Source organism: Hemitrygon akajei, unplaced genomic scaffold (genome assembly GCF_048418815.1).
Source record: "Hemitrygon akajei unplaced genomic scaffold, sHemAka1.3 Scf000092, whole genome shotgun sequence".
Lineage (NCBI taxonomy): Eukaryota > Metazoa > Chordata > Chondrichthyes > Myliobatiformes > Dasyatidae > Hemitrygon > Hemitrygon akajei.
In genome coordinates this window covers 1,198,638-1,318,400 of record NW_027331978.1, presented here as the reverse complement: position 1 = coordinate 1,318,400, position 119,763 = coordinate 1,198,638, and the positions used below count along the sequence as shown (strand labels likewise).

The 119,763-nt window shown below is 44.2% G+C and overlaps 3 protein-coding genes and 1 pseudogene across 5 annotated transcripts; all 4 read left to right on the top strand.

The window, feature by feature from the left end:
* The first annotated feature begins 3,373 nt into the window (after positions 1-3,373).
* LOC140722900 (uncharacterized) lies at positions 3,374-28,061 on the top strand. Of its 3 annotated transcripts, none has more exons than XM_073037538.1 (3): positions 3,374-3,511; positions 5,204-5,371; positions 24,295-28,061. In XM_073037538.1, exon 3 carries the CDS (start codon positions 24,701-24,703, stop codon positions 25,667-25,669), a length of 969 nt encoding a protein of 322 aa, XP_072893639.1. In that variant the 5' UTR covers positions 3,374-3,511; positions 5,204-5,371; positions 24,295-24,700; the 3' UTR covers positions 25,670-28,061. The 3 variants fall into 3 exon arrangements, with proteins under 3 accessions (XP_072893639.1, XP_072893641.1, XP_072893640.1); XM_073037540.1 differs by lacking the exon at positions 3,374-3,511 and adding an exon at positions 3,836-3,993 and having other exon boundaries at positions 5,208-5,371; XM_073037539.1 differs by lacking the exon at positions 3,374-3,511 and adding an exon at positions 3,836-3,993.
* Positions 28,062-41,337: 13,276 nt separating this feature from the next.
* LOC140722879 (uncharacterized) lies at positions 41,338-48,436 on the top strand. Its single transcript, XM_073037513.1, has 2 exons — positions 41,338-41,378; positions 46,403-48,436. Exons 1-2 carry the CDS (start codon positions 41,338-41,340, stop codon positions 47,580-47,582), a joined length of 1,221 nt encoding a protein of 406 aa, XP_072893614.1. The 3' UTR covers positions 47,583-48,436.
* A 3,529-nt stretch (positions 48,437-51,965) lies between these two features.
* Positions 51,966-81,350, top strand: LOC140722893 (uncharacterized; annotated as a pseudogene).
* Positions 81,351-108,893: 27,543 nt separating this feature from the next.
* Positions 108,894-113,241, top strand: LOC140722901 (uncharacterized). The gene has a single exon (XM_073037542.1). It carries the CDS (start codon positions 109,018-109,020, stop codon positions 109,717-109,719), a length of 702 nt encoding a protein of 233 aa, XP_072893643.1. The 5' UTR covers positions 108,894-109,017; the 3' UTR covers positions 109,720-113,241.
* The last annotated feature ends 6,522 nt before the right edge of the window (positions 113,242-119,763 follow it).

Here is a 119,763-nt window from a genome sequence, read left to right as displayed (position 1 = left end):
CGCTGGTGAACTGACAGATACAGCAGAACTAACGAGCAATCACAAAGCAACTAACGTGTTTGTGATTCCCATACCCAAATCCTTTGACTTTTCTAAACTGTTAAAAGTTTACAAACCACGTCAGTGGGTGAAGGACAACATTTCAGTTCAGATAATTTTAGTTTCTATGGTGCCTTCTGAGAAAAACACTGTCACAACTCAAAATAATTTGGGGGGACAAGACTTCATCTTCTAACTGGTCACAGTTCCGGAATCAGGCTGATGCACCATCAGTAACTCACTCTGAGACGTAAGAAGCGAGATATCGGCTTTTATTGACTGTAAGAATTAACAACACTACATCCTGGAGAATGAGGCCGGGCACAGGCCTCAATCGCCTTTATACAGGGGTCTGTGGGAGGAGCCACAGGAGCAGTCCAGAAAGGTTTATGTAGTTCACCACACAGGCACAATATCAAACTCTCTGCTTCCCTCTCTGTGTCAAAATGGATCATTCCTCCCCTTCATCAGTCTGTGACTTGGCTCAGTTTGTCTGTCTCCTTCGGATTCTGAGCATGCACCACACACCCGCTGAGATCACATTTTATTTACACGGCTGTGACTGGAGACTTTCTGATTATTATGTCCCTCCTGGCATTTGACGGTGGTAAACTCAGAGTCAGCAATGGTACTGAACCTCAGGAGTAGGTGATTAGGGTTTTTCGTTGGAGATCTGTCAGAAACGAGCCACTCTCCCGAATAATGGCTTCAAGACAAATTCAAGGAAACAAAGTTTATTAACAGTTCTGCAGAGCTGGGCCCCCTCAGAGAAGGGAACCCTGAACCTTACAGGGCAACAGGTTTTATCCTTCTTCCTTACCCCTCCCCTCCCTGACTCGGGAGGTACACAGTGTTTTCCCATTCCATATTTGGAGTTGCTTTTTTACACATTTCTGTAAAACAATAGTCCATATCTCAGGACTTCAATGATTCCACAAACAGTTAATCTTGTCAGGGCTTCTGCATTCATAATTAAATCATATTTGTTTTCTGACTTTAACCCAGACATAATTAAATCACATTTGTCCTCTGACTTTAACCCAGACATAATTAAATCACATTTGTTTTCTGACCTTAACCCAGACATAATTAAATCAGAAACGCACATCTTAATTTTGAATCTCACAAGATCGATAAACTGCCGGTAGTTTGTGTCTGGATGAGTGGGTCGTTTTCAGACCGGAAGGAGGTAGCGTTTGGAGTACCCCAGAGATCAGTCCCTGACCACAGTTGTTCACAGTTTAATGTCCTGGCGGAGGCAGCGAGATGTGAGATGTCCCAGTCTGCTGGTGACGCAGAAAGAGTGGAGTTGGGGGAGGGGAGGCTATTCACATGCAATTTCGTAGCTTTGCAATCAGTACATAGTGCACTGTGGGGCTGCAGTGTCGGGTTCCAATCTGCTAATTAGATTTGTTGACCACACTACATTGATCCACCGAATCCCAAATAATAACGAGGCAGCGTATAGAGAAGAAGTCATCACCCCGACACAGTGGTGTCAAGAAAACTCTCCCTCATTGTAACGAAAACAAAGGAGTTGGTTGTGGATTACAGGAGGAATGGAGACAGGGAGCACATTCAACATTTCCAAGTCTGTTATTGACACAAAATGCACATTTTAATAGTGATCATGACACAATGTATTTTATATATTGTTAATGACATAAAACATATTTATAGATTGTTACTGACAGAGAATCGTATAACTTGTGTTCCGTGTGTTATCTGAATGTATTTGCCTGTGATGCTGCCACAAGTCAGTGTTTCTCTGTACCTGTACCTTCCCGTACTTGTGCACTTGGCAATAAAGTCAACAGGACCTGAGAAATCTCACTGAGATTTGATTAGTGATGATCATCTTGGCAGCTCGGTAGGTCGAATGTTTGAGACAGTACACTGTTAAATGCAAAACCCTGAACAGTGTTGATGATCAGAGGGATCTCAGACTCCAAGTTCATCGCTCCCTGAAAGAGACTGTACAGATTGATCGGGTGGTTAAGAAGGCAAATGGCATGGTGTTCTTTATTGGTTGAAGCATTGAGCTCAAAAGTCGGGAAGTTGTGTTGCGGCTGTTACGAGCCTGCGGTCGAACTGTGACCGTTTCTTTAAGAGCGCCGGCTTGAGGAGGCGGGGCTATGACGTCAGTCACAGGCTGACAGCGCTCACTGTGGATTAACCATAAGAGAGAGAGTGAGCGATCTGCAGACAGGCAGTCGGGGGGGGGGGGGGGGAGAGAGAGAGAGAGAGAGAGAGAGAGAGAGAGAGAGACACTGGAAAAGCTGATCGCTTCAGTTAGTCGCAGCTGAGGCTTGGAACTCTCCTATGTCCACAAGAGTGGGTTGATCATCGGTACACAGAACCACAACGAATGTGTGTGGCTGTCACTTCGTATAATCCATAGGAGTGAGTTTTGGAATATCTTGTGTTAACCCTTGCCTGGGTATGTTGTGTGGTAACCCCTGGAAGACGGTATTCCTGTGACAGGTCACATTTGCTGATAACTCGTATGTGGACGGATTCAACGGATAAGAACTTCGTCGACGGTTATTGTGAAGTAACGGCCTTTTCTCTACGTTTCACCCTGGATTACAAATATCTCTCTCCCGTCATTTATTCCGTGTATTACTGAACTTTCCTAATTTACCATCTCAAGACTCTAAGCTTTCTTTCCTCAGGCTCGATAGTCTGGGAGTTATATTTACACATATATACACTTCACACTGTTAACTTTCCTTTATTTCGTTGTTACTATAATATAAGTAGACACTAATAAAGAGAGTGGTTTTAACATCAAAACCAGACTCCAGTGTGAACTCTATTACTGCTGGTTCGTTTCTAAAACGTTTCAGTTCGTAACACAGTTTTATAAAACTAGTTAGCCCACATCTGGAGTGTTTCATACAGTTCTGGTCGCCCCCATTCTCGGAAGGATGTCGGGGCTTTGGACAGGGCGCAGAAGAGGTTTACCAGGACACTGCCTGGATTAGAGGGCATGAGCTATAACGAGAGGCTGGACAAACTTGTGTTGTTTTCTCCAGAGCGGTGTTGGCTGGGGTGAGACTGGATGGACGTTTATAAGATTACGAGAGGATTAGAGTGGACAGACGATATATTTTTCCTCGGGGTTGAAATGTCTAATACATTTAAGGTGAGAGGAGATGTGAGCGGCAAGTTTGCTTCTGTCCAGAGACTAATGAGTAGCTAGAGTCTCTGCCTGGGGGGGGGGGGGGGGGGCACCAATCATGTCACGTGATCCCGTTTGCCCCCTCCCATTTAATCGCAGATGGCCAGCACCTGCGCGTCTGTTTCCGAGGCCCCGCCTCCGGAATCTCCGCGCATGTTCACAGTCTCCGGGTGGACGGTGTTATTCTCTCGGCTCAGAGCTGAAGTGGGTCGGCTGTGTGTTCGGGAAAGATTTTCGTCTCTTCCGTCGGGATCACTGTCTGCGGGCCGAAGGTATCACTTTCCCTCGGTGAGTATTGAGACCGATCCCGAGCGGTGAGATCCGATGTTGGCCGTAAGCCCCGAATTGAGGGCCAGTTACTCATTTATTTTCCGGTTATCTGGACTCGTCAGAAATGTGTCGACTTCACTTAATCTGCATTGAACGATCCAAACCAGGAGCCCAGGCTGTCTGTTTCCACAGAATTGAAATGGAAGTCACGCCGACAGGTCACTTGAGGCTGTGTGCCGCAGATTCGCCCCGCCCTCCGCTTTGTGACGCCAGATCACGTGGTGTGATGTTGGCCGCTGAGTCCCGTTAACTTCCCCGAACTCGCCTCGCGTCCAGAGGCTCCTCGCATTTGTCCTGGAGGTTTATGGCTGTTGTGTCTTCTCCCGGGCTGGGGTGGGTGAGAAAGGAGAACGTCCCAGGTTGTGGGAATCTTTGATTTCACTGCCTGCTTTACCGAGGACTCGGATGTGCTGATCTGGATCCAAAGGACTGTGAATTTGGTGAGGGTCAAAGTATATATGGCAAAGTTCTTGTTGTTTCTTCTAACTTAGTCATTTTTGAATCTTTTATACAGTAGTATGTATCATTAATTCAGTAGCTGTGGTGTGTTCTGACGTCTCCGGACCGGCTTTTTCGTGTTTACAACAGTAGGAATAGACCCGTGAGTCTGGTGTTCAAACTGTGTTTGGAAATTCCCCCACCCCTCACTGTCACCAGTCTGTCATTCGGTGGAAATCAGGCAGAATCTCAAGTTGCTGGAGATCTGCACTAAAAACTAAATGTTTGAAGTCATTCTGACGAAACGTCATTAACCTGAATTGTAAAGTTTGTTCCCCTCCCCGCAACTGTTCCTTACCTGCTGAGCATTTCTGGTAATTCCACTTTCTTTTTATTACATTTAACCTGGAAATGGAAATGACTCGATCTGTGATAGTAGAACAGTAAAGAAAGCACAACTTTTCCCTGTCAATTATCCTGGTACCAGTTTGTCTGTTATTGCTGGAAATGTGTTCAGTGCAGTTGTTGCTAACGAGGTTCACATGAATAATCTCATGATCGGCTTTATGTATGAGGAGCATTTGATGGTTTTGGACCTGTGCTGGATGGAGTTCAGAGGGACGGTGAGGTTTGTGGAGGCGATGTATGGTTAAATAAACCTACCGAATAGTGAAAAGCCTGGATACAGTGGACATGCAGAGGATGTTTCCATTAGACAGAGAGTCTGTGATCTGACAGCACAATCTCAGAATGAAGATGCTTCCCGTTAAAACTCAGTTGAGAATTTTTTTTTTGCCAAAAGGTGTCCGAAGTGTGGAATTTGTTGCCACAGAGTGTGGTTGAGGCTGCCAGTTGGGTATATTTATGACAGAGATTAATATATTCAAGATTGCTAAGTAGCTTCAGGGTTACAGAAGGAAGGCAGGAATATGGTGTTGGAATAAAAATCAGCCATGGTTGAATGGTGGAGCAGATCAGATGGATTGATTCATCTGATTCTGTTCCTTATGTCTTACCATGATTGAATGATGGCTCCTTCTTATCCCATATTCTTTTGTGTCATGTGAGGGACAATAAAAGATTGTTCACTGAGATCCTTATATCTGCCTTCAACGTTTAAATTTCAGTGAGTTTTGTTCTTAGTAACATTAAGCAGAAATGTTTGGTTCTCCTTTTTATTGTTAATGTGCTTCATTATCTTTCTGGTTAAAGTTAGACCTGTAGTGGGAGATTTATTGGAAGAAAAACCCCAACTGGAAGCAAACCACGACTGAAGACGAGGGAACAGCAACAAGTGAACCAGCCCGAGGATTGAGAGCATCAACTGGAGAGGACCCATCTGACTCGGAGATTCCGGTGATTCAGTCAGGAGAAAGTTTGGTGAGTCTCATTTACTCAAACACTGGTCCTTCAGACATTACATACCTGTACAAGGGAAGGTAGGAAACAGCTGGAGTGAGACTGAATGTGCCCTGCAGAACCAGTTTTGCCTCTGTCAGACCCAGTTGCAATCAGTCCAGGTCTGGTAATGTGCTTCCAGCAGCCCAGCCCTTTAAAACCACTCCCATTCTGTGGAAATTGAATCCGGAGAGAGTCACTTGGAGACCATATAGTACAAACTCTTTATTCCAAGTACCTGGGGCTTACTCAGTTAGTCGCTCAAACAGGAACAGTCAATGACTGTTCCTGCCCAATCCACTAACTGACTAACAATTCCCCTTCACCACAGATATATCCATCCAGATACTCCCCACACAAGACAGGCTGGAACCAAATTTATTTACTACATGACAGACCCTAAAGACAAATTACAAAATAGTCACAATGGCTTACACACACAGAACAGACTGAAGCTGCCCTATCTCTATGCATGAGTTCACAAGGAGATAAGCATCCTGAAACCCTAGCTAGCTACCCTCAAGAAGAAATATGGCTCAGCATAGCTTAGTAAATCTATTGATCATCAGCAGTTCATACAGGCACTACCTGTATGTATAATTTATATTTTCATTTATATCTATCATTATTATTGTTATGAGCAGAGAGACAACATCTGCCGGAAGTAAATTCCTTGTATGTGCATAGGTACTTGGCGATTAAAGTCTGATTCTGATTCTGATTCTGATTCTTTCAGAAAAACGAAGTGTTTAACGAAGTGTTAAACCATACTTCATCATTCCCTTCTTTTTGATCATTACATGAGCAAAAAAACAGTAATTTTTCAAAGAGAAAGCAACCCAGTACAGCTTTGACTTCTCAGTGGGTAAAAACAGCATACAACAGTAACTATAACAATGATATGTACAACTATTAGGACATAATGCAATATCATGCCCCACATATTACCAAACAGGCCTTTGAAGATCACCATTTCAACCCTTCCGTGAACCCGTGTAAATCCTGCCCTACTTTCTTGATGCTGTCAATCTCCTAGGCAGTGTGCTCGGAGAGGGATGTAATGTTATTAGACTCATCAGGGATATAGGTGCAGCATTCTGTGTCAATAATAGCACAGGTTCCCCCTTCTCAGCTGGGATAAACTCTAAAGCCGTACGATTCTGTACGACTGTTTGCCGGATTGCAATCATTTCAGTGGATATTTCTGTTACTTGGGCCTGTGTTTCTGTCAGGGCCCCTGCAGTATTGTGGCCAGCTCCTCAAGTGTTGTATCCAAATTGATTTTCTCTCGTGAATTCCCGGCTACTCCGTAGGAGAGAAAAACTATCATCAAAGATCGCTCAGTCTCAGTTATTCTTCTCCGCTGCTGGGCACCTGCAAGTATGGCCACGATGCTTGTTTCCCAGTGTAGGAAGTTCCATTTGGTGGGGGCCTGAGATACATCTGTCAAAACACTGTGTCTGTCAGGGCCCCTAGTTCTACCCATTTGACATAAGTGTGACAGAGACAGAAAGATCGTAACTGGATGCTGGGGTGAGCCCTCTCAAAGACATAAACACAAACACTACTGTTACGCACTCGTAACGGTTTAAATGAACCATATATATTTACCACATATGTGTAAATATAACTCCCAAACCACTGAGCTCAGGGAATACCAAGCTCAAAGTCTTGAGATGGTGAAGTATGAAAGTTCAGTTCAGCCATGGAATAAATGATAAGAGAGATATTTGTAATCCAAGGTGAATGTCGAGAGAAGGCAATTATGTTGAATTCCACAAATTCCATGGTGATAAAACGGGATAACAGTCGCTGTAGGTCTTATCCATCGTTGTTCTAAATCCACATACGAATTATCACCAGAAGTAGCTTATCACAGGAGTACTGTCTTCAGAAGGAACTACCACCCAAGCAAGGGTTAACACACAGGTAGATTCCGCAAGGTACTCCCAATCCAGATCCAACACACAAAGTATTACCGACAGTGATTTCCACAGAATATCCCTTCTCACAAGTGTTTACCACATAACACACCCGAATCCGGCTAAGGGTTAACAAAAGTGGTAGCCACGAGATACTCCAACAAAATCCCCAGATGGATTATACGAATTATCACCAACAGTGATTGGTCACAGGGGTACCTCTTCAAGTGATTACCACCCCCAGGCAAGGGTTAGCACAAGTGGTCCTCACAGGATACTCCCAAACCAACAGATCCACTCCAGTGGATCAAACAAAGTGACAATCACACATTCAGTATACAACGCATCAATAATTAACCCACCCTTGTGCGCATAGGAGAGTCCAAACAGTGACCTTTGGCCACTAGGTCCTTTGTTTCGAACTTTCCATCTTCTTTCTTTCTCTCCGGCTGACTGTGTGTCCTTGCTTAAATAAAACAAACTTTGAGCTATGTAAACACAAGCTGCCAGCAAGTATAAACACGCTCCATGGTCAAATAGTTTCAGCCCTCTCTCTCTCTCTTTGTAAGAATCAAACAGGAGCTGAGAAAGCTGGTGGCTGACATCACTCAGGCAATATCTGTTAAAATGACAGTCCACAGCAAGAAACCGAGAGGTTCATCACTCTCTACTATCAACCAATACAATTTCCTTTAGTCCGAGAGAGTCCTTCTACTCATTTCCTTCAGTAACACGTTTGTAGTCTGTTCGATATATCCACCGAGATTGCCCTTTCAGTTTCACAGCTGTCGGAGTGGTCAGTAACACTTGATATGGTCCTCTCCACCGAGGTCTGAGTTTCCCTCGATCGCAGTTCCTGATCAGGATAAATTCCCAGGTTCTATGGTGGGATAGTCACACCTCTCTGCAGGGTAGTTCTCTTCCTTGTAAGCCTGTCATACCTGTGAATGTAACGCTTGGAAAATTTTGGTTAGTTGGCATATTTATTTCCCCATCTCTTCCAATATCTAATTTTGCTGGTAGGCTTTCTGGGAGCAATGGTGCACAAGGTCTTGGTCCCCAGGATATCCTCATGGGCCATGCATAAATGTTTTAAACTGGTGACAACCCCGCTTACCCCTATGGGGTAACCCTTGTGGAATAGGGCTAACGGTAGGACATTCAACCAAGTGAGTCCAGTCTCCGCTGCTCTTAGTCTGGCCAGTTTACTCTTCAGAGTGCCATAGGCTCTTTCCACTCTGCTAGTGGCCCGTGGGTGGTGTACACAGTGGAATTGTTGCTGGATAGCTAGTTCGTTACATACCCCTTCGTTTACTTTCACCACAAAGTGTGGGCCATTGTCAGAGCTGAGCATCTCTGGCAGGCTGTACCTGGGAATTATATCCCATAATAATACCTTCACAACAGTCATAGCAGGATTAATGGTAGTTGGAATAGCTTCAATCCATCTACTAAACACATCTATAATAACTAAGCAGTATCTATAGCAATGTACTCTAGGCAACTTGTAGACACAGAAAAGGATCCACCTGTCAAGGGAGTTGTACCCGGTGTGCAGGGTACAGGTTACCAACCATTCTCTCCTTTCCCAGGTGTGTACAATTATGTATATAATCGGCCAATATTGGTAAAAACTGTGTAGGAACCCAAACCTGTCCCGCTGGGGTGATCCAAAAACCTAGGTCAGGGTCTTTCTGGCACCCCCATCTGGGACCACAGTTTGTGCTCCTCCTCAGAGGCGTCCCCCTGAAAATTACGTACCTCCCACATGTCCGGCAAACCCGTTCTGCTTTAGTCATGGAGGGTTGCTTGACGGGAACCCGAGGAGGCTACAACTACTGAGGATTGTGCCGCACTTTTCACTGTCTGATCTGCTAGAGTATTGTGTTTAGTGACACAGTCGGACATGCGTGTGTGGGCCGCACATTTAATAACAGCCAGAACGCGAGGTAGCTGCAGAGCGGTGAGTAAGTTGTTTACAATGGTGGCATTGCTAATGGGATGGCCAGAGGAAGTCAGGAATCCCGATGTTCCCAGAGAGCCCTGTAGTCATGTACAATTCCAAATGCATAACGGGAGTCTGTGTAAACGTTCCCACTTCAGTCTGTTTCTGGGATACAGACACGAGTCAGAGCAAACAGCTCAGCCTTCTGGGCGGAGACAGCTGCTTCAAAAGAAGCTTGCTGAACAATTTCACTGTCTGTCACTATCGCATAGCCAGAATATTATTTCCCTGCTGGATCCACAAAAGAGCTTCCATCCTCATAAAATTGCTTCGGGCTAGAGGGGGATATTGCAGAATGGATGGGAGAGTCTGTCCTTCCTTCACGGTGATCCGGACAGGGGGACAGTTGGGGCGACCGACTTCATGGCCTGAATTTGCTCAGAGATGGGGTACAGCGTCTTGGGATCGGTCAATATTAAAAGTGTGTCTCACCAAATGTCCTGCCTTCACCTCAAACTCCTTCCAGTATCGGAGTTGGACCGCAGCCAAGTCTTGCCAGTCTCCCTCGGTGCTGGAGGCTTGTTTCAGCAAGGTGTAGGCAATGAACTCCGGGCTCTTTGGCTTGAGCCCAGGGCAAACACTAACAGTGGTACGGGGAACCACCAGTTCTGTCTGTCGCCGAAGGAAATCCGGAAATTCGGCCAGTAACGCACTGCCCACTTTTCCTTTAACCTCTCCAATCATCATGACTGGGAACTTCTGTCCCTCGAGGGGTGCATAATATTGACTTTCCTCAGCTGAGCACCCCGTAATGTCACAGCACAGAGTCACGTGGGGGTCGACCACTGGCAGAAGGGGTTCAAACGCAGTGGAGTCTAGAGTAAGTGCCCACCACTGGGAGGTCGGAAATTGGGAAAGCTATCAGTTGTTCACCTGTCACAGGGTGACACCATTGCCTGTTCAGAGAATCTTGACTTCCAACAGACAGAGCAAGTCTCTCCCTGCTGGATTACACCCCTTACTGCGGGGTGCTGACTGTAAATGAAACCTCACGCTGGTTCCCGTGGAATTCCACCTCCAGTGGCTGGTTATGTGAATACGTACGTTCCGTGCCTTCGAACCCAGACAGAGTGAATGTTGCGTCTGATAACTGCAATCCCTTTTCCGATACTATTTCCCGATTGAGCGTGGTTGTAGTTGCCCCCATATCAATCATAAACGGAACTGGAATAGCAGCAACTGTCAATATTACATTGGGCTCTTCCTGAGGGCTGGTACTCATGGTAGGAAGCACCCTTGCTTGTCAATTTCTAAACGGGTTGTTGTCCCCACCTGTCCCTTGGTAGGTTGTTGTTCCCATTTCTGATCCGCAGATATAGCCCGCTCGCATCCTTCTTCCCACTGAACATATTCACCTTTAATATTCTTTTCATATCTTTTTATTATTATTATTATTCAAAAATAGCACAAGTGCATCGAAGTAACAACACTTACAATGCCTCATAAAAGAGGAAATTATCTTGAGGATTAAAAATTTTGTGAATTAAACAAAAAAGAAAAGTGAGGGGAAAAAAGAAGAAACCCATTGGAGGTACAACCCCAGAGCCATGCGTCATACAAAAAGCTTCTAAAAATAAACATCAAACTGCCAAAAAGAAAGAAAAGATATATAAAAAAAATTTACATTTAGATCTTGGAGGAAATCTATCAGTTAACTGAAATGATAATAACGAGCAGATGAGCCCCATCTCTTAAAATCAAATAAAGGTACAAAGGTTCGACTTCTAATTTTCTCCAAGACACAGCATCACCTGAGAGAGCCATTGTGACAAAGTAGGAGCTGATATATCCTTCCATTTCAACAAGATGGCCCTCCTAGCTTTAAATGTAACAAACATGTTGGTCAGACACAGAAATACCATGGATATTTTGAGGGATTATTCCAAAAAGCATAGTCAATTTATTAGGTTGTAAATTGATTCTGAGTGCTTTAGAAATTGTCGAAAAGATTGAATTCCAAAGCTGTTTTAATATAGAACATGACCAGAACACATGTGTTAGTGTGGCTATCTCATTTTTACATCTATCACAATATTTGTCAACATTGGGAAATATTTTCGAAAGTCTCTCCTTCATCAAATGGTAATAATGTACAATTTTAAATTGAATCAGTGAATGACTAGCACAGATCGAAGAAGAGTTAACAAGCTTCAGAATCCGTGTCCAATCCTCCCATATAAAAGAGAAATTGAGTTCCTTCTCCCAATCCTGTTTAATTTTAAGTAAAGGACGCTTATCCCTTTGTAATAATAAATTATAAATTCTTCCAATAGAACATTTCAATGCGGGGTTCATATTCATAATAGTATCTAACAAATCAGCCTCCAATATGTAAGGAAAATTACTTAAATATTTTTGTAAAAAATGTCTAACTTGCAGATATGGTAAAAAATTTGAATATAAGAGAGAATACTTATTGACAAATTGTTCAAAAGACATTAGTCTGCCTTCTTTAAATAAATCCAAAAAAGAATTAATACCTTTATTTTTCCAAAGTAAAAAAATTGGAACACTCCAAGATGGTTTAAAAAAGTAATTATGATAAATTATACTACAAAGTTTAACATTTTTAAGATTAAAATTTGCGGAACTGGATCCAAATTTGTAAAGAGTGCTTAACCACAGGATATAGGTTTAAATTAGCAACTTTAGCTAATTGTATAGGTAGAGTAACTCCTAATAACGAAGTTAAATAAAACTGTTTCACAGCTCTCAGTTCCTGGTCTACCCAGATTGGCTGTTCATTCCTATTAACCCAATATAACCAGAAGGACATACGCCGCGTTAACAGCCCAATAATACATTCATAGAGTAGGCAAAGTGAGACCACCATCCTTTTTCAACTTTTGCAAATGCAATTTACCAATTCTTGGTCTTTTATTATCCCAAATAAAAGATAGAATAATAGAATCAATCTGATCAAAAAACTTCTTAGTAAACAATAACAGGAATATTTTGAAATAAATATAAAAATTTTGTTGGGCGGAAGCAGACATTTTGCTTGCTTCTTCTGGAATAATCCCAAAAATTGCTGTAAGTGGATTAGGTTGAACATCCACATCTATAACTTTAGATAATATTCCAAACACATACCTCCAAAAATTGTTTAAACTTACACATGACCAAAACATATGAGTTAGAGTAGCCACTTCTGCATTACATCTGTCACAAATAGGGCTTATATTAGAAAAAATATGCACCAATTTATCTTTGGACATATGGGCCCTGTGTACTATCTTAAACTGAATTTAGATATGGCGTGTGCAGATAGGTGAATTATTGACTAAATAATAAATTTTACTCCACTGATTATCTGAAAGTGAATGTTGAAGTTGTACTTCCCAGGTGCGTTGAACCCTATCATTAGGCGACATGCGAGCATTTATTAACTGTTTATAAAGGATTGCTATTAATTGTTTTTGAAAAGGTTTAAACTGAAAAATAGCATAAGCCAAATTTAAAGAGCAGGCCGAGGGGTAAATTGGTAAAAAAATCACGTAAAAAATTCCCAACCTGTAAATAGCTGAAAAATGTGTATTAGAGATATCATATTTGTCCATTAACTGTGAAAAAGACATTAAACAGTCTTGTAAAAACAAATCTAAAAAAGTCCACTAAAGGAGGAAAATTGGCTTTATAAAGATCCTGATATTTTTTAGTAATTATTATGCCTAAATATCTAAAAGAATCCATAACTTTAAAAGGAATATTATCATATATAGAGACAGATTCATTTAAAGGAAGTAATTCACTTTTACTAAAATTTATTTTATATCCTGAAAGGTCTCCAAATTTGTCATATAATTTTAGCAAAGCAGGAATAGATTATTCAGGCTTGGATATATATACCAATAAATCATCAGTGTAAAGAGATATCTTGTGCATGGTCTCATTCACAAAAATCCCATGAATATTTTCGGCTTCTCAAAGAGCAATAGCAAGGGGCTCTAATCTTAAGTTACATAACAAAGGACTTAATGGACAACCTTGGCTTGTCCCCTGCGATAGCTGAAAAAAGGAGACCTACAGTTATTAGTGACAACAGAAGCAATAGGAGCTTTCTATATCATTTTAATCCAATTATTAAAATTAATACCAAAACCAAATTTTTCTAAAGTATTAAATAAATATTTCCATTCGATTCAATCAAATGCTTTTTCAGCATCCAAAGATATAAGGCATTGTGGAGTTTTAGAAGAAGGTGAATATATAATGGTAAATAATCTCCGAACATTTGAGAAAGAATAATGACCCTTTATAAAGCCTGTTTGATCTTTAAAAATGATTTTACCCAAAATACTCTCCAACAGATTGGCCATTATCTTTAAGTGAATCTTAGCATCAACATTCAATAAAGAAATAGGTCTGTATGAGGCACAATCAGAAGGATCTTAATCCTTTTTGAGAATTAAAGAAATAGAAGTTTCATAAAAAGTAGAGGGTAAATCACTTTTCACTAAAGATTCTTTAAACATCTCCAACATATATAGAGGAAGCAATTTTCTGAATTTTTTATAAAATTCTACAGGATAACCAGCAAGTCACAGGGCCTTCACAGATTGCATTGAGAAAATAGCTTTATGAATTTTGGATTCAGTAATTTAGGCATCCAGAATTTTTTGATCCTCAACAGAAATTTTAGGAAAAGCAATCGTTCGTAAAAAAAAAACAACAACAACAGTCATTTCAGAAGAGTCCACTGGACATTGAGATTTATAAAGTTCAGTATAAAAGTCTTGAAAAATCTTATTAATTTCTTCATAATCCCGAGCCAGGGTACCATCTTTTCTACGAATTTTCAAAATTTGCATCTTGGCTCCAGCTGATTTTAATTGAGATGCAAGTAGTTTATTATTTTTATCTCCAAACATATAAAATTGGGTCTTTATCTTAAGTAGATAACCTTCAATTGAATGAGTTAATAATAGGTTATATTATGATTTAAGTTCCACCCTTTTTAAAAATGTCAATATTAGGGGAAGTCACATAGATATTATCTAAATCTTTAATTTGTTTTGAAATTTTATCTAATTTTGCTTTAGTCTGTTTTTTAAGTTTAGTTGAATAAGAAATAATCTGACCACATAAAAATGCTTTGAATGTATCCAATATAATTAATTCAGACATACCTCCTATATCATTAAAAAGTAAAAAATTATTTTATCTGGCTTTCAATAAAACTAATAAAGTCAGAGCTTTGCAATAAAGTCTGAGACATGTGCCATGGTGGACGGCCAAAAATGTCATCGTCAAATTAAAAGGACAAACTCAAAGGCGCATGATCAGGTATAGCAATAGCGTCATATTCACAGATTTTAACAATAGGCAAAAGACAGGGATCAACTATAATATAATCAATCCTTGAATATATTTTATAAACATGGAAAGAAAAAGAATATTCTCTGTTATCAGGGTGTAAATGCCTCCATAATTCGATCAACCCAAAATTGGTCAAAAAAGAGTTAATAACTGACGCAAAATGATTTGTAAGTCGTTGATTAGTTGAGCTCTTATCAATCATAGGATTTAAGCAACAGTTTAAAAACCCCACCCATTAACAACATATACTCATTTAAATCTGGCAGTAAAGCAAATTTTTTTTTTAAAAAGCAGGATCATCTAAATTAGGACCATACAAATTAACCAAAACAACCTTTCGATTACAAATGACTCCTTTAACAATTAAAAATCTACCATTAGAATCTGACTCAATATCCTCTTGAGTAAATATATTAGATTTAATAAAGATAGACACACCCTTAGTTTTGCTCTGAGAAGTAGCATGGAGTTGTTTTCCATCCCACCAGCAAAAAAATCTATTTTGATCTTCTGCCTTGATATGCGTCTCCTAAGCAAAAATTATATCAGGTTGGAATCGATTAATAATTTTAAGTCTTTTTTGTTTAATAGGATAATTCCAACCACGTATATTCCAAATTATTACATTAATCCATTTAACTGCCATACTATAATTTTATTCTAATTTACTTTATACATGCGCAGAACACATACCAATACGGGATTATCAAAGATGGCAGTGATGAAGAATAAAGCCATATAGAAAACACACATGCTCCGGAACCACCCAATGGGGAAAAAACTCCTAACTCTAAACCCACCCACCCTCCCAAAAGCCTGAAAAAAAGGTAAGTGAACTAAGATAGATGCGAAGACATGGGCCACTCTGTTGGTCTCGTCTCTGCCTCCCCCCAGCCAGTACATAAAATAAATAAAATGACCTTGCAAGAAAGACAGTAAAGTCTCTACAAAGGAGAGTGTTTACATTCTATCATGTGTTAAACAGAAAAAGAACCAAAATAATATAATCTCTTAGAGAGAAAAACCAGCCCCATCTTAAGTTTAGCTTTAAATCCCTAAGAAAATTTTAAATTCAGTTATAGGGTGCTATAATAAAACAGATTAAAATAAGTTAATAGTATACTTAACTGAACTAAATTGATGGAAATATTAATTAGTAAAATCATAGTAACTTAACCCTCCCAGATAAATATATAAAAAGAAACCCTGTTGGTAGAAAAAAAACTACCAGTTAGTAATTTAAGAAACAACAAAAAAAATCAAACCAAATATTAGATAAAAGGAACAAATCCTTTTATCTTTTCTCAGTCAAATATGTAATTAACTATTTAAACAGTCAAACTTGATCCGTAAATCTTCTTTCCAAAAAAAATCCAATAGGATGTAATGATGAGCAGGTTTTCTTTTCTTCTTTTATTAATCTGTCAATGAAATATCCAAATAGCCTTCATATATCTTCTTTTTGTAGTGTGAGTAATATACAGATAATCAAACAGCTTTTCAGATAGTTCATTCAGTAGTAACGTCAGTGGTGGTGACAGGTATAGCCTGGACAAAATCCAGCTCGACTTTTGTGTCAAAGAAAGTACATGGGGAAGAATTAGGAGGAAAAACTTTCATTCTTGTCGGGTAACTCAAAGAGGGAAATCGTTTCTTATCATATGCTTGTTTCATTACCAAAGCAAATCTTGCTCTTTGTTCCATTACTTCTTTTGGATAATCTTCATAAAAACGGAGCTCAGACTCATTGAATCTGAAAACTCTGTTTTCTTGCCTGTCGCATTATTTGATCTTTAATTTTAAAGTGATGAAAACAAACCAAAATAAATCTTGGTCTGGTTGAGTCTTTAAATTTCAAAGTGGACAGCCTGTGTGCTCTTTCAATAGCAAGTAGCTGTGATGAAATAGTCAGAAATAGATCATGAAAGAGCTTACCAAAGTAAACCATTAAGTCTCCAATTTCAGCTCCTTACTGCAATCCAATGATTCGGATATTGTTTCTGCGTGACTTAGTTTCCTAATCAATAATCTTATTAACGATATTTTTCCAAATGGGTTGTAGTTTCAGACAGTTTTTGCTTAGTTGACTTCAATTCCTCTTCATGATTAGTAACTTGAGTTTCCATATCTTTAAGTTTTCCCAGAAATAAGTTCCTTTCATTATATTCTTTTCCAGTTGATCTTTAATTGCCTTATTCTGATCTTGAATTGATTTCAGTGACTGAACGATATCTTCAGCCCATGATGGCATTTCATCAGATCTTTCCTTCAGCATCTTTCCTTTTTCATTACCTTTGTCAGTAGGTTCATGCAGATTCTTCCCACTTCTCGTAGACACAGACATATCACTCCCGTTCAAGAATCAGCAATTAAAAATTTGAAATACAAAATTTAAGCTGTGGGCGGGAGAGAAAACTAAGAGCAGCACAGAATTAGTGCTACTCTATCGACAGACAGAGGCAGTCTCCATTCACCTGTAATATTAGTTCCCTTCGGGGTTGATTGGCATTCGAAAGCCCTGTTCCAATGATATGTCAAAGCTCGTTGCATTCGATTTTGGTCATTGTCAGGCCAATCCATATTATTTGTTAATGATGTTGGTTAACTTAGTTGGTAAGCATTGGAGCAGTAGGGCATTAAATTGGGGGGACAGATTCCCATCATTAAAGGCTTGGTCTCCTGCGAAAGTGCTGTAGCAGGCCACAAAACTCATACAGGGTCGATATGCCAGACACGGATTCGGGATCCCGTGTTTCCCTATCAGTTCTAACTTTAGACTGACATTCCTGCCCTTCTCTGCAATGTAGACCGGCCTTGGTTTGCTTACGTTGTTTTTCCTGCTGTCGTTTTGGGCGCCCATCCATCCATTCACACTCTGTTTTTAACGTCTCCCCACCTTTGGTATTCCTTCTGCAGTACTGACCTCTATCCTAGTGGTCGCCAACCTGTTGATTGCGATCGACTCGTCTACCTTTGAGACTTTCCCAGTAGATCCCGAAAAAAAAGAAAAATAAATACACAAATACTGTTGAAAGATTGTTTCCGGGTTGTGGGGTTTTAGTTCCATTCTTTCTACATGCGTGTAACTACACAGTGTCCCCAACCACTGGGCCGCGAGGAAACAACATGAGTCAGCTGCACCTTTCCTCATTCCCTGTCAGCCCACTGTTGAACTTGAGTGCACGCGAGGTCATCAGTCGCCTAACCGCAGTGACACCCTCATGCCAGAGATCACCAGTTGGCCTCAGCGGCCGGTGGGAAGTGCCGTCACTACTGGCCTGGAGTGCTGCCTCTAAACCGGTTTAGCACACCGAATGTTCGTGGGGAATCTGGCACTAAAATATTCGCAGACGACCTAATTCGGGCTCAGCGTTTCATAGGTATCAGAGCAGCTACCGTGCTGTGATCTACTGAAACAAACTTTTGTCGGCTGATAGGTCCTACTGGGGGGGCGGGCTCGTGCCCTGTCACACTCCTTGCTCGGTTGGTCACTCTCTCCGGACTGTGACAGCCGCGGCTCCGGCACAGGGACCTCCGGCCCTGACATTGTCCTCTCACCCGACCCACGACCAACCAAACCAAGCCAAGGCATCTGGCGGCGGGTGGGCAGGAGGCTGTCCAATGAGGCAATGAAGCCCTCAAAACCACTTCGGTACCCCGAGTCCAAGCAACCTGCACTTAAACGAAAACGTGTTGAGTTTTTTCAGCGGAGAAAACGTGAGCAGCGCGGGACAGAAGCTAAGTGCCGAGCGCCACAAAAACTGAATTACGGAATAGACTGGACATAAGGAACTTATGAGTATCGCTGTATTCCTATTGTGTTTAGCACCCCCACCCACCCCATCCCCCGTTGGCCGGTCCACAAGAATATTGTCAATATTAAACCGGTCTGCGGTGCAAAAAAAAGGGCGGGTGCCCCAGTGTTTATACATTATTTCTACTTCCAGGTTGTGGGGTTTTACTTCCGGTCTTTTCTGCCCTGGTGCGCATGCGTGTAACTAATTGATCTGGGTCGATCTTGCATTTGACTAAGACCAAGGTAGGGGATCTTGGGCTTAAAATGGTTGGTGACCACTACTCTATCCCTTTATCACATGCATTATTCCTCCAACTTGCTGATAATATACTGTTCCACTTTAAAGGTATGTCACATCCGGAATTTTTTCCAGTTAGCCGAGGATTTCCTTCCACGCCGCTGTGTGGTGTTGGGAAATCATGTACAAGGCAAGTAACAGCAGTAGTTTGCCATTGCCTTCTGCTGGTTTTGTTCACCAGCTCTAACCCAGCACAGATGAAAATGTGCAAGTGAGTCGGCTGGATTCCAACTCGGGACCTCTCGCCTCGAAGTCCAATGCTGAAGCCATTATGCCACCAGTGGCATAGCCAGCCAAGTTCTGCTTTACATCTGCCTTTTCCTTCCATTCCCTTTTCAACAATTTCCACTTATTTCCTCAGTTCTTTTTCCAAATCAAATTTACTGCTTGTTCTCATGAGGTAATAACCCAGGCTCCTGCACCCTCCCCCATCCGTGGCCACATTTTGTTCCCCAATTTCTTATTCAGCACTGCACTCAACATTCACAAATATTTTTCCTTGTCTGGAGAACTCTCACACAAATTGTATCGGGCTGCTGCTGGCCCACTCGTATCAATTGACTGCAATTGACCAATGGTCTCTAAGTAATTTATCGGGCACAAAGCCTCCTGCTCAATTAACAATGAGATAAATTTACCCGGCTGGCACCTCCTGCTTAATTGATGAATTTACCTGGCACGTCTGCCTCCTGGCCATTTAGTAAAATTTTGCCTACCTTATACAAATCTGCCAACAATTTCTTTCCCGATCCTGTCAAGGTATGTGATCAGCCTTGGGTGAGGCACTGTACGTCCAAAGGAACTAACAGTGAGTTACAAATTTAAAATACCTATTGGGCTCCCATTTGGTCTCCACAGTCCCCAGAGTGGTCCAGCTGCTTACTCAGCCTGTCTGCTTGGCACTCCCTATATTGGGATCCTGTCCGTGATGCCAAATGTTAAAGTTGAATCTGAATAAAACTCAGGAGACCAGCTTCTTATCGACACCACGGTTTATTGTGCATTCAAATGCCTGCAGGAGTTTGAGACCCATTTGTCAAAGTGAAGGCACGTAAGCACTGCCACCTTCTGACAAGTCGAATGACTTAGGTTACAGCCGTATATTTATACATAGTACATCCCATACATTAATATTGCAAGATGTTATTTGAACTGGCACGCCCACTAAGTGTGTTGGTGCAAAACTTAATTACTTAGATAACAGAGTTTGCTAAATGGTTTTAATTATAGATGGAAGTACTGTCCAGTCCTTATCAGTTATTCCCTTTGCAAGGCCCTGACTTAATTACAAACAAATGTTCATTCCTGTCCTTATCAGTGAGTCCTTCTCCCTTTACTCAAAAGAGGATACAATGTATAATGTTATCAGCTCTCAATGTGTCTCTCTGCAAGCCGCAGAGAACTGGTAATGAGTCTGTCTTAGCTAAACGCTGAAGACTGAGTTCACTTCAGTTAAAATTCCTATTCACTCCCAATTATTCTTTTAGCCAGAGGTTACACAGGTTCAAAATGAATTTTTTTATATACCCTCAATTCGTCAGGAGGGTTCAGGGGAAATATTTATGCCCAATATAGAAACTGGTGTTACCTGTGTGTATTGTGGCAATGCAAGAGGTGCTGGAGAATTTCTAAGTGGGAAGAAGTGGAGTAATATTTGCAAATCTGACTTTTTAAAGCATAATTTAGCAAGCAAACCACATATGGAGAATATGCAAAAGCTTTGGTGAGAAAATCCTTCATTACCAGTTACAGGCCTGCTACATAGTTTGTGTGAGAGTACAGATGAACTCGATCAAACCCAGAGGAGATCAAAGTACTTATCAACAGTGATTTGCTAGCTGTGAAAACGATTACCTCTCTGTATAAAATTCACTGTGCACATGTCACTGAGTTAAAAAAAAGTGCACAGTACATGATTTATGTGCACACTGGTCATTACAAATTAGACAGAACATTGGTGGGAAGGTGGTGATACCTCCAGTGTCCCTGATGTCCTCACCTATAAGATGTGCACCCTGCACGTTAAGGAGTTGGAACCTGAAATGGATGAATTCCGGATCATCCGGGAGTTGGAGGGGGTGATAGATATGACATGAAGAGAGGTGAATTACACCCAAGGTGCAGGACACAGGAAACTGGGAGAGAGTCAGGAAGGGGAATGAGGTTAAATAGCCATTGCAGAGTACTCTAGTGCCCATCAAACACAACAAAAGGTAGACCACTTTAGAAACTGGTGGTGAAGGGGATTACCTGACAGAGAAAAGTCAAAGGGGTGATAGGGGATTCATTAGTTAGGGGAACAGAACAAGAGGGAACTGATATCCAAGTGGTAAGGCATGCTAGTGCTAGTGTGGGTGTAACGGGTGATGTGGTTAAAATAAGCTGCAAGGGGAATGGGAGCCAAACAGATAATGGAGAGGGTGAATTGAATTGAATTGACTTTATTAGATACATACTTCATAAACATGAGGAGTAGAAATCTTTATGTTATGTCTCCATCTAAATGTGCAATGTGTAACTTATAATAGATAGTTTGTACATAGGACAGTCAATATAACATCGAAATGCAATTGTATCAGCATGAATTAATCAGTCTGATGGCCTGGTGGAAGATGATGCCCCGGAGCCTGTTGGTCCTTTTGCTGTGGTACCATTTCCTGGATGGTGACAGCAGGAACAGTTTGTGGTTGTGGTGAATTTGGTCCCTGATATCCTTTGGGCCCTTTTTATACACCTGTCTGTGTAAATGTACTGAATAGTGGAAAGTTCACCACTACGGATGTGCTGGGCTGTCCGCAACACTCTCTGCAGTTTCCTGCAATGAAGGGAAGTACAATTCCCATACCAGGCAGTGATGCAGCCTGTCAGGATGCTCTCAATTGTGTCCCTGTAAAAAGTCCTCAGTATTTTGGTCCCCATCCCCAACTTTTTCAACTATCTGAGGTGAAGGAGGTACTGCTGTGCTCTTTTCACAACACAGCCGGTATGTACAGACAATGTAAGGTGCTTGGTGATGTTTATGCCGAGGAACTTAAAGCTGTTCACCTTCTTAACCCCAGATCCAGTGATGTCAATAGGGTTATCCTGTCTCCATTCCTCCTGTCGTCCACAATCAGCTCCTTTGTGTTTGTGACAATGACGGAGGGTTTGTTTCCTTGACACCAGTCAGATGTTCAGATCATAGATAGATTCAGCAGTTAGATGGTTGAGCTTGGTGCGATGAATGTGCTGAGCTGTGTATATCACAATGCAAGAAGCATCAGAGGAAAGCCAGATGAGCTCAGGACAGGGAATTATGATATTCTTGCCAATATTGGGACTTGTTTACACCCAACAGTCTGAGGGATTTAGAGGAACAAATGTGTAGAGAGATTGCAGACCATGCCAATAAACAAAAAGGTTGATTCAGTAAGTGATTTTTAACTTTCCATATATTGACTAGGACTCCCATACTATAAAAGGACTAGATGGGGTAGAGTTTGTCAAATGTGCCCTTAATCAGTATGTAGAATCTCTAATATAGAAGTGAACAATAAGCTGTTAGGAAATGATCCAGGGCTGGTGACAGAATTTGTGATCATAATGCCATGAGATTCAAAGTAAATATGTAAAAAGAGAGGTCTGGACCACGGGTTGAGATTCCAAATTGGAGAAAGGTCAATTTTGATGGTATCAGAAAGGATCTGACAAGTGTGGTTTGGGACAGGTTGATTCCTGGCAAAGGAGTACCTGTAAGTGGGAGGCCTTCAGATGTGAATTTTTGAGGATGCAGAGTTTGTATGTGGCTGCCAAAATGAAAGTTGAAAGGTAACTGGTCCAGGGAACCTTGCTTTTGAAGAGAAATTGAAGCCTCGTATATTTTGTTCCTCTAAATGCCTCAGACTGTTGGGTGCTACTGAGACCCATTAATGACTACAAGTCATGATTCCACGCACTGAGCTCATCTGAATTTTTTTGTTGTCTTCTTTTGGTTTCTCAAAGTTTTTGTTCTTTTGTTTGCCCTCTCTTTGACATTTATGTTGGCTTTGGCTTCTCATTTTAGCCACAGTTGTGTCCTCCTGTCTTTCTAATGCTTCCACTTCTGTGGAATCACTCAGGCCCCGAATTGCTCCAGAAACTCCAGCCACTGCTGCTCAATTGTCACTCCTACCCTTTCCCTTCCAAACAAGTTTGGTCAGCTTCTCTGCCATAGAAACATGGAGAAGTTCAGTAAAGAAACAGGCTATTTGTCCCATCTAGTCAATGCCAAAAAAGCATTTAAACTTGCAGTGCGATCTGGACCAGCTGGCAAAATTGTTTGAGAAATGAAAAAGGAATTTAATGCAGACAAGTGTGAGTTGTTGCACTTTGGTCTGACCTACCAAGGGAGGTCATTCACAGTGACTGGTCAGGCACGCAAGAGTGTTGTAGAAGAAAGGGACCTCTTGTAGAAGAAAGTCCTTAATTCACTGAAAGTGGTATCACAGTTCGATAGAGACGGAAGGGAAGATTTTAGCCCAATGGCCTTCATGAACAAGAGTACTGACAACAATAGATGGATGTTATGTTGACTTGTAGAAGACATTGGTGAGGCCTAATTTGGAGTACTGAGTGCAGTTTTGATCACCAACCTACAGGAAAGATGTAAGGACTTTGAAAGAGTTCAGAGAAAATTCACAAGGATGTTGCCAGGTCTGGAGTACTTGGGTTATAAGGAAAGATTGAACAGGTCAGGACTTTATTCCATGGACTGTAGGAGATTGAGGGGAGATTTGATTGTGATAGAGGGGCATAGATAGTGTAAATGCAAGCTGGCTTTTACCACTGAGATGGGGTGGGAGTACAACCAGAGGCCATGGGTTAAGGGTGAAAGGTGAAATGTTAAGGGGAACATGAGGGGAATCTTCTTCACACAGACGGTCATCCGGGTGTGGAATGAGCAGCCAGCACAAGTGGTGCATGCAAGCTCGATTTCAACATTTCAGAGGTTCATGTAGGTACCTGCATGGTAGGGGTATGGGAGTGGGAAGATTAAGTAGTTCAGCACAGACTAGATGGCCCAAAGGGCATGTTTCTGTGTTGTAATTTTCTACAAGAATGTGAAATATTACAAAAATTCACTCTGTCTTTTTAATGGCTGTGCGGGACCAACCATTCACCTCAACAGGAATTTTTTATATGGCATTAAAACTGTGGCACTTTAAGTTAATAATACATAAAAGAAAATCCCAGATGCACATCAAGAAAGACTAATTGCGTGAGACTGTTTTTGTTACTGTGGGGCCAGGCACCCATGCAGCTCAGCAGGAACAGGGAATAATACCAATGGAGAGAGTCCAACTCAGCCAAGGTACAAACTGGAGATGGCAGAAATGCTCCATTCTTATAGAAACAGGAAAAGCATCAGGGAATTGATGGTCATTCCAGATACCAGCACTCTGCCCAGTCAGGAGATGATTTCTCTGTCCAACTTGGGTAGAACCTCACTGTAACAGTGTGATACCAGATCAAACCTTGGCAACTCATGTAATCTCATCTGAAATGTTGTCCTAAACCCACTGATCGATTTTGTAAATCTTTTTACAGGTTAAAAACAATAAGGAATTTGTCTCCAGGAAGTTCAAACATGGCACACCAGTTTGGTTGTCTCTGTCCAGATAATTAAGAAGTGGAGCAAGGGATTCAATCGACCATCTTTCCTGCTCAAACTGTGGGGAGGGATTCACTCGGTCATTTGACCAACTGGCAACCCGTCATTTTACACAGGAGAAAGGCTGTTCACCTGCTCAAACAGTGGGAATGAATTCACTCGGTTATCACAATTGAAGGTACATCAGCAAGTTCACACTGGGCAAGGCCATTCATCTGTTCTGTGTGTGAGAAAGGATTCAGTCATTCTTCCCACTTGTGGACACAACAGTCAGTTCACTCTGGGCAAAGGCTGGTGATCTGCTGAATATCTGGGAAAGGATTCACTCAGTCATCTGACCTAATGGCACACCAGCATGTTTACACTGGGGAGAGGCTGTTCACCTGCTCAGTCTGTGGGAAGGGATTCACTCAGTCATCCTACCTACATAGACATCAGCGAGTTCACACTGGGGAGAGGCCATTCACCTGCTCAGTCTGTGAGAAGAGATTCACTCAGTCATCCCACCTACATAGTCATCAGCAAGTTCACACTGGAGAGAGGCCATTCACCTGCTCAGAGTGTGGGAAGGGATTCACTCGGTCATCTCAACTACTGGCACACCAGCAAGTTCACACTGGGGAGTGGCCTTTCACCTGCTCAGAATGTGGGAAAGGATTCACTGAGTCATACACCTTACTGGTACATCAGCGAGTTCACACTGGGGAGAAGCCATTCACCTGCTCAGAATGTGGGAAGAGATTCACTCAGTCATCCAATCTACAGAGACATCATCGAGTTCACATTGGGGAGAAGCCATTCACCTGCTCAGTCTGTGGGAAGAGATTCACTCGGTCATCCAACCTACATAGTCATCAGCAAGTTCACACTGGGGAGAAGCCGTTCACCTGCTCAGTCTGTGGGAAAGGATTCACTCGGTCATCTCAACTACTGGCACACCAGCAAGTTCACACTGGGGAGTTCCTTTTCACCTGCTCAGAATGTGGGAAAGGATTCACTGAGTCATACCCCTTACTGGTACATCAGCGAGTTCACACTGGGGAGAAGCCATTCACCTGCTCAGAATGTGGGAAGAGATTCACTCAGTTAGCCAATCTACAGAGACATCATCGAGTTCACATTGGGGAGAATCCATTCACCTGCTCAGTCTCTGGGAAGAGATTCACTCGGTCATCCAACCTACAGAGACATCAGCAAGTTCACACTGGGGAGAAGCCGTTCACCTGCCCAGTCTGTGGGAAAGGATTCACTCAGTCATCCCAAATACTGGAACACAAGTCAGTTCATAGTGGGGCGTGGCCATTGTTATGAATCCCTGGGTTTCGTTTGCTGTGGACTGTCATTTTAAGAGAGAGAGATTAAGAAGGTGAATCAGTCTGACTTGCAGCTTGTTTACATCGCTCGCAGCTTGTTTAGTTTTAACCGAGGACACAGACACTCAGAGTCAGACGGAGACGGATGAAAAATGGAAGGATTGAAAGCAGGAAACTAGTGGCCAAAGGTCACTGTTTAGAACTTTCCTTTGCCCACAAGGGTGGGTTAATTATCCATTCACCGTACATCGAATGTGTGGTTGTCACCTCGTTTGATCTGTAGGAGTGGATCTGATTTGGGATATCCTGTGGAGACCACTTATGTGTTAACCCTTGCCTGGGTGTGATGTGGTCATTCATTTGAAGATGATACCCCTCATGACAAGTCACTTTCGGTGATAATTCGTATGTAGATTTGTAAAGATGACAGATAAAATCTACAGCAACTGTTCTCTCATTTTAACACTGCGGAACCTGTAGAACAGACAGACAGACAGACGTACTTTATTGATCCTGAGGGAAATTGAGTTTTGTTACAGTCGCACCAACCAAGAATAGTGTAGAAATATAGCAATATAAAACCATCAATAATTAAATAATGATAAGTTAATCTTTGCAAGTGGAAATAAGTCCAAGACCAGCCTATTGGCTCAGGGTGTCTGACACTCCAAGGGAAGATTAGAAAAGATTGATGGCCACAGGCAGGAATGACTTCCTGTGACGCTCAGTGTTACATCTCGGTGGAATGAGTCTCTGGCTGAATGTACTCCTGTGCCTAACCAGTACATTATGGAGTGGATGGGAGTCATTGTCCAAGATGGCATGCAACTTGGACAGCATCCTCTTTTCAGACACCACCGCCAGAGAGTCCAGTTCCACCCCCAGAACATCACTGGCCTTACGAATGAGTTTGTTGTTTCTGTTGGTGTCTGCTACCCTCAGCCTGCTGCCCCAGCACACAACAGCAAACATAATAGCACTGGCCACCACAGCCTCGTAGAACATCCTCAGCATCGTCTGGTAGATGTTAAAGATAGATAGATACATAGATACTTTATTCATCCCCATGGGGAAATTCAACATTTTTTCCAATGTCCCATACACTTGTTGTAGCAAAAACTCATTACATACAATACTTAACTCAGTAATAATATGATATGCATCTAAATCACTAACTCAAAAAGCATTAATAATAGCTTTAAAAAAAAGTTCTTAAGTCCTGGCAGTTGAATTGTAAAGCCTAATGGCATTGGGGAGTATTGACCTCTTCATCCTGTCTGAGGAGCATTGCATCGACAGTAACCTGTCGCTGAAACTGCTTCTCTGTCTCTGGATGGTGCTATGTAGAGGATGTTCAGGGTTTTCCATAATTGACCGTAGCCTACTCAGCGCCCTTCGCTCAGCTACCGATGTTAAACTCTCCAGTACTTTGCCCACGACAGAGCCCGCCTTCCTTATCAGCTTATTAAGGACCTCAGTCTCCTCAGGAAATAGAGACGGCTCCGACCCTTCTTGTAAACAGCCTGAGTGTTCTTTGAGCAGTCCAGTTTATGGTCAATTCGTATCCCCAGGTATTTGTAATCTTCCACCAAGTCCACACTGACCCCTTGGATGGAAACAGGGGTCACCGGTGCCTTAGCCCTCCTCAGGTCCACCACCAGCTCCTTAGTCTTTTTCACATTAAGCTGCAGATGATTCTGCTTGTACCATGTGACAAAGATTTCCACCATAGCTCTGTACTCAGCCTCATCTCCCTTGCTGTTATTGGAGTATAAAAGTATAAATTTACCAAAACTATGAAGTCAGTTTTGAAACTTGCTATTTGATTGAAACTGCTATTTGATATGGGTAGAAGAATGAAAACTTAAGAATGTAGAAGACAATAGTATGTTAATGAGAGGTAGCTAAAGAACTAAAGAAATGTAGATTAGAACATTGGTCAGTTCTGAGATTGCTATTTGCTATGCATGTACCCAATTTAGTAGCAGACTGAAATCCTAAGAATGTAGAAGACAATAGTATGTTAATGAGAGGTAGCCGAAGAACTAAAGAGATGTAGATTAGAACATAATTAAGTCACATAATCCTAGGACTATTATTTGCTATGCATGTATCCTAAAAATGTAGAAGACAATGGTGTGTTAATGAGAGGTAGCTAAGAGATGTAGATTAGACCATGATTAAGTCAATGGGTAGAAACAATAGGGACATGATGTACGTGAGGTACGTGTAATACGCAACTATAGATCGATTACATATGCTAATGCAACTGGACCAGGAGATTGCTATAAAATATGCTGTGTCCGAGGAACAGGGGGCAATCAGCGATTAGCTCAATGACTGTCTCAGCTTTGATTTGCAAATTAAAGTTTAACCCTTCTTGAAGAATCTTCTGCATCTCTTGGTCATTGGTGGGGCACGAGAAACCGCGGCAGGACGGGATAGAGACCCGCGGAAAGGAAACGGCAGATTGGGGACACTTCCCAGTCCTCTAGGGACCCCCACAAGGCTAACAGAATTAAGGGTGCACCCAAACAAAAGGTAAGTGCTTTTCGCGACAATTTGGACTAAGAATCCTGTTGGCTTTGGGGAGGTCTTGGAGTCTCAGAAGTGTGGAAGAACTGCCGAATGGTCTCTCCGGTCCAAAGAATCTGGCAGAATTGGGGGTTAACAGAGGAGGGTCAGAGGATTGATCAATAACACTGCAGTGAGGGTAAGTACAAATAAGTTAATAAGTTAAGAAAAATTCCACGTGGTATTGGTAAATCCCTGTGGGTACCGCTTCGTATGAAACGAAGGGCTGAACGGGCAGGGAAAGGAAAATAGAATAGAATTAGAGTAGAAAATCCTCGTGGATACCGCCTTAAGAGATAAGGGTCTGCACAGGCGAGGTGTTGGTAAATTCCTGTGGGTACCACTTCGTATGAAACGAAGGGCTGAACGGGCAGGGAAAGGAAAATAGACTAGGCATAGAATTACAGTAAGTTTAGTTAAGAAAAAGTCCATGTGGTGTTAGACTAGAGTAAATAATATTATCCAGTAAACAAACTGTGAATCTCTGAAATACCTTAAAAAGAGCGAATAACATGACAGGTAAAGGAACAGCAGTAGAGATTCTGAGCAAAAAATTCCCGTTAATTAAAAATGAGATCACAAAATCTTCAGGAAAATGGGAAAAAAGAACCAAAAACCTGGTCACAAAGTGGCCAAGAGAAGGAACGTTTGATGTAAGTTTGTGCGAAGAAATGGAGGGACTAATTAAAAGTTACAAACCAAAAGATAAATCTAAGAAAAGAGGGCAAAAAAGAGAACGAGAAGTGGAAGTGCTAAAACTCTTCAGAACGGAGGGGGAAAGGCTGAGGATTGATTACAAGCGAGGAAAACACTAAGGTGCTGGAGAAACAGCCTGTTAGAGAGAGAGAAGGGTACGGTGAGAAGCTGGCTTCGGCTCCGTACCCGGATGCGAAAGAAACAGAAAACCCCCCTCCCTATAATGAGGAAGGAACCCCTAAGCAGTGCCCCCTACTGACGGGAACAGTAAACATGCAGGGAGAAATACAGTTTTGGGATAATGAGGAGGGAAAAAAAACAATACGAGGAGGAAAAAGCGGCAATATGGAAGGAGATACTGGCAGAAAGGATAAAGATAGAACAGGTACAGAGAGAAATGGAAGAAGGGATTGAACAGATGAAATACTTGAGAGAGGAAAAGGAGTATGAGGAGTATCAGTTATAGAAGAGAAATAAACAGACTAGAAAAGAAAGTGACTCATCGGAGGAGCAAGAGTTAAGTGGAAAGAGAGAGGATACGAGAATATGTGGGGAAAAGGTAGGAGGCAGAAACCAAGAAGAGAAGAAGGAGGCAGTAGGGGAGCGACTTGCGGAAGTAGAGAGAGAGCTAAATAAGATACTGAAAGGGGATTGCCAGGAGAGATGCGAAAAATACTCTAGGAGCCAACCAAGTATTGAATCAAGACAGAAAGGGAGGACTCCACAGGAAGAGCAAGACCCCGGAGACATTTGTGTGGGAGGCAGTAAAGACATACCCTGAGGCAGTTGGGGAGTCAGGTGAGGAGGAGAGCCGGGGCAGGTGGGAAGAAGGAGGAAGAATGATGCCGTTGTTAGTTAAAGGATCAGGACAAGTGCAGTATATCCCCTGGGGATCCCAGGACCTAGAAGGGCTGAAAAACACTCTGCCCAATTTACATGAAGGAGCAGGGAAATGGATTAGAGCCTTTGAAGAAGAAACAGCGGGACGATTACTGGCTATGGGAGATTTGAAGGCACTGTTGATAAGGTTGATGGGAACCTCCAAATTTAACGAACTAATGGAAATGGTTGGCATAGTAAACTCGAACGTCCCGAGAACTGATGGAGACGGGTTTGACAGAGTGAGGCAGAGGGTATGGCAGGCCCTCAGAAAGCTTTATCCACCTAGTGGACCACAAAGCCTTAAAAGGGGACACTTTTAAGTCTCCACTGGGAGACACTGAAAACCCAGCAGCCTACGTAGAAAACCAGTTGAAAAGGTGGTGACTGGAGACTGAGCAAGAGGTGGAGAATAGCTTATTTATGACCTTACTGTTCCGACATAGCATTTTGGATGCAATGCCTCCACAAGTAAAATCCAAATTGCAGGAAGTTGTTGGGCTGACGTCAAAGACCCTACAAGAATTTAGAGACCACGTAGTCCATGCGGTTGAGAAATACCGGAAAGACAAACGAAGGTTGGCTGAGCAGCAGGAAGAGGTGCAAAGAAAGTTAATACAAATGCAGCTCGAAGAACTCAAAAAGAAGGAAAAAGAGAAAAACAAAAAGATGCTGCCAGCAACCACCAGTTCGAGTACAGCCATCGAACTGGACAACACACTGTTATATGGAGGGACCGATCATACTGTAAGACAAGGGCTGGAAAACCCCATGCCAATAAATGTCTTTGAGGGAACTTTCCCACAAATGCCCTATCAGGAACAGACTAAATTCAAACAGCCCAGACAGGACTGGAAGTCCCAAGGAGGGGGACAGAGGAGCTATGGGCAAAAGGGACCAGTGAGGAAACAGTGGGAAAGAGAGGTAGAGAGATTGTGCTGGGAATGTAATCAGCCAGGCACATGAGAAGAGATTGTTCGTTTATACTATGGCCTGTCACACACCAGCAGGAACCGATAAGAAGGGAACTAAAGTTTAGCCAAGGACCAGCCCCCACAGGACCAAGCGGACCTGTGGACCCCTATGCGAGGTATTAGGGTGCCCCGAGAACTTGAGTGGGAAGGGACATTACCCAATGATAACAAGGGAGGCAGATGAGGAACCATTGTTCAGGTTTTGTTAGAAGGGCAACTGACACCAATGATGATAGATACTGGAGCCACGTACACTTGCGTACAGCCACAGTATGCCCTTCACCTTCCCATGTCAGGAAAGTTTATTAAGACGGTAGGGTACTCGGGGAAAACACAGTTGACACAGTGCACGGCTCCAGTGCGGTTGAGAATGGGAAATAATGAAATTGTTTTGCCGGTGATAGTATTTCAAGGAACTCCGATTAATTTGTTAGGCAGAGATGCCTTATTGAAACTGGAATTAAAATTAGAATGCACCAGAACTGGACTGAGTGTGAAAAGAGCAGGGGCTCAATTGATAGCGCAAGAAGACAAGAAGGCTAATGTCTTTTGGATAGGAGACATCGCAGATCAGATTCAGGAAACCTGGGAAAAATGGAAAAAGGGCGTGCAGGCTATATTACCCAGGGCTGTAATGCCCAAATCTGAGCTACATTGTACAGTGATTTTTGACGAGACTCAGAACAGGGAGTTAGAGGAGAGATGACACCTGGAGGTATGTACCCAACAGCACCTGGAAGGGGGGGCTGTGATAATTGGAAAGCAAGGGGCAGCTTTACAAGTTAAGTGGAACACCTTTTTAGAAAAATGGTACAGGATACCGGAGGCTGCGCCCCACGTAACTTTATTGGTAAATAAGGGATATCAGTCTAAAGACTTAGGACCTTTAGTTAAGAGTGCTGAAACCGTAACAGTGTGGAGGAAAATCACGCCAGAGGTGTGGATATCAGAAGACAACAATTGTATTAAAATAATGGTAAGTGTAGATATGGTAGGGACAGTGAGAGAGGTCGAAATAACTCCCCAACCACACATGCCCTTGCTGGGAAAGGAAAGAGGCCAGCAGAAAGATAAAAGGTTAGATGAGTTGCCGTCTATTCTGTGGTCACAGCATGACACGGACGTAGGGAAAATAAAAACAGCTAGTCCGGTGGAAATAAGGCTGAAAAAAGGAGCAATTCCACCCAGGAAACCACAATACCCACTAAGACCAGAAGCAGAAGAGGGAATAGCATCGACAGTGCAGGGGTTGCTTGAAATAGGAGTGCTTAAAAGAACAAACAGTCCATGCAATACCCCGTTGTTGCCGGTCTTAAAAGCAAATAAATCTAAGTGGAGATTGGTGCATGATTTCCGAGCGGTAAATGATGTGGTAGAGGACTGGCCAGCGGTAGTCCCCAACCCACAAACGCTTTTGACTAATGTTCCACCAGAAGCAAGTTAATTTTCAGTGATTGATTTGTGTTCGGCTTTCTTCAGCATTCCTCTAGACGATCAGTGTCAGTATTTGTTTGCATTTGCTTACAGAGGTGCTCAGTATACCTATACCAGAATGCCGCAAGGATTTAAACATTCATCACACATTTTTAATCAGGTATTGAAGGCAGACCTAGAGGGCATACCATTGGAAAGTACATTGTTACAGTATGTGGATGACCTGTTGATTTGCTCCCACAGTGAGGAACAGTGTAAGCAGGACACTATAACTCTGTTAGAGAAATTAGCGCGCAGAGGACCTAAAGTATCCAAAAAAAAACTGCAATTTTGCACGCAGCAAGTGGAATACTTAAGCAGGGTAATATCCAAGGAAGTGAAGGCGATAGCACCAGATCAGATTGAGGCAATAACTAAGGCCCCCAAACCCCAGACCGTAGGGCAGATGATGACGGTTTTGGGAATGGCAGGGTACAGCTCAGATTGGATAGGAGATTATGCTGAGATTGTGGCACCTTTGAGAAAGATAATGAAAGAAGCAGGAATTACAAATTTGAAGAACGGCTTACAGTGGAATGGAGAGGCGGAGATAGCTTTCAATACTATTAAGCAGGAATTGCATTCAGCACCAGCATTAGCTTTGCCTGACTACGAGAAGGTTTTTCATTTGTATATATCCAACGGACAGGAGGGTTATGTCACAGCGGTTCTAACACAAGAGACAGGCACAGGAAAAGCAAAGCAGCCGATAGCATACTACAGTACGAGACTAGATGAGGTGGTACGGGCGTATCCACCCTGTTAACATGGATTGGCGGCGCTGTACTATGCATATGAAAAGGCATCATCTGTAAGCCTGAGCTATCCTGTGACTCTGTACACACACCACAAAGTAGCAGAATTGCTAGAAAGGGGAAAATCTATGCTGACGCCAGCCAGGATAGCAGCGTATCAGATGCTATTGACATTTCCAGACATAACTATACAGTGATACACTACCAGTAATATAGCCGATTTTGTCCCTTTGGACTATGAAGGAGAACCCCATGATTGTGTAGGGAAGACGATGGCATTTACCAAATTGAGAGCAGATTTACGGTCAGAACCACTAGAGGAGATAGATAAAAAGGTTCTGTTCGTAGATGGCTCTTGTTATAGGGATTATGATGGAAATCATGCAGGATTCTCAGTGGTGCAGCAGGATCAGTCGAGCTATAAGATTATTAGGATGGAGTCCTGTCCCCAACCGTGTTCCGCCCAACTAGCAGAACTCAAACCCCTGACAGCTGCGTGTGAAATGATGAAAGGTGAGAAAGTAGATATCTATACTGATTCAGCATATGCTCACGGAGTATGCCATTTGTTCAGGGCAGTGTGGAAGCAGAGAGGTTTTAAAAAAAGTAGCGGAGATCCCATACAACATTGTCAGCAAATTCTAGACTTGATAAAAGCCATAATGAAACCTAAAGCATTGGCTATAGTAAAATGCCAGGCACATAAAAAAGGAAACGATGTAATAGCAAAGGGAAATCAAGCTACAGATGAGGCAGCTAGAAAAGCGTCTGGATGTACGTCAGCCGTCATTGCCCCCCAGGTAAGCCTAACTCCAGAACCTGACGTAGAGGACCTAATTGAAATACAAGGTAAGGCAACTTTGGCAGAACAGACAATGCGGAGAAAAAGGGGGGCCAAGCAGAACCCGGAAGGCCTGTGGAGCACGGAAGACGGTTTGTTGGTAGGGCCCACCCCTCTACTGACGATTCTGATTTCAGAAGCACATGGGATTGACCATTGTGCAAAGGGGGAAGTGATAAGGAAAATAAAGAAGGATGGTTTTTGGTCACCTTATTTACAGGCTTCAGTGGACTTTGTCTTATCACGGTGCGAGGTATGTGCACAAAATAATGTTCGGAAGGGAATTACAACCCCAATAGGCCACATTCCCGTACCTGAAGGACCATTTAAACATTTAATGATCGATTACGTAGACATGATAAAGACAGTGGTGAAATTCCTGACAAATGAAGTAATCCCCAGGTTTGGAATACCTACAGAAGTTAGCTCAGACAATGGTTCAGCTTTTATCCAGAAAGTGGTCAAACTTGTACTACAGGCGCTGAGGATAAAGCAAAGGTTTGGATGTGTATACCACCCTCAGTCGCAGGGCATGGTAGAGAGAATTAATGGAACCCTGAAAGCCAAATTAAACAAAATTTGTGCAGATACTAAACTTAATTGGGTCGATGCTTTACCGTTAGCATTGATGAGTTACCGCATGCAAACCAATCGAATAACATGCCTGACACTGCACGAGATGCTCACTGGGAAGCTATCATACCTGTGATAGGGGTAAGCAAAACTGTTGAATGGATAAACTATATATACTATAATCAACAGAGGTTCATCAACTACACCGATGATGCACTGGAGGCCTTAAGGCAACAGCTAGATGCAACTAGCAGGGTGGCGTGGCAAAACAGGTACTGGATTGGCTTTTGGCAGAGAAAGTGGGTGTGTGTGTAATGTTTGGAGACCAATGCTGCACTTTCATACCGAACAATACTAGCCCAGAAGGGTCTTTCACCCGAGCAATGGATAAGTTAAGGAATCTGCGGATGGAGGTCCAACAGAATGCAGGGTTCGGACATCAGTTCTTTGATTGGTTAGAAAGTAGACTCGGAGGATGGGGAGCATGGATGACTAAAGTAGCAATAACTGTCAGTATTGTGTTGTTGAGCTGTGTGCTTGTGCTGTGCTGTTTTCTTCCTTGTCTCAAATCTCTTGTAGTGCGTGCTGCAACCAAACAGTTTCCGATGCTCGTGACGATTGCTGAAGCTGGCGTAGTGGAGACAGAAACACCGGAAATGTATCGTTACAGCCTACAACACCTGCAGGATGAACAGGAGCAGAACGACAGTGTGGGAGTAGATTGTAAGGGCTTTTGAGTCTTTTTCCCTGTCTCAGGTACAAAGGGACAGGTTTTTGGCTCAGCGGCCCAGGGTAACAGGGAGAGAATACTTTGAGGTCTTGGCGCAGGAAATTTTAGTTTAACCCGAGATTTGGGAATAAGTGCTTGAGTTTATTGGGGTTTTTGTGCGCAGACTCTTAGTCTTCTCTCTGTGTGAGTGTGAGACCCAGAGGGGTCTCAAAGGGGGAATATATTGGAGAATATGAATATTATGGAGTATAAAACTTTATGGAGTATAAAACTTAATGCTAAAAACTATGGTGTGTTGGTATATGCTAGGGAGTAATTGAATGTAGAGACAATATGTGTTAATGAACAGTAACTCAGGGATCTTTGAACATGTCGGCTGTGTAACTAAAGCAATGTAGAGACAATATGTAGGGATATTTTGCTTTGAACATGTCTGCTGTGTAATTAAAACTATATAGTCGACTAGAACAAATAAGTCAATAGGTAAAAACAATAGTAAGTGTGATATGCACCGCTTGGATATGTTAATGCAGCTAAACCAGGTTTGCTTTAAAAAGCGGCTGTATCCGAGAATCGGGAGGCATTCAGCGACTAGCTCAATGACTGTCTCAACTTTGATTTGCAAATTAAAGTTTAACCCTTCTTGAAGAATTTTCTGCGTCTCCTGGTCATTTGAAAAGCACGAAAAACCACGACAGCCCACGCCCAGGATTACGGCTGCACAGGTGGAAGGTCAACTGAGGAAGATCTGTACCAGCAAGGCGGCTGGACCGGATGGAGTTTCCCCACGATTACTGAGGGCCTGTGCGACTGAGCTGGGAGAACCACTACAGCGCATCTTCAACATGAGCCTGGAGCAGAGAAGAGTACCCAGACAGTGGAAAACATCCTGTATTGTCCCGGTACCGAAGAAACCACAACCAAAGGAGTTGAATGACTTCAGACCTGTTGCCTTGACGTCGCACGTGATGAAGACCATGGAGCGGCTGATAATACAGAATCTGAGGCCACAAACCAGGCACGCCCGGGATCCTCTACAGTTTGCGTATAAGGAGAAGGTGGGAGTGGAGGATGCTATCACGTATTTGCTGCACAAATCACTCTCTCACCTAGATGGGGTCAGTGGTGCTGTGAGGATTACATTCCTTGACTTCTCTAGTGCCTTTAACACCATCCAGCCCAAGATCTTAAGGCACAAACTAACGAAGATGGGAGTAGACTCTCACATGGTGGATTGGATAGTGGACTACTTGACAGATAGACCTCAGTATGTGCGGTTGGGAGACTGTAGGTCTGACACGGTGGTCAGCAGCACAGGAGCACCGCAGGGGACCGTGCTCTCTCCGGTCCTGTTCACCCTGTACACATCAGACTTCCAATACAACTCGGAGTCCTGCCATGTGCAGAAGTTCGCTGATGACACGGCCATAGTGGGGTGTGTCAGGAATGGACAGGAGGAAGAGTATAGGAAACTGATACAGGACTTTGTGATATGGTGCAACTCAAACTACCTGCGTCTCAATATCACCAAGACCAAGGAAATGGTGGTGGACTTTAGGAGATCTAGGCCTCATATGGAGCCAGTGATCATTAATGGAGAATGTGTGGAGCAGAAGACCTACAAGTACCTACAAGACCTACAAGTATCTGGGAGTACAGTTAGACGAGAAGCTAGACTGGACTGCCAACACAGATGCCTTGTGCAGGAAGGCACAGAGTCGACTGTACTTCCTAAGAAGGTTGGCGTCATTCAATGTCTGTAGTGAAATGCTGAAGATGTTCTATAGGTCAGTTGTGGAGAGCGCCCTGTTCTTTGTGGTGGCGTGTTGGGGAGGAAGCATTAAGAAGAAGGACGCCTCACGTCTTAATAAGCTGATAAGGAAGGCGGGCTCTGTCGTGGGCAAAGTACTGGAGAGTTTAACATCGGTAGCAGAGCGAAGGGCGCTGAGTAGGCTACGGTCAATTATGGAAAACCCTGAACATCCTCTACATAGCACCATCCAGAGACAGAGAAGCAGTTTCAGTGACAGGTTGCTATCGATGCAATGCTCCTCAGACAGGATGAAGAGATCAATACTCCCCAATGCCATTCGGCTTTACAATTCAACCGCCAGGAGTAAGATATGTTAAAGTGCCGGGCTAAGACTCAATGTATTTAAGTAAACTACTTAAGAACTTTTTAAAAGCTATTATTAATGCTTTTTGAGAGAGTGATTTAGATGCATATCATATTTTTACTGAGTTAAGTATTGTATGTAATTAGTTTTGCTACAACAAGTGTATGGGACATTGGAAAAAAATGTAGAATTTCCCCATGGGGATGAATAAAGTATCTATCTATCTATCTATCTATCTATCTATCTATCTATCTATCTATCTATCTATCTATCTATCTATCTATCTATCTATCTATCTATCTATCTATCTATCTATCTATCTATCTATCTATCTATCTATCTATCTATCTATCTATCTATCTATCTATCTATCTATCTATCTATCTATCTATCTATATCGCTCTCTCTCTCTTATGGTTCAGTCCACAGTTACCGCTGTCGGTCTGTGACTGACGTCATAGCCATGCCTCCTCACGCCGGCGCTCTTAAAGAAACAGTCACAGTACGATCGCAGGCTCGTAACAGCCGCAACACAACTTCCCGACTTTTGAACTCAATGCTTCAACTAATAAAGACAACCATGTCATTTGCTTTCTTAACCACCCGATCAATCTGTGCAGTCTCTTTCAGGGAGCGATGAACTTGGAGTCTAAGATCCCTCTGATCATCAACACTGTTCAGGGTTTTGCATTTAACAGTGTACTGTCGCATACATTCGACCTACCGAGCTGCCAAGATGATCATCACTAATCAAATCTCACTGAGATTTCTCAGGTCCTGTTGAATTTATTGCCAAGTGCACAAGTACGGGAAGGTACAGGGACAGAGAAACACTGACTTGTGGCAGCATCACAGGCAAGTACATTCAGATAACACACGGAACATAAATTATACGATTCTCTGTCAGTAACAATCTGTAAATATGTTTTATGTCATTAACAATATATAAAATACATTGTGTCATGATCAATATTGAAATGTGCATTTTGTGTCAATAACAGTCTTGGAAATGTTGAATTTGGTCCCTGTCTCCATTCCTCCTGTAATCCACAACCAGCTCCTTTGTTTTTGTCACAATGAGGGAGAGGTTGTTTTCTTGACACAATAGTGTCGGGGTGATGACTTCTTCTCTGTAGGCTGCCTCTTTATTTGGGATCCGGCGGATCAATGCAGTGCCGTCAGCAAATCTAATTAGCAGATTAGAACCCGCCACTGCAGCCCCACAGTGCACTATGTACTGATTGCAAAGCTACGGAATTGCATGTGAATAGCCTCCCCTCCCCCAACTCCACTCTTTCTGCCTCACCAGCAGACTGGGACATCTCACATCTCGCTGCCTCCGCCAGGACATTAAACTGTGAACAACTGTGGTCAGGGACTGATCTCTGGGGTACTCCAAACGCTACCTCCTTCCAGTCTGAAAACGACCCACTCATCCAGCCACACACTACCGGCAGTTTATCATCTCCAACGAAAAAGCCTAATCACCTACTCCTGAGGTTCAATACCATTGCTGACTCTGAGTTTACCACCGTCAAATGCCAGGAGGGACATAATAATCAGAAAGTCTCTAGTCACAGCCGTGTAAATAAAATGTGATCTCAGTAGGTGTGTGGCGCATGCTCAGAATGCGAAGGAGACAGACAAACTGAGCCAAGTCACAGACTGATGAAGGGGAGGAATGATCCATTTTGATATAGAGAAGGAAGCAGAGAGTTTGATATTGTGCCTGATGCCGGAACTTTAGCCAGTTAGAAGATGAAGTCTTGTTCCTCCCACTTGTTTTGAGCTGTAACAGAGTTTTTATCCGAAGGCACCAAGGAGACTAAAGTTATCTGAGTTGAAATGTTGTCCTTCTCCCACTGACGTAGTTTGTAAACATTTAACAGTGTAGAAAATTCAAAAGATTTGTGTATGGGAATCACAGACACAACAGCACGTTAGTTCTGCTGTATCTGTCAGTTCACCAGCGCTTGAATGCGGCCAATGCTTGAATGTGGAGGCGGACATGCTGGAGAAGACAGCGCCCCACTCGCTACAAGGAGAGCCCGAACACGTGACCATGTCCGCGATCTGTTTGGATACATCGCCATGACGTTGATAGCACTGTGACGTCATTCACTGGCTCTCATTTTGGAAGGGATTCAGTCGGCCATCGCAGATACACCGACAGCTTCGCTCTGGGAGGCGGCCGTTCACCTGCTCTGTCTGTGTGAAGAGACTCATTCGGTTAACCCACCATGTGATGCTCCGGTGAGTTCACAATAAATAGAGGCCACATTTCTGTCCGGAGTGAGCAAAGAGTTTTACTCAATCATCCCAGCTGCTGCAACACCAGCAACTTCACATCAGGGAGGAAGTTCAAATCAGCTCCAGTTTAAATGTTTAACCATCACGGTGACTGAAGGCAGCTGCAGGTTCATGAGGGACTGTTACTGTCAGATTCTGCAGTTCTTGCGGCTGCTTATCGCACCCAGGACTGAACCCTGGTCACTGAGCATTGGAGGAGTCTGTTCTGCTGACGTTAGCCTTAAACTGGACTGGTGTTTAATATTGTGTATCTGTGAAAGGTAAATCAGTTCTGTATCAAATCCCGTGTGTCAGGTACTTACTGTCTCTATCACACTCACTATGTGCACTAGAGAGGCCACTCGGCCCATCTGGTTTCTGCCCATGTTTCTGTTCCGTATCAGTTTATGAAAATCTATCCCTGCCGTTCCCCTCTCACTCTCCCTGAGATGACAGGTTGCAAATAGTCACCACTCCGTGGGATAGGAGATTTACCTTGAATTCCATAGAATCACAGAAATCTTCAGCACATTACAGACCCTTTGGCCCACAATGTTGTGCCGACCATGTAACCTACTCTAGAAACTGTCTAGAATTACCCTACCGCATCGCCCTCTATTTTCCTAAGCTCCATGTACCTATCTAAGAGTCTCTTAAAAGACCGTATTTTATCCGCCTCTACCACCGTCGCTGGCAGTGCATTCCACACACCCACCACTCTTTGCTTAAAAAACTGAGCTCTGACATCTCCTCTGCACCTACTTCCAAGCAGCTTAAACCTATTCCCCCTCGTGTTAGCCGTTTCAGCCCTGGGGAAAAGCCTCTGGCTATCCACACGACCAATGCCTCTCATCATCTTATACACCTGCATGAATTTCCTGCATGATTTTCTCCAGGCTGAATAAGACGATGAGCTCACTGTGGTTGTGACGTTCTTCAGGGCTCCGGACGAAGATGGTTAAACTCCTTCTTCTCCGCTCTTTTCAATGTTTTAGGTCACTCTCACAAATTTCAAAGGTCTTCACTTCGAACTGCTGGGTTGTTACAATGCACCTCTGAAGTCTGACAGCAGACTAGCGAGTGAATCTTCGATGGAGCAGAGTCAGAAACCAAGTTGCCAGTCAGGGATTTGGGGTTCCAGAAAGAGATGGGGCCTGGTGTTTACAAGGAGGAGGAAGAAGAGAAACCGAACCTGCAGGATGTGGCTACAAATGAAAGATCAGACACATTTGGAAACTGGTTGATTGGAAAAAAAAGGTGATTAATTTCTGCAAAATACTGGAGGAGATCAACAGATCAGGCAGCAATTATGGAGAGGAATAAATAGAGAACGTTTAGACCGAGCCCCTTCAGCATGCCTGTACTGTGTACTCCGCTGCTTAGTTGCTACCTGAACTGCACAGTTCCTCCAGCATTGTGTGTGTGTGTTTGTGTGTGTGTGTGTGTGTGTGTGTGTGTGTGTGTGTGTGTGTGTGTGTATTTCTAGCAACTGCAGAATCTCTTGTGTTTTATATCTGCCTTTGCAAGAGGCATCAAATAAATGGAATGCCTGTTGATATTGAGTATATTGGTTTTTGGAGCCGCTTTCTACGTTAAAACAGCTACACAGTAAAAACCCTGCGGTGTGGACATGAAACCGTTGCTAGCAGGAATGTTTAATGGCAGCTTGATTACCCATAAACCCCTGGGTTTAAAATTTCGCTGCCTCTGAAGCAACGATCAAATGCGCATGCATCAAGGTCGATGACGTCGCCGAATAGCACGCATGCGCGCCGTACACAAAGGACCTCAGGAGGATCGGGAAAGGTAAGAATGATTTTCCGGGCTGCTATTTTAAACACCGACTGAGGGACATTTGCTGTGAACTCTGGACATCATAGTCCGCAATCCTGGGACAGTCCTGCTCTCTTCCCTCTCTCTCAGCCCCACGATCCGTACGCGGGCCCCGGGGAGCTTCCGGCTGATGAGGGAATGGGAACCGATGGATCTCTCGGACAGAGCTGAGCTCCAGCTATCTAAATGCAAGGATTAGGAACTCGGAGAAAGGGAAGAAACATCTTTTACATCACCAGTTGAGAAAATCACCTTTGTTCTTTCTCCAATCGTAAACAAGAGAAAATCTGCAGATGTTTGAAATCCAAGCAACACACACAAAATGCCGGAGGAACTCAGCATTAGTACTCTTTTCCATAGATGCTGCCTGGCCTGCTGAGTTCCTCCAGCATTTTGTGTGTGTTGCTTGAGCTACCTCCTCTCGGTCTGCACTTTTCTACCGGGGAGAACATGTTTTGTCCCATTCTCTCTGGGTACATAACGATATCAAGCACCTTTGTCCTGGGCAACAAATAGCTTTCACATCACAAATGTGCCAGACTCCAATGAGACAGAAAGACTACTGCCCTTCTCTTTATGTTCATTGGCATTGCCATCACTGAGTTCAACACCATCTGTCACTTGGGGGAGGGTTCAGGGGATATATTTATGTACAATACAGAAACTGGTGTTACAGTATTGTTGTGATGCAAAAGTTGTTGGAGAATTTACAAGTGTGAAGAAGTGGAGTGATATTTGGAAATCTGACTTTTTAAAGTATCATTTAGCAAGCAAATCACATATGGATGATGTACAAAAGCTCCAGTGAAAAAATCCTTCATAGCCCACTACAGGCCTGCTGCATAGTTTATGTGAGAGTGCAGATGAACTCGATCAAACCCAGAGGAGATCAAAGTTCTTATCAATTGTGATTTGCTAGCTGTTAAAAGAAATACCTCCCTATTTAAAATTCAGTGTGCTCATGTTGTTGTCAGTGGGTAAAAATTGCACAGCACAAGGTGTTTTGGCACACCGGTCATTACAAAGTAGGTGGGACATTGCTGGGAAGGTGGGGAGACCTCCAGTGCCCCTGATACCCTCACCTACAAGATATGCATCCAGCTGCAGCCTGTAACCCTGCACTTTAAGGAGCTGGAAATGGATGAATTCTGGATCATCTGGGAGTCAGAGGGGGTGATAGATATGACATCAAGAGAGGTGAGTTACACCCAAGGTGCAGGACACATTAAACTAGGTGAGAGTCAGGTAGGGGAATGAGGTTAAATATCCATCGCAGAGTACTCTTGAGGCCATCTCGTACGACAACAGGTAGACCACTTTAGAAACTGTTGGGGGGATTACCTGGCAGAGGAATGTCAAATGGTTGATAGGGGATTTGTTAGTTTGGGGATTAAAATTAGCAGAGATCTAATATCCTGGTGGTAAGGCTTGCTGTTGCTAGTGTGTGGTGGGGAGGGTGTGTCGTGAAACTAAATTTGCAGGGGGGAATTGGAGTCAGAATGCCAGAACAGATAGTGAAGTGGGTGAAATGAATTGACTTATATCATTCATATACATGAGGAGCAGAAATCTTCATATTACTTCTTCATCAAAATGTGCAATGTGTAATTTATAATAAATGGTTTGTACATAGGACAGTGGTTATAACAGAAACACAATTGTATCAGCATAAATTAATCAGTCTGTTGCCCTGGTGGAAGAAGCCGTCCAGGAGCCTGTTCGTCCAGCTTTTATGCTGCGGTACCATTTCCTGGAAGGTAGCACCTGGAACAGTTTGTGGTTGGGTTGACTTGGGTCCACAATAATCCTTTGGGACTTTTTACGCACCTGTCTCTGTAAATGTCCTGAACAATGGGAAGCTCACAACTACAGATACGTCGGGCTGTCCGCACCACTCTCTGCAGAGTCCTACGATTGAGGGAGGTACAGTTCCCATATCAGGCAGTGATGCAGCCAGTCAGAATGCTCTCAATTGTGCCCCTGTGACAGACGTTGTTCAGAGCTCAGATAGAGTCAGCAGACAAAAGGTTGAACGTGGTGCAATGACTGTGCTGAGTTGTGTCTATCACAATGCACGAAGCATCGTAGGAAATCCAGATGAGATCAGGACAGGGAATTGTGATATTGTAGCCATTATTGGGACTTTGTTGCTCCCAACACTCTGAGAGATTTAGAGAAACAAACTTTGTAGAGGTCGCAGACTATGCTAAGAAACAACGGTTGATATAGTAAGCGATTTTAACTTTTTATATATTGAGTGGAACTCCCATACTGTAAAAGGACTAAATGGGGTAGAGTTTGTCAAATGTGCCCTTAATCAGGACGTAGTATTCCCAACATAGAGGTGTGCAATAAGCTGTTAGGAAATGATCCAGCATTAGTGATAGAAATTAGTGTATGGGAACACTTTGTATCTAGCGATTGTAATGACATTAGGTTCCAAGTAAATATGGAAAAGGAGAGGGCTGGACCATGGGTTGAGATTCTAAATTGGAGAAAGGTCAATTTTGATGGTATCAGAAAGATCTAACAAGTGTGGATTGGGACTGGCAGTTTTTCTAGCAAAGGAGTACTTGTAAGTGTGAGTTCTTCGGAAGTGAGGGTGTAGAGTTTGTATGTGCCTGCCAGAATACAAGTTGTAAGGTAACTGGTACAGGGAAACTTGGGTTTCAAGAGATATTGAGAGCTCGGATATTTTGTTCCTCTAAATGTCTCAGACTGCTGGGTGCTACCAAGACTCATTAATGACTGACTCATTAATCATCAGTCCAAGCCCTGAGCTTATCTGACTTTTTGTTTAGTCATCTTCTGTTGGTTCCTAAAAGCTTCCCAGTAGTTTTTTGTTCTTTTGTCTGTCCTCTCTTTGGCTTTTATGTTGGCTTTGGCTTCTCATTTCAGCCACGGTTGTGTCCTCCTGCCTTTCCAATGCTTCCACTTCTTTGGGATGTATCTGTCACTCAGCTCCGGAATTACTCCCAGAAACTCCAGCCATTGCTGCTCCATTGTCACTCCTACCTTTTCCCTTCCAAACACGTTTGGCCAGCTTCTCTGTTACAGAAACATGGAGAAGTTCAGTACAGAAACAAACTATTTGGCCCTTCTAGTCAATGCCAAAAAAAAATGTAAGCTGTCTAATGCAACTACCTGCACTGGGACCATCGCCCTCCATACCCATACCATCCAGGTACCTATCAAACTTCCCTTAATTGAGAAATTGAGTTCATATTCAGCACTTGTGCTGGCATCTCATTCCACACTCTCACGACCATTTCTGTAAAGAGCTTTTCCAACTGTTCCTGTTAAATTTTCACCATCCCCACTTACCCATGACCTCTGCTTGACATCCTACCCAACCTCAGTGGAAAAAGCTGCTTGCATTTACCCTATCTATACCCTCAATTTTGTAGACTTCTAACAAATCCTCAAAGCAATGTTTAATTTCCTTGTTTATGTTTAGAGCCTTTTTTAGGTTTATGAAATGATGAGGGATGTTGATCGTGTGGATAGCCAGATGTTTGTTACATTGGCCTTTATAAATCAAAGTATAGAGTATAAGAGTTGGAATGTAATGGTGAAGTTGTATTAGACATTGGTAAGACTGAATTTGGAGTATTCTGTGCAGTTTTGGTCACCTAATTACAGGAAGGATATTAATAAGTTTGAAAGAGTGCAGAGAAGGTTTACAAGGATGTTGCTGGGACTTGAGAAACTGAGTTACAGAGAAAGGTTGAATGGGTTAGGACTTTATTCCTTGGAATGTAGGAGAATGAGGGGTGATTTGATAGAGGTGTATAAAATTATGATGGGTATAGATAGAGTGAACGCAAGCAGGCTTTTTCCACTGAGGCCAGGGGAGAAAAAAAACAGAGGTCATGGGTTAAGGGTGAAGAGAGAAAAGTTTAAAGGGAATATTAGGGGGTGCTTCTTCACTCAGAGAGTGGTGGGAGTGTGGAATCAGCTGCCAGATGAAGTGGTGAATGCGGACTCACTTTTGACATTTAAGAAAAACTTGGACAGATATATGGATGAGAGGGGCTTGGAGGGATATGGCCCAGGTGCAGGTCAGTGGGACTAGGCAGAAAAATGGTTCTGCACAGCCATGAAGGGCCAAAAGGCCTGTTTCTGTGCTGTAATGTTCCATGGTTCTGTTGTTGAAATTTCCCAGAGAAGAAATGGCGAACATGAGGGGGCATCCAAGCTGCTTGGAAATAGATACTGAGGGGATTTTGGGGTAAGTTTTTTACACAGAGAGTGGTGGGTGCGTGAAATGCACTTCCAGATATTTGTGTGAGATTCCCATCTGCATGTTAACAAAGGCTATTTGCGTCAGAGTGTTCAGTTACTGTGGGGCCAGCAGCCCATGCAGCTCAGTGGTAACAGGGAATAATACCAATGGAGAGAGTCAAACTGAGCCAAGTCACAGATTGGAGATGGCAGAAATGCCCCATTCTTATAGAGACAGGAGGAGCATCAGAGAGTTTGATGGTCATTCCAGATACCAGCATTGTGCCCAGTTAGAAGATGATTTCTCTCTCCAACTTGGGATGAACTTCACTGTAACAGTGTGATGTCAGGTCACACCTTGACAACTCAAGTGATCTCATCTGAAATGTTGTCCTACACCCATTGATGGATTTTGTAAATCTTTTTTACAGGTTAAAAATGACAAGGAATTTGTCTACGGGAATCTCAAATACAACACGCCAGTTTTGCTGTCTTTGTCCAGATATTTAAGAAGTGCAGCAAGGGATTCACACGATCATCCTTCCTGCTGAGACAGTGGGGATGGATTCACTCTATCATCTAACTGACTGGCATGCCCCTCATTTTACATGGGAGTTCACCTGCTCAGACAGTGGGAATGGATTCACTCAGTCATTTCAACTGAAGGTACCTCAGCAAGTTCACACTGGGCAGAGGCTGGTCATCTGCTGAATTTGTGGGAAAGGATTCACTCGGTCATCTGACCTAATGGCTCACCAGCGAGTTCACACTAGGGAGAGGCCGTTCACCTGCTCAGACTGTGGGAAGGGATTCACTCGGTCATCTGACCTAATGGCTCACCAGAGAGTTCACACTGGGGAGAGGCCATTCATCTGCTCAGACTGTGGGAAGGGATTCATTTCCTCATCTAAACTGAAGATACATCAGAGAGTTCACACTGGAGAGAGGCCGTTCACCTGCTCAGATTGTGGGAAGGGATTCACTCAGTCATCCTACCTACTGGTACACCAGTCAGTTCACACTGGGGAAAGGCCGTTCACCTGCTCAGAGTGTGGGAAAGGATTTACTCAATCATCCACCCTAATGGCTCACCAGCGAGTTCATAGTGGGGAGCGGCTGTTCACCTGCTCGGACTGTGGGAGGGGGTTCACTCGGTCATATAAACTGAAGGTACATCAGCGAGTTCACACTGGAGAGAGGCCATTCACCTGCTCAGACTGTGGGAAGGGATTCACTCAGTCATGTCTACTGAAGTTACATCAGCGAGTTCACACTGGGGAGCGGCCGTTCACTTGCTCAGACTGTGGGAAGGGATTCACTTGCTCATCTCAACTGAAGGTACATCAGCGAGTTCATACTGGGGAGAGGCCGTTCACCTGCACAGTCTGTGGGAAGGGATTCACTTTGTCACCTCACCTACTGAGACACCAGTTAGTTCATACTGGGGAGTGGCCATTCACTTGCTCAGTTTGTGGGAAGGGATTCACTGAATCATCTTTCCTGCAGAGACACCAGTCAGTTCACACTGGGAAGTGGCGGTTCACCTGCTCAGACTGTGGGAAGGGATTCAATCGGTTATCTCACCTGCTGTCACACCAGTCAGCCCATACAGGGAAAGGGCCGTTCACCTGCTCAGTCTGTGGGAAGGGTTTCATTTCGTCATCTCAACTGAAGATACATCAGCGATTTCACACTGGGGAGAGGCCGTTCTCCTGCACAGACTGTGGGAAGGGATTCACTATGTCATCTCATCTGAAGGTACATCAGAGAGTTCACACTAGGGAGAGGCCATTCACCTGCTCAGACTGTGGGAAGGGATTCACTTCATCATCTCAACTGAAGGTACATCAGAGAGTTCACACTGGGGAGAGGCCGTTCACCTGCTCAGACTGTGGGAAGGGATTCACTCGGACATCTCAACTACAGAGACACCAGCGAGTTCACACTGGGTAGAGGCCGATTTCATGCTCAGACTTTGGGAAAAAATTCTCTCAGCCAAATCCACCAAATGTGTATCACTGTTGACACTGGGGAGATTCTGTTCACCTGCTGTGAATGTGGGAAGCGATTCACTCAGTGAATTAAACTTGCGTAACTCTCACTTCAGCTAGCAGCTTAAAATAAGGGGTGATAGACCCCAGCCTGGCTAAACTTAAGAAATCTCGTTTGGATGGATGTTGTGTGATGTGTCCTCTGCTACAAATCAGTACCCTGAAATAACAGTAAACAATATGTGATTAAACAGTTGAGCTTTGTAATTCTTACTTTGACCAGAGGGTTAGTAAAGAAAACAAATAAAAAAAAGGAAAAGGGCCCACTCTCTCCATTTGCATTTTCTCATCTCTCCCTGGCAAAAGACCATGAAAATCACTCTTCCAGACTCACAAGAAAGGACATTTCTGTCATTGGACAGCCCCACACTCCAAAACCCTGTTATCTCTAGTCATAGCCTAAACATTGCTGCTACTGAGGAACCATTACCTCAGCTGGGAAACATTACTGAGAGGTCGTTACATCAGCAGTGAAACCTTACACCATTTAGGACTTGTGACACACTACCGGGTTCACACTGGGGAGAAAGTTTCAATAAGCTGCATGCTGGATATTTGTTCATCACCGTTGCTGAATGCAATTTCGAGAGTGACTGTCGGTGCTGAACTCTGCAATTATTGCTGCTGCTCACCACACCCAGTTCTGCACCCTGGTCACTGGGCATGGGAGGAGTTTCATCTGCTGCACATTCACCTTTAATGGGACTGGAGTTTAATATTCTTGGTCTAAGACAAATAAATCAGTTCTATTTTCAACTCTGTCTCTGGTACTTACTGAATTTATAACACACCTAGTGTACAGTAGTGAGTCAACTCAAGCCAGCTGGACCCTGCCAGTGATTCAGTTCCACGACAGTCCTTTTAAATCCTCCCCTGTTGTTCATCTCTTGCTCTCCCTGGATGTTCACATTCACCCTGAACGTATGTCCAATGTCAGGGTGAGAGGGAGGACGGGGCAGAGAGGGAAGACAGTAAGGGGAGGGGGTGTTCGAGTGCAGAGAGGGAAACAGAGTGATGAGATTATACTTAATATCTTTCAGAAAAAAGTAATTGAACTTGCTGCAAACCTACTCTCCATATCCTGTACATTCTTAACCAAATTATTGATCCAGATGACAATAATGGTTGACGTCCAAAGTAAATGTTATTATCAGAGTACGTATATGTCACCACATACAACCCTGAGATTGTTTTTCCTACAGGAACACTTAGAAAATCTTTAGAATAATAACAGGATCAATGAAAGATCAAGTGGAGCATAGCATTCAACAAACTGTGCAAATGCAAATATAATTAAATATCAATGAATAATGAGAGCAATGTGGTGTAACCCTGGGGAACCTCACTAGGCCGGGGCCTCGAATCCAATAAACAGTCTCCCAGCATCACTCTCTGCTTCCTACCACCACTCTCTGCTTCCTACCATCAAGACAACTGTGCATCCAGTGAGCCAGCTCTCCCTTGATCCCGTGTGGTCTGACTTTCCACAGCAACTTACTGATGCCCATATCGGCCCCGATCCCGGGACAGAGGTGTCACCGATCAGAGGGCATGGATTTAAACAGAGGATGAAGAGGGTTAGAGGGATCTGAGGAGGAGATTTCTCACTCAGAGGGTAGTTGGAATCTGGAACACACTGCCCGAGGTGGTGGTGGAGGCAGGTCTCTTCACAACATTTACGAAGAGGATGAGGATTGAAACTGCCGAGATACAGTCGGCTATGAACCAAGTGCTGATAAATGGGACCAGTGTAGACAGTGAGTGGATGGTCAGAACAGGTATGGCCGGCCAAAGGCCTGTTTCCGTGCTGTGTGATCCACCACTCCGGACATGCTAAATTAATGATGCAAGGCATTGATTTCAAAACTCCACACCCCTCTCCAACCTGAAGTAAACCAGACTGCACCCCTTTGTCACCACTGGGAATATCTGTTTCTGTCAAGGTAACATACAAATTGATCACTTTTGCTAAACAACTGGCAATTGATGAAGTTTCTGTGTCTTCTTCCATTAATGTTGCCGCCTTACAGCAAAACTAACCCTCTCACTGTGTCAGAATCAGTGATTAAATCAGACTCCGAACACTGTGCTTTCATCCCTGCACGTTATAACTGGAACCATCTCACTGAGGGTCTGATGGAGACAAAACCATGTCTTCCCACAGCTGGTTCCACCTGTTGGTGTGTCCTCTTTCCTCCACCTCCAGGGAAGCTGCATCTCCACACAAACTCCTCACTTGAGACGACTGTCTGTACCCGTGACACAGGAAATCACATCACTGTCACTCTCCTGATACCGTGTCTGACCTGCTCACCTCCGGGTATCCTCCCTCAACAAGCCTCTTCCTCAGTCACCATCTGTGAGATTATTTAAAAATACAATCACTGTATAACCATCTATCAGACAGCTCCGGTACCCCTCCATCCCGGACGATGGTTTGCTGATTAAAACTCTCTCTCCTCAGCCCCTTCCCTATTCCATTCCCCTCGGCAAACTCCAGATATGCCAGCTGATCCGAACCCACTGTGAGGACATTTATATCTCAGAGGAGGATGTAGAAACCCGTGTTGTTCTCTGATACAGAGGTCATTGACACCACCACTCAGCCGGCCGGGCAGCATCTATCAGAGAGAAAAAACACACTCCCACCCCACCCCCCGCATAAAACAATGCAATCAGAGGTTTATGATCATTTTCAATATCAAAAGATTGCCCTGACACAAACTGATGAAATGCCTCACAAGGAAACAAAATGCTGAGCAATTCTTTTTCAATCTGGGCATAACGTGTTTCTGGATCAGATAATGAACGAGTTGCATGTGCCACTTGTAGCCATTCCTTATCATGAAATGATCATTTTCAACATCAATAGATTGCCCAGAGGGAATCGGAATGAAAATGTTTGGACACCAGGAAGTCCCGCTCGGAGCGGATAGTTCAAAGGTTAATTTATTATCAAAGCAGGTATCCGTAAACAATTCTTGAGCTTTTTTTCTTCTCCGGAAAACCACGAAACAAAGAAAGAGCATGAAAGTCGTTCAGAGAGAAAAATCAAACTCCCACCTCAACCTCCGCATCAAAAAATAGCATCCCGATCATCAAACCCCCAAAACCCACCCCTCCCGCACAAAAGGGAACAATATCGTCGACCGCCACCCCCCCCCCCCCCCAAAAACAACCCTACCCCGCACAACTGCGGTGGAGCCGGTGTCACCAGTGTAGAGGCGGCCGCATCGGGAACAGCGGACACAACGGACGACCCCGGAAGTTTCACAGTTGAAGTGTCGCCTCAGCTGGAAGGATGTTTGGACAACGGAGAGAGTTCGACCGTCCAGCCCTTTCACTGTGACACCCCGAGCTCCACATCAAATCCGTCCAAACGAATCTGGGTGAACTTTAATGACCAATAAATATAAATCCTCTCAGCGATCAGCTGTCTGAGTGATTCCCTGACTCTGAGAGGCAGGGGTATCTATGGTCCACACTGTCAGGGTGTTGAGTTTACAGGGAGACAAAGACTGCAAGGACGAGAGGTTTTCTGTTGACTAATACACTGTGTGTGGACCCCGCTGGCAATTCTGGTGTTGTGACCCGAATCGAGTCAAACACCACGCTGCCCACTCCACCAACAACACGGCACAGCCGGACACATAACAGGGGACTTTACATCTCACAGCACTGGATTCAGTGATGAAACCCGTGATTAATGTTGTTGTCCCACCGAAAAATCCATTAAAGTGCTTTTAAATACGAGCGCTCCCCACAGGTGACGTCACACAGCTCCCCCCCACTCGCCTGATGTCACACACGGGCTCCCCACACCGGGATCTGCCCTGACGGGCGCGGTGTCTTACGTCACCGACGTGCTGCTGTGCTCGAGCTTTATCGGTTTAACGGCTGGGCTAATAATCAAGTGTTTATAAACATCGACTGATTTAACTGAAACCCGCACATTTCCTGTGTGGGTCTGAATTGTGTGTCGGGATGGGATGGGAATCGAAATTATAACCCTGAGAACTCTGTGACCTGGGGGTGGCTGAAAAGGGATCGGCGAAGATATGGAGGGAAAAACTAAATACGTGTCTGGTGTAAATATGGAAATAATATAGGGAAATAATGAAATAATTTGGGAAATGCGGCGGTGGGTCGGGCAATATGTGAAGGGGGAGGAACAGTCACCTAGTCACGTGATCCTGTTTTACCGCGGATCTTTAGCATTTTCCGAGGCTCCGCCCAACGCCCGTGACGCAATAAACAGATTGCGCATGCTCACATTCCCGGGAAAGGCAGTGTTGTTTTTTCGTTCTTTGTGAAAGCGGGACGGCGGTGAGATCGGGATCGGGAGGGGTTTCTCGCCCCCTTGGATGGGGAGCCGGAGACGGATTATTCTCTGCGGGGCAGCAGCAACAATTTCCCTTCGGTGAGTATTGAAGCCGGTCCCGAGCGGGGAGGTCTGACGTTGGGTGGTGAGTTAACTTTCCCGAATTCAAACAAGATCAAGCCTGCAGATGTTGGAAATGCGAGCAACGCGCACAAAATGCTGGAGGAACTCAGCAGGCCGGGCAGAATCTAGGGGAAGAATACAGTCGACATTACCGGCCGAAACCCTTCGGCAGGACTGAAGAATAAAAGGTGGGGGTGGGGAGGGAGAGAGAAACACAAGGTGATCGGTGAAACGTGAAGGGGGAGGGGATGAACTTTCCCGGACTGGCGGCCTCGCCTCGCTTCCTTCACAGAATCTGCCGGGGTCGTTCCGGGTTGTGAGACCTTCACACCGAACCGTCTGAGATGAGCCGCCGCTCAGCCCCTGTTGTTCTGGTCCTATTAGCAGGATGAAGTAAAACATGTTTCTATCTTGTTACTGACAGAGAATTGTATAATTTGTGTTCCGTGTGTTATCTGAATATACTTGCCTGTGATGCTGCCACAAGTCAGTGTTTCTCTGTACCTGTACCTTCCCGTACTTGTGCACTTGGCAATAAATTCAACAGGTCCTGCGAAAAGTCAGTGAGATTTGATTAGTGATGATCACCTTGGCAGCTCGGTAGGTCGAATGTATGAGACAGTACACTGTTAAATGCAAAACCCTGAACAGTGTCGATGATCAGAGGGATCTTGGAGTCCGAGATCATCGCTCCCTGAAAGAGACTGCACAGATTGATCGGGTGGTTAAGAAGGCAAATGGCGTGGTTGTCTTTATCATTGAGTTCAAAAGTTGGGAAGTTATGTTGCAGCTTTATAAGATTAATTAGGCCACATCTGGAGTGTTTTATACAGTTGTGGTCGCTCTCATTCTCTGAAGGATATCGGGGCTTTGGAGAGGGCGCAGAAGAGGTTTACCAGGATATTGCTTGGAATAGAGGGCCTGAGCTATAACGGGAGGTTGGTCAATCTTATGTTGTTTTCTCTGGAGCCGTGCCGGCTGGGGTGAGACTGAATAGACGTTTATAAGATTACCAAAGGATTAGAAGCAGTGTCTCAGAAAGGCAGCGTCCATTATTAAGGAACTCCAGCACCCAGGGCATGCCCTTTTCTCAATGTTACCATCAAAGAGGGAGATATAGAAGCCTGAAGGCACACACTTAGTGACACAGAAACAGTTTCTTTCCCTCTGCCTTCTGATTGCCGAATAGACATTGAACCCTTGAACACGACCTCACTTTTTAAATATATAGTATTTCTGCTTTTTGCATGATTTTTAATTTATTCATAGAATAATAGAAAACCTACAGCCCAGTATAGTCCCTTCAGCCCACAAAGTTGTGCTGACATGTTCCTGCCTTAGAAATTACAATGGTTACCCATTGCCCTCTATTTTTCTAAGCTAGTTTTTCTCTATTTTCCTCCGGTGCCGCCAGGTACCTATCCAAAAATCTCTGAAAAGAGCCTATCATGCCCGCCTCCATAAACATTGCCAGCAGCCCATTACACCACTCTCCACCTCTCTCTGACTAAAAAAACTCACCCCTGATATCTCCTCTGTACCTACTCCCCAGCACCTTAAACCTGTGTCCTCTTGTAGTTACCAATTCAGCCCTGGGAAAAAGCCTCTGACTACCCACATGATCAATGCCTCTCATAATCTTATATACCTCTATCAGGTCACGTCTCATCCTCTGTCGCTCTGAGGAGAAATAGCCGAGTTCACTCAACCTATTCTCATAAGGCCTGCTCCCCAATCCAGGCAACATCCTTGTAACTCTCCTCTGCACCCTTTCTAAGATTTCCACATTCTTCCTGTAGTGAGGTGACCAGAATTGAGCACAGTGGAGTGTGACCAGGGTCCTATATAGCTGCAACAAAAACTCTCGGCTCCTAAACTCAATCACACAATTAATAAAGGTCAATGCACCGTAGACCAGAGTCAACCTGCATATCAGACTTGAGTGTCCTATGGACTCGGATCCCAAGATCCCTCTGATCCTCCGCACTGTGAAGAGTCTTCCCATTAATGCGATATTCTGCCATCATGTTTGACCTAACAAATTGAACAACTTCAAACTTATCCGGGTTGAACTCCATTTGGGACTTCTCAGCCCAGTTTTGCATCCTTTCAGTGTCCCACTGTGACTTCTGACAGCTCCCCACACTATCCACAACACTCCCAACATTTGTGTCATCAGCAAATTTACTAACACATCCCTTCACTTCTTCATCAAGGTCATTTATAAAAATCACGACGATCAATGGTCCCAGATATACGTATACTGTAATTTTTTATTATTTTGGTTTTTTTTTCTTCTATATCATGTATTACATTGAAATGCTGCTGCAAAGTTAACAAATTTTACACCACATGCTGGTGATAATAAACCTGTTGGATAGACGATACATTTTTCCTGGGGATTGAAATGTCTAATACACTTAAGATGAGACCAGATGTAAGCGACAAGTTTGTCTCTTTCCACAGAGTGGTGGGTAGCTGGACCCTCTGCCTGGGGTGGGAGACCCCACCAGTCACGTGATCCTGTTTGCCCCTCCCATTTATCTGCAGATGTAACAATCTCTTCACACATGCTCACTGTCTCCGGGTGGATGGTGTTTTCCTTTCTGCTCAGTCTTCAATGTTTAATGTTCAGTGAGTTTTGTTCATAGTAACATTTAATAGAAATGTTTGGTTCTCCTTTTTATTGCTAATCGGCTTCATTGTCTTTCATGTTAAAGTTAGACATGTGGTGAGAGATTTATTGGAAGAAAAACCCCAAATGGAAGCAAACCATGACTGAAGACGAGGGAACAGCAACAAGTGAACCAGCCCGAGGATTGAGAGCACCAACTGGAGAGGACCCATCTGACTCAGAGATTCCAGTGATTTAGTCAGGAGAAAGTTTGGTGAGTCTCATTTACTCAAACACTGGTCCTTTAGACATTACATACCTGCACAAAGGAAGGTAGGAAATAGTTGGAGTGAAACTGAATGTGCCCAGAAGTAACAGTTATGCCTCTGCCAGACCCATTTACAATCACTCCAGGTCTGGTAATGTGCTTCCAGCAGCCCAGCCCTTTGAAATCACTCCCATTCCCTCACAGTGGTTACTCAGTTCAAGATCTTGCATCTCCTGAAGTAGCTTTTGGTCAGTTCTGAGTGGGGAGAGGGAAAGAGAGGGGAGGGTTTATACTGACTGTCTTTCAAAAAGAGTAATTGTTTGAACTTGCTGCAAACTCTCTACCCATACCCTGTACTTTCTCACTAAATTATTGACATAGAAGACAAGTAGCAATGGGTGTAACCCCAGGGAATGTCACTAAGCACGGGACTCGAGTCCAAGAAACAGGCAGTCACCATAACACTCTGCCTCCTACCAATCATCTGTTTGCAGGCCCTGGGGCTCTGTAACGAACTAAATGTTAACAGGAAGATTAGTCAGTAATTAAGATGACGAAGGAATTGTGGCCTCCTGAAAGGACATGCGAGCTGAGCTGTCTGATTCATTGGACCAGATCCACCCTCGCTGACAACGTAATTTACCCCTTGCCCATCCACCCAGGTCATGTTACTTCCGATAACCCACAGTACCCCAACCACCCTCCGTCCCCCCAGTGGCCCCACACCCTTCTGACCATTCACCCCACACCGACACATAGACAGGCCCCCTTCACCCACGTCCACCCTCCCAGCTTGGGGAATCAGAGCAAACTGATCCCGCAATCCTAACTCAGTGCAAAACTAAAACCAGGGATGCAAGACTGGAGAGCCCGGAGCCTCCAGCTGTCCGGCTCGGTCCCGACCCTTTCCCACTGCCACCGGCCATCGATTTACACAAACCCGAGATTAACACCTTCCTCACCACCACCTGAACAGGAGAAATACCCGCATCAGCTGGGGTTGGCATTGCACTGCGATTTGCAGTAGGTCCCTGTATGCTGTGAAGATCCCCCCGTCAGATATGTAGACCAGAACCATACGTGTTAAGACTCCCCACTGTCGGATATGTAGACCAGAACCGTATGCGTTGACTCTCCGCTGTCAGATATGGAGACCAGAACCGTACGCATTAAGACTCCCCGCTGTCGGATATGGAGACCAGAACCGTACGCGTTAAGACTCCCCGCTGTTGGATATGTAGACCAGAACCGTATGCGTTGACTCCCCGCTGTCAGATATGGAGACCAGAACCGTACATGTTAAGACTCCCCGCTGTCGGATATGGAGACCAGAACCGTACGCGTTAAGACTCCCCGCTGTCGGATATGGAGACCAGAACCGTACGCGTTAAGACTCCCCGCCGTCGGATATGGAGACCAGAACCGTACGCGTTAAGACTCCCCGCCGTCGGATATGGAGACCAGAACCGTACGCGTTAAGACTCCCCGCCGTCGGATATGGAGACCAGAACCGTACGCGTTAAGACTCCCCGCCGTCGGATATGGAGACCAGAACCGTACGCGTTAAGACTCCCCGCCGTCGGATATGGAGACCAGAACCGTACGCGTTAAGACTCCCCGCCGTCGGATATGGAGACCAGAACCGTACGCGTTAAGACTCCCCGCCGTCGGATATGGAGACCAGAACCGTACGCGTTAAGACTCCCCGCCGTCGGATATGGAGACCAGAACCGTACGCGTTAAGACTCCCCGCCGTCGGATATGGAGACCAGAACCGTACGCGTTAAGATTCCCCGCCGTCGGATATGGAGACCAGAACCGTACGCGTTAAGACTCCCCGCCGTCGGATATGGAGACCAGAACCGTACGCGTTAAGACTCCCCGCCGTCGGATATGGAGACCAGAACCGTACGCGTTAAGACTCCCCACTGTCGGATATAAATCTCAGGGCATGGAATGTGATTAATGACCCTACAACAGGGGACTGAATAAATAGTTAGTCTAACAATTCTAATCAGACACACCATCTTCTCACCTTTCTCCCTCATCCCTGGCTACTTACCCCGTGTCCCTCACCACTCCCTCCTCACAGTCCCTCTTCCTCATAGGGCCCTCTACTCCAGCCCTCCCTTCTTGCTCCCTCTCTCCCTCACTGTCTTGCCTCTCCCATACCTCTTCCTTATCATCGCCCCTCTCAATCATCCTTGCTTCCTCACCACCTCTCACCCTCTCCCTTCCCTCTTCCCTATCCCTCTCAGTTATGCTGCTACTCAACCAGCCTCCCACTCTCTTTCGCCCCTTTCCTCACACTCTCCTTTTTCACCTCTCTCTACTCCTCTATTAGCAAATAGTACTCCTCTCTTGTGTCTCTCTTCACCTACTCACTCTCTCATGCCTCTCTCTTCATTTCTCTCACACTCTCTCCCCTTCTATCCACTCTGTTTCTCTTCCTTTTCCATTCTCTCTCCCATCCCACAATCCCTGTCCCTACCCCTATCATCCGCCACCTCACTCTCAATCTCAGTCACCCTCTGCCTTCTCATCTCCATCTCCTCCGCTCTCACGCACCCTCTCACCTCAATCAAACTTTTCTCTCTCACTCAGTCACCTCCACCACTCTGTAACCTCCTCCATTTCCAGCTTTCTCTCTCTCTATCTCTCTCCCTACATTCCACCACCCCCACTCTCCCAAACACTCTCACTGCTGGCTCCCGTATCCCACACTGTTGGACCCTCTTTCTCACCCTCTAAATCTACCAGTCACCACTCACATTCTCCCTCTTCACTCTCTGTCAGTCCTCCTCCTCCTCCCCCTCTCTCCCATCACACCCCGTGCTCTCCACCTCATCCCGTACAGTGGTATGCAAACGGCTGGGCACCACTGGTCAAACTTCCTGTTACTGTGAATAGTTAAGTGAGTAGAGGGTGAACTGGTCTCCAAAAGTCATAAAGTTAAAGATGAAACATTCTTCAACATTTTAAGCAATTTAGTGTATTATTTCTGTTTTGTACAATTTTCGAGTGAGAAAAAGGAAAGGAGCACCATGGAAAAGTTTGGCCACCCCAAGAGATTTGAGCTCTCAGATAACTTTTACCAAGGTCTCAGGCCTGAGTTAGCTTGTTAGGGCTATGGCTTGTTCACAGTCATCGTTAGGACAGGCCAGGTTATGCAAATCGCAAAGCTTCATAAATACCCTGACCCCTCAAACCTTGTCCCAACCATCAGCAGCCATGGGCTCCTCTAAGCAGCTGCCTGGCACTCTGAAATTTAAAATAATTGATGCTCACAACGCAGGAGAAGGCTATAAGAAGATAGCAAAGCATTTTCAGGTAGCCGTTAACTCAGTTCGCAATGTAATTAAGAAATGGCAGTTAACAGGAACGGTGGAGATCAAGTTGATGTCTGGAAGACCAAGAAAATTTTATGAGAGAACTACTCATTGGATTGCTAGAAAGGGAAATCAAAACCCCTGTTTGATGTAAAAAAACATTCAGGAAGATGTAGCAGACTCTGGGGTGGTGGTGCGCTGTTCTACTCTGCAGCAACACCTGCACAAATATGACCTTCATGTAAGAGTCATCAGAAGAAAACCTTTCCTGCATCCTCACCGCAAAATTCAGCGTCAGAGGTTTTTCTGACATTGAGGGAGAGGTTGTTTTCTTGACACCAGACAGATGTTGTTCAGACCTCAGATACAGTCAGCAATCAAATGCTTGAACATGGTGTGGTGGATGTGTTGAGCTGTGGAAATCACGATGCAAGAAGCATTGTAGGAAAGCCAGATGAGCCCAGGGCATGGAATTATGATATCATAGGCATTACTGGGAATTGGTTGCACCCAACAGTCTGAGGGATTTAGAGGAACCAATTTGTAGAGAGTTCATAGACTATACCAAGTAACAAAAGTTGATATTGTAAGTGATTTTAACTTTCCGTATATTGACTGGGACTCCCATACTGTAAAAGGACTAGATGGGGTAGAGTTTGTCAAATGAGCCTTAATCAGTACGTAAAACATCCGGCGTAGAAGTGTGCAATAAGCTGTTGGGAAACGATCCAGGGCTGGTGACAGAAATTAGTGTATGGGAACACTTTGTGTCTAGTGATCATAATGCCATGAGATTCCAAGTAAGTACAGAAAAACAGAGGCCTGGACCTCTCTTGAGATTCTAAATTGGAGAAAGATCAATTTTTATGGTATTTTCAAGGATTTGACAAGTGTGGATTGGGACTGGCTGTTTTCTGGCAAAGGAGTATTTGGTGAGAGGGAGTTCTTCAGAAGTGAAATTCTGAGGGTGTAGAGGTTGTACGTGCCTACCAAAATAAAAGTTGAAAGGTAACTGGTGCAGGGAACATCTGTTTTCAACAGGTATTGAGGCCCCAGAAATTTTGTTCCTCAAAATTCCTCAGGCTGTTGGGTGCTACCAAGACACATTAATGACTACAATATCATATTTCCACACCCTGAGCTCATCTGACTTTCTTTAGTTGTCTTTTGTTGGTTTCTGAAAGCTTCCCAATGTTTTTAGCTCTTTTGTTTGCCCTCTCTTTGGCTTTTATGTTGAGTTTGGCTTCTCATTTCAGCCATGGTTGTGTCCTCCTGCCTTTCCATTACTTCCACTTCTTTGGGATGTATCGATCACTCAGCTCCCGAGTTGCTCCCAGAAACTCCAGCCATTGCTGCTCTGTTGTCACTCCTACCAGATTCCCCTTCCAGTCAGGTTTGGCCAGCTTCTCTGTCACAGAATCATGGAGAAGGTCAGAACAGAAACATGCCCACTCTGGACGATCAGAATGGTAATCTATACGGGAGACAAAATAGATGGGGGAGGTTTTAAATAGTAGTTTTGCATCTGTATTTACTCAGGAGATGGACACAGAGTCTGTAGAGGTGAGGCAAAGCAGCATCAACTTCATGTACCCTGTACACGTTACAGAGGTGGAGGTGTTTGCTGTCTTTTGGCAAATTAGCATGGATCAATCTCCAGGGCCTGACAAGTTGTTCCCTAGGACACTGCGGAAGACAAGTGCAGAAATTGTCGGGGCACAAGCAGAGATATTCAAATCTTCCTTAGTGACAGGTGAGGTACTGGAGGATTGGAGGACAGAAAATGTTGTTCCGCTGTTCGAGAAGGGCTGTAAGGATAAACAAGAAAATTCTATGTTGGTGAGCTTGACATCAGTAGTGGGAAAGTTATTAGAACATATGTGCAGGATCCGGATATGTAAGCATTTGGATCGATGTGGTCTGACTAAGGATAGACAGCATGGCTTTGTGCATGGTAGGTCATGTCTAACCAATCTTACAGAGTCTCTCGAGGAAGTTATCAGGAAAGTGGTTGAAGACAAGGCAGTGGATGTTGTCTACATGGACTTTAGCAAGGCACTTGACAAAGTCTCATATGGGAGTTTGGTCAAGAAGGTTCAGTCACTCAGCAGTCAAGATTAGACAGTAAATTGGATGAGACTCTGTCTTTGGGAGAAGCCAGAGTGTGGTAGCAGATGGTTGCCTCTCTGACCGGAGGCCTGTGTCTAGTGGTTGCCACAGGGATCAGTGCTGGATCTGTTGTTGTTTGTCACCTATATCAGTAATCTGGATGATAAGATGGTTAGGGATCAGCAAGTTTCTGGATGAAACCGAGACTTGGGATTCAGCGGACTGTGAGAAGACTATCATGGCTTGCAGTGCGAACTGGACCAGGTGGAAATATGGCTTGAGAAATGGAAAACAGAATTCAATGCAGACAAGTGCGAGGTGTTGCATGTTGGTGAGACCTACCAGGGTGGGTCTTACGCAGTGACTGGTCGGGCATGGAGGAGTGTTGTTGAGGAAAGGGATCTGGGAATACAGGTCTATATTTCACTAAAAGTGGTGTCACAGTTTGATAGGGACAGAAAGAAAGATTTTGTCACATAGTCCTTCATAAACCAAAGTACTGAATGGTATGTTATGTTGACTTTGTACAAGACATTGGTGAGGCCTAATTTGGAGTATTGAGTGCAGTTTTGGTCAGCAACCTACAGGAAAGATATAAAGACTTTGAAAGAGTTCAGAGAAAATTCACAAGGATGTTGTCAGGTCTGGAGGACTTGGGTTATAAGGAGAGATTGAACAGGTCAGGGAACGTAGAAGATTGAGGGGAGATTTGATGCAGTTATATGACTATTTAGAGGTTTATAGATACGGTAAATGGAAGCTGGCTTTTACCACTGAGATGGGGTGGGACTACAACCAGAAGCCATGGGTTAAGGGTGAAAGGTGAAATGTTAAGGGGAACATGAGGGGAAACTTCTTCGCACAGACGGTAATCTGGGTGTGGAATGAGCAGCCAGCACAAGTGGTGCAAACGAGCTCGATTTCAACATTTAAGAGGTTTGTGTAGGTACCTGGATGGTAGGGGTACAGGAGTAGAAAGTTTAAATAGTTCAACACAAACTAGATGGGCCAAAAGGCCTATTTCTGTGTTGTACTTTTCCATGACTGTGACAGAACCTTAAATAATACTAATATTCACTCAAATTCATTTTAACAGCTGCGCAGACCAACCATACATCTTGAGTAGGAGATATTTAAGGAAAGGTACCTCAATTCCGGAGTCTCTCCGGTTAGCGGACGATTTCCCTCCATGCCTCTCTGACGTCATGGGCAACCACATACGAGGCAAGTATGCCATTGCCTTCTGCCGGGTGAGGTTCCAAAGAGATCACCAGCTGGTAACCCAGCACGGATGGAAAGCGTGCAGGGGAGCCGGCTGGATTCGAACTCAGGACCTTTCGTCCCGAAGTCTGGCACTGATGCCACTACGCCACCAGCCAGGTCAGGAGATATTGACATGGCATTGAAACTGTGGCACTTTAAATTAACATTACATAAAGGAAAACCCTAGCTGCACATCAGCAAAGGCTATTTGCATGAGAGGGTTTCTGTTACAGTGGGGCCAGGCATCCTTGCAGCTCAGTGGGAACAGGGAATAATGTGAATGGACAGAGTCAAACAGAGCCAAGTCTCAGATTGGAGATTCCAGAAATGCCCCATTCTTATAGAGCATCAGAGAGTTTGAGGGTCATTCCAGACACCAGCACTGTGTAGAGTTAGAAGGTGATTTCTCTCTCCAACTTGGGTTGAACCTCACTGTAACAGTGTGATGTCAGATCACACCTTGGCAACTCAAGTGATCTAATCTCAAATATTCTCCTTCACCCACTGATGGATTTTTAAATCTTTTTACAGGTTAAAATCGACAAGGAATTTGTCTATGGGAATTCAAACGCAACACACCAGTTGCGCTGTCTCTGTCTAGATATTTAAGGAGCAAGGGATTCAATCAACCATCCTTCCTGCTCAGACTGTCGGGAGGGGTTCACTCAGTCATCTGACCAACTGGCGCGTCTGTCATTTTACACAGGGGAGAGGCCATTCACCTGCTCAGACCGTGGGAATGGATTCACTCGTTAATCTCAACTGAAGTTACATCAGCAAGTTCACACTGGGCAAGGCCATTCACCTGTTCTGTGTTTGGGAAGGGATTCAGTCAGTCATCCCATCTGTGGACACACCAGTCAGTTCACACTGGGCAGAGGCTGGTCATCTGCTGATTTTTTGTGGAAGGATTCACTCGGTCATCTGACCTAATGGCTCACCAGCAGGTTCACACCAAGGAGCGGCCATTTACCTGCTCAGACTGTGGGAAGAGATTCACCTACTCATCCCAACTCAAGTTACACCAGCGAGTTCACACTGGTGAGAGGCCATTCACCTGCTCAGACTGTCAGAAGGGATTCACTCAGTCATCTCACCTACTGGCACACCAGTCAGTTCACACTGGGGAGCGGCCATTCACCTGCTCAGACTGTGGGAAGGGATTCACTCATTTATACAACCTACAGTGTCACCAACAAGTTCACACTGGGGTGAGGCCATTCATTTGTTCAGACTGTGGAAAGGGATTCACTCGATCATCTATCCTACTTGCACACCAGCGAGTTCACACTGGGGAGCGGCCCTTCATCTGCTCAGAATGTGGGAAAGGATTTACTCAGTCATCGGAACTACTGGCACACCTGTCAGCTCACACTGGGGACTGGCCATTCACCTGCTCAGACTGTGGGAAGGGATTCACTTCATCATCTGATTTACAAAAACACAAGTCAGTTCACACCGGAGAGAGGCCTTTCACCTGTTCAGACTGTGGGAAGGGATTCACTCAGTCATCCACACTGAAGGTACATCAGCGAATTCACACTGGAGAGAGGCCATTCACCTGCTCAGACTGTGGGAAGGGATTCACTCAGTCATCTCACCTACTGAGACACCAGTCAATTCACACTGGGAAGAGGCCGTTCACCTGCTCAGACTTTGGGAAGAGATTCTCTCAGCTATCTCCACCAAATGTGCATCATTGAGTTCACACAGGGGAGAGGCCATTCACCTGCTGTCAATGTGGGGAAGGATTCACTCAGTAATCTAACCTTGTGATACATTACAGGGTTCACACTGGGGAGAAAGTTTCGATAAGCTGCATGCTGGATATTTGTCCATCACCATTGCAGAATGCAATTTCGAGAGTGACTGTCGGTGCTGAACTCTGCAATTATTGCTGCTGCTCACCACACCCAGTTCTGCACCCTGGTCACTGGGCATGGGAGGAGTTTCTTCTGCTGCACATTCACCTTTAATGGGACTGAAGTTTAATACTCTGGATATGTGACAAATAAATCAGTTCTATATTAAACTCTGTCTCCGGTACTTAGCGAATTTATAACACACCTAGTGTACAGTAGAGAGTCAACTCAGGCTTGCTGGACCCTGCCAGTTATTCTGTTCCATCACAGTACTTTTAAATCCTCCCCTGTTGTTCATCTCCTGCTCTCCCTGTGGTGTTGGGATCCAAACAGTCACCACTCTGTGGGTGAAGAGGTTTCCCTTGAATTTTCTGCAGACTGAAGAAGTCGAGCTGCCTGCAGTTCTGTCAGAGATGTTCTTCGCCCCTCAAATCTCTGGGCTGAGGAAGAATGACATTGAGGGTTAACCTCCTTATTCAGGGCTCATTTCCACATTATGGGTCATTTTCAGGGCAGAGTTTGGGGCTCTGGACGATGGTCAGGGTACGAATGTACGATGAGGAGTAGGGAATCAGCAGCGGGGCATGGCAAAGAATGACAGAGTAGCAATGCTTGGAAGCTGATAGACAGAGAAAATCTTCTGTTTGTCTGACTAATGACGCAAACAATACCTGTGGAGAGGTGATCCACTGGTCGAGGAATATGCGTGTGTTGGGAATGGTTTTATCTATTGACAGAAGAATACAGCAAGAAAACAGAGGGAAGTTAGAGGATTGGAAAGCTTTTAGATAACCAACAGGAGACAACTAAAAAAAAACACTGGAGAGACAAGATGAAAAATTAAGGTAAGTGAGCCAATAATATCAAGTATCAAAAGTTGTTCAGATACATAAAGAGTCAAAGAGAGGCAAGAGTTGATATTGTACCGCTGGAAGATGATGTTGGTGAGTTAGTCATAGAGCAAAGAAATAGCGGTCGAATGTAATAAGTATTTTGTGTCAGTCTTCACTGTTTAAAACACTAGCAGTATAAGACCATAAGACATAGGAGCAGAATTAGGCCATTCAGCCCATCAAGTCTGCTCTGCCATTCTATCATGGTTGATCCCGGTTCTCACTCAACCCCACGCACCTTCCTCCTTGCATATCCTGTAATGCCCTGACTGATCAGCAAACTATAAGCTTCTGCCTTAAATGTACCCACGGATTTGGCTCCCACCGCCATCTGTGTCAGTGAATTCCAGATGTTCACTGCTGTCTGACTAAACAAAATCCTCCTTAACTACTCTGAAAGGTCGCTCCTCAGTTTGGAGGCTGTGCCCTCTGTTATGGCTACCCCCACCATACGAAAAGTCCTCTCCTCATCCACCTGATCCAGACCTTTCCACATTCGGTAGGTTTCAGTGAGATTTACCCCACACCACTCACATTTATTAAACATATGTCAGTGCAGGAGTACAGCCCCAAGGCTGGCAAACGCTCCTCATATCTTAACCCCTTTATTACCGGAATCATCTTCTTGAACACCCTCTGGACTCTCTCCAACAACAACACACCTTTTCTGAGATATGCATCCCAAATACTCTCAGTGCGGCCTAAGTAGTATCTTATAAAGTACCAGCATCATCTCCTTGCTTATAGATTCTACTTCACTTTAAATAAATGCCAGCATTGCATTTGCCTTCTTTACCATAGGCTCAACCTGTAAATTAACCTTCTGGGAGTCTTGCCCGAGGATTCATATTTCCTTCTGTACTTCTGTTGTTTGAACCTTTTCCCCAATCAGATAATAGTTCACTATTGTTCCTTTTGCCAAAATGCATTATCGTACATTTCCCAGTATTGTATTCCATCTGCCACTTTTTTGCCCGTTCTTGAAATTTGTCTGTGTCCTGCTGCAATCGGATTACTTCCTCAGCACTACCAACGCCTCCACCTATCTTTGTATCATCCACAAACCTTGCCACAAAGCCATCAGTTCCATTATCCAACTCATTGACAAACTATTTGAAAAGTAGCAGTCCGAATACTGACCCCTGTAGACCACTAGTCACTGCTAGCCAACCAGAAAAGGCCCCTTTTATTCCCACTCGCTGCCTCTTGGCTGTTAGCCATTCGTCTGTCCATGCTAGTATTTCCTCTGATTTTTATCCTGTTAAGCAGTCTCATGTGTGACACCTTATCAGATGCCTTCTGAAAATCCAAGTAAATGATATCCACTGCCTCTCGTTTGTCCATCCTCCTTATGACTTCCTCAAAGATCTGTAACAGACTTGTCAGGCAAGGTTTCCCTGTACAGAAGCTATGCTGGCTTTGACTTATTTTATCATTAGTCTCCTCGTACCCCAAAACCTCAACTGTTATATTAGACTCAAATGCTTTCCCAGCCACTGAGGTTAGGCTAACTGGACTATAATCTGCTTTTTTTTCAGTTGCCTGGTGCTGGATTTTAAAAGAAACCCAATTATCTAACTTCCTACTCACTTTTGCTACATTATATGCACTTTCCTTGGCTTTTATACAGTCCTTAACTTCCTTTGTCAGCCGTGGTAGTCTAGCCCTGCTGTTTGAGAACTACTTCTGCCAGACATATCTATCCTGTACGTTATGAACTATTCTCAGAGACGTCAGCCACCTGGGGAATCACCTCTCTCATGCCTCTGTAATACACTTTATTCCATTGCCATACTCCGCATGTGACCTATGCTTCTCCCTCACAAGTTGCAGTGGGAATTCAATCAAATTAAGATCACTGCCTTCTAATGGTTCCTTTACATTATCCTCCCTAATAAGATCTGGGTTATTAAAAAACACAAAACTAAGATAGCAGTTCCCTGAGTAGGCTCAACCATCAGCTGCTCTAAAAAGCCATTTTGTACACATTCCATCTCTTGCGATCGGACACAAATCTGACTTTCCCTATTCTCCTGCAGATTGAAGTCACCCACTACAATTGTGTCATTAAATTTATTGCATAAATGCCAAACATTCAGCAGTATCTGGGACAGAAGTGAGGATACATGCTTTTACCAAGGAGAGAAGGTGTTTTTGAAGCTGAAAGGCCTGAAGGTAGATAAGACTCCTGGACCAGAAGGTGTACACCCCAGGGTTCAGAAAGAGGTAGCTGAAGAGTCTGTGAAGGCATTAGAGTCAAAGAACACTACAACCCAGGCAAACCCCTTTCAGCCAAAGTAGTCCGTGCCAAAACATTAATCTGCCGAGTTCCAACAACTTCCACCTGGACCATAGACCTCCATATCCTTCTCATCCAGTGACCTAAGCAAATTTCTCTTAAAGATTACAATCGTCCCTGCCACTTGCTCTGGCAGCTCGGTGCACACTCTCCCCACCTCTGAATGAAGAAGTTCCCCCTTAGTTTTCTCTTCAAGTGATGAGTAATGATCTATCAGAAATCACTAGATGTTGGAATGGTTTTTGGCGGACTAGAAACTTGCCAATGTCACTCCACTCTTTAAGAAGAGAGGGAGGCAGAAGAAAAAAAAACAATGGACAACAAATGTTTTGCTTCCTGAAAACCTTTAGGTGTATCTTATGAATTTTGGGCTACTGATCATGAAAATCACCATGGAATTTCCCTATCACGCACCATTTTTTGAAATCACTTATGTTTATTATTTCAATTCATAATTCAGGTCAATTAAAATGTTACCTGCAATGTAAGCTGGAAAGTTTCCTATCTTGTTCAGGCATGCTTGGGCATACTTAGCCGGCGCGGCTGCTGCATGGCAGGACAGGTTTCAGTAATAATTATTGGGTTCAGGACTGTAAGGATGGAATTTGCTATCACCAGGCACAAAAAATTCTATTAAGGATTTTGATATTTGAGACGGATGCTTCCCAGAATAAGCATTTTTATTGGTCCACAAATCAAACAGGTCATCAATGACAGGCAATTTGAAGAATTTCTAGTGGGACTGGAGAAAACGACATGGAAGGTATTCAAGGAAGTTGTTGAAATTTTCTCGGCATCAACAGAGCACCAAGCTTCATGCAGCTGGTTGAAACCATGCTTCAAGCATATAAAACCATGAAATGCAACGTGTCACTAAAGATTCATTTTCTGCATTCACATTTGGACTTCTTCCCTGCAAATCTTGGTGCTGTTAGTGATGAGCATGGTGAAAGTTTTCACCAGGACACTGCGGTCATGGAGAAAAGATACCAGGGCAACTGAATCCAGCAATGCTGCAAATTAGTGTTGGACACTTAAGCGAGAAGCCTCAGACACTGAGTACCAATGGAAATCATTAACCAAGTATTTTTAACTTGGTTGCACTATTGCAAAGCATCAGCACCATTATGCAATTAAAGACAATATGTTCAATAAAAGTTAATTTGTCGTTTTTCCAAATTCCTGCGTGATACAAGTAGTCTTAAATTTTATTCGTGTTCATCTTCAAGCAGTTTATCATAAACAAAAAAATTCTGAGGAAGCAACACTTTTGAAAAAAAAAATTGTTGTCCAGTGAAATTATAGGACAGTTAGTCTGATCTCAGTGGTCAGGAATATGTTCGGGTGTATTAAGGGTGAGTTTTTTGGGTACTGTAATTGTGGAGGCATGATGAAGTAGGACAAAGTCAGCAGAATTCCTTTGCAGGGAATCGTGTGTGACAAATCGCTTGCAATAATTTGAGGAAATAACAGGCAAGATAGATAAAGCAGAGGCAGTGGATGTTGCTTGCTTGGATTTTCAGATGAGCTTTAACAAGGTACCCCATGCAAGGCCGATTGTGAAAGTAAGGAGACAATGGATCCAAGAGGACATTGCTTTGTGGGTCCAGAACTGGCTTGCCACAGAGGACAAAGAGTAGCTGCAGTCGGGTCATATTCTGCATGGAGGTCGGTGACTAGTGGTCTATTACTAGTGGACTAGTGGATGACTCCCATCCACTCCATAAAGTACTGGTTAGGCACAGAAGTACATTCAGCCAGAGACTCATTCCACCGAGATGCAACACTGAGCGTCAAAGGAAGTCATTCCTGCCTGTGGCCATCAAACTTTACAACTCCTCCCTCGGAGTGTTATTCCACTTGGAATAATTTACTTATTATTATTTAATTATGGTTTTATATTGCTATATTTCTACACTATTATTGGTTGGTGTGACAAAACCCAATTTCCCTCGGGATCAATAAAGGATATCTGTCTGTATGTCTGGTGTGCCTCAGGGATCTGTTCTGGGACCTCTACTCCTCCTGATTTTTATAAATGACCTGGATAAGGAAGTGGAGGGATGGGATAGTAAGTTTGCTGATGACTCAAAGTTTGGGGGGGTGTTGTTGATAGTGTGGAGGGCTGTCAGGGATTACAGCTGGACTGAGAAGTGGCAAATGGAGTTCAACACTGATAAGTGTGAGGTGATTCATTTTGTTAGGTCAAATATGATGGCAGAATATAGTATTAATGGTAAGACTCTTGGCAGTGTGGAGGATCAGAGGGATCTTGGGGACCGAGACCATAGGACGCTCAAAGCTGTTACGCAGGTTGACTGTGTAGTTAAAAAGGCATAAGGTGCATTGGCTTTCATCAACCGTGCGATTGAGTTTAAGAGCCAAGAGGTAATGTTGCAGCTATATAGGACCCTGGTCAGAGTCCACTTGGAGTACTGTGCTCATTTCTGGTCGCCTCAATACAGGAAGGATGTGGAAACCATTGAAAGGGTGCAGAGGAGATTTACAAGAATGTTGCCTGGATTGGGGAGTGTGCGTTATGAGAATAGGTTGAGTGAACTCGGCCTTTTCTCTTTGAAGCGATGGAGGACGAGAGGTGACCTGATAGAGGTGTATAAGGTGATGAGAGGAATTGATCGTGTGGATAGTCAGAGGCTTTTCCCAGGGCTGAAATGGCTAACATGAGAGGGAAAGTTTTTTTTTTACACAGAGAGTGGTGAGTGTGTGGATTGAGCTGCCGGGGGCGGTGTTGGAGGCTGAACCGATAGGGTGTTTTAAGTGACTCCTGGACAGGTACATGGAGCTTAGAAAACTAGAGGGCTATGGGTAACCCTAGGTAATTTCTAAGTTAAGGACTTGTTCGGCACAGCATTGTGGGCTGAAGTGCCTGAATTGTGCTGTACGGTTTCTATGAAGATGCATTTTGTGTCAATAACTGATTTGGAAATGTTGTATTTGGTCTCTTAGCCAAATAGTGGACACAGTTTGGGAACAACTGGGTTTCCAAGCATTGGTCCCTACAACACCCACTGGGACATCTTACAGGCCCAGGAAGGGACTTTATACTGACCGACTACCGGAACAGACGAAGGCCACTCGGCCCCTCCAAACCGTCCTGTCATTCAATAAGTCCCTGGACTGGTCCATTCGACCCCCACTTTGCTCGGACCATTGGCCCCACTTGTAGGTGAATAGACTGCCGGTTTGACCCCCAATGTGGTGAATCCCTCTGCTCGCCACCACTCCACCTTTCCAATAAAATGCACCCCCCTTCCTTCCCCTGCTGGGTTCATTCCCTCCGTCCCCGGGGAGTCAGCAACAAGCCGATCCGCCAAGTGTTCTCCTCCTACCTCTCGGCGATACATCAGACTCCGGCCGCAGGAGACGCTTCACAAACGCCCCAACTTCCCTCGGAGGGAAATGGAAAGAAATCAAAAAGCGGGACATTTACTTTGAGGTTTATCCCGCCTAGGAAGCGGGGGAGACGATCTCTCGGCTGTTTCGCCTGTACTATTGGGTGTAACGAGTAATTGACATCGCTTCGCACCAATGGAAATAACGCAGCACCTGAATCCTCTGTTTCTCTGGGGGCCATAATTGTAACTGTTGCTCTACAGATCCCACTGAATAAAGTTGAAATTTCAAAGTTTAAGTCTGAAAAGGGAGAGATTAATGGCGGACAGAAATCGACTGTGTCTTACATGTCCATGAGCGAGAGGCGGAGTCCTGTGTTAAATGTTTAACCATCACGGTGACTGAAGGCAGCTGTAGGTTCATGAGGGACTGTTACTGTCAGATTCTGCAGTTCTTGCGGCTGCTCATCGCACCCAGGACTGAACCCTGGTCACTGAGCATTGGAGGAGTCCGTTCTGCTGATGTTAGCCTTAAACTAGACTGGTGTTTAATATTTTGGATCTGTGAAAGATAAATCAGCTCTGTATCAAGTCCCGTGTCTCAGGTACTTACTGTCTCTACCACACTCACGAAGCAAACTAGGGAGGCCACTCGGCCCATCTGGTCCCTGCCCATATTTCTGTTCCATATCAGTATATCAAAATCTACCCTTGCCGTTCCCCTCTCACTCTCCCTGAGATGACAGGTTGCCCACCATGTAACCTACTCTAGAAAATGCTTAGAAAATGCCTACTGCATAGCCACCTATTTTCCTAAGCTCCATGTACCTATCTAAGAGTCTCTTAAAAGACCCAATTGTATCCGCCTCTACCACCATCGCTGGCAGTGCATTCCACACAAACACCACTCTTTTCTTTAAAAATCTTAGCTCTGATATCTCCTCTGTACCTACTTCCAAGCAGCTTAAACCTATTCCCCCTCGTGTTAGCCGTTTCCGCCCTGGGAAAAAGCCTCTGGCTATCCACACGACCAATGCCTCTCATCATCTTATACACCTGCATGAATTCCCTGCATGATTTTCTCCGGGCTGAATACGACGATGAGCTCACTGTGGTTGTGACGTTCTTCAGGGCTCCGGACGAAGTTGGTTAAACGCCTTCTTCCCTGCTCTTTTCAACGTTTTGGGTCATTTTCACCAATTTTAAAGGACTGTGCCTCAGGCAGCTGGGTTGTTGGATTTGTTACATAGCAGCAGCAACAGATCACTAACGGAGTCTGGTTTCGATGTTAAAACCACTATCTTCATTAGTATCTGCTCCAAATATAAAAGATTAAACGAAATAAACAGAATTTAACAGTGTAATGCGTATATATAGCTCCCAAACTATCAAGCTTGGGAAACAATGCTTAAAGTCTTCAGATGGTAAAATAGAAAAGTTCAGTAATCCACGGAAAAAGTGAGTGATAGGAGAGATTTGTAAATCCACACGAACATGTAGAGAGAAGGCAATTACGAAGAATTCCACACACATTCCACGCTGGGTAAACGAAACAACAGTCGCTGAAGATCTTATCCGTCGATTAGTTCCGAAATCCTCTTAGGAATATCACCAGGTGACAGTCACAGGAATATCGTCTTCAAGTGGTTACCACAGAACACCCCGATTCCAGGTAAGGGCCAACAAAAGTGATACCACAGGATACTCCAGCAAATCCACACATATGGATGATACGAAGTGACAGTCACACATCCGGTGTGCACTGCGTGCCGATGATCAGATCAACCCAACCTTTTGGGCATGGAAGAGTTGCAGCCTATAGCATTCACACGCTGAAGTTCCAACAGCTTGTCTCCCTCTCCCTCTCCCGCTCCCGCTCCCTCAGGCTGCCGCAGCTTGTGTCTGACGTCACAGCCCCGCCTCACTCAGGCACTTTAAGCGACACTCACAGTAAACGAACCTGCGGTCTCGTAACACAATGCACCTCTAAAGTCTGACAGCAGACTAGCGAGTCAGACTCTGCTTCGATAGAGCAGAGTCAGAAACCGAAGAGTTGCCAGCCTGAGTCAGGGCTTTGGGGCTGCAAAGAGAGATGGGGTCTAGAGTTTACGAGGAGGAGGAGGAATCAGACCAGCAGGATATGACTACAAAAGAAACATCAGAAACATTTGGAAACTGGTTGACCGGAAAAAAAAGGTGGTTAATTTCTGCAAAATACTAGTGGAAATCAACAGATGAGGCAGAAAATGTGAAGAGGAATAAATAGACAATGTTTAGGCCGAGCCCCTTCAGCATGCCTAGACTGTGTACTCCTGTGCTTAGTTGCTGCCTGAATTGCAGAGTTCCTCCAGCATTTTGTGTGTGTGCGCCTCTGTATTTCCAACAACTGCAGAATCTCCTGTGTTTTTTAACTGCATTTTACTTTGGCATTAGATACACGTTGGTATTGAGTATATTGTTTATGGGAGCCGCTTTCTGCGTTAAAACAGCTGCTGATTTTTCTATACACACGAAAAAAAAATGAGGTATGGACAATGAACCGGTGCTTGTAGAAATGTTTAATGGCACCCTAATTACCCATAATGCGGTGCGTTAAAAATTTCGCCGGCCCTAAAACACCGATGAAATGCGCAGGCGTCAGGCTGATGACGTCCCCGAGTATCACGCATGCGCGCAGTGCCCTGCAGGCCTTGAAAATGTCGGGCGCAGGTAAGATCGATTCTCTCCGATTTTATATTAAACACCGACTTCAGGACGATTCCTGTGAAATCCGGTCACGGTGACCAGCAATCCCGGAACAGTCCTGCTCTCTTCCCTCTCTCTCAGCCTCACGATCCGTACACGGGCCCCGGGGAACTTCCGGCTGATGAGGGAATGGGAACCGATGGATCTCTCAGACAGAGCTGAGCTCCAGCTTTCTAAATGCAAGGATTAGGAACTCAGAGGAAGGGAACAAAATCTTTTGCATCAGCAGTAGAGAAAATTACCTTTGTTCTACCTCCAATCACAAAGATGAGGAAATCTGCAGATGCTGGAAATCCAAGCAACACACACAAAATGCCGGCGGAACTCAGCATTAGTACTCTTTTCCATAGATGCTGCCTGGCCTGCTGAGTTCCTCCAGTATTTTGTGTGTGTGTTGTTTGTTCTACCTCCTCCTGTTCTGAACTTTTCTACAGGTGACAACATGTTTTGTCCCATTCTCTCTGGGTACATGGTAATATCAAAAACCTTTGCCCTTGGCAACAAGTAACTTTCACATCACAAATGTGCCAGACTCCAGTGAGACAGACTACTACCCTTCCCTTCATATTCATTGGCATTGCATTCACTGAGTTCATCACCGTCAGTCATCTGGAGAGGGTTCAAGGGAAATATTTATGTACAACACAGAAACTGCTGTTACCTGTCTGTATTGTGGTGATGCAAAAGTTGCTGGAGAATTTGCAAATGGGAAGAAGTGGAGTGAAATTTGGAAATCTGACTTTTAAAGCGTCATTTAGCAAACAAGTCACATATGGACAGTGTGCAAAAGCTCTGGCGAGAAAATCCTTCATAACCCGCTATAGGCCTGCTACATAGGCTGTGTGAGAGTGCAGATGAACTCGATACAAGCCAGAGGAGATCAAAGTTTTTATCGACAGTGATTTGCTAGCTGTGAAAATGAATACCTCTCTATATAAAATTCACTGTGCACACGTTCTTGCACACGGGATTTGATCGAGGTTTTTAAAATGTTGAGAGGGATAGATAGATAGAGTTGACGTGAATAGGCTGTTTCCATTGAGAGTACGGGAGATTCAAACGAGAGGACATGATTTGAGAGTTAGGGGGCAAAAGTTTAAGGGAAACACGAGGGGGTATTTCTTTACTCAGAGAGTGATAGCTGTGTGGAATGAGCTTCCTGTAGAAGTAGTAGAGGCCAGTTCAGTTGTGTCATTTAAGGTAAAATTGGATAGGTATATGGACAGGAAAGGAGTGGAGGGTTATGGGCTGAGTGCGGGTAGGTGGGACTAGGTGAGATTAAGAGTTCGGCACGGACTAGGAGGGCCGGAATGGCCTGTTTCCGTGCTGTGATTGTTATATGGTTATATATGGTTATATGGTTGTCACTGGGTAAAAAAAAATACACGGTACATGATTTATGTGCACACTTGTCATTACAAATTAGAGGGGACATTGGTGGGAAGGTGGGGAGACCTCCAGTGTTGTTGATGCCCTCACCTACAAGATATGTATCCAGCTGCATTTTAAGGAGTTGGAACTGTAAATGGATGAATTCCGGATCATCCAGCAGTTGGAGGGGGTGATAGATATGACATGAAGAGAGGTGAGTTACACCCAAGGTGCAGGACACAGGAAACTGGGTGAGAGTCAGGAAGGGAAATGAGGTTAAATAGCCATCACAGAGTACTCTTGTTGCTATCCCACACAACAACAGGTGGAACACTTTAGAAAGTATTGGGGGGATTACCTGGCAGAGGAAAGTCAAAGGAGTGATAGGGGATTCATTAGTTAGGGGAACAGAACAGGAAGGGGACTAATATCCTCGTGGTAAGGGTGTGAGAGCAAGTGTGGTGGAGGGGGGTGCTGATGTGGTTAAAATGATTTGCAGGGGGAATGGGAGCCAGAATGACAGGACAGATAGTGGAGAGGGTGATTTGAATTGAATTGACTTTCTTACATACATATACATGAGGAGTAGAAGTCTTTACATTACATCTCCATCTAAATGTGCAATGTGTAATTTATAGTAATTTATAATAAATAGTTTGTGCATAGAACAGTCAGTATAACATGGATATGCAATTGTATCAGCATGAATTAATCAGTCTGATGGCCTGGTAGAAGATGATGTCCCGGAGCCTGTTGGTCCTTTTGCTGTGGTACCGTTTCCTGGATGGTGGCAGTAGGAACAGTTTGTGGTTGTGGTGAATTGGGTCCCCAATATCTTTTGGGCCCTTTTTCCACACCTGTCTCTGTAAATGTCCTGAATAGTGGGAAGTTCACATCTACAGATGCGCTGGGCTGTCCCGCACCAATCTCTGCAAGTTCCTGAGATTAAGGGAAGTACAGTTCCCATACCAGGCAGTGATGCACCCAGTCAGGATGCTCTCAATTGTGTCCCTGTAGAAAGTCCTCAGGATTTCGGGCCCCATTCCCAACTTCTTCAACTATCTGAGGTGAAAGAGGTGCTGCTGTGCTCTTTTCACAACACAGCCGGTATCTACAGACCATGTGAGATGCTTGGTGATGTTTATGCCGAGGATCTTAAAGCTGTTCACCCTCTCAGCCACAAATCCTTTGATGTCAACAGGGGTTAGCCCATCTCCAGTCCTCCTGCAATCCACAATCAGCTCCTTTGTTTTTGTGACAATGAGGGGGAGTTTGTTTTCTTGACACGTCAGATGTTGTTCAGACCTCAGACAGAGTCAGCAATCAAATGGTTGAGCATGGTGCGATGAATGTGCTGAGCTGTGTATATCACAATGCAAGAAGCATCTTAGGAAAGCCTGATGAGCTCAGGACAGGGAATTATGATATTGTAGCCATTATAGGGGCTTGTTTACACCCAACAGTCTGAGGGATTTAGAGGAACAAAGTTGTAGGTAGATTGTGGGCCATGTCAATAAACAAAGGTTGATTCAGTAAGTGATTTTAACTTTACATATATTGACTGGAACTCCCATAATGTAAAAGGACTAGATGGGGTAAAGTTTGTCAAATGTGCCCTTAATCAGTACGTAGAGTTCCTGATGTAGAAGTGAGCAATAAGCTGTTAGGAAATGATCAGGGCTGGTGACAGAAATTAGTGATCATAATGCCATGAGATTCAAAGTAAATATAGAAAAAGAGAGGTCTGGACCATGGGTTCAGATTCTAAATTGGAGAAAGGTCAATTTTGATGGTATCAGAAAGGATCTGACAAGTGTGGTTTGGGACAGGTTGTCTCCTGGCAAAGGAGTACCTGTAAGTGGGAGGCCTTCAGAAGTGAATTTTTGAGGGTGTAGAGTTTGTATGTGCCTGCCAAAATGAAAGTTGAAAGGTAACTGGTCCAGGGAACCTTGCTTTTGAAGAGAAATTGAAGCCTCGTATATTTTGTTCCTCTAAATGCCTCAGACTGTTGGGTGCTACCGAGACCCACTAATGACTACAAATCATGATTCCACGCACTGAGCTCAGCTGACTTTTTTTGTTGTCTTCTTTTGGTTTCTCGAAGCTTCCGAATAGTTTTTGTTCTTTTGTTTGCCCTCTCTTTGACATTTATGTTGGCTTTGGCTTCTCATTTTAGCCACAGTTGTGTCCTCCTGTCTTTCTAATGCTTCCACTTCTGTGGAATCACTCAGGCCCCGAATTGCTCCAGAAACTCCAGCCACTGCTGCTCAATTGTCACTCCTACGCTTTCCCTTCCAAACAAGTTTGGCCAGCTTCTCTGCCATAGAAACACGGAGAAGTTCAGTAAAGAAACAGGCTCTTTGGCCCATCTAGTCAATGCCAAAAAAGCATTTAAACTTGCAGTGTGATCTGGACCAGCTGGCAAAATGGTTTGAGAAATGGAAAATGGAATTTAATGCAGACAAGTGTGAGTTGTTGCACTTTGGTATGAACTTTATTCCTTGGAATGTAGAAGATTGAGGGGAGATTTGATTGTGATAGAGGGGCATAGATAGTGTAAATGCAAGTTGGCTTTCTCCACTGAGATTGGGTGGAACTACAACCAGAGGCCATGGGTTAAGGGTGAAAGGTAAAATGTTTAGGGTAACATGAGGGGCAACTTCTTCACACAGACAGTCATCAGGGTGTGGAATGAGCAGCCAGCAGAAGCGGTGCATGCAAGCTCGATTTCAACATTTTGTGTAGGTACCTGGATGGTAGGGGTATGGGAGTGGGCAGATTAAATAGTTCAGCACAGACTAGATGGCCCAAAGTGCCTGTTTCTGTGTTGTAATTTTCTATGACTGTGACAATAATACAAAAATTCACTCTAAGTCCTTTTAACAGCTGTGCGGACCAACCATTCATCTCAGCAGGAATTTTTTATATGGCGTTAAAACTGTGGCACTTTAAGTTAATAATACATAAAAGAAAATCCCAGATGCACATCAAGAAAGACTATTTGCGTGAGACTGTTTCAGTTACTGTGGGGCCAGGCACCCATGCAGTTCAGCAGGAGGGGGGAATAATACCAATGGAGAGAGTCAAACTAAGGCTCAAATTGGAGATGGCAGAAATGCTCCTTTCTGATAGAGACAGGAAGAGCATCAGGGAATTGATGGTCATTCCAGAAACCAGCACTCTGCCCAGTCAGGAGATGATATCTCTTCTAACTTGTGTTGAACCTCACTGTATCAGTGTGATATCAGATCAAACCTTGTAATCTCATCTGAAATGTTGTCCTAAACCCATTGATGGATTTTGTAAATCTTTTTACAGGTTAAAAATGAGAAGGAATTTGTCTCCAGGAAGCACAAACACGGCACACCAGTTTTGTTGTCTCTGTCTAGATATTTAAGAAGTGGAACAAGGGATCCTATCGACCATCCTTCCTGCTCAGACTGTGGGGAAGGATTCACTCGGTCATTTGACCAACTGGCAACCCATCATTTTACACAGGAGAAAGGCCTTTCACCTGCTCAGACAGTGGGAAATAATTCACTCGGTCTTCTCAACTGAAGGTACATCAGCAAGCTCACACTGGGCAAGGACATTCACCTGTTCTGTGTGTGAGAAAGGATTCAGTTGGTCTTCCCACCTGTGGACACACCAGTCAGTTCGCACCACACTGGGCAGAGGCTGATCATCTGTTGAATTTCTGGGAAAGGATTCACTCAGTCATCTGACCTAATGCATCACCAGCGAGTTCGCACAAAGGAGCAGCCGTTCATCTGCTTGGTCTGTGGGAAGAGATTCACTCAGTTATCCAGCCTACAGAGACATAAGCGAGTTCACACTGGGGAGAGGCCGTTCATCTGCTCAGAATGTGGGAAGGGATTCACTCAGTCATCCCAACTACAGAGTCATCAGCGAGTTCACACTGGGGAGAAGCCATTCACCTGCTCAGTCTGTGGAAAGAGATTCACTGATCCATCCAACCTGCAGAGTCATCAGCGAGTTCACACTGGGGAGAAGCTGTTCACCTGTTCAGAATGTGGGAAGAGATTTACTCAGTCATCTCAACTACAGAGTCATCAGCGAGTTCACACTGGGGAGAGGCCGTTCACCTGCTCAGTCTGTGGGAAGAGATTCACTCATTCATCCACCCTACAGAGACACCAGCGAGTTCACACTGGGGAGAAGCCGTTCATCTGCTCAGAATGTGGGAAGGAATTTACTCAGTCATCCCAACTACACAGTCATCAGCGAGTTCACACTGGGGAGAAGCCATTCACCTGCTCAGTCTGTGGGAAGGGATTCACTGATCCATCCAACCTACAGGGTCATCAGCGAGTTCACACTGGGGAGAAGCCGTTCACCTGCTCAGAATGTGGGAAGAGATTTACTCAGTCATCCCAACTACAGAGTCATCAGCGAGTTCACACTGGGGAGAGGCCATTCTCCTGCTCAGTCTGTGGGAAGAGATTCACTCATTCATCCACCCTACAGAGACACCAGCGAGTTCACACTGGGCAGAAGCCGTTCACCTGCTCAGTCTGTGGGAAGAGATTCTCTGAGTTATCACAAGTACAGAGTCATCTGCGAGTTCACACTGGGGAGAGGCCATTCAGCTGCTCAGACTGTGGGAGCAGATTCGCTCAGTTATCCAGCCTACAGAGACATCAGCGAGTTCACACTGGGGAGAAGCCGTTCATCTGCTCAGAATGTGGGAAGGGATTCACTCAGTCATCCCAACTACAAAGTCATCGGCGAGTTCACACTGGGGAGAAGCCATTCACCTGCTCAGTCTGTGGGAAGGGATTCACTGATCCATCCAACCTACAGAGTCATCAGCGAGTTCACACTGGGGAGAAGCCGTTCACCTGTTCAGAATGTGGGAAGAGATTTACTCAGTCATCCCAGCTACAGAGACATCAGCGAGTTCACACTGGGGAGAGGCCATTCACCTGCTCAGTCTGTGGGAAGAGATTCACTCTGTCATGCAACCTACAGAGACATCAGCGAGTTCACACTGGGGAGAAGCTATTCACCTGCTCAGTCTGTGGGAAGGGATTCACTCACTCATCCAACCTTCAGAGTCATCAGCGAGTTCACACTGGGGAGAAGCCGTTCACCTGTTCAGAATGTGGGAAGAGATTTACTCAGTCATCCCAACTACAGAGTCATCAGCGAGTTCACACTGGGGAGAAGCCGTTCACCTGCTCAGTCTGTGGGAAGAGATTCACTCATTCATCCACCCTACAGAGACACCAGCGAGTTCACACTGGGGAGTAGCCGTTCATCTGCTCAGAATGTGGGAAGGGATTCACTCAGTCATCCCAACTCCAGAGTCATCAGCGAGTTCACACTGGGGAGAGGCCGTTCACCTGCTCAGTCTGTGGGAAGAGATTCACTGATCAATCCAACCTACAGAGTCATCAGTGAATTCACACTGGGGAGAGGCCGTTCACCTGTTCAGAATGTGGGAAGAGTTTCACTGATCCATCCAACCTGCAGAGTCATCAGCGAGTTCACACTGGGGAGAAGCCATTCACCTGCGCAGTCTGTGGGAAGAGATTCACTGATCCATCCAACCTGCAGAGTCATCAGCGAGTTCACACTGGGGAGAAGCCATTCACCTGCTCAGTCTGTGGGAAGGGATTCACTGATCCATCCAACCTACAGAGTCATCAGCGAGTTCACACTGGGGAGAAGCTATTCACCTGCTCAGTCTGTGGGGAGAGATTCACTCGGTCATCTGACCTACGGAGTCATCAACAAATTCACACTGGGAAGAAGCTGTTCACTTGCTCAGAATGTGGGAAGAGATACCTTTGCTCTTCCACACTACAGAGACATCAGCAAGTTCACACTGGGGAGAAGCTGTTCACCTGCTGAGAATGTGGGTAAGGATTCACTCTGTCATCTCAACTACTGGCATACCAGTCATTTCACAATGGGGAGTGGCCGTTGTTATGAATCCCTAGGTTTTGTTTGTTGTGGACTGTTATTTCGAGAGAGAGGGAGAGATAGAGATTAAGAAGGTGAATCAGTCTGACTTGCAGCTTGTTTACATCGCTCGCAGTTTGTTTAGTTTTAACTGAGGACACAGACACTCAGAGTCAGACGTAGACGAAGGAGGAAAGATGGAAGGATCGAAACCAGGGAACTAGTGGCCAAGGGTCACTGTTTGGAATTCTCCTATGCCCAGAAGGGTGGGTTAATTATCAATTCAGCATACATCAAATGTGTGGTTGTTACCTTGTTTGAGCTATAGGAGTGGATCTGATTTGGGGTATCCTGTGAAGACCACTGATGTGTCAACCCTTGCCTGGGTGTGGTGTGGTAATTCATTTGAAGACGATACCCCTTGTGACAAGTCACTTTGGGTGATAATTAGTATGTGAATTTGGAAAGATGACAGATAAAATCTACAGTGACTGTTCTCTTGTTTTACGACCATGGAACCTGTGGAATTCGACATAATTGCCTTCTCTTGACATTTACCCTGGATTACAAATATCTCTCTCATCACCTATTCTGTGGTTGAACTGAACTTTCATACTTTACCATCTCAAGACTCCAAGCCTTGTTTCCCCCGAGCTCAATAGTTTCGGAGTTTTATTTACACACATATATACACATAATACTGTTAACTTCTGTATATCTTGTTTAAGTTACTATTGTTACGAAGGATGAACAGCTCTGATGGGCAGAAGGGTGCAGGGTTGCCCATGTCCCCCTCCCTTGGGAGAATTACAAACCACTACTCTTGCTAGGCTGCTAATGAGAGAGAAAGAGATGGAACTAAAACATACTTGGACTGGAATATTTGCTTCAGATAAGGGAGAGATAACCCAGGGAGGAAGAGACTTGTTGTTCCACCATATTATGACTCCTGTAAAACTTATGGCTCCGGAGAGGGCTGTTTACTTGGTACTATTCTGTTCATTAAAATTCCTCAGTGGACAGCCGGAGTGGGCTGGTTTGATGGGCTAAGCCATTCAAAACTGATTGACACCTGAGACCCAGTGAGTAGGGATAAAAGAGAGGTCTGGGGAGACACCCGTCAGACGCACCAAGAGACACACTAGTGAGCGCTGCTTAAGTGTTGGAACCCACGAGAAAGTGTGGGGCATCGGAGACCGAATGAAGGATCGGTCAATTTTAACTCATAGTGTTTATAGCGAGGTCGGTGGGGCCTTGTGTGTGTGTCCACCCTTGCCTGGGTGACGAATCCACCATAGAAGAACGGTCTAGCTAAAGGACAGAGGGGTCATACCTGAATGGCCACAACAACACATCGACTGATCAAGATTGTAAAGGAAGGTTTGACTGGCTGTCACTGTTTGCTCACTCTCTCTCTCTCCAACAATTACAACACATCGACCAACAACTACCTCAGTACGTATGAACTGAACTGAACTTTATATTCACATATGACAATTCATTATCCCCGGACATCGATAGAGCTTGTTTATTATTGATTATTATTATACCCACACTTTTAGGTTTAGTATTGCTAACGTGTATTATCTGTATATTTGCATTGTTGATATTGATTTGTATATTTTACTAATAAACACTGTTTTGATAATAGTACCAGACTCCAACGGATACTTCTATCTTTGCTGGTAAGACACCCAGTTACGGGTACGTAACAAATTGGGGCCTCGTCTCGAGATTTGATACCAAATTGGGGGGCCAGTGAATCGGGCTTTAAGTCCATTATTTGTTCTGGTTGCGTGGGTAACCAGATGGGAAACCAGCAAAGATGGATATAGATGAATTTATAGAAAACTCGACTTTGAAGGCGCTAGAGAGTGCCAAAAAGACGGACTTGGTGAATATTGTGAAATGTTTAAATCTCCCAGAGGTGAAGTCGTCAATGAAAAAGTAGGAGATACAGAGGGCCATAGCCCTGTATTATATATCCGAGGGTGTGTTCACGCCAGGGGTATTGGAACTTATCCCTGAAAAGAAACCAGTTGTTGGGGTGGTTCAGTTAGAGTTGGAAAAATTAAGGTTGGATGCGGAACAGAAGAAAAGGGAGAATGAGATCCTGCTAAAGGAGTTAGAGGCGCAAAGGGGGCGGGAAAGAGCTGCCTGGGAGGCACAAAGGGAGAAGGAAAGGCTGAAAGGGAGATGGAGGGAAGGGAAAAGGAGAGAGATAGGCAGCATGCGCTGGACATGGAGAGGTTAAAGGAACAGGGAAAAGACCGAAGGGAAGGCTCAAGAGAGGAGATTAATATTAGTAGGGAGTTTAGGTTAGTACCTCCGTTCGAGGAGACGGATGTTGATAGTTACTTCTTGCATTTTAAAAAGGTGGCAGTGAATCCGAAGTGGCCCAGAGATCAGTGGGTGGTGGTGTTACAAAGTGCATTAAAAAGTAAGGTTCAACGGGCATATGCGGCGTTGTTCATGGACGTGCCTGAGGATTATGAGGAAGTAAAGGAGGATATCCTTCGGGCCTATGGGTTGGTACCTGAAGCGTATAGACAAAAGTTCAGAGATTTAAAGAAACTGTGGAATCAGACGTATGCAGAGTTTGCCTATGAAAAGGGTGTGCTCTTGGATCGCTGGTGTGCTGCAGAAAAGGTGGAGGAGGATTTCCATCGTTTCAGGGAGTTAATTCTGATTGAGGAATTTAAAGGTTGTGTTTCGCATAATATCAGGATGTATCTGAACGAGCAGCCGAATAAGCCTATATCAGAATTTGTCAGGTTCGCAGATGAATATGCCCTAACCCACAAGACAAAGTTTTCCTCAAATAAGAGTTACCAGAAAGGCAGTAGGGACGGTAAAGAAAGTCCACCGGCTAAGGTAGAGAATAAGCCGGAAGCTAGTGGTAAAGGTAAGAAGCAGGACAAGCAGGCTGGCAGGAAGGTTCCTGGCTTGACCTGTTATAATTGTGGAAAGGTTGGTTATATTGCATCTAAGTGCTTTGCTCCGAATAAGGAGACAGGAAAAGGGAAAATGGCAGTCGATCAGCAAATCGACGAGGAAGGCAAAGGTAGATAGAGTACGAGACGGGCGTGAGAAATTTATTTCAGAAGGGACGGTGTCTGTGAAAGAAGGAGAGACCCCAGTTCCAGTGAGAATCTGGAGAGATACTGGGGCTGATCAGTCATTGATCCTAAGTAAGGTGCTAGATTTAGGTCCTGAGACTGGAGAGGTAGTTTTAAGAGGTATAGGAAAAGGGACAGAAGCTGTGCCTTTGCATGGGATCATTTTTAAATGTGACCTGGTATTTGGACCAGTCGAAGTAGGGGTGCAGTCAGAATTACCAAGAGACGGCGTGGACGTCCTTCTTGGTAATGATTTAGCAGGTGGTGACATGTGTTCAGCAGTGAAACTGACAAGCAAGCCTGTGAGGGCTGAGGTCACGCCCCTGGATTCTTAGATCTATCCCGCATGCGCAATCACTTGCAGCATGTCGAGAAAGGTGGCTGAGAAAGAAGACAGTTTAAATGAGTCCAGTGTTGATTTGGCTGAGACGTTTTTACCGACCCTGTACCAAGAGGGGTTAGGGGATGGTAAAGCGGAGAATAGGGAGGTGAAAGAGGGTAAAGGAGAGGAGGTAGACCTACCCTTAGCAAGGAGAGAATTTATAAAGGAGCAGGGACGTGACGAGGAGCTTGTGGCATTGAGAGAGTCAGTTCTTTCTGAGACAGAGCTGGATAAAGAACCAGAGGGTTACTACCTGAAGGAGGGAGTGTTGATGAGGAAGTGGAGGCCGACCACGGTGCTGGTCGATGATGACTGGGCGGTGGGACATCAGGTGGTAGTACCGAAGGTGTATCGGGATGAAATTTTGAACTTAGCTCGCAAGGGACCTTTAGGTGGACATTTGGGAGTAAGGAAGACAGTGGATAGGGTTATGAAAGATTTCTATTGGCCAAAAATGAGGAAGGATATTGCTGACTATTGTAAAAGGTGCCATGCGTGTCAGGTGGTAGGAAAGCCGAACCAGGTTATCTCCAAGGCACCTCTCAGACCGATACCCGCTTTTGAGGAGCCTTTCTCCCGAATCATTGTGGATTTTGTGGGACTTTTGCCTAGAACAACGACTGGGCGGCAGTACGTCATGACCATGATGTGTGCCGCTACACGATTTCCAGAGGCTGTGCCTCCGGGGAATGTTAGGACCCCTGCGGTGGTGAAGGCCCTCATTAAATTCTTTACCACAGTGGGGCTAAGGAAATACAATCGGATCAGGGGAGTACATTTACATCCAGAGCATTTCAGCAAATGATGACACATATGGGAGTTAAACAAATTTTAGCTTCTGCGTACTATCCGGAATCTCAAGGAGCGTTGGAAAGATTCCACGCTACATTAAAGACTATGATCAAAACTTACTGTCAGGAAGACGTTCGAGACTGGGATGATGCATTACCACTTGTGTTATTTGCAGTGAGGACACGGTTCAGGAATCTCTGGGGTTCAGTCCGTTTGAGCTCGTTTTTGGTCACAGACCCAGAGGACCTTTAACCCTACTTAAAGAGAAGTGGTCTAGCCCGAACGTTCAAGTCAGTGTGATTGACTATGTTTTAAAATTCCGGGAAAGACTCCATAAAGTATGCGCCTTGGCAAAGGAAAATTTAAAAGACTCCCAGACGAGAATGAAACAATGGTATGACAAACGTACCCGAGAGCAAGAATTTCACGTGGGCGATAAGGTCTTGGTCCTATTCCCTGTAGTTACCAACCCCCTACAGGCGAGGTTTCAAGGACCATACAAAGTAGTTAAGAAAATAGACTCGCTGAACTATGTGATTGAAACCCCTGATAGACGCAAGCCGAACCAGTTGGTTCATGTAAACATGCTGAAAGGTTATCATGAAACGACCCCCGCGGAGGTCGCTGCAGTCACGAAAACTGATGAGGCAGAGAAGAGTGTTGAGGAGGACCCAGAGCGTTTTGAAAAGATAAGTATAATACCCACCAGACTAGAGAACTCAGTTATTCTAGCCAACCTTGCTGATAAAGTCAATCACTTAGAGCCTGAACAAAGAGAGCAGTTAACACAGCTCATTAAACGGCATACAGATTTATGTCCAGATGTTCCAAGGAGGTGTAAAGGAACAGAGCATGATGTCATCGTTACCTCGAACCAGCCTATTAAACAATCCCCTTCCCGGATGAATTTGGAAAAGAGAAAGCCAGTAGAAAAAGAAATTGAACATATGCTAGCTGCTGGTATAATTCGTGAATCCTTTTCTGCGTGGGCCTCTCCCTGCGTGGTAGTACCGAAACTAGAGGGTACCATAAGATTCTGTACCGATTACAGAAAGGTAAATGCTGTCACGCAGACAGATGCTTACCCTATCCCTAGGGTGGAAGATTGCATTGATAAAATCGGGAAAGCGAGGTACATCACTAAGATTGACTTGTTAAAGGGATACTGGTGCGTTCCTTTAACGGACAGGGCTCGAGAAATTCCAGACTTTGTCACCCCATCCGAGTTTTACGAGTACAACGTCTTGCCGTTCGGAATGAAAAATGCACCAGGGACATCCCAGAGGATGATTGACATGGTGATAAAAGGGTTAACAAATACCAAGACCGATATTGACGATGTGGTAGTTTGGAATGACACCTAGGATGAGCACATTGAGGCTGTAGAAAACCTGTTCAAAAGAATGTCTGCAGCACAACTTACAGTGAACCTTGCAAAGAGTGAATTTGGGCATGCCACAATCACCTACTTGGGGTATGTGGTAGGGCAGGGGCAGTTGGCTCCTGTGCAGGCAAAAGTACAGGCTATTTCTGAGGTTCCTCTACCAACAAATAAGAGAGCCTTAAGAAGATTTTTGGGCATGGTGGGGTACTATCGAAAATTTTGTAAGAACTTTGCTGATATCGCCCTCCCGCTTACAAAACTCCTACAGAAGGAAGAAAAATTTGAGTGGAACAATTCTTGTCAGGATGCTTTTGACAAGTTAAGAACCATACTGTGCCATCACCCTGTGTTAAAGGCACCTGACTTGTTAGAAACTTTCTCCCTGGCGACTGATGCAAGTGATGAGGCTGCAGGGGCAGTCCTATTGCAGAAAGCAGGGGATGGGGTGGAACACCCGGTAGTATATTTCTCTCGGAAGTTCAATGTGCACCAGAGGAATTACTCTACCATAGAAAAAGAATTGTTGGCACTTTTTTTTGGCAATGCAACATTTTGAAGTGTACATTTGTTCAGCACAAAGACCTTTAATTGTTTATTCAGATCACAACGCTTTGGTATTCCTGGCTAACATGAACAATAAAAACAGGAGATTATTAAATTGGAGTCTGATGCTATAAGAGTTTGATATTCAGATGCAACATATTAAAGGAAGTGACAATGTAATCGCTGACTGTTTATCTAGATGCTAAGTGAAGGTATATCTGTATTGCTTTATAGTTAAGAACACTTCCGTGTTTTTTTTGCTAAACTCTGTAATCCTGTAAAACGCTGTACTAGTTAATGTTCCCCTTTGGTGAAAATTCCTAGAAGGATGGGGGTGTTACGAAGGATGAACAGCTTTGATGGGCAGAAGGATGCAGGGTTGCCCATGTCCCCCTCCCCTGGGAGAATTACAAACCGTTACTCTTGCCAGGCTGCTAATGAGAGAGAAAGAGATGGAACAAAAACATACTTGGACTGGAATATTTGCTTCAGATAAGGGAGAGTAACACAGGGAGGAAGAGACTTGTTGTTCCACCATATTACGACTCCTGTAAGACTTATGGCTCCGGAGAGGGCTGTTTACTTGTTACTATTCTGTTCATTAAAATTCCTCAGTGGACAGCCGGAGTGGGCTGGTTTGATGGGCTAAGCCATTCAAAACTGATTGACACCTGAGACCCAGTGAGTAGGGATAAAAGTGAGGTCTGGGGAGACACCGATCAGACGCACCAAGAGACACACTAGTGAGCACTGCTGAAGTGTTGGAACCCACGAGAAAGTGTGGGGCATCGGAGACCGAACGAAGGATTGGTCAATTTTAACTCAGTGTTTATAGCGAGGCCGGTGGGGCCTTGTGTGTGTGTCCACCCTTGCCTGGGTGACGAGTCCACCATAGCAGAACGGTCTAGCTAAAGGACAGAGGGGTCATACCTGAATGGCCACAACAACACATCGACGGATCAAGAACGTAAATGAAGGTTTGACTGGCTGTCACTGTTTGCTCGCTCTCTCTCTTTCTCTCTCTCTCCAACCATTACAACACATCGACCAACAACTACCTCAGCCTGTATGAACTGAACTGAACATTATATTCACATATGACAATTCATTATCCCCTAGACATCGATAGAGCTTGTTTATTATTGATTATTATTATACCCACACTTTTAGGTTTAATATTGCTAACGTGTATTATCTGTATATTTGCATTGTTGATATTGATTTGTATATTTTACTAATAAACACTGTTTTGATAATAGTACCAGACTCCAACGGATACTTCTATCTTTGCTGGTAAGACACCCAGTTACGGGGTACGTAACACTATATTATAAGTAGATCCTAATAAAGGTAGTTTTAACATCAAAAACAGACTCCAAGTGTAGTTTATTGCTGCTGATTCGTGTCTAAAGCGTTGCGATTCATAACAAAATTGGGGCCTGCGTCCGGGATATGAACAAATTTGGGGACGTATTGATTTATTATCAATTTCATTGGGGAAATCCCTTTTGATTGATTTGTGTGTGGAAAATCAGCAGCAATGGATGCTGATAGATGTTTGGAAGCACCAACCTCTGAGGCATTAGAGGACGCCAGAACGATTGAGTTGTTCAGTATTGCCAAAAGGTTAAAACTTGATAAGGTGAAATTGACAATCAGGAGGGCACAGATGTGTTTAAAGTGGAGGAGTTGGAGGTGTTTCCTGAAAGTAAACCTAGTGAGCTTGAGCTCCAGTACAAGTGAGAAAAATTAAAGATGGAGGCTGCGGAAAGGCAGAGGCAGTTTGAGGCTAGAGAGGCACAAAAGCAGAGAGAAGAGGCAGAAAAAATAGAGGGAGGAAGCAGAAAGACAGAGGCTGTTTGAGCTGGAAAAGATAGAGAGATTGCAGCAAAGGCGTCGAGTGTTAGACTCTGGTGATAAGTTTGAGGCCAGTCGGGAAGTTAAATTGGTACCTCCATTTGACGAGGCAGAGGTTGATAAATCCAGCATCATCTTTCGAGAAGTTTCTGTCCCTCTCTCTCTCTCTCTCTCATCGCTCTGGACGCCTCCCCCTCTCTCTCTTAATAGCAGCAGAGTTCATGGGGTCTATTTTGGACCCCGTTACTAAGTAGGGTTACCCCTAACACCCCGAATAAGAGCTTCCAAAAGAGTAGCAGGGATCACCAGGGTAAACCAGAAATTAAAGCTGGGACTAGTGCAAGAGTAAGGATGAAGGGAAACAGTTAAAGGAGAAATATTCTAATCTTACTTGTTACTATTGCCAGAAAGCTGGTCATAAGATGGCTATTTGTTCCATCCTGAAGAGGAAAAACGAAAAGAAGGCAGTCCCAAATGCCAGTGTTCAGTATGTTGAAGCACCTATAAACCCATAGTGTTTTGAACATTCTGTTAAGGCTCAGATAAGGACTGAGAGGTCTGACCGAGTTAAGAAGCGATTCGATCATTTTATGTCAGATGGATTTGTATTAGTAAAGGAGGGGTCAACCCCGGTACCAGTGAAAATTCTTCGAGTTACTGGGGCTTCTCAGTCACTTATATTAGACAGTGTTCTAAAGTTTGGTGATGCATTGATGCAGCATGGTTTCTGTGCCGTTGTACAAGGTAACTTTACAGTCAGGGTTGGTTTCGGGACCTGTTAAAATCGGATTGTGCTCCAGTTTACCGGTGGAAGATGTTACCTTGCTGTTAGGGAATGACCTGGCAGATGGTGAAGTTGTTCCTGCAGTGCAGTTGACAACTAAGCCAACCACTGACGACCCACAGATGGATTTTAACATTTAGCCTTCCTGCCCAGTAACTCGAAGTATGGCTAAAAAGTCTGCCGACGCAGATGGTCTGTGCAGCTTGATTCTGATACCCATGATAGCCATTGAGAGTTAGGGGGCAAAAGTTTAAGGGAAACACGAGGGGATATTTCTTTACTCAGAGAGTGATAGCTGTGTGGAATGAGCTTCCTGTAGAAGTAGTAGAGGCCAGTTCAGTTGTGTCATTTAAGGTAAAATTGGATAGGTATATGGACAGGAAAGGAGTGGAGGGTTATGGGCTGAGTGCGGGTAGGTGGGACTAGGTGAGATTAAGAGTTCGGCACGGACTAGGAGGGCCGGAATGGCCTGTTTCCGTGCTGTGATTGTTATATGATTGTTATATGTTATAGCCAAAATCGGGATTCAGGTTATGATGACTTGTCAGGGACTTTACTGCCTTCATTGTTTCAACAGGATTCCGGTAGTAAGTCTGATGAGAAAGATTTATCCCTGTCAAGGAAGGAGTTTATAGCAGAACAGAACCCAGACCCTGAGATTGAAGTTTTAAAAATCAGCTCTCTCAGATGATGAGATCAAGAAAATGCCAGTTGGGTATTACCTCAAGGATGGAGTGTTAATGAGGAAGTGGAAGCCACCTGCTATAGAAGTGAGTGAGGCATGGGCAATTGTTCACCAAGTTGTAGTTCCTACAGTTTATAGGACTGAAATTTTAACCATGGCCTACAGTATGGGTTTAGGTCGACATTTTGGAGTGAATAAAACTGTAAACAGGATTATGAAATAATTTTACTGGCCGAATTTGAGGAAAGATGTTGTGACCCTCTGCAGAACCTGTCACATTTATCAAGTTGTGGGTAAACCTAATCAGGTCACCCCATTGGCCCCACTCCGGCCTATACCTGCATTCGGTGAACCCTTTTCAAAATTTATAGTGGATTGTGTTGTCCCATTGCCAAAGACTAAAGCTGGCCATCAGTATTTGCTAACTATTATGTGTACTGTATCCAGATTCCCAGAGGCAATACCTCTCAGAAATATTAAAGCTAAAACTGTGGCGAAGGCTCTTACCAAGCTTTTTACTTTATTTGGTTTGCCTAAAGAAATCCAGTCTGAACAAGGAAGTAACTTTACATCTGGATTATTCCAGGAGGTAGTTTATGAACTGGGAGCTAAACAAGTTATATTGTCTGCATACCATCCGGAATCACAGGGTGCTGTAGAAAATTTTCATTCTACCCACAAAACAATGATTAGGACGTATTGTGTTGAAAATGGAAAAGACTGGGATGAAGGAATACATTTGTTTTTGTTCGCAGTCAGAGAGTTGGTCCAGGATTCACTGGACTTTAGTCCATTTGAACTGGTATTTGGTCATAGAGTGAGAGGACCTTTGACCTTGTTAAAGGAACAGTGGATTGATGGAGATGTACATATTAACTTGTTAGGCTATGTTTTGAATTTCAAAAATATATTACACCAATCCTGTAGAGAAAACTTAATGATTTCTCAAGACGAAATGAAGTGTTGCTTTGATAAGCAGGCTCGCGAAAGAAAATACCAGGTGGTAGATAAGGTGCTAGCCTTATCTCCAATGTTGACAAATCCACTTCAGGTGAAATTCAATAGACCGCATGAAATAATCTCTCAAATTAATGATCTGAATAATGTTATTAAAACACCCGACCAACGTAAACTAACACAGGTGGTACAGATAAATATAATAAAGCCTTATTTTGACAAGCAGGCACCATCTGTGAGTGTTGTTGTTAAAACATATGAAGCTGGCAACCCTGAGAATGAAGCATTTGACTCGTCTGAGACTTTTCACAAGCCAAACATGGTCCCAGTTAGGCTAATGAACTCGGTTGTTCCAGAAAACATTGATAAGAAGTTGTCTCATCTGCAGCCAAAGCAACAACAACAGCTGAAGGAATTAATTCTGAAGTTTAAAGATTTATTTCCGGATATTCCCAAGCAAACCACGGTCGCGGTACATTATGTAGATATTGGTCAAGCGAAACCTATTAAACAAAACCTATATCGCATGAACGTAGAAAAGTGTAAATTGGCTGAGCAAGAAATTGAATATATGCTGGAAAATGGTATTATTAGTCCTTCAGCATCAGATTGGTGTCACCCTGCATTATTGTGCCCAAACCTGACGGTAGTGTTAGATTTTGCACTGATTATAGGATGGCAAATGCAGTAACAAAAACAACGATAAGGTTGGAATAGCTAATTTCTTACAAAGATAGATCTGTTGAAAGGGTATTGGTGTGTTCCATTGACGGACAGAGGTAGAGAAATTTCTGCATTTGTGACACCATCTGGTTTGTGTGAATACAATATCTTAATACAAAAATGCTCCAGGAACATTCCAGAGAATGATTGATTTTGTAATTCGAGGGTTAGAACACACAGATGCTTATATTGATGACTTAGTCACAGGGAGTGACACTTGAGAAGAGCATATCTCTGCAGTAGAAAAGCTGTTTGACAGGTTTTCCCAGGCCAGCCTTACAGTTAACTTGGCTGAGAGTGAATTTGGCCATGCCAGTGTGACCTGTCTTGGCTATGTTGTTGGGCAAAGCAAGTTGGCTCCTGTTCGGGCAAAAGTCCAGGCAATTTCTCAAGTTCCTATTCTGACTGCTAAGAAGGCTCTTAGAAGGTTTCTGGGAATGGATGGATATTATCGTAAGTTCTGTAAGAACTTTGCTGCTAACGCTCTTCCTCTGACCAATCTCCTGAAGAAGGGTGAAAAGTTTGTTTGGACCGAGCCTTGTCAGGAGGCATTTGATCGATTGTTATCAGTATTTCAGATTAGGCCAATCAACGTAGTGCTGTCAGCAAATTTAATTAGCAGATTGGAGCTGTGGGTGGCAACACAAGTCATGGGTGCACAGAGAGTAAAGGAGGGGGCAAAAGAGACAACCCTGTGGGTTATGTGTGCTGAGGGTCAGAGAGACAGAGGAGATGGAGCCCACTCTTACCACCTGCCGGCGATCTGACAGGAAGTCCAGGATTCAGCTGCACAAGGCAGGGTGAAGGCCGAGGTCTCTGAGCTTCTTGTCGATACTTCACGCCTTCGTATGGCTACTGCTCTGCCCATGACTGCAAGGAACTGCAGAGAACTTTGGAGAGCAGAGAACATCAGAGAAACAAGCCTCCACTCCATGGACTCTTCCTACACTTCCCCTCCCTCGGAAAAGCAGGCCATGTACTCAAAGATCCTCACAACCTGGACATTTTTGCAGCAAACCCGCTCCCACATTGACGGAGAGATACAAAAGCCTTAAAGTGCGTAACACCAGGCTGAAGGACGGCTTCCTGTCTGCAGTTATAAGCCAAATGAATGATAAAATGGACTCGACCTCACAATGTAACTCGACGTGACCCTGCACCATATGTCTATCTGCACTGCACTTTCTCTGCAGCCAGAATGCTTAGTTACAGTTATTATTTTGTTTACAGTGAGTGTTTTGTCGTATATCAGCTCAATGTACTGCTGCAATGTATCGATCTGTGTGGATGGTACGTCAGACAAGATTTTCACTGTGTCTCAGTACGTAATAAGAATAAACAAATACCCCGTTTTAATTGTGTGGAAATATTAGACACACTGAGCTTCAGCTCTGGAACCGCAGAAGGAAACAGAACTGTTGTCATTTCTGAGGAATGCAAAAAAATAGAAATCAATCTCTCATTACGATCTGCAGTAACTGGGATCAGGTGACCGGTGGTGGGTCTCCCATATCAATATCAGAATCAGGTTTAATAGCACCGACATATGTCATGGAATTCGTTGTCTCTGCGGCAGCAGTAGAATAGATTTTAACAATTGTGATTTAATACAATAATATAAATATTACATAGTTAAATTATATAAATAGTACGAAATGAAAAAAAACGATGTAATAAACTATTTTAATTGTGTGGAACTATTTGACTGACTGGGTTGTTGCTTTGGAAGTAGTGGAGTGAAGCTTAACTAAACTGTACACATTTATGAGAAGCGCAAAGAAATAGAAAAGTCTAAATTCTCACATAAATGGGTCAGACAGCCAGAAACATTGGCAGCACTTCAGCAGATAAAAACAGTGAAATGAAACATGCTGAAAATATTGCAGAAAAAAACATATTGTCCACCACAACGAGAGGACGTGACAGATCCGGATCTCACTGCCTTGGCTGAACGGGGAAAGATGAAGCTACACGGACACGTAGAGCAGTGACCCGCAAATGCTGCAGATCTGCAGAAAAACGTGAACAGGAAACGGGATCACGTGACAGGATTGGTGACTAACTACTCTGCGGAAAAAAACAAACTTGTCTCTCAGATCTCCTCTCACCTTAAATGTATCAGACATTTCAACCCCCAGGACAAATATATCGTCTGTCCACTCTATCTATTCCTCTCGTAATCTTATAAACGTCCATCAAGTCTCACCCCAGCCTGCCCCGCTCTGGAGAAAACAACACGTTTGTCCAGCCTCTCGTTATAACTCATGCCTTCTAATCCAGGCAGTGTCCTGGTAAACCTCTTCTGCGCCCTCTCCAAAGCCCCGACATCCTTCCGAGAATGGGGACGACCAGAACTGTATGAGACACTCCAGATGTGGTCTATCTAGTTTTATAAAACTGTGTTACGAACGATAACGTTTTAGAAACGAACCAGCAGCAATAGAGTTCACACTGGAGTCTGGTTTTGATGTTAAAACCACTTTCTTTATTAGTATCTACTTATAATATAGAAACTTAAATGAAATAAAGTTAACAGTGTTAAGTGTATATATGTGTAAATATAACTCCCAGACTATCGAGCTTGAGGGAACAAAGCTCAGAATCTTGAGATGGTAAAGTAGGAAAGTTCAGTAATCCACGGAATAAATGATCGTCGGGAGATATTTGTGATCCAGGGAGGAACGTAGAGAAAAGGCCGTTACTTCAAAATAACCGTCGACGAAGTTCTTATCCGTTGAATCGTCCACATACGAGTTATCAGCGAAAGTGAGCTGTCACAACCTTCCCAGGCAAGGGTTAATACAAGACATTCCGAAACCCACTCCTATGGATTATACGAAGTGACAGCCACACACATTCGTTGTGGTTCTGTGTGCCGATTATCAACCCACTCTTGTGGACATAGGAGAGTTCCAAGCCTCAGATGCGACTAACTGAAGCGATCAGCTTTTCCAGTCTCTCTCTCTCTCTCTTTAGACTGGCCGACTGCCTGTCTGCAGATCGCTCTCTCTCTCTTATGGTTCAGTCCACAGTCAGCGCTGTCAGCCTGTGACTGACGTCATAGCCCCGCCTCCTCACGCCGGCGCTCTTAAAGAAACAGTCACAGTACGACCGCAGGCTCGTAACAGCCGCAACACAACTTCCCAACTTTTGAACTCAATGCTTCAACTAATAAAGACAACCATGCCCTTTGCCCTCTTAACCTCCCGGTCAATCTGTGTAGTCTCTTTCTGGGAGCGATGAACTTGGAGTCTAAGATCCCTCTGATCATCAACACTGTTCAGGGTTTTGCATTTAACAGTGTACTGTCTCATACATTCGACCTACCGAGCTGCCAAGATGATCATCACTAATCAAATCTCACTGAGATTTCTCAGGTCCTGTTGAATTTATTGCCAAGTGCACAAGTACGGGAAGGTACAGGTACAGAGAAACACTGACTTGTGGCGGCATCACAGGCAAGTACATTCAGATAACACACGGAACATAAATTATACGATTCTCTGTCAGTAACAATCTATAAATATGTTTATGTTAATAACGATATATAAAATACATTGTGTCATGATCAATATTAAAATGTGCATTTTGTGTCAATAACAGACTTGGAAATGTTGAATTTGGTCCCTGTCTCCATTCCTCCTGAGATCCACAACCAGCTCCTGTGTTTTTGTCACAACGAGGGAGAGGTTGTTTTCTTGACACCACTGTGATGACTTCTTCTCTGCAGGCTGCCTCGTTATTATTTGAGATCAGGCCAGTCAGTGTAGTGTCGTCAGCAAATTTAATTAGCAGATTGGAGTTGTGGGTGGCAACGGAAGTCATGGGTGCACAGAGAGTAAAGGAGGGGGCAAGGAGACAACCCTGTGGAGTATGTGTGCTGAGGGTCAGAGAGACAGAGGTGAGGGAGCCCACTCTTACCACCTGCCGGCGATCTGACAGGAAGACCAGGATCCAGCTACACAAGGCAGGGTGAAGGCCGAGATCTCTGAGCTTCTTGTCGATACTTCACGCGTTCGTATGGCTACTGCTCTGCCCATGACTGCAAGGAACTGCAGAGAACTTAGAGAACAGAGAACATCAGAGAAACAAGCCTCCCCTCCATGGACTCTTCCTACATTTCCCCTCCCTCGGAAAAGCAGGCCATGTACACAAAGATCCTCACAACCTGGACATTCTTGCTGCAAACCCGCCTCCCCCATCGGGGAAGAGATACAAAAGCCTTAAAGCGCGAACCACCCGGCTCAAGGACGGCTTCCTGTCTGTGGTTATTAGCCAAATGAATGATAAAATGGACTCGGCCTCACAATGTAACTCGACGTGATCCTGCACCATATGTCTATCTGCACTGCACATTCTCTGCAGCCATAATGCTTTGTTACAGTTATTGTTTTGGCATTTTCTTTTTTTTTCATTTTTATAAATTTTTTATAGGTACATAATCTTCTACAGCTATAAAATGATACAAAACTTCAATAGATTAATATGTATACAATTAATAAAGCTGAAAGAACTGATCGTAAAATATAATATTAAAAATATATATATAAAAGGGAAAAAAAGAACCCCATCTAACTAGGAAAAAAAAACACTAACTACATAAGTAACACACATTTGACCATCATCTAAATATGAAAATAAGAAACATCAACCGTCATTTCATATTTATAAAAAAATAAAATTGGAAGGAAACCATATAGCGTAATTCAAATTAAATGATAATATTTGGCAAAAGAACCCCAACTTCCCTCAAAATCGAATAGAGGATCAAAAGTTCTACTTCTAATTTTTTCCAAACTAAGACATAACATTCCTTGCGAAAACCATTCAATTAATGTAGGGGAAGAAATATCATTCCATTTTAATAAAATAGCCCTTCTTGTCAGTAGTGTAACAAATGAAATTACAGGTAGATCTGAAGATGAAATACCCTGAATATGATGTGGAACTATTCCAAATAGAACAGTCAATCTATTAGGTTGTAAATTAATTTTCAGAGCTTTATAAATTGTACAAAATAAAGATTTTCAAAACGATTTTAATGAAGAATATGACCTGAACATGTGTGACAAAGTAGCTACTTTAGTTTCACATCTATCACAGCATTGGTCTATAGTAGGAAATATTTCAGATAGTCTCTCCTTTGTTAAATAATAATCATGAACATTTTTATATTGAATGAAACAATGGTTGGCACATACAGAAGAAGAATTTACGTTTTTCAAAACTCGAAGCCAATCTTCATTAACAAAGGTCATATTAAGTTCTCTCTCACAATATTGTTTAATCTTTAGTGATACGTTCTCTTTTTGTAATAAAAATAAATTATAAATTCTGCTAATGGAATCTTTCACTAAGGGATTCAATTTCAAAATGATATCGAACAAATCAGATTCTTGTAAATATGGAAACTTAGGTAAACATTGTTGTAAAAAATGTTTCACCTGAACGTATTGCAAAAAATGTGCATGAGCGAGAGAAAATTTATTAGTTAACTCTTCAAAGGATCCTTTTATTTTTCCATAGGAGAAAAAATGGGGTCAGTTGTTGAAGGTTTAAATGAAAAGTTTCGATATAAAAACTAGACAACTTAAATTGTTTAAAAAATTTTAAAAAACGAAACTGAACCCAAATCCGTAGGGGTTGTTTAATAACCGGGTAAAGATTTAAATTTGGAATTTTAGAGAGCTGTAAAGGTAATGGAGCTCCTAAAATTTAAGTTAAATAAAATTGTTTCAGAACTTTTAATTCCAAATCAACCCATAATGATTTTTGGTTATTATCAACCCAATATAACCAAAAACATAATAGTCTAATATTCACAGCCCACTAATACCGTCTTAAATTAGGAAGTTCAAGTCAACCATTTTTTTAGATTTTTGTAAATGATACTTATTAATTCTTGGACTTTTATTGTTCCAAATAAAGGAAGAAATAAGAGAGTCAATTTGATCGAAAAAAAAATTAGTTAAAAAGATAGGTATATTTTGGAAAATATATAAAAATCTAGGTAAAATCATCATTTTCACAGCGTGAATACGACCTATTAAAGAAAAAATACGTGGATTCCATCTAGAAAATAGTTGTTTCATGGAGTCCATTAAAGGAACTACATTCGCTTCATAGAAATCTTTATGTTTTTTAGTAATTATAATACCTAAATATCTAAAGGTATTAACAATTCTAAAAGGAATATCATTATATATACTAACAGGGACATTTAATGGAAACAATTCACTTTTATTCAAGTTAAGTTTATATCCTGAAAATTTACTAAAATCTTTAAGTGTTTCCAAAAGATTAGGAATTGATTCCTCAAGATTTGAAATAAAAACCAAAAGATCATCTGCATAAAGAGAAATCTTATGTATGGTTCCATTCATAGAGATACCGAGAATATTTTTAGCTTCAAGTAGTGTTATAGCTAAAGGCTCCAATACAACATTAAATAATAAAGGGGTTAATGGACATCCCTGTCTAGTTCCACGAGAAAGTGAGAGAAAAAAAGAAGAGCTGCAGTTATTAGTAATGGCAAGCTCAAGGACGGCTTCTTGTCTGTGGTTAGAAGCCAAATGAATGATAAAATGGTCTCGGCCTCACAATGTAACTCGACGTGACCCTGCACCATATGTCTATCTGCACTGCACTTTCTCTGCAGCCATAATGCTTTGTTACAGTTATTGTTTTGTCGTATCTCAGCTCAATGTACTGTTGTAATGTATCGATCTGTGTGGATGGTACGTCAGGCAAAGTTATCACTGTAGCTCAGTACGTGATGATAATAAACAAATTCCCCATTTTAATTGTGTGGAAATATTAGACAGACTGAGCTTCTGCTCTGGAACCACAGAAGAAAACTGAACTGTTGTCATTTCTGAGGAATGCAAATAAATAGAAAAGGCTTCAATCTCACATTACGATCTGCGGTAACTGGGATCAGGTGACCGGTGGTGGGTCTCCCATATCAATATCAGAATCAGGTTTAATAGCACCGACATATGTCATGAAATTCGTTGTCTCTGCGGCAACAGTAGAACCTAATTCATAACCATAGATTTTAACAATTATGTTTTAATATAAGAATATAAATATTACATAGTTAAATTATATAAATAGTACAATTTAAAAATAACGATGTAATAAACTATTTTAATTGTGTGGAACTATTTGACTGACTGGGTTGTTGCTTTGGTAGTAGTGGAGTGAAGCTTAACTGAACTGTACACATTTATGAGAAGCTCAGAGAAATAGAAAAGGCTAAATTCTCACATAAATGGGTCAGACACCCAGAAACATCGGCTGCACTTCAGCAGATAAAAACAGTGAAATGAAATATGCTGAAAATATTGCAGAAAAAACATATTGTCCACCACAACGAGAGGACGTGACCGATCCGGATCTCACTGACTTGTCTGAACGGGGAAAGGTGAAGCTACACGTACACGTAGAGCAGTGACCCGCAGATGTTGCAGATCTGCAGAAATACGTGAACAGGAAACGGGATCACGTGGCCGCTTTGGTCTCCCACCCCCAGTCAGATGTCCAGTTACCCACTACTCCGTGGACAGAAGCAAAATTCCCGCTCACATCTCCTCTCGCCTTAAATGTATTAGACATTTCAACCCCCATGAAAAATATATAATCTGTCCACTCTCTCTATTCCTCTCGTAATGTTATAAACGTCCATCCAGTCTCACCCCAGCCTGCGCCGCTCTGGAGAAAACAGCACAAGTTTGTCCAGCCTCTCGTTATAGCTCATGCCCTCTAATCCAGGCAGTGTCCTGGTAAACCTCTTCTGCGCCCTGTCCAAAGTCCCGACATCCTTCCGAGAATGGGGGAGACCAGAACTGTATGAAACACTCCAGATGTGAGCTAACTAGTTTTATAAAACTGTGTTACGAACTGAAACGTTTTAGAAACGAACCAGCAGCAATAGAGTTCACACTGGAGTCTGGTTTTGATATTAAAACCACTCTCTTTATTCGTATATACTTATAATATAGTAACTTAACGAAATAAAGAAAAGTTAGCAGTGTTATAATTCCCAGACTATACAGACTGAGGGAACAAAGCTCAGAGTCTTGAGATGGTAAAGTAGGAAAGTTCAGTAATCCACGGCATAAATGATGGGAGAGAGATATTTGTGATCCAGGGTGAAACGTAGAGAAAAGGCCGTTACTTCAAAATAACCGTCGACGAAGTTCTTATCCGTTGAATCCGTCCACATACGAGTTATCAGCAAAAGTGACCTGTCACAAGAATACCATCTCCTAGGGGTTACCACACAACATACCCAGGCAAGGGTTAACACAAAATATTCCAAAATCCACTCCTATGGATTATACGAAGTGACAGCCACACACATTCGTTGTGGTTCCGTGTACCGATGATCAACCCACTCTTGTGGGCAGAGGAGAGTTCCAAGCCTCGGCTGCGACTAACTGAAGCGATCAGCTTTTCCAGTCTCTCTCTCTCTCTCTTTAGACTGGCCGACTGCCTGTCTGCAGATCGCTCTCTCTCTCTTATGGTTCAGTCCACAGTCAGCGCTGTCAGCCTGTGACTGACGTCATAGTCCCGCCTCCTCACGCCGGCGCTCTTAAAGAAACAGTCACAGTACGACCGCAGGCTCGTAACAGCCGCAACACAACTTCCCGACTTTTGAACTCAATGCTTCAACTAATAAAGACAACCATGCCATTTGCCTTCTTAACCACCCGATCAATCTGTGCAGTCTCTTTCGAGTTACGAGCAGGAGGAGGAAGAGGAACCAGACCAGCAGGATGTGGCTATGAATGAAAGATGAGAAACATTTGGAAACTGGTTAATTGAAAAACAAAATGGTTAATTTCTACAAAACATTGCAGGTAATCAGCAGATCAGGCAGCAAATGTGGAGAGGAATAAATGGGCAGCATTAAATCCGAGCCCCTTCAGCATGTCTAGACTGTGTACTCCTCTGCTTAGTTGCAGCCTGAACTGTAGAGCTCCTTCAGTATTGTGTGTGTGTGCGTCTTTGTATTTCCAGCAAATGCAGAATCTCTTTTGTTTCAGATCTGCATTTGTAAGAGGATTGTATTTTGGCATGAGATACACAAAATGCCTGTTGATATTTAGTGTTTTGTTTATGGGATCCGCTTTCTGCGTTAAGAAAGCTGCTGAGTTTTCTACACACACACACAAAAAACTGAGATATGGGCATGGAACAGGTGCGTGCAGAAATTGTTAATGGCACCATGATTACCCATAAAGCCGCGCGATTAAAACTTCGCTCTCGTTTGAAGCGCCGATCAAATGCGCAGGCGCAGGGTTGCTGCCATCTCCGATAACTACGCATGCGTGCAGTATACAAAATGTCGGGAGGAGCGGAAAGGTAAGGGCTTTTTCGACTCTAATTGAGTGACAATTGCTGCGAGAACCGGAGACTGTAGCCCGCAAACTCGGCACAGGCCAGGTATTTTTCCTCTCTCTCAGCCCCACGATCCGTATACGGGCCCCGGGGAGCTTCCGGCTAATCAGGGAACGGGAGCAGATAGATCTCACAGACAGAGCTGAGCTCCAGCTATCTGAATGCAAGGATTAGGAACTCGGAAAAAAGAGAACAAAATCTTTCTATAAGCTGTTGAGAAAATCACCTTTGCTCTATCTCCAACCGCAGCAAGAGAAAACCTGCAGCTGCTGGAAATGCAAGCAACACACACAAAATGCCGGAGGAACTCAGCATTAGTACTCTTTCCTATAGGTGCTGTCCGGCCTGCTGAGTTCCTCCGGCATTTTGTGTGTGTTGCTTGCTCCGGACTTTTCAACCGGTGAGAACATGTTCTGTCCAATTCTCTCTGGGCACATAATGATATCAAACACTGGGCAACAAGTTGCTTTCACATCACAAATGTGCCAGACTCCAATGAGACAGACTACTGCCCTTCCCTTCATATTCATTGGGATTGCCATCACTGAGTTCATCACCGTCAGTCATTGGGGGAGGGTTCAGGGGAAATATTTATGTACAGTACAGAAACTGGTGTTACCTGTGTGTATTGTTGTGATGCAAAAGTTGCTGGATAATTTGCAAGTGGGAAGAAGAGGAGTGATATTTGGAAGTCCAACTTTTTGAAACACCATTTAGCAAGAAAATTGCATACAGTGATATGCAAAAGTTTGGGCACCCCTGGTCAAAATTTCTGTTCCTGTGAGTAGCTAAGCGAGTAAAACGATGACCTGATTTCCAAAAGGCAAAAGTTAAAGATGACACATTTCTTTAATATTTTAAGCAAGATTACTCTTTTATTTCCATCTTTTACAGTTTCAAAATAACAAAAAATTTAAAGGGCCCGAAGCAAAAGTTTGGGCACCCTGCATGGTCAGTACTTAGTAGCAACCCCTTTGGCAAGTATCACAACTTTAAATGCTTTCTGTAGCCAGCTAAGAGTCTTTCAATTCTTGTTTGGGGATTTTTGCCCATTCTTCCTTGCAAAAGGCTTCTAGTTCTGTGAGATTCTTGGGCCGTCTTGCATGCACTGCTCTTTTGAGGTCTATCCAGAGATTTTCGTTGATGTTTAGGTCGGGGGACTGTGATGGCCATGGCAAGACCTTCAGCTTCCGCTTCCTGAGGGAGTCCATTGTGGATTTTGAGGTCTGTTTACGATCATTATCTTGTTGTAGAAGCCATCCTCTTTTCATCTTCAGCTTTTATACAGACGGTGTGATGTTTGCTTCAAGAACTTGCTGGTATTGGATTGAATTAATTTTTCCCTCTACCAGTGAAATGTTCCCTGTGCCACTGGCTGCAACACAAGCCCAAAGCATGGTCGATCCATCCCCATGGTTAACAGTTGGAGAGGTGTCCTTTTCATGATATTCTGCACCTTTTTTTTCTCCAAACATACCTTTGCTCATTGTGGCCAAAAAGTTCTTTTTTTTAACTTCATCAGTCCACAGGACTTGTTTCCAAAATGCATAAGGCTTGTTTAGATAACACACACACAAAATGCTGGTGGAACACAGCAGGCCAGGCAGCATCTATAGGGAGAAGCACTGTCGACGTTTCAGGCCGACACCCTTCGTCGTTTCGCTTGTTTACTTGTTCCTTTGCAAACTTCTGATGCTGAATTTTGTGGCAAGGGCACAGGAAAGGTTTTCTTCTGATGACTCTTCCATGAAGGTCATATTTGTACAGGTGTCCCTGCACAATGAACAGTGCACCACCACTTCAGAGTCTGCTGAATATTACTGAAGGTCTTTTGCAGTCAAACAGGGGTTTTGATTTACCTTTCTAGCAATCCTACGAGCAGTTCTCACAGAAGGATTTCTCGGTCTTCTAGACCTCAACTTGACCTCCACTGTACCTGTTAACTGCCATTTCTTAACTACATTACGAACTGAGGTAATGGCTACCTGAAAATGCTTTGCTATCTTCTTATAGTCTTCTCCTGCATCATGCATTTTAATTTTCAGAGTGCTAGGCAGGAGCTTAGAGGAATCCATGGCTGCTGATTGTTGGGACAAGGTTTGTGAAGTCAGGGTATTTGTAAAGTTTTGAAATTTGCAACACCTGGCTTTTTCTGACGAAGATTGTGAACAAGCCATAGCCCTAACAAGCTAATTAAGGTCTGAGACCTTGGTAAAAATTATCTGATAGCTCAAATCTCTTGGGGTTCCCAAACTTTTGCAGGGTGCTCTTTTCCTTTTTTTCCACTCTGAAATTGTAAAAACAAAAATAATACACTAATCTTGCTTAATATGTTGAAAAGAATGTTTCATCTTTAACTTTATGACTTTTGGAGATCAGTTCATCTTCCACTCAGTTAACTATTCAGAATAACAGAAATTTTGACCGGGGTGCCCAAACTTTTGCCTACCAATGTATATACGGTGCGCAAAAGCACTGGCGAGAAAATCCTTCAGTACTGCTGCAGGCCTGTTACACAGGTTGTGTGAGAGTGAAGATGAAGTCGATGAAACCCAGAGGAGATCAAAGTGCTTATTGACAGTGACTTGCTAGCTGTAGAAATCAATACCTCTCTATATAAAATTCAGTGTGCACATGTTGTTCTCACTGGGCAAAAATTTGCACAGCACGAGGTTTTTGTGCACGCTGGTGATTACAAATTGGAGGGGACATTGGTGGGAAGGTGGGGAGACCTCCAGTGTCCCTGATGTCCTCACCTACAAGATGTGCATCCAGCTGCAGCTTGTAACCCGGCACTTTAAGGAGTTGGATCTTGAAATGGATGAATTCCGGATCAGCCGGGAGTGGGAGGGGGTGATAGAAATGACAGAAAGAGAGGTGCAGGACACAGGAAACTGGGTGAGAGTCAGGAAGGGGAATGAGGTTAAACAGCCATCGTAGAATACTCCTGTGGCCATCCCCCACAACAACAGGTGGACCACTTTCGAAACTGTTGGGGGAGGGATTATCTGGCAGAGGTAAGTCAAAGATGTGATAGGGGATTCGATAGTTAGGGGAACAGAACTAGAAGGGGACTAATATCCTAGTGGTAAGGCTTGCAAGTGCTAGTGGGGGATTTAAAGTTGCAGGCAGGGAGGGAGCCAGAATGACAGAACAGATAATGGAGGGGGTGAATGGAATTGAATTGACTTTAATACTTATATCCTTCATATACATGAGCAGTAGAAATATTTACATTATGTCTCTGTCTAAATGTGCAATGTGCAATTTATGGTAATTTATAATAAACAGTATGTACAACAGGACAGTCAAATAACATAGAAATACAGTTGTATCAGCATGAATTAATCAGTCTGATGGCCTGGTGGAAGAAGCTGTCCCAGAGCCTGCTGGTCCTGGCTTTTATGCTGCGGTACCATTTCCCAGATGGTAGCAGCTGGAGCAGTTGGTAGTTGGGTTGACTGGGATCCCCAATGACCCTTCGGGTCCTCTTTACAGCCCTGAATAGTGGGAAGTTCACATTTACAGATGCACTGGGCAGTCCACACCACTCTCTGCTGAGTCCTGCAATTGAGGGAAGTACAGTCCCCATTCCAGGCAGTGACACAGCCAGTCACAATGCTCTCAATTGTGACCCTGTAGAAAGTTCTTAGGATTTAGGTCCCCATTTCAAACTTTTCAATGCTCTGAGGTGAACGAGGCACTGTTGTGTTTTTTCCCACCACACAACCAGTATGTATGGACCATATATTATGATATTGTAGCCATTGCTGGGACTTGGTTCCAGCCAACAGTCTGAGGAATATAGAGGAACAAATCTTTCTCCAGTGATCACAGTGAAACCCATGCCAAGAAACAAAGGTTGATATATTAAGTGATTTTAATTTTCCATATATTGACTGAGACTCATACCATAAAAATACGGTTGGGGTAGAGTTTGTCAAATGTGCCCTTAATCGGGACGTAGAATTCCCAATGTAGAAGTTGCATATGCAATTGCGTGTGCAATAAACTATCAGGAAATGATCCGGGGCTGTTGACAGAAATTAGTGATCATAATGCCATGAGATTCAAAGTAAATATGGAAAAAGAGAGGGCTGGACCATGGGTTGAGATGGCCAACACAGATGCCTTGTGCAGGAAGGCACAGAGTCGACTGTACTTCCTTAGAAGGTTGGCGTCATTCAATGTCTGCAGTGAGATGCTGAAGATGTTCTATAGGTCAGTTGTTGAGAGCGCCCTCTTCTTTGTGGTGGCGTGTTGGGGAGGAAGCATTAAGAAGAAGGACGCCTCACGTCTTAATAAGCTGGTAAGGAAGGCGGGCTCTGTCATGGGCAAAGTACTGGAGAGTTTAACATCGGTAGCTGAGCGAAGGGCGCTGAGTAGGCTACGGTCAATTATGGAAAACCCTGAACATCCTCTACATAACACCATCCAGAGACAGAGAAGCAGTTTCAGCGACAGGTTACTGTCGATGCAATGCTCCTCAGACAGGATGAAGAGGTCAATACTCCCCAATGCCATTAGGCTTTACAATTCAACTGCCAGGACTTAAGAACTTTTTTTAAAGCTATTATTAATGCTTTTTGAGTTAGTGATTTAGATGCATATCATATTATTACTGAGTTAAGTATTGTATGTAATGAGTTTTTTGCTACAACAAGTGTATGGGACATTGGAAAAAATGTTGAATTTCCCCATGGGGATGAATAAAGTATCTATCTATCTATCTATCTATCTATCTATCTATCTATCTATCTATCTATCTATCTATCTATCTATCTTGAGATTCTAAATTGGAGAAAGGTCAATTTTGATGGCGTCAGAAAAGATCTGCCAAGTGTGGATTGGGACAAGCTGTTTTCTGGCAAATTATGATAATTTGCTAATTTATAATTTTACTAATTTGATAATTTATGATAATTACCATAATTAGTTGGTGAGTGGGAGTTCTTCAGAAGTGAAATTTTGATGATGCAGAGTTTGTAATTGCCTGCAAAACTAAAAGTTGAAAGATAACTGGTGCAGGGAACCTTGGTTTTCAAGAGATATCGAAGCCCTGGATATTTTGCTCCTCTCAATGCCTCAGACTGTTGGGTGCTACAATATCATAATTCCACACCGTGAGCTCATCCGACAATTTTTTTAGTTGTCTTCTCTTGGTTTCTAAAAGCTTCCCAATAGTTTCTGCTCTTTTGTTTGCCCCCTCTTTGACTTTTATGTTGGCTTTGGCTTCTCATTTCAGCCATGGTTGTGTCCTTCTGCGATTAACGAAGAGGAAGTAGATAGATAGATAGATACTTTATTCATCCCCATGGGGAAATTCAACTTTTTTTCCAATGTCCCATACACTTGTTGTAGCAAAACTAATTACATACAATACTTAACTCAGTAAAAAATATGATATGCATCTAAATCACTATCTCAAAAAGCATTAATAATAGCTTTTAAAAAGTTCTTAAGTCCTGGCGGTTGAATTGTAAAGCCTAATGGCATTGGGGAGTATTGACCTCTTCTTAATGCTTCCTCCCCAACACGCCACCACAAAGAAGAGGGCGCTCTCCACAACTGACCTATAGAACATCTTCAGCATCTCACTACAGACATTGAATGACGCCAACCTTCTAAGGAAGTACAGTCAACTCTGTGCCTTCCTGCACAAGGCATCTGTGTTGGCAGTCCAGTCTAGCTTCTCGTCTAACTGTACTCCCAGATACTTGTAGGTCTTAACCTGCTCCACACATTCTCCATTAATGATCACTGGCTCCATATGAGGCCTAGATCTCCTAAAGTCCACCACCATCTCCTTGGTCTTGGTGATATTGAGATGCAGGTAGTTTGAGTTGCACCATATCACAAAGTCCTGTATCAGTTTCCTATACTCCTCCTCCTGTCCATTCCTGACACACCCCACTATGGCCGTGTCATCAGCGAACTTCTGCACATGGCAGGACTCCGAGTTATATTGGAAGTCTGATGTGTACAGGGTGAACAGGACCGGAGAGAGTACAGTTCCCTGCGGCGCTCTTGTGCTGCTGACCACCGTGTCAGACCTACAGTCTCCCAACCGCACATACTGAGGTCTATCTGTCAAGTAATCCACTATCCAATCCACCATGTGAGAGTCTACTCCCATCTCCGTTAGTTTGTGCCTTAAGATCTTGGGCAGTAGTGGGAAAGTTATTAGACCATATGTGCAGGAACCGGATATATAAGTATTTGGATCGATTTGGACTGATTAAGGATAGACAGCATGGTTTTGTGCATGGTAGGTCATGTCTGACCAGTCTTATACAGTCTCTCGAGGAAGTTATCAGGAAAGTGGATGAAGACAAGGCAGTGGACGTTGTCTACATGGACGTCAGCAAGGCACTTGACAAAGTCTCATATGGGAGGTTGGTCAAGAAGGTTCAGTCATTCAGCATTCAAGATGAGATAGTAAATTGGATGAGACACTGTCTTTGGGAGAAGCCAGAGTGTGGTAGCAGATGGTTGCCTCTCTGACCGGAGGCCTGTGTCTAGTGGTGTGCCACAGGGATCAGAGCTGGATCTGTTGTTGTTTGTCATCTATATCAGTAGTCTGGATGATAAGATGGTTAGGGATCAGCAAATTTGTGGATGAAACCATGACTCGGGATTCAGCGGACTGCGAGAAGACTATCATGGCTTGCAGTGCGAACTGGACCAGGTGGAAATATGGCTTGAGAAATGGAAAATGGAATTCAATGCAGACAAGTGCAAGGTGTTGCATGTTGGTGGGACCTACCAGGGTGGGTCTTACACAGTGACTGGTCGGACATGGAGGAGTGTTGTTGAGGAATGGGATCTGGGAATACAGGTCTATATTTCACTGAAACTGGTGTCACAGTTCGATAGGGACGGAAAGAAAGATTTTGTCATATAGTCCTTCATAAACCAAAGTACTGAATGGTATGTGATGTTGACTATGTACAAGACATTGGTGAGGCCTAATTTGGAGTACTGAGTACAGTTTTGGTCAGCAACCTACAGGAAAGATGTCAAGACTTTGAAAGAGTTCAGAGAAAATTCACAAGGATGTTGCCAGGTCTGGAGGACTTGGGTTATAAGGAGAGATTGAACAAGCCAGGACTTTATTCCTTGGAATGTAGAAGATTGAGGGGAGATTTGATGGAGTTATATTACTATTTAGAGGTTTATAGATAGGGTAAAAGCAAGCTGGCTTTTACCACTGAGATTGGGTGCGACTACAACCAGAGGCCATGGGTTAAGGGTGAAAGGTGAAATGTTAAGGGAAACATGAGGGGAAACTTCTGCCGGGCGAGTTTCCAAAGAGATCACCAGCTCATAACCCAGCACGGATGGAAAGCGTGCAGGGGAACCAGCTGGATTCGAACTCAGGAGCTTTCGTCCCGAAGTCTGGCTTTGATGCCACTACGCCATCAGCCAGGTCAGGAGATATTGACATGGCATTGAAACTGTGGCACTTTAAATTAACATTACATAAAGGAAAACCCTAGCTGCGCATCAAGAAAGGCTATTTACGTGAGAGGGTTTCTGTTACTGTGGGGCCAGACACCCTTTCAGCTCAGTGGGAAGAGGGAATAATTCAAATGGACAGAGTCAAACAGAGCCAAGTCACAGATTGGAGATGGCATAAGTGCCCCATTCTTATAGAGCATCAGAGAGTTTGAGGGTCATTCCAGATACCAGCACTGTGCCCAGTTAGAAGGAGAATTCGCTCTCCAATGTGTTGAACTTCACTGTAACAGTGTGATGTCAGATCACATCTTGGCAACTCAAGTGATCTCATCTCAAATGTTGTCCTTCACCCACTGATGGATTTTTAAATCTTTTTACAGGTTAAAATCGACAAGGAATTTGTCTATGGGAATTCAAACACAACACACCAGTTGTGCTGTCTCTGTCTAGATATTTAAGGAGCAAGAGATTCAACCAGCCATCCTTCCTGCTCAGACTGTGGGGAGGGATTCACTCGGTCATCTGACCAACTGACACGTCCGTCATTTTACAATCAACAGGCCGTTCACCTGCTCAGACAGTGAGAATGGATTCACTCGGTAATCTCAACTGAAGGTTCACGCTGGGCAAGGCCATTCATCTATTCTGTGTGTGGGAAGGGGTTCAGTCGGTTTTCCCACCTGTGGACACACCAGTCAGTTCACACTGGGCAGAGGCTGGTCATCTGCTGAATTTGTGGGGATGGATTCTCTCGGTCATCTGGCCTAATGGCTCACCAGCGAGTTCACACTGGGCAGTGGCTGTTCGCCTGCTCAGAATGTGGGAAGAGATTCACTTGCTCATCTAAACTGAAGGTACATCAGCGTGTTCACACTGGGGAGAGGCCATTCACCTGCTCAGACTGTGGGAAGGGATTCACTTGCTCATCCACACTGAAGGCACACCAGCGAGTTCACACTGGGGTGTGGCCGTTCAACTGCTCAGAATGTGGGAAGGGATTCAGTCAGTCATCTGATCTACAAAAACACCAGCGAGTTCACACTGGGGAGAGGCCGTTCATCTGCTCAGAATGTGGGAAGGGATTCAGTCATTCATCCACCCTACACAGTCACCAACGAGTTCACACTGGGGAGAGGCCATTCACCTGCTCAGAATGTGGGAAAGGATTCAGTCATTCATCGACCCTACACAGACACCAGCGAGTTCACACTGGGGAGAAGCCATTCACCTGCTCAGAATGTGGGAAGGGATTCACTCAGTCGTCTGATCTACAAAACCACCAGCGAGTTCACACTGGGGAGAAGCCATTCACCTGCTCAGTCTGTGGGAAGGGATTCACACAGTCGTCCAAACTATTGGCACACCAGTCAGTTCACACTGGGGAGCGGCCGTTCACCTGCTCAGACTGTGGGAAGGGATTCACGCTGTCATCTAATCTACTGAGACACCAGCGAGTTCACACTGGGTAGAGGCTGATCACCTGCTCCGTCTTTGGGAAGAGATTCTCTCGGCCACCTCCACCAAATGTGCATCATTGTCAACTCAAACTGGAGTTTCAGGAAGGTATTAAGAAAGAGCAAGAATTCACTGGCAGAGAGGACGGAACCTACTGCCTGAGGGTGGTTTCCGCCCAGAACATTTGGGCAGAACCCGCAGCGTCACAGTGACAGTCCGAGAGCAGCGTCACATCGGCAGCCAGGAGCAGCGTCACAACCCGCGGTAAGATGCCGAACTTTAAATAATTGTTGAGACTTTCAGGGAAAGGAGCACTGCTGTCACTGCGTTTGGGTTAACTCCGCCATGGGGATCATCGCACACAGGCACTTCTTGAAAACGGCGCGAGGCTTAAGAAGAGCTCGCAAACGTTCGAGAGAGTTCACCCAGTTTGGAGCCATAATGATCCAGTAGAGAAACGGAGGTGCAGCTCCGAAATCGTCTCCGAAGTCCGAGAGGCAGCCAGTTTTTCATCTAATCCTAATGCTAAGGTGGATGCTAATGCTACTGCCTTATGACTAACCTTGACTAGACTAATAACTGACATGACTGATTATTTATGACTACTGACTAATAACTAAGAACTATGAGTTGCCACACTTGCAAAAATAAAAATAAAAAAGGAAAAAGAAGGAAAGTTGTTTGGTCATTGAATGTAATCCGGTTAACCTGGAGTCCTGAAAAAGGAAGGAAATCAAGTTCAGATAAAACAACATCGAAGCATCACTAAAAAGTTGTACTCTCACCTGTGAACAGCCTGCAGAGAGAATCAAACATGTCTGATCAAGCTATTGGGAAATCGGTTGAGCAACTCAAGCTGGAGAGAATGACAGCAAAAAGATTGTTTTCTCATCTGGCCAACAGCATTACCAGGACCTATGAAGACATGTCTGAAGAGGAGCTCAGAGTGAGTTTCAATAAACTCACAATGGAAGCCGAGAGAGTCATGGAAGCCAATGATGATGCGGAGGCCGGACTCACTGCAGAACGGGAGGCGGAGCTGAACACAGAGAAAGTAGCTGTGTCAACTGAACAGCAAAAAGCCGACCTGGCAAAGACGCCAAATGAGTGTGAGTTGAAACTAAAGGAAATCAGAAGGCTGATCCAGGAGACTCTTTTGACCAACTTTGGAAATGTTGAGTTGCTCACAGTACTACAAGCAGCAGAGGATGAATGTGATGATGTTGCTGCTGTACAACCCAATGGCCACCAGGAGGCATATGACTTCATGCTTAACCACCTGCAAGGACTGGTAAAGACAGCAAAGGAGGTTCATGGTCGGTAGGAATGATGGATCCCGCCAGGGGATTGGAAGGACCTGCAGAGTCACCTAAAGGGGCTCGAACTCCACGTCCCCAAGTTGGTTTCCAAGAAGGCCCACTTCATACAGGCAAGGAGAAAGGAGGATGCTGAAAGACTAACACCGACGGCGTTGGGCTTTTCCTTCAATTTTCCCACACCAGCCATCAGACTGAAACCGACGGCCCTTCCCAAGTTTACTGGCAGCAGACGTGATTTTCACAGGTGGAGAAAGGACTGGGAAACACTCCAGAGGCAGGGAGAGCCGACCGGTTCAAGAGAGGTGAAAAAGGTTCAACTGCTGGACAGTCTTAACGACAAAGTCAGAAGAGACCTTTGCCTCAAAACTTATAAAACTGCAGATGACATCTTCCATGTTCTAGAAAACCGCTATGGAAATCAAACGTGCATTGCTAATGCAACAGTAGAAGAGTTACAGAAAATGCCAGCTGTCAGCAATCATCAGCCACGGAAAATAGTGGAATTCAAACTGTGGAGAAGGCACTTCAAGACTTGAGTGACCTTGGAGATACGGGTGCGATCAAAAATCCGCTGGTGACGAGATCAATTGAAAGTAAACTTCCAGAAACTCTCAAAAAGGAATGGCCGATCTATGTCGCTGACAGGGGATATGCTGTGGCAGCAGATAATCGGTTTGACAGTCTGTCGGGATTCCTCAAAGAGCAAGAGAACATAGATGAGCAGCTCGAGCAACTGAGGGATGAAGAGCCGAGTAGAAGAGAAACCAGGGCTGAGCCAAAACATGTCGGAACCAAGTCGGGCGACGACCTGCGCTAGTTGGCGTTGGGGTTCTATGCCACTGTGTTGAATTGACTCGTGGAGTTGGGAACGGTGGCGACTGCTGAGTACATCTTGTTGGAGTTGGAGCTAATTGATGTTGAACAAGAGTTACTTTTATTGAAATTACTGCAGCGCGGAAAAGAGAGAAGTTTTTCCATTTCTTTGTGCAGTCCGTGACGTCCAAACTGATGTTTGTGGAAATTTATTTGCACGAATTTCGTGCCATTTGCAAGTCTTTATAGTATACCAATGAAGAGTCGTACAAATGTACATATTTTCTGACTTCCTGACTTAACCCCTCCTCGATTTGGTCCATTTTCCAACTTTGAAGCAACAGGAAATCCCTAGGAGGAAACGTGCTGCTACGAAACAGACCGATCACAGTTCTCGCGGTCTGTGACGCACAGTTACATTTTCGTAAGGTGCGCATTAGGCTACGGCGTACGGTATGGCCTAGCGTGCCGCGTCAGGTACACGGCTACGCGGAGCGTACGGCGTAGCTTCCATGGTGAAGCATAATTCAGGCTTCAGTGTGTGGGAAGGGATTCACTCTGACATCTCAACTGCAGAGACACCAGCGAGTTCACACTGGGGAGAGGCCGATCTCATGCTCAGACTTTGGGAAGAGATTCTGTCAGCGAAATCAACCTAATGTGCATGACTGAGTTCACACTGAGGAGAGACCGTTCACCTGCTGTGTATTTTGGAAGCGATTCACTCAGTAATCTAACCCTATGCAACTCTTTCTTCGGCTAGCAGCTTAATACAGGGGGTGATATCCCCCCAGCCCGGCCAAACTTAAGAAATCTTGTTTGGGTGGATGCTGTGTGATGTGTCCCCTGTTACAATTCAGTACCTTGAAATAACAAACAGTACACAATATGTGATTAAATGACTGAAATGTATAATTCTTACTTCGACTATATGGTTAGTTCAGTAATCAAAAAGAAAGAAAAAGGGCCCACTCTCTCTTCTTCTCATCTCTCCCCAGCAAAAGACCACGAAAATCTCTCTTCCAGACTCACAAGAAAGAACATTTCAGTCATTGGATAGTCCCACACTCCAAAACCCTGTTATCTCTAGTCGTACCCTAAACATTGCTGCAACAGAGAAGCCAATAACTCAGCAGTGAAACATTACAGAGAGTCCATTACATCAGCAGTGAAACCTTACAGCATGTTGCACTTACGACACACTACCGGGTTCAAACTGGGGAGAAAGTTTCAATGAGCTGCATGCTGGATATTTGTTCATCACTGTTGCTGAATGCAATTTCGAGAGTGACTGTCGGTGCTGAACTCTGCAATTATTGCTGCTGCTCACCACACCCAAGTCTGCACCCTGGTCACTGGGCATGGGAGGAGTTTCTTCTGCTGCATGTTTATCTTTAATGGGACTAGCTCTGTGACAAATAAATCAGCTCTATTTTAATCACTGTCTCTGGTACTTAGAGAATTTATAACACACCTAGTGTACAGTAGAGAGTCAACTCAGGCCGGCTGGATCTGATTCTGTTCCACAACAAATCTTTCAAATCCTCCCCTGTTGTTCACCTCTCACTCTCCCTGTGGTGATGGGTTCCAAATTGTCATCAATCTGGGTGAAGAGGTTTCCCTTGAATTTCTTGCAGACTGAAGAAGTCGAGCTGACTGCAGTTCTGTCTGAAATGTTCTTCGCCCCTCAAATCTCTGGCTGAGGAAGAATGACATTGGGAGTGAACGTCCTTATTCAGGGCTCATTTGTCACCATCTCGTCTGCTCAGATTGTTGGGATGTCTCCCATGGAGGGTCATACTCATTCCACTCATTCATGTTTTCTTCCAGAGTGGTGATTCATTTTTCTGAGCTGGCCTCTCATTTAAGTTTTCTGGTCTGTATTGCTTATCACAATTGCATATACACACATGGAGTGCTGAATCCTGTTCATTTTGGATGAAAATGTATATAAGGGATGATTGATATATTCGTGGCCTCAGGTGGAAGGGGTCAATTTCGGAAAACCTAGCACATTTATTTTTCAACGTGGTCCCGTCCTACATTTACACACTTAGCCCAGTAGTGGCATGCAAAAGTCTGGGCACCCCTGGTCAAAATTTCTGTTACTGTGAATAGCTCAGCGAGTAAAAGATGACCTGATTTCCAAAAGGCATAAAGTCAAAGATGACACATTTCTTTAATATTTTAAGCAAGATTACATTTTAATTTCCATCTTTTACAGTTTCAAAATAACAAAAAAGGAAAAGGGCCCGAAGCAAAAGTTTGGGCGCCCTGCATGGTCGGTACTTAGTAACACCCCCTTTGGCAAGAAACACAGCTTGTAAATGCTTTCTGTAGCCAGCCAAGAGTCTTACGATTGTTGTTTGGGTAAATGTCTGGGTTCAGTCATAAACAGCAAAGTACTGACTGTGGAAATTACAGATTACTATATTATTAGAGTCACAGAGAGCAGCAGCAATGAAACAGGCCCTTCGGCCCTTCCAGTCAATGCCGACCTGTTTTTGTTGTTTCTGCCTAGTTCCAGCTACCTGCACAAGAGCCTCCATACACCTCCCATCCACATCCTCACCCAAATTCCTCTTTAGTGTCTAAATCAAACCCACATACTCCACTTCCACTGGCAGCCCATTCCACACTCTCACCAACCTCTGAGTGAAGAATTCCCCTTCAGATTTCCCCGAAAATAATTCACTTTCACCCTGAATGTATGTCCAATGTCAGGGTGAGCGGGAGGACGGGGCAGAGAGGGAAGACAGTAAGGGGAGGGGGTGGTCAAATGCAGAGAGGGAAACAGAGCAGAGAGATTATACTGAATATCTTTCAGAAAAAGTAATTGTTTGAATTTGCTGCAAACCTACTCTCCATACCCTGTACATTCTTAATCAAATTATTGATCTAGATGACAAGTAGCAATACGTGATGTTCAAAGTAAATTTTATTATCAGAGTACATATATGTCACCACATACAACCCTGAGATTGTTTTTCCTACAGGAACACTTAGCAAATCTATAGAATAGTAACAGGATCAATGAAAGATCAAGTGGAGCATAGAATTCAACAAACTGTGCAAATGCAAATATAATTAAATATCAATGAATAATGAGAGCAATGGGGTGTAACCCTGGGGAACCTCACTAGGCCCGGGCCTCGAGTCCAATAAACAGTCTCCCACCATCACTCTCTGCTTCCTACCATCAAGACAACTGTGCATCCGGTGAGCCAGCTCTCCCTGGATCACGTGTGATCTGACTTTCCACAGCAACTTACCATGCTGAACCTTATCAAAGGCCTCACTGATGCCCATATCGGCCACGATCCTAGGACTGAGGTGTCACAGATCAGAGGGCATAGATTTAAGCAGAGGATGAAGCGGTTTGGACGGATCTGAGGAAGAGATTTCTCACTCAGAGGGTAGCTGAAATCTGGAACACACTGCCCGAGGTGGTGATGGAGGCAGGTCCCTTCACAACATTTACGAACAGGATGAGCATTGAAACTGTCGAGATACAGTCAGCTATGAACCAAGTGCTGATAAATGGGACCAGTGTAGACAGTGAGTGGACGGTCAGAACAGGTATGGCCGGCCAAAGGCCTGTTTCCGTGCTGTGTGATCCACCACTCCGGACATGCTAAATTAACGATGGTGGCACCGCAAGGCATTGATTTCAAAACTCCACACCCCTCTCCAACCTGAAATAAACAAGACTGCACCCCTTTGTCACCACTGGGAACATCTGTTTCTGTCAAGGTAACATACAAATTGTTCACTTTTGCTAAACAACTGACAATTGATGAAGTTCCTGTGTCTTCTTCCATTAATGTTGCTGCCTTACAGTAAAACTAACCCTCTCACTGTGTCAGAATCAGTGATTAAATCAGACTCGAAACACTGTGCTTTCATCCCTGCACGTTATAACTGGAACCATCTCACTGAGGGTCTGATGGAGACATGGGATCACATCTCCCCTGCTTCTGACATTTCAAATACCCTCAGAATGGTTTTCTCATTCAGTCTGAAGGTTATGGTACATTCAGCTCGTCGTCAGACCTGACAAACCATGTCTTCCCACAGCTGGTTCCACCTGTTGGTGTGTCCTCTTTCCTCCACCTCCAGGGAAGCTGCATCTCCACACAAACTCCTCACTGGAGACGACTGTCTGTACCAGTGACACAGGAAATCACATCTCCGTCACTCTCCTGATACCGTGTCTGACCTGCTCACCTCCGGGTATCCTCCCTCAACAAGCTTCTTCCTCAGTCACCGTCTGTGAGATTATATAAAAATACAATTACTGTAAAACGATCTATCAGACAGCGTCCGATACAACGGAGCAGATCCTCCCCTGTTCACAACTTTATTTTACGCGGGTCACGGAACATCCGATCCTCCAACTTCCTCACAACAGCAACTCCTCCCCCCCCCCCCACCCCCCGACTACAGTCCACCCATAACCTCTACCCACACCCATAGACAGATCCCCTTCACCCCAAACCCCTCCGAGCCTGGGAACCACAACTAACTGATCCCACAGCCCGGGCTCGGGCGCAAAGCTAAAACCGGGGCTGCGGGACCGGAGAGCCCGGAGCCTCCAGCCGTCCGGCAGAGCTCGTTCCCGGCACTTTTCATAGAAACATAGAAAACCTACAGCACGATACAGGCCCTTCGGCCCACAAAGTTGTGCTTCCACGGCAGCCGGCCCCCGATTTCCACAAACCCGAGATCAGACCCTTCTTCACGGACGCCTGAACAGAAGAACCGCCGGCGACAGCTCCAGTCGGCACTGCGCCTGCATTTAGCAGGAGGTTCGCGGCAGCACCAGCCGTGGCCAGAGGTCCCTACAGAGCGACCACTGGCCGGCGGCGGGAGGGACAACGGAGAGGTAAATCACAAACACCACAAAGTCTGCAGATGCTGGAAATTCAGAGCAACACAAACAAAACGCTGGAGGAACTCAGCAGGCCGGGCAGCATCTATCGAAAAGAGTCAACAGTCGACGTTTCCAGTTGAACCCTCCTTCAGGACTGAGATCGAATGGGAGAAATATCAGAATAAAATCGGGGCGGGCGAGGAAATGTCTCGCTGGAAGGTGACAGGTGAAACCAGGAAGGTGGGTAAGCTCAAGAGCAGAAGAAAATAGAGTCTAATAGGAGAGGAGAGTGGAGAATAGGAGAAAGGGATGGAGCAGTGGACCCAGAGGGAAGTGATAAGCGGGTGAGAGGACGTGAAAAGTGTCAGAGAGGAAGAGAGGGAGTGGGAGGGAAGGGTGTGAGGGAAATTTGTTCACCGGAAGGAGAAATCCATATTTAAGCTATCAGGTTGTGGGGGTGGGGGTGCCCAGACGGAGTATAAGTTGCTGATCCTGGACCCTGAGGGTGGCTTCATCTTGGCACAGGATGAGCTGACACGTCGGAAAGGGAATGGGAATCGGAACTTAAATGTTTGGACACCGGGAAGTCCCGCTCGGAGCGGATAGTTCATAGGGTAATTTATTATCCAAGCAGGTATCCATAAATAACGTTGATTTTTTTTCTTCTCCAGAGAGCCACGAAACAAAGAAAGAGCATGAAAGCCGTTCAGAGAGAAAAATCAAACTCCCACCCCACCCCCCGCATAAAAAAAGAACAGCATCCCGATCATCAACCCCAAAAAACACCCCTACCCCGCACAACCGCGGAGGAGCCGGTGTCACCAGTGTAGAGGCGGCCGCATCGGGAGAAGCGGACACAACAGGCGACCCCGGAAGATTCACAGGTGAAGTGTCGCCTCACCTGGAAGAATGTCTTGACAACGGAGAGAGTTCGGCCGTCCGGCCCTTTCACTGTGACACCCCGAACTCCACATCAAATCCGTCCAAACGAATCTGGGCGAACTTTAATGACCAATAAATATAATTCCTCTCAGCGATCAGCTGTCTGAATGATCCCCTGACTCTGAGAGGAAGGGGTATCTATGGTCTACACTGTCAGGGTGTTGAGTTTACCAGGAGACAAAGACTGCAGGAACGAGAGGTTTTCTGTTGACTAATACACTGTGTGTGGACCCCGCTGGCAATTCTGGTGTTGTGACCCGAATCGAGACAAACACCACGCTGCCCACTCCACCAACAACACGGCACAGCCGGACACATAACAGGGGACTTTACATCCCACAACACTGGATTCAGTGATGAAACCCGTGATTAATGTTGTTGTCCCACTGAAAAGTCCATTAAGGTGCTTTTAAATGCCAACGCTCTCCCACAGGTGACGTCACACAGCTCCTCCCCCCACGCGCCTGACGTCACACATGGGCTCCCCACACCGGGATCTGCCCTCATGTGCGAGGTGTCTTACGTCACCCACGCGCTGCTGTGCTCGAGCTGTATCGGTTTAACGGCTGGGCTAATAATCACGTGACCAGCCCCTTCCCCCACCGCTGTCAACAGAGGATTCAGGCGCTGTGCTATTCCCATTGGTGCGAAGCGATGCCAATCACTGGTTACAACCAGTCGCGGAGGCGGACAAGCCGAGTGGGCGTTACCCCGCTGAGTCCGTCTCCCGTTCAAGCGCCGACCGCCTCCTCAGAGCGGAGAAAACCTCAAAGTAAATGTCCTGTTTCTGATTTATTTCCATTTCCCTCCGAGGGAAGTTGGGGCGTTTGTGAAGCGTCTCCTGCGGCCTGAGTCTGATGTATCGCTGAGAGGTAGGAGGAGACCGCTCGGCCCGTCGGTTTGATGCCGGTTCCCCGGAGAGGGAGGAGGGATTTTATTGAAAGGATGAAGATGGTGTGAGAGGGGGCGGACAGGATGTTTGTCCCGGTGGGGACAGGAGGGGCTCATCTGTGGAAATGTCTGGGCCCAATGTGGATTCACCACATTGGGGCAAAGTGACAATTACTTGTGGTTTGTTCAAATTGTACCTGGAATATGGTGTAAAATCCCGCTCCCCATACTGACACGTGTTATACAGACCAAAGAACAAACTGCCGGAGGAACTCAGTGGGTCGGGCAGCATCTGTGGAGGGAAATGGACCGTCAACATTTCGGGCCGAGACCCTCCCTCTGGACTGAGAGTGGACGGGAAATAGTCAGAGAAAAGAGGTGAGGGGTGGAGATAGGGCAAGAGCTGGGGATCGAGAGGTGGATCCAGGTGAGGGGGAGGTGGGAAGGTGGAAACAGTGACAGGGGTGGGAGGTGAGTGGTTGGGGCAACCCGGGGCTGCAGAAGATGGAAATTAATTCCATAGAGGATTAACAACGAGGTTAGAGAGTATTTGTTACAGAGAGTGCAATGAAGATTCACCAGGCTGATCCCTGGAGTGGTGGGGTCATCATATGAAGAAAGATCAAATGTGATAACCCTTTCATTTAGAGAATCGAGGACTGAGAGGTGAACACATTGAAATGAACAACATCATTACCGGTTGAACCAGGGATCCCAGTCTCGGAAAAGGGGGTGGACTGTCCGGGATTGAGATGAGGGGAAATGCCTCCACTTCGAGGGTGGTGAATGTCTGTAAGTCCCCACCATAGAGGGCAGTGAAGACTCAGTGATCCTCCTCATATAAAACAGAGGACAGCAGATGTATGGAGACCGAAGGGATCGAGTAAATGAGGATTGGGCAGAAACATGTGGCTGAGATGGGAGAGCATCCACCATCTTGTTGATGGTTTGAGGGGCTGAATGGCCACCTCCTTCTGTTTCTCATTTGATGTCTCAGTTTTCCTGTCCAGTCAGGCTCCGGAGGAACGTGAATAGAAATTAGTGTTTATAAACATTGACTGTATTGACAGTGAAACCTGCACATTTCCTGTGTGTGTCGGACCGGGATGAGAATCGAACTATAACTCTGAGAACTCTGTGTCCTGAGAGTGGAGGGAAAGGGTCAGGGAGATATGGAGGGAAAAATTAAAACTGTTGCTGCAATAATACGGGAAGTAATG

Excerpts from the sequence above, each read along its gene's own strand:
- LOC140722901 (XM_073037542.1), top strand. The coding sequence starts at position 109,018 with ATGGCTCACCAGCGAGTTCACACTGGGCAGTGGCTGTTCGCCTGCTCA.
- LOC140722879 (XM_073037513.1), top strand. The coding sequence starts at position 41,338 with ATGCGCGCCGTACACAAAGGACCTCAGGAGGATCGGGAAAG. Across the intron at positions 41,379-46,402 it reads CCTCAGGAGGATCGGGAAAG|GGAGAGGCCGTTCACCTGCT; the intron begins GTAAGAATGATT and ends AGTTCACACTAG.
- LOC140722900 (XM_073037538.1), top strand. The coding sequence starts at position 24,701 with ATGGCACACCAGCATGTTTACACTGGGGAGAGGCTGTTCACCTGCTCA.